Source organism: Castor canadensis, chromosome X (genome assembly GCF_047511655.1).
Source record: "Castor canadensis chromosome X, mCasCan1.hap1v2, whole genome shotgun sequence".
NCBI classification, from domain to species: Eukaryota; Metazoa; Chordata; class Mammalia; order Rodentia; family Castoridae; genus Castor; species Castor canadensis.
The window spans coordinates 50,089,653-50,211,548 of NC_133405.1; the positions used below are offsets into that span (position 1 = coordinate 50,089,653).

General features: G+C 41.0%; 3 protein-coding genes and 2 long non-coding RNA genes across 17 annotated transcripts; 2 read left to right on the forward strand and 3 right to left on the reverse strand.

The window, feature by feature from the left end:
• The first annotated feature begins 30,423 nt into the window (after positions 1-30,423).
• On the forward strand, positions 30,424-57,960 carry LOC109675692 (glycine receptor subunit alpha-4). Of its 2 annotated transcripts, none has more exons than XM_074063166.1 (9): positions 30,424-30,795; positions 34,159-34,289; positions 34,570-34,637; positions 35,239-35,462; positions 35,599-35,681; positions 37,174-37,314; positions 44,480-44,694; positions 49,503-49,652; positions 57,460-57,960. In XM_074063166.1, the coding sequence occupies exons 1-9, from the start codon at positions 30,725-30,727 to the stop codon at positions 57,733-57,735; spliced, it is 1,359 nt and encodes a 452-aa protein (XP_073919267.1). In that variant the 5' UTR covers positions 30,424-30,724; the 3' UTR covers positions 57,736-57,960. The 2 variants fall into 2 exon arrangements, with proteins under 2 accessions (XP_073919267.1, XP_020007937.2); XM_020152348.2 differs by lacking the exon at positions 57,460-57,960 and adding an exon at positions 55,056-57,018.
• On the reverse strand, positions 49,138-74,850 carry LOC109675694 (uncharacterized). Of its 5 annotated transcripts, none has more exons than XR_012444336.1 (7): positions 74,647-74,850; positions 69,139-69,225; positions 52,860-52,945; positions 52,570-52,653; positions 51,879-52,046; positions 50,128-50,249; positions 49,138-49,578 (listed from the first exon to the last, which is right to left on the reverse strand). It is a non-coding gene; the product is annotated as an uncharacterized lncRNA (long non-coding RNA). The 5 variants fall into 5 exon arrangements; XR_012444335.1 differs by having other exon boundaries at positions 49,138-49,565; positions 74,647-74,847; XR_012444334.1 differs by having other exon boundaries at positions 49,138-49,568; positions 74,647-74,847.
• A 248-nt stretch (positions 74,851-75,098) lies between these two features.
• On the forward strand, positions 75,099-85,217 carry Morf4l2 (mortality factor 4 like 2). Its single transcript, XM_020152349.2, has 4 exons — positions 75,099-75,319; positions 76,654-76,743; positions 82,348-82,446; positions 83,670-85,217. The coding sequence occupies exon 4, from the start codon at positions 83,694-83,696 to the stop codon at positions 84,558-84,560; it is 867 nt and encodes a 288-aa protein (XP_020007938.1). The 5' UTR covers positions 75,099-75,319; positions 76,654-76,743; positions 82,348-82,446; positions 83,670-83,693; the 3' UTR covers positions 84,561-85,217.
• Positions 85,218-91,237: 6,020 nt separating this feature from the next.
• LOC141419563 (uncharacterized) lies at positions 91,238-102,563 on the reverse strand. The gene is made up of 3 exons (XR_012444205.1): positions 101,830-102,563; positions 97,499-97,646; positions 91,238-93,742 (listed from the first exon to the last, which is right to left on the reverse strand). It is a non-coding gene; the product is annotated as an uncharacterized lncRNA (long non-coding RNA).
• Positions 102,564-104,012: 1,449 nt separating this feature from the next.
• Tceal1 (transcription elongation factor A like 1) lies at positions 104,013-110,512 on the reverse strand. Of its 8 annotated transcripts, XR_012444204.1 has the most exons (6): positions 110,364-110,481; positions 109,864-109,943; positions 108,827-109,592; positions 108,254-108,346; positions 106,415-106,498; positions 104,013-104,467 (listed from the first exon to the last, which is right to left on the reverse strand). XR_012444204.1 is itself a non-coding variant. In XM_074062538.1 (3 exons), the coding sequence occupies exon 3, from the start codon at positions 109,558-109,560 to the stop codon at positions 109,093-109,095; it is 468 nt and encodes a 155-aa protein (XP_073918639.1). In that variant the 5' UTR covers positions 109,561-109,592; positions 109,864-109,943; positions 110,364-110,481; the 3' UTR covers positions 108,466-109,092. The 8 variants fall into 8 exon arrangements, 6 of the variants coding, with proteins under 6 accessions (XP_073918644.1, XP_073918645.1, XP_073918639.1 ...); XR_012444203.1 differs by lacking the exons at positions 104,013-104,467; positions 106,415-106,498 and having other exon boundaries at positions 107,376-108,346; XM_074062538.1 differs by lacking the exons at positions 104,013-104,467; positions 106,415-106,498; positions 108,254-108,346 and having other exon boundaries at positions 108,466-109,592.
• Positions 110,513-121,896: the final 11,384 nt, after the last annotated feature.

Below are 121,896 nucleotides of genomic sequence, written 5' to 3' on the forward strand. Positions count from 1 at the left end.
CAGCTACTAGCCCAGTTTCTGCTCCTCTTCCTCCTAGAAAGCTCTAACCCCAACAAAGACACAATGTTTATTTCTCTTTGGTCAGCAACCCAGCTGATACAGTCTGCATTTTTCACAAGAATCCCTGTCAACTTCCCCTCTAAACAGAAGATAATGAATAAGAAAGAAAGTTTCAATTAAAATCCCCAGGAAAACATTTCCAAAATACTGATAAATTTTATTAGAGTCCCTCACTGGAAGGAGAGTAGAGTTTCCCAAAGTGTGTTTCAGAGAATGTCAGTTTCCACAGGACGGTGAAGGTGTAAAGGAATGTTCTGCACTGGGAAAGGCTGGTACTATAATTTGAATATGGTTTGTCTCTTCCAAAATCCATGTTAAAATTTTATTCTCAATGTAATGGTATTGAAAGGTGATGTGACCTTTAAGAAGTGGTTAGATAGTTAAGAGGGATTGATACCTTTCTTTCAAGGGCAACTTCTCACTCATGTCAAACTGAATTAGTTATCACAGGAGTGGCTAATATAAAGTGAGGCTACAACTTCTGCTTTGTCTCTTCTACACATGCCATTTTGCCCTTCCACTTTTCATAATTAGTTGAAGTAGCATGAAGCACTCATCAGTGCCAGGCTCTCGGAGTTCCCAGCCTTCAGAACCATGGGCAAATAAGTCTCTATTCTTTAAAAATTACCAGGCCTCAGGATTTTGTTATGTCAACATAAAACAGACTTAACTGGGTTAACCAATGGATTTTTAAAACATATTTCTAAGACTTATTAGAACATCTAATGTGCTAATGCACATAATGGTCTCTAACAGGTGGAGAGAGAATTTGCAACTTGATGCCATTTATTAAGCACTTACTGTATTCTAGGCTCTGCACTAAGTGCTTTACATTTATTAATCCTCATTTAATCATATCATATCAATAGATGCTACTGTTCATTCTACAGATGAAGAAATGGAGGTATGGAGAGGTTAAGTAACCCATTCAAGATCATAAGCTAGTAAGAGCTATGATTTGGGGGATTGCACTAGAAAGTATTGGATCAGTGTGGCAGAGACTATACAAATACTCATGGAACCCACTCCTTTTCTTGTAAGACTCACCACTAAATTACCTTTCCCAGACTCATTTGTGGTGATGTGGTTGGACCTTACCTTCGTAATGTGAGTAGAGGTGCTTCAATCCTCTGTAGCCTGAAGAAGTTAGGAAGAGTGGGTGTGCCTCCTCCGTATTCTCTCTTCCCTCACCTGTTGGCAGAGTGCAGAGAACTCACTAAAGGACCCAAATGACATAAAAGATGGCCAAGCCACACTACAAAATGAGCTTGGATCCCTGAATGACTTTGTAGGTTAGAGTTTACCAGTCCTCCCCACCCTTACCTTTTCCAAGTAGCATTGGACTATGATCTGGATAAGAAACCACTGTTGACTGTATTAAAACAGTGAGATTTGGGTGCCGTTTGTTATATTTATCCTAGCCCTACCATGATCTATAGAATTCAGACAGTCTACTTTCCTATAGCTTCTTGGAAAAATGATTCTGAATTATCTATTTATGCTGAGGAACCACAATGTAGTACAGTGAACACCAGCTTTGATGTCAGTCAGCACTAGATTCAAATCTCAAATCTGTAGCAGCTGTGCAATTCTGGGCAAGTTACTTAACTTTTCTGAGTTTCTGTTGCCTAATATAAAAGTAGAGATGTTAACGCCAAACTCACAGAATAGTTATAAAGATTAAATGAGATCATGTACACAAAGTTCCTAACACACAGTAGGTGTTCATTAATAAGTAGCTATTATCATTATAGGGAAGCCCTGGCACTCTTCCTGACACATAATAATAAAGGCTTCATAGATAGTATTTCCCGTTCTATAATTTCTTCTCACATCCTGGTAACATACGGGCTGGCTTGGCTTGTTAGGCACTTTGTCTGGATCACTATCCTCCAGCTCTCTCCTGGATGTCTTTTTGGCAGTACCTTTCCTTACCTGATCCTTAAGAACTGGTCCATGCTCCATACTTATCCTATTCTGGACAAATGTCAAAGACCCAAGCAAAGCTACTCTCAACTGAGGACTTACTTCTTTTGAAGGCTTTGCAGGGTGAGTTTTCTATATGCAAGGTTTCAGCTCCACCTCCTTGGGAGTCCTCTGAGCTGACTCCTATGGCTGAGATGGGTCAGGACTATGTTGCTCCCTCCTCTCTCAGGATTCAACTTACTGCTAGCTTCAGTATGCAGGGACCAAATGTGAACAGTTCAAGTGTCAGACACTGGGGTGCCTCTGAATATTGCAAGCAGGCATGCCCAGGCCCTCTGCAAAGAACAGAAGGTGCAACTACTTCAGGAAGATGACTAGTGTGTGTGTGTGGTGGGGAGGGGTGCTCAGTGCAAAGAAAATTCTGGTGACAAGGGGATCCTTGATCTATGGCAGTGTGTGACCACTCTGGACAATGATGCAGAAAATTGAATTCATACACACACACACACACACACACACACACTTTTCTGGAGCAAGCAAAGCAAATGTTTCTTGTGACCTGTCCAGCTGTAGCCCTCCTCAATCCCACTATCACCACAAAAAAAGAGAAATATGTATTAAAAGCCCACCTCTTTTTAATTCTCCAAAGATGACCTGAATCTCTTAACTGTTTTCCTCTTTCTTCTCTACCGGGGTTTTCATTGATTTGAAGTTCTTTTATTCTCTTGGGTCTCAGGCTGATGAACCTCTCGAGGTAATTTAACCTCTTTGGTTAACTATATCGATTAGTATTGGCCCTTATAGGCCGTGACCATCTCCACACTCCTGACATTTTCTGCTGTTCTTGACTATGAGGCTCATGGCACCTAACCTTCTCCTTTTGGTGGAGAAGACCACTGAGCCTTAAGCTCTCAGCATTGGAGCCAGCACGGGAAGCACTTCCTAGAGGTCTCCAGGGTTTTGGGGCTGATTATACCAGGCTGAAACACAGTCAATCATCCATATACAGAAACCTTTAGGAGGTTACAAGAATCCGCATTAGAGGCAGATATATAATAGGAGGCCCTGGGGCTTGGAAGTTGGATACAAATACTCTGGAGCCTATCCCCTGTAATTCAGACTGAAATTATTTATAACTAATAGTTATTGAGTGCTTGGTAAATGGCCTGCCCTGTTCTAACAATTTGATAAATAATTATCTGTGGAAACCCCTATAAAGAAGATCTTATTATTTTATAAGTAAAGCAACTGAGACACTGAGAGGTATATAGCTGACAAGGAACAAAGTTTTGAACCTAAATCATCTGCCTCCAGATCCCACACTCCTAACCACTATGCACACTATGCCTATGCACAGATGAGTCTCCTTTTGTACTTTCCACCTTTGAGTTAGTCCTTCTTCACTTAGGACCTGGTTCCCATTGCCTGGAGGCTTCATCCACTTCAGAGAAAATCCCAGTGCTTTCCCCTAGTAGGGTCCTCGGACAGTGTGGCCTTAGGATACAGAGCAAGGAGTCACTATCAGGAACCTGAGGAGGGTCAGGAAAGGAAAGGAGGAAAGGTAGCAAAATCTGGAGAAAGAAGGAGCTAATAAGGTAAATGGGAAGCAGAGAAAATCCCTTCTTCTCCTCAGGAAATACAACAGCCGTCCCAGCTTCTGCCACATACACACATATGCACACACTCACATGCACATACTTCTGTGCTCAATTATTCCAGCAGCAGGTCTTCTAGAGGAAAGACTGCTTGTCAGTGAAGGAGCCTGGCAGATGTGCCCTCCAGCTCTGCTTCTGAAAGCCACAGCACTGGGGGCTGTGTCATCTGTAGAATTCCTGGGGCTCAGAAAGCACAGTGAGGACAGATGCTGAGAAGATACTCAGCTGCTCTGCAGGACTGGCTCATTCAAGATTGTTGTGAGCATGCTTTGTGGGCAGCTTCCTGGACTTCCATCCTGGCAATTGGCACCTATACTTTTTCCTCTTACATTTACAGGGACATGGTCAAATGTGTACTTATATGACTCAGTTTACTCATCTTTAAAATGAAGATGATATTGCTCTGTATGTCTCCTGGAAGTTCTGGAGGATATGGTGAGATAAATTTCTGAAGGTTTTGGTTAAGTACACAAAATGTTGTACGTGCTAGGAGACCCATCTGTCTCACCTGCCAGCCTGTGAACTCATCAACCTGAAGGTTCCCTTCTTAGTGCCAAGCAGAGTAGCCTTGTACATAGTAGTACTCAATAAAATGATGCTTCATGAATTCAAGATTTGATTGCATATAGGACTGCATATGACTGCCAAACCTCTATTTTCATAAGCTCCTTCATAGCCCAAGCCTTAGACTAGGGCCTTCCTATACCCCCAAGAACAGCATTAGGTAACACCAAATGAAGTCAATGATATTCATTTTTCTTTAGAGGGGTACAGTGAGAGTTGGGCTATACTGGACTATAAGGATATTGAATCAAGGCACAATTTCTCTCCTGTCCCTGATTAAATTTAGGAGGTGAGGGTGAGGATGATACCTAAGACCAACACGGAGATGGTACAGGGTGGTAGAGGGACAGTAGGAAACATGGGGCCTATTTGCTCTTGGACTCCTTGTTTATTCCAACCATTTCAAACTTAGTCAATGTGAACATAATGAAGAAAGAAGGATGAATAGGACCATTTTACTCCAACAGCAGGCAGATGGACCGACTTAAGAGAGGGGAAATAGCCAGGCATGGTGGCACATACCTGTAATCCTAGAACTTGGAAAGCTGAGTTCAAAGCCAACCTGGGCTATATAGCAAGACCTTCAAAAAAGAGGTTGGGAAGTTTAAATGAGCAAAGATCCATAGAACTGAAAAGAACCTCTAAGGCCATCTCCTGTATTTTATAGTTGAGGCCCCCAAACTTGAAGTAATTCAAGGTCATAGAACCAGGCAGGGACATAGGCATGACTGGAACCCAAGCAGGCAATTCAAAAACAGGGTTCATTTATTCTCCACCCTCCCACCCAGGGAGATGGCTCATTATTATTTTAAATCTCCTAGCCAATCTGAACCTCATTGCAATCCCAGCAACTTGGCAGGTCAAGGGTTGTCATTCCAGTTTATGCCATAGGAAACTAAGGCCCAGGGACTTTTGCATTAATAGCTATGCATATTGGTGGCATGACCAGGAGCATAATCTGAAGCTCCTAACAGAGAAGCTTTGTGACTAAGGGCAATGCAGCTTGGAGTCAGGCAAACCTGAATCTCAGCTCCACATATAAGAGGTGTTGAGGGAATTGCCTGTGCTCTTTGAAGCTGTTTTTTCAACTGTAATCTAGGGAAAGGTTGTATCAATGACTTCCTCAGGCTGTTGTGAGCATTAAGTAAAACAAAGTGTGGACTGTTCCTGGCATGGCTGACAGCACATTGTAAGTGCTCCACAACTCAGAAATTCTTCCTTTCTTTCTGTACCCTCCCATTCCCAGTGCCTTTCTCCAGAAGGAGTCTAGAGGAAGAGAAGGAGAAGTTGATACCAAAAGTTGAAAAAGCAAGCTTTGGAACACATAAACAGCAGCATTCCTTTATCTCCTGGCCCTAGTCCCCATCCCTCCTTCCTGATCCAGCCAAGGACATTGGACAAAAGAGAACTCGGAGTGGGCTGGCACTCCCAATGCCATTTGTGTTCCTGTGCAGGCAGCCTTGCAAAATCTTTAAATACATTTTTTTAAATCAGCAAATCCCAATTGCCTGACCTTGGAGGCAAAGAGACAGGCAGATATACAACAGATGTAGAAAAATGAGTCAGGAGGACAGGGAACCCCGCAGCTTGGGAGTGGGGAAGGAGGTAGAGACAAAGAGGAAGGTAAGGACATAAAATGCACAAATACAGAGTCTCACCATATGATCAAGTCCTGTTTCCCCCAAACAGCCAAGTGGCTTTATGGCCTGGTAGAACTAAGCCTTCATTTCTCTTAGTACCACTAAAATTAAGGTCAGTGTCAAATTCTGACACTGGTTCAATGACAATCCTAGATAGAAGGAGCTTGGCTCAGAAGAAAGTAAAAGGAAATGATGAATAATCTCTCTTTTTAGAAGTCCTCCCCCTTTAGTTCCCTATGTACACTTGTCTTCTTCTTTCCTATCTATAGCATTTTCCTGGTTTGTGGAAAACAGGCCTGGTTATGCTTTGGGATCACTACAAGGGAGTGTTAACCCCCAGCTATAAAACACGCCAGAGCCAGGATGAAGACTTGCATCCCTATCTGGTTGCCTCCTTTGTCATGACTCAACTCTCATGGATTGTCTTCCTTAAACTATGCCCTTGGAAGAGAGGCTATTACCATTGCTTCTCTTATTTCTCTTCTTTTGACAGAAGGTCCCTACTATCTCCAGAACTAGTTCTCTTCTGGCTGAGTCAGGCCAGGCTAATCTGATCATCCTATGGCAATCAAGGCTATGGCAGGTGAAAAGCAGGCTTTCTGGGACTTCCCAACTAGGGACCCTTCTGCTTAGTGTTACTTTGGGTTCACTTTCTGTTTCCCTATACAAGGAAGAGGAGTTCAATTAAACCAGCTGCCAGGTGTTTTGCTTTAAAGTTCCTTAGGTATGTAGCCCATCTCCCAGAGCAGCCAGGGGAATCTCTGTGCAGGTGTAGAAGATATAAAGCTTCTTCCTACCCTTGAGTGAAAGGGAGACTAGTCTCATCGGATCCAGGACTGCCAAGCTGATGGCCTTACTGATTACGTTCCTTGGTTCAAGTTCTCAGCACAAAGATGCTGGGATTGGGAACATGGGTTGCAAAAAGGAGCTCACCTCCTAATGAGACACCTTTAGGATGTGGAGGACCCCTTGAAGGTCTCTAATTAGGTACCCTCATTTCACTTTTGGTGCCCTCCAGCAGGGACACCTCTTCCAGGTAGACCAATTGACATGCAGAGGCAGATCCAAATGCCCAGGTTCTATGGTCTGAATGTGTCTCCTCAAATTCATGTGTTGGAAACTTAATCTCCAAAGCAACAGTGTTGGGCAGTGGGGCTTTTTAGGGGGTTTCAAGTCATGAGGGCCTCATGAGTGAACTATAAAAAGGGCTTGTGGGATTGAGTATAGTCTGTCTTGCCCTTCTGCCTTCTATCATGTGAGGACATAGCATTCCTCCTTTATGTAGGATGTAGCAACAAGGTGCTATCGCAGAACCAGAGACTGAGCCTGATGGCACCTTAATCTTAAACTTCCCAGTGTCTAGAATTGTGAGAAATAAATTTCTGTTATGAATTACCCAGCCTGTGGTATTGTTACAGCAGCACAAAATGGACTAAGACACCAGGTGTTTGGCTTCTGGACTCTTAGTATTCACTGCTCACTAACATTTCTCTCTGTAAGAAGAAAAAGGGTGAAGCAGAAAAAAAGAAACATATTTATTAAGCAAATGTTGGTTGCCAGACACTGTCTTGAGTACTTTCCTATACTGTATCCTACTTTTTTCTTCCTTTCTATTTCCTTTTCTAGATTTTTCTTCAGGATTGGAGGATGTGCCTTAGGTGCAAAGAATTTCATTAATTGTATTTCTGTTAAGAGTCACACTATCACCATCAGTTCATGCATGGCCCACTTTGTTTTTATTTTATTTCTATTTCTATTTATTTTGTTTATTTCTCTATCAGCTTTCCCAGCCCCATCTCCTTCCCTGATGGACACTCACTTTATGTATTTCATTTACATAAATAGTTTCATTTTGTACAACTTTTTCTGCTTCTTTCTTTAATGTAATAATTATTGGTTGGGCACTGGTGGCTCATGCTACTTGGGAGACTGAGATCAGGAGGGTAACAGTCCAAGGCCGGCCCAGACAGGGAGTTCTCAAGACCCCATCTCAACCAATAACTGGGCATGGTGGTATCTGTCTGTCATCCCAGCAACACCAGGAAGCTTAAAATTTGAGGATGGCAGTCCAGGTTGGCCTGGGCCAAAAGCAAGATCCTATTTCCAAAATAAGCAGAATAAAAAGGGCTAGCGGAGTGGCTCAGGCCTTACAGGCAAGTGTAGTTCTTGGGGTAAATTCAGTGACAAGTAGACTTACTCTGTCACAAGGTACATAAAAATTCAAATTCTCTAAATACTTTCAAATTCCTCTCCAAAATGGCTATGATCAATATATATAATCCTTAGCAGTATGTGGGGATCCCTGTCTCTCTGTATTAATATCAATATTTTTTAGCTTATTCTTTTTAGATGTTTTGCCAGTATGATGTGTCTAAAATAGTTTTAATTTTTCTTTCCCTGATTGTAATAACGTTGGATAGTTCTTCAGGTGACTATTACCTACTTATTTCAGCTTCCCCTTCTGTAACTTGTCTATTTGCACATTTGTTGTTTTCTCTATCAGATCTCCCATCTTTTTTGCCCTGTGTAATCTGGATATTCATCTTGTTTGCTCTTACACATCACAAATATTTTCTCCCAATCTGTCATTTCTCTGTTCACTATGCCCATTTTGTCCTTGGTAAAACAGAGATCTTTACTTTCGATTGACTACAATCAAATCCATCCAGTTCTCCCTTTATGATTTGTGCTCTCCACACTTTGTTTAAGGAAAGCTTTCCACCCCAATGTTCAAAGATATCCCCTAAATTTTCTATTAATAATTTTACAGTTTTGTTTTTTAAGTTTAAATCTTTGATAATTCTAGAGTTTATTTTGTATCTGGCATGAGATAAATATTTAATCTAATTTTACCTATATAACAAGCCAATATTCCCAAGATCATGAACCTGTTATACCTAGAATAGGCCTTTCCTGTGGATGGAGCAGTAAGTTAACATACATTCACTGAGCTCCTACTCTTGTGTTCAGAGCCCTGAAGAGAGATTCTAATGGAGTTTATGATACAGAACCTGCCTTTAGGAAACATGTCAACTACCTGAAAAATAAAACATGGATACAAGAAAAGGATTTGAGAGTCACAAATAGGCAGGATAAAAAAGATCTTGGAAGCTGACAATACAAATTTGGAGAGCTAAAAGGGAGTAGGGTACCTATTCCTAGACTGAGATGGATAAATGGTTTAAGTAGGGGGTATAGGAACATCACTCTGCGATGCTCATCCAACCAAGCTAGATTTATGCAGTTGCCACAGTACAAAAGAGGAGATAGGAGACACTGAGACTTCAACATATGCCATGATCTGGTGTTGGCTGGTGCACTCAGGGTTTCCTTCCGTTTGCACTGCTCCTCGGCCCCAGGGTACCCATTAAAAATGAAGCAAGGTCAGTTTGACTGCAATCCAGGTATCCAGTCCACAAAATATCCCTGAATCAGCTGTTTCCTTTTTCAAATACATGGACTGAATTGAAGGGATGTATAAAATAATAATAGTAATAACAACAACAATTATTATTATATAATAAGCTCACAGCACTTCTAGAGCCCACATTTGCTCTATTTTTTGTGGGACTGGGATTTGAACTCAGGGCTTGCAAACCAGGCACTCTATCTGAGGCACATCTACTTGAGCCACATCTCCAGTTCATTTTTGCTCTGGTTATTTTGGAGATGGGGTCTGGTGAAGTATTTGCCCAGGTTGGCCTCGAAGCACGATCTTCCTGATGTCAGCCTGCCAAGTAGCTAGGATTACAGGTGTGAGCCACCAGCAGCCAGCTACATTTTCTCTACTAATATGCTCTACTGTGGTCATCAGTGGGAAGGAAGGCAGCTGGTAATGGGAGATTTTTATGGACTAGATGCCTAGACCCATCAAAAAGGACTGTGGGTATGGGAGATACAGGACAGAAGTTTTAGGATTGAGGTCTCTCTTCAGCCTAAACTGTGGCTCTTAGTTTGCCTCTGCCTCTCTTGTTCTGTGGCCACAAAGAAAAAAAAAAAACAACTTTGATGACTTCAGAGAGCTTCAGCACCCCCATGTCCCAGAAGCCATTCCAGGCTTTAGGATGCTGCACCACACCACAAAGATATAACATCTTGTGTTCTAAACTTGGCCCTCCAAGGAGCCTGCATTGTCAAGTACACACCAGCTATCCTCAGCAGGGTGACCTATGTTCAGTGTAGCCAACATTAGGAGCTGATTTTGCTCCTAGTAATCTCCTTCTGCTTTAGTGGTTTGAGACTCTGTAAGGGTAGGTGAGAGGAGAGCAGAAGGGGAGGGAAGGGAAAGAAAGCAAAAAGAACTCATCAAAACCAACAAACAAAAAAGCTCAAGCTCCCAGCTTCTTAATCCTCTCAGGGCCTACTCCTCACCATGGCAACCAGTAAGCCTCCTCAGTCCTAAATCCAGTTGTTAGTGAAGAGCAGAAGCTGGCTGCTTTGTCTGGGATGATTTCAATACTGGGCAAAATAAACTGGTCCTGGGGAGATGTGAAAGCTGAAGGAAGGAAGCAGTAGAGAGGAAAGAGAAGATTGAGGTGAGGAATGGCAAGTTTCCATTAGGCAGCACCTTTTAGAAACTCTTGGGAAGGTGGTGAGGACCTCCAATGCCAACTTTTATTAACCCTAAACAGTCTTTGTGAAGTCCAGCTCTGCACATACCCTTCTCCAGTCCCCTCAGGCAAGACTGCAGTCTAAGGGAAGTGGCAGTGTGTGGGGGAGTTAGTCAGCTCATTACAGCACAAAGTGATTTGTTCCTTCTTTTGTCAAAAGCAAGAAGAGGACACAGAAAGTAAAAGTTGTCAGGGTACCCACTTTCACCTCAGCCAGAAGGAAGTTGGTCACTGGTGAGAATGCAACTCCCCAAAGGAACAGGAAGTGCACTCCTCAGGAAAGATTCCTGGCAACTTAGCTTCTCCAACCTCCAACTCTGTCTCACTAAGTCACCTTGTTTGCCACAGCCTTCATTTGCTTCTGTCTGACCACTACAGAGCACTGACACTCATGGATGGATAGCCATCTGCCATGGTGAGTAGTGTTTCAAGTCACACCACAGGCTGTATAATTCCCATTAGCTACTGCTTAGGTAAGCAGTAGCTTCAATCTCTTAGGAAAGAGATTCATTGACCTACACAATGGCCTGATTCTTGACTTAGAAATCAGATTTGATTGCTAATCCCCAAGTAACTCATATCATTCCTATACCACAGAGATATAGACAAGTTTTTTTCTTTTCCTCTGCTTTTCTTCAGTTTTTGAATTAGCATACATTAATAATATGAGGGCATTTCACTGTGATAATTCCATACATGTGTACAGTGGCCTTTGAACATGTTCACCCCTCCATTATATTTCTATCCCCTTCCACTCTACTTCCCTCTCTTTCAAACAGTGTTTGTGGGTTTCATTATGCTGTCTTCATATGTGTATGTGTGGCATATTTCCATCCTCTTCACCCCTCACTATCCTTTCCTTTCCCCTCCCTGTCCTGCTGATCTTTGCCCCCCCTAAGAATCCCCCAAATACATCCATGGCCATTATTATCATTAAAGTCATCATCACCATCATCATTTCAGCAGATGAGCTCTTAGATCCTTTCCAAAATTCATACTTTGAAAAGGAAAGAAAAGGCAGTAAGTTGGGAAGAATTCAGGGGAGGCTCTGGAAACTTTGTTCATGTCCACAGCTAGTAAAGGGTTACTTGCTCAATTTGTTTTCTTAGTGGGATTGGTTTCCCCTTTTGCAAAGGGAAATGGGCACCTCTTCCTCCTTAAAAATGAAGATTTCCATCCTCTTTGTGTCCTATGCCTGTGTGTCCCTATGCACACTCTGCACATTCTTCCCCATTCCTTTAGTGAGTAACTGACTTCTAGAGTCTAAAAAAAATAATGATCTCCACTTCGGTCTCAATCCCCAGAAACTTAATAATTTATAGATATTAATTTCTGAGGTGGGTCAGTCTTACTTTTACTCACTCACCAACCCACTAAGCACTGAGAATCACTAGGTTAAACTTCATGAAGGCAAGTGATTTGCTCACCAATGTGTTTCCAGGGCTTCTTGATACACAGTAAATATTCAGCAAGGATTTTTTAATGAATACTACATGTGTATAATCTGTTTGTTGATCATTTAAAACTACAGCAGCATCTAAAGCCTCCATTTATTGAACAACTACTATTCGGCAGGCCTATGTTAATTAACTTATATGCACATTCTAATTTAAAACTTAGGACAACCTTGAAGGGTAGAAACTATTATTGATTCCATTCCACAGATGAGAATTGTGAGGTTTAGGGATGTTAATTAATTTTTCCAAATTCACATAGTTAACAAATGGTAGAGCCCGATGCCAAACTCATGTCCCTTGGACTCCAAAGCATGCCTCCCTTATCTCTCTGGTGATAGAGAAGTTTCATTGAGATTAAAGTTACTGTTTGGATCTCTGACATGCCAATTAGCTTTGCACATATTCTTTGCTCCCAACACTAGCAAATCAGTTTTCTCAAAGGGGTCTGGGTTGAGTGCACCTTTCTTTTTGTAAACATCCCTGACACACATACAGTTTAACAGTTCACAAAACACTTTTTTATATCCTACAGTCCATATAGTAATTATGTCAAGGAATTCTGTTTGCTGTTACTCATTTTACAGATAAGTATACTGAGGGTAAAAAAGATAATAATAAAATAAAAACAAAATCATAACAAAAAAGGATGCTGAGGCTAGAACAGTAGAACCTAAACTACTGGATTCCCTTGACACATAAAACATTGGAAACCTTGCTTTGGGTCATATGTTAATTCCCACTAAGAGACTTCTACCTTCTATTCAGACAAGGATGAGCTGGTGCCCCAGTGCTATGGCCCAAATTGTCAATTGGGAAGAAGCCTTCTATGCTCTGTTTGAATTAGAATCACATCACCCAGTAGGAAAACCTTTTGATGTCTTATCTTCAAAGGTACTGTCTAAGAACTACCCCTGCCCTATAACTAACACCCAACAAGGGCGGGATATGTGCGCAGATGCAGTGCAAGCTGGCAAGTTGCTACTTTGAGTCTGGTTTCCCCCACTGCTATCTAAATGAGGACTAGCAATGTATATCATTGTTTCTCTCAGTTTGTATTCTTTCCCCTCTGAGCACTCTTAATCATTTTGAAAGCCCAATGAATAAAGAAATCAGGCCACCATCCTTAGAGATGGCAACACTACTCTTATGAGGTAGACATAGGTCACTGCTTCATAGGGCAAAAGCCACCAGAGATTACTGGGGATTTTGCACCAGCCTAAGTAGGATTAACTCCTAAGTGGCAAATTGGCTTTAATAAGGATCCTTCAGAATTCTGCTGGTGATTCCTGTGTGGTCCTTGTCCTGCTCCTCGCCTCTGTTGCTGTCACACCACTCCCTCCTTCCCACACAATAAGACTCAGCAGCTCTCTGCCTCTCCCACTGTCAAGGGATTCTTCTCTGAAAGAGTAACATTTCCTGGGAGTCCTTTGCTGAATTATTCATCTTTGTGGCCTGGGCATGACAAAATTTCTCATTAAAAGCCCTTGGTGGGGGTGACCTACCCAGTCCAGCCCCCAAGGCTAGCCAGAGAGAAAGCCAAGGGAGGACAACAAGCAGTGGCAGGTCTGGGAACTGCCCTGTCTTGGGCCAGAGGGAGAGGGAGTACTTGAGAACCAGAGTCTCAGGAGGGTGAATTAGACCTCTGGAGGCTCAAGGCTATGGTGTAAAGGTTTGGTTCAACCTTGAAGTCCTGCCCCCATTATGGCTTTCCACTTTCAGAAGCTTCTGAGTGCTGAGCACTCAGAAAAATTATGGGGCTGAAGAGGCCGAGGTCTCTCCAGTCCCACAGCAGTTGCGACTCTGCTTGGCTGACCACATGGTATTAGTTATTCCTAGTGCAGTTAGAGGGACAGGGGCTATAAGGTGGGAAGGACAAGAGGAGAGTGGAGACATTATTGCTATTTCCTGGTTTGGCATTCATGGCTGCAAGGACACAAGGCAATGGCACCTTCCCTTCTCCTGAGTCCTCACCTAAGTGAGGGGGGCAGTACATGTGGAACAGCGATTCAGAGCAAGTGTTCCACATCCAGCTTGTGGGGTTCACACCCCAGCTCTGCCTCCTCCAGGTGTATGACAGTGACCACTACTTAACCTGACAAAGCCTCAGTCCCACTGTTGATAAAGCAGGGACAACATTCACACCTACCTCTAAAGATTGTCAAAATGCATGGAATACAGTCAGTGTTCTGTCATAATAAGCACTCAAAGATGATGGCTACTTGCCTCTCATCAGAGATCCTGGTTCTCCAGAGCCTGAATTGAACCATGCACTTTCAGTCCCTTCAGAGTATATGCAGATGCACTGATACCTATTGCATAGGATCTTATGCAGATGAATGAGTGACCCCTCATTTCCTAGGTACCCTTAGAAACACTGCCATGATGTCCAAAGCTCCCATTACCTACCAGGCTCTACACACATATGGGCAACAAGAGGGACAAGCAAGAATGAGGGGCTCTCCTTCCTCTGGTTTATCCTAAGCCAGCCAGTTGGAGGTACAGCTCTTCCCCTGGCCTCCTGGCTTTGCTGTTTGTTATACATTTGGTGAACCACTTAAAATTTCTCCTAGATACTGCAACCTATGGAGGATGGGCCCAGTGTCTGCTTTCTTACCTTTCAAGCCATTATTGGTTGTGATCGACTGAATTTTTGTGAAATTTGTTGAAGTCTTAACTCCCAACATGTTGACATTTGAAAATGGGGCCTTTGGGAGGTAATGAGGTCTAAATGAGGCCAAATGAGGCTCCCACAAGATTAGTGTCAATAGAAGAGGAAGAGACAAGGACATTTGTGCTTTCTCACTCTCTCCCTCCCTCACATGAGGGCACAGGAAGCTGGTAGTCATCTGCCAGCTAGGAAGAAGCACCTCACTGGAACCCAACAATAATGGCATACTGGTCTCAGACTTCCAGCCTCCAGAAATGTCACAGACAAGTTTCTGTTATGTTTAGACACACAGTCTATGGTATTTTCAAGTGTTGGCCTGAGCTGACTAAGAAAATGGTGTTTCTAGAAACCTTAACAATCAAGCAGCTAGGACTAGCCCTATGGAGGCACTGCCACTCAGCATTGTCATCCAGGCTGGGATGGGCACCATTGTCCCCCAATTCATTCTTTTACTCATGCATTCATTCAACAATATTTACCTGCCATGCACCATATGCTCAGCTCTGTTGTGCTAGATTCTGTAGGTCACACAGCTATGAGATAAATAGGCCTGACCTCAACCTCACAGAGTTTTCAAGTCTAGTTAGGAGGAGCACCTATGAAGAGCCATGCATAGGAATGTGAGATTATAAATCATAATAAGCACAATAAAACCAGGAGACAGGGTATAAGATCAGTATGACAATAGGAAAGAACTCTGAGGAGGTGGTTAAACCTCCACTCTGATAAAAAGAGGATACCATGTGGGCAAGAGTGGAGAGGGGATTGGTGCAAGGTGGAGGGGTGGCGCTGGCTCCTGCTCCTGATCCAGGGCATTTGCAAACTGTTTGTCTTGGAGGAGTCAGGCTCTCAAGTCTGAATGTCCCTCTTTCACTTATCTCACAAGCTCTCTGCTTTTCCAACTTCTCACTCTCAGACTATGTGCATGAGAGCCACTAGGAAGATTTGAGAAATGTACATGCATGGGTTCCACGTCCCCAGGAACTTTGATAAAGCAAATCACTGTAGAGTCCCAAAATTCACATTTTATGCAGGCCCCCAGTTGGTTCTCATGTGCTTGGACTTGAAAAATCTCTTTACACACTGACTATAGGGTCAAATAGTGACTGTCTCTCAAGAGCCTTTGTTTCAGGAGATTTTAGGTTCCATGCCCAAAGGTCAGGTCCTGCCACTCACCCTAACATGCCAAATACAAAAGACAGTAATGGTAAAGAGCAGAGAAAGAAAATGTATTACATGGCAAGGACACTATGAGAACAAGAAAGATAGTGACTCAACCCATCTTTCCCTAACAGACATTAGCTTTAGATTCAAGTAGGAGGAAGAACTGGGGGCAGGGGGAGAGGTATGCATAATTTTTAAACTGTTCCAGTCACAGGTGTGTACCTTGGGCTGAAGTGGTGGCAGGTGGTCTGGCAGCTCATTGTTTCGGGATAGGTCAGGTGGAGACTTGTTACAACAACAATTATTGCTACCCAGCAGGTGATTTGTCTTGCTCTGCTATTCCTTTTCTGAATTATAAGATGGCTGCAGGAGAGAATGGCTCAGAGCAAAGGACACAGATACAAAATGGAGGCTGGGATGCCTAGCTTTTATCCTGCTTTCAGTTCATTCGTGGGCCCAGGTAAGAAGTTAAGGGTCCTTAGTGAATGCAGCTTTTAAGCACCTGTTACACCTTCTCTAGTCTCTGCATGTCATTTAAAAAGATATTAGGCTCTGAAGAGTGTGGATTTCTTTCAGCTTGAAATTTCTGGGGTTTCTTTCTTAGGATAACCAACCATCCTGGTTTTCCTGGTATCTGCCCAGTTTTAGCACTGAAAATTCTATATTCAAGGAAATCCCCTCAGTTTTGGGCAAACCAGGACAACTGGTCACCCTAGTTTGCTACAAAAGTACCCACCCAGATTCATCTGGAAAAGTGAGAAACTGCTAGAAGTCTCTCCCGTCTCCCTATGTTCCAAGGTGTTCCCAAGCTTGCTAAAGTTGCCTTCTCATCCCTCTAGTGATTTTTATTTTCATTTCGCAAAACTGGGGTTTGAACTCAGAGCTTTCTGCTTGCTAGGCAGCTGCTTTAGCACTTGAGCCACACCTCCAGCCCCTTCTCATTACTCTGGAAAGAGGCACACAGAATGCTTCTGCCTCCAGCTTCTCAGCATTCACTCTCCATTTTCTTTCTAGACAGGTATTATACCAAAAGGAGCTGTGACAACAGCCAGTAGGTCTCACGGCATACCAAAGTACTGCAGATGAAAACACCAATGCTTTACCAAGGTCTATGCCCTGGTCTTAGAAACCAAAGCAGAAAGAAAACATCACACATATTCACAGGGTAATAGAAAAGATACATAGCATCACCATGCCAACCAAACTCCAAAGGCCCCCAGCACCTGCTCCTTTCTATATGAGATTTCCCCAAAGATATTTCTTACTTCCTTGCTTTTCTTTTCAATAAAGATGTTAATTTTATTTCACCCAATTTGTGCTTAATGTTCCAGGAGCAATTTAACTTCTCCTTAGCTATCCTAGCCCTTCCCTATCTCTTCTAAACCTTTTCTTCCTCTGCCTTCCCATCTTTCCTTTCCCTCCTATGTCTCCTCTGTTTTCTCTCTTCCTCACAATTTGCTGTTCTCCTTCCCTTGAGAAATATTTCTAACTATCTCTTCTCTCAGAGCTAAGCCCTCACACATGATGTTTTATGAGGTACAGTTCTAATGGTCTAGTAAGTATTGGCCTTTTCTCTGAGTAAGCTCTATTGCCCACATTCTCTGTTCTGGTATCTTCTCATCTCTAAGCTAGGAGACACAGTACAATAAAACCATTTCAGCCTACAGAGTAGATGAAGGTGAGAATAATAATTATCACTTATCAAGGGCTATGTGCCTGGTCTACTCTAGAGCATAATGTTGGTTATCATAGTTAATTTCATGGCAAACCTGATGGCATACGTATTTATTATCTCACTTAACAAATAGGAGACAAAGCTGATTGTGCTGGCACACACCTTGGGAAGTTGAGGCAGGAAGACCAGGGGTTGGAGGCCTGTCTAGGTTGCATAGCAACACCCTGTCTCAAAAAAAGGGGAGGAGATGGAGACCTAGGGTTGTCAAAACGCTTTTAAAAGGTCAAATAGCTAATAACTAGTAGAACAAGGATTTGAACTCAGGCAGTCTAACACCAAAGCCTGCCCATTTCATGACTACTTTCAAAAGAGATTTCAGGAAGAAGATTCTATCTTGAGTCATTGAATGGGAAGAATAGGGTCCAGGCAAACCCTTTGTTCAGCATTATCTGAAGTGTATCTGGCCAATTAAAAAGTACTGCATGGATACCTTAAAGCAACTGAGGCCAATAGGAAAAGGAGACCAGGAACTAGAGAAAAGGTTAGATTAAAAAGAATTAACCTAGAAGGTAACACCCATGCACAGGAAATCAATGTGAGTCAATGCCCTGTATAGCTATCCTTATCTCAACCAGCAAAACCCCTTGTTCCTTCCTATTATTGCTTATACTCTCTCTTCAACAAAATTAGAGATAAGGGCAAAATAGTTTCTGCTGGGTATTGAGGGGGGGAGAAGGTGGGGGTGGAGTGGGTGGTAAGGGAGGGGGTGGGGGCAGGGGGGAGAAATAAACCAAGCCTTGTATGCACATATGAATAATAAAAGAAAAATGAAAAAAAAAATAAAAATAAAAAAATAAAATAAAATATCCAGAGCAAAAAAAAAAAAAAAAAGTACTACATGAAAAATCACACAGTTTTCTTTGCAAAGGTCCACAGTATAGCAGAAAGGGGAGAGTGGAGGAGCCCTAGCTGTGAGATTCTTCTCATTTCTCATTCTTCATTCATCCAATGTACAGTTAGCCACTGTTCCTCATGAGTCAGGGCCTCATTGGTTTATCCAGAAGGCCCTGTGTTGTTGAGGAGGCTGCTGGGTGCCAAAAGCCTTGTCTATGAGGCCTACCTCTCCTTTTGCAACCTCTGAGCTTGTTTCTGAGGCTAATTGGGACAATATATGTCCAGAGTCTGAAAGAGAAGGTGTCCCAAAGAATAGCGTCATGGTGTCCAACACAGAGGAGTCACCTTTGTGCAGGCAGTCATTTCTACATGGAAAAGCACCACCTGAAAAAAGTGGGGTGCTGAATTTTCCCAGAGATGGGCTGAGTCAAGGGGTGCTGGGCCCCTATCAACTCTCTGTGTAGTCTCTCAAAGCAGGGAACCCTAAGCTGCCCAGCGTGGATCTACTTGTCTCTTGAGGAGCAGCCTCCTTTTTCCAGATGACTTAATTCTTGTGATCAAAGACTAGACACAGCCTTCTGTAAAGCATGGCATTTGATTCTAAAACCAATCTTCCATGTTAATGAGGTCTCTGGATAAAAAGACACAGCTTAGTTAACATTAGTGTCATTATTGTATTGGAATAAGGCATGCCCAGGGTTGTAAGGGAAGGTGGTCCCAAAGAACATGGTTTTAAAAGAGTGGGGGGAATCACCAAGAAATTCTCAGGAAACCCAGCCAATTCTGCTTTTCTTGCTGTCTCCTCTCTTACCCTCTTCTCTTCCTGAACAGCTGTTTTTTTTTTCTTTGAGAATGAGTTACTGAGAAAAGAGTCGAAGAAGTTTCTTGCATGTGAATAATTTAGCTGACTTGTGACTTAATATAAAGGGACTTCCTTGACTTTACTGCTGAACCTTTCCTGCAAAGTGGCAACTCAAGGGGAGCAGATTGCCTGAGCCTGTGCTCCACCAGGAAGAGCTCACGGCTACAAGGTGCAATACAGAGATAGATGTGCACATGCAGGTCTTGTGGGAAGGGAAATAGGGGAAATTTCACACATCACAAACCAAAGGCTTGGGCTTTTTGGTAGAACACAGTAATGTGACAGGGAATACCTGGCTTGTGAGCCAAAGTTTCTGAGATCTAATCCAAACTCTGCACCAAATTGCTGGGTTACCTTGAGCCTTTCATTTCACTCTTCTGGTCCCTTCTGTGGCCTTCAAAGGCTTGTATTTGATCTCTATGATCTAGTCATTTCTAACTTGGTTTTGCATGAGATTTTGAGAGATATGGGGAGATCTAGCCTTCTTCCTTTGCCCCATGCAAGCCTCTTCTCTCAAAATTCAGTCTTTCTCCCCATTCTTCACTAAATCAATATGTTCTGGAATGAAATGGAGACCACAAGCATTTCTAAATCACCTAAGAAGACAGTCAAGGCTATTGCTGTCCCTGGTCATGGTAGAGATAGGCCAATTTACAAAGCAGGCTGAAGAGAATTGGTGGCAGAGTATAGTAGGCTGTGGAACAAAAAGCATTAAGGCCTTAAGGAAAAAAATCTGTTTTCATTTCATCTATGATTCATCTGGTACCTGAAAGGATCCCCTTACTGAGATGGAGACATCACCATTAATCGTAGCAAATTTTGATTTGGAAAGAAGCACTGATCATGACTATCTACTGCTCTGTAATATTTTAAGGAAACTTTAAGAATATAGTTTGAAGTCTACTTGGCTTTGTCTCTTGACTTGATGGCCAAATTGCTTGACCTTTTGGAAAAAGGCCTATTTTGTTGCTTAGCTCTGTGGAACACAGGCTGGAAAAAAATGCAGTTTCTTCCTATAAAATCTTCCAGGGGGTGGGGGTAGACACAATGTCTCACTGCTGTAAATCCCGGCTACTTGGGAGGTGGAGATTTGGAAGATCATGGTTCAAGGTCAACCCAGGCAAAAAGTTAGTAAGACCCCTCATCTCAAATAATAAGACAGGTGTGGTGGTTCGTTTCTGTAGGCCCAGATATGCAGAAGGTCATAGGTAGGATCATGATTCCAGGCCAAACCTAGGCAAAAATGGAAGATCCTACCTGAAAAATAACAGGCAAAAAATGGGCTGAGGGGTAGTAGGTTGCAGCTCAAGTGGCAGAGTACTTGCCTAGCAAGCATGAGGCCCTGATTTCAAATTACAGTACCAAAAAAAGAAAAAAGCCTCAGGGTAGTTTTGGATTCCTACAAAAGTAGGATGCTCACACTAAAAAGCTTCTGCACAGCAAAGGAAACAGTCACTGGACTGAATAAACAACCTATTGAATGGGAGAAAATCTTTGCCAGCTATACATCTGACAAGGGATTGAGGACCAGAATACACAGGGGGCTAAAAATCTAACCCTGCAAAGAATCAACAACCCATTGAATAAATGGGCAAATGAACTGAACAGACAATTCTCAAAAGAAGTACAAATGGCTAACAGATACATGAAGAAATGCTCAACATCCTTGGCCATAAAGGAAATGCAAATCAAAAAACACTGAGATTTCACCTCACTCTAGACAGAATGGCTACTACCATCAAGAACACAAACAACAACAAATGTTAGTGAGGATGTGGTGAGAAAGGAACCTTCATACACTGTTGGTGGAAATGTAAATTAGTACAACCACTGTAGAAAACAGTATGGAGGCTCCTTGAAAATCTACAAATAGTGCCACCATACAATCCAAAGATACCACACCTGGGCATATATCTGAAGCAATGTAAAGGGATATAATAGACACTTGCACGCCCATGTTTATTGCAATACAAGGTATGGAAACATCCCAGATGCCCTAGAACTGATGAATGGATTGAGAAAATGTGGAATATATACACAATGGAGTATTATTCAGCCATAAAGAAGAATGAAATTATGTCATTTCCAGGTAATGGATGGAATTGGAGATTATTATGTCAAGCAAAGTAAGCCAGGTTCAAAAACACAAAGGTCATATGTTTTCTCTCATGTGGAAGATAGATCCAAAAGATAAATGCATTTACAAATATAAACATGATTATATACATTGATTATATAGATACATATTATATATACATATGTGATTATATATACATATACATATATATATATAGAGAGACAAGAGACAGAGAGAGAGAGAGACCATGTTTGTAATAGTGGGACAGTTTGAGAGGACTAGGGGGAGGAGGGAAAGGAAAAGAGAATGATAGACAATTGAAATACATTACATCTATGTAGGAAGATGGCATAATGAAAAACATACTGAAAGCTGTTGAATAATAAGGGGTGGGGAAAAGGGTAAGGGAGAGTGATAGAGGGGGTTAATCTGATTAAAGTACTTAAAGTACAATGTATTCACAGGTCAAATATGGTAAAAAAAACCCCTCTGAACAATGAATATAACTTAAAAATGAAGGACAGGAATATAAAACAGTTCCTGTTAGGAAGAGAGTACTAGTGGGAACAGAGAGGGTGAATGGAGAGAATGAAGGAGGGTGAATATGTCGATATACTTTATATACTTGTATGAAAATAGAATAATGAAACCTGTTGACTTCATTTTAAGTAGGGAGGAGGGGTATGAGGGAGAATGATGGTTGGGATGAAACTAACCAAGGTACATTGTTAAGTATACATGGAAATGTCACAATGAAACCCCCTGTACAACTAATATATGCTAATAAAAATGTTAAAATAAAAGCAAGCAGGATGCTGGTCCCTTTTCTACTTTCTACTCACCTCCTGAGACCAATGGAGGGAGTTTTGTAGCTAAATCAAGTCCTATGAAGAATCAAATATTCTGTACTTTCCATTGTCCCAGTTTTTAATGAAAAGATAATCTTTGACCTCTGCTGGGTATCAGGAGATTTTAGTTCATCTCTGGAAGATGGCACTCCAAACATGCTTCTTTGTAGAGGTCCAAGTGGGTACAGAGCAGTGGAGAGGACCGAGACTGAGTATGGAATTGGACATGAAACAGACCACCTAAATATATCCCAGCCACTAACTACAAAAAACAAATTTTGTAGCACTTCTGCTCTAGTCTTGATTTTCACGAATTTGTAAACATGATATAGATACATTTGGGAAAATAGAGGCAGGATAAGAGTGTAAGTACAAGATGAGAGAGGGCTGGTAGACTGGCTCAAGTGGTAGGGTGCCTGCCTAGCAAGCATGAGGTCTTGAATTCAAACCCCAATATCGCAAAAAAGAAGATGAGAGAGTGAAAACAGATTTATAGTATTGTGGGACTTCATTTTCCCATCTGCAAAATGGATCCAGGAAGGACCAATAATAGATCACATTGAAACTAGGAGTTAACAATGCTGAAATGTACCAAAATATTTTTCGGCATCCCACCAACTTGGAACAAAGAATCTTTTCTACCCCTGACTATTTGAACATATTTGAATGCCAGAAACTTTCTCTCATGCATGCACACATTTTGTAATCCAGGCTAGCCTCAAACTTTCGGTCCTCCTGCTTCAGTCTCTCAATTTTTGGAATTACAGGCATACACCAGCACACCTGGTTGAGGCTTATCTCTTTAGCTTTCCCTCTGACTGCTGCTGATGACTGCTTGATCTTGAACTTCAAATTCTGTCCCTCCAGTAGCTCAATATAAGCTGAGCTTTCCTGCCCTTGCTCTTGCTTCCAGTTTCCTCTGAGGTACTTCTCTGAAGTGCTAAAATGTTCATCCCTCCTCAGTGAGCTTTCTAAATAAATGGTTGTATGCTCCTTTCTTCCATTTCATAGACTTGGTTTTATACATGGAGAAGACATGGTCTCCCAAGTGCTTTTGATTAAGGTGATGCAACAGAGCAGATTTCCTGGCTTTGTGCTACCACTTGCCTAAAAATGTCAAGGCCTCAGCATCTTTTTTTTCTCCCTGAAACTTGACCATAATTGAGGCTAGTTGTACTGGGTTTGCAGTTGTGAAACAGCACCTGCCTTTGACTCAGCAGTGGGCACACGGCGGCGGTGGAGAGAGAGGGGATTATAGAACACGTGGGATGCAATGCATGATAGAAAGGCAATGTGAAGGTTACAGAAAGAAACTGACAATAGGCAGCAAAGAGAAGACAGAGTTCTTCAAGCACCACTCAGTGTCATGATGATGTTGCTGACTGTGCAGGAGTGGGTGGAAGCAAAAGCTGATGTGTGTGACCTGCTGAGCTTTGGAGTAGCCTGATGTCTGATTAGCATCTCTGGTGACTTTTCAAGAGTGCCTGTCATGTGTTAGAATTTGTCACTTTGGGCCATATGAGCCATAACTTCACAAAATGAATAATCACCCCCTCTACAAAAGAAGTGGCTCCATTTGGCACCTTACCTAGAGATTCTAATTATTCTGGGTAAGTGACCATGACTAGAGCCTCATTAGTACAATATATGTACAAGCCACAGCTGCAAATAAAGAACTAACTACTTACCACACATCAACTTTCTCAGCCACAGTCACATTCTTGGACAATAATTGCTAGAAGTGGGGGTATCACCTTCAAATTATGAATGAGGGTGCTCTGTGCATGTTTGTCTATATGCACACATATGTGTATACCCAGATGATGAACACTACAGGAGTTCAAGGTTAGACTAATGCATTGTTTGTTATGCTAAATTTATAATTCTTGGCATATAAAATTGCAGACTTAACTATATAGACATTGTTGGTGTAATTAATACAAACCTTCCATGGAATTCTATGTAGTCACCAACCAGTTTTCTTTCTTTCAGTAGCCAGTGTCCTATTGCAGTACACATTTATTGATGGTAAAACCAAAAAAAGAAAAAAAGAATAAAAGATAGGAAGATGGACAAACAGAAGGATGTTGTTTGTAGGTAAATGCATAGAAGTGGAGAACTTCATGTTAAGCAAAGTGATCCAGGCTTAAAAAGTCAAAGGTCACATGTTTTCCCTCATATGTGGAAACTACGCCTATTTTTTTTCTTTTATTATTCATATGTGCATACAAGGCTTGGGTCATTTCTCCCCCCTACCCCCCACCCCCTCCCTTACCACCCACTCCGCCCCCTCCCTCTCCCCCCCACCCCCTCAATACCCAGCAGAAACTATTTTGCCCTTATTTCTAATTTTGTTGTAGAGAGAGTATAAGCAATAATAGGAAGGAACAAGGGTTTTTGCTGGTTGAGATAAGGATAGCTATATAGGGCATTGACTCACATTGATTTCCTGTGCATGTGTGTTACCTTCTAGGTTAATTCTTTTTGATCTAACCTTTTCTCTAGTTCCTGGTCCCCTTTTCCTATTGGCCTCAGTTGCTTTTAAGGTATCTGCTTTAGTTTCTCCGTGTTAAGGGCAACAAATGCTAGCTAATTTTTTAGGTGTCTTACCTATCCTCATACCTCCCTTGTGTGCTCTCGCTTTTATCATGTGATCAAAGTCCAATCCCCTTGTTGTGTTTGCCCTTGATCTAATGTCCGCATATGAGGGAGAACATACGATTTTTGGTCTTTTGGGCCAGGCTAACCTCACTCAGAATGATGTTCTCCAATTCCATCCATTTACCGGTGAATGATAACATTTCGTTCTTCTTCATGGCTGCATAAAATTCCATTGTGTACAGATACCACATTTTCTTAATCCATTTGTCAGTGGTGGGGCATCTTGGCTAGGAAACTATGCTTATAAGTTAAATGTATATGTAGATACATATATGCTTACATATATACACAAACATACATATATATATATACACATACACATAGTGAAAGAGAGAACAAAATTATATTGGTAAGTCTGTCTGAGGAAACTACAGGAACTGAGAGAGGTAAAGAAAATGGTAGAGAGTGAAAAATATTGAAATAACCCATCTATTTATGAGTATAATATAATGTACTAAACTGTAAGTTGTTGAATATTAGGGGAGCATGATGATAGAGAATGGATAAGTATCAGGGGAAAGGGGATTAATTTGATTAAAGCAGGATGTATATAGGCCTGAAGTACCAAGGAGAAACCCCGCTGGACCATCAATATACATGAAGGGCAGGGGGAAAAATAGGGTGAACAATGGAAGGGGTAAATCTAAGATTATATTGTAAGTACATATATAAATATCACAATGTATCTCTCTTTACAACTATTATATGCTAATAAAATTTTAAAAATTTAAATAAATAAATAAATAAAATAAAGGTGGAAAGGGAGGGAGGAAGGGAAGGAGAAAGAGAATCCTAAATAATTGGTGACCACTTAGAGAAGCTCCACAGTGAAGAGTGTTGCTATTCCCATCTAACTCTCCTCATGAGGAAGGTACTTATTAGCAGTTGCAGACAAATAAGTAGGCACCACCAGAGATAATCATGAGATTCAGAAGTGTATATACTATAGGGTTGGATTATTGAAGGATAAGCTTCTTGAGAGGGTATCTGGCAGGTGATAGCCTGTATGATGTGACTAGCAGGTAGATTCTGGGATGCACAGAAAGAAAACTCACTACCATCTGCTAAAAAGTAATTTGTTTTCTAGGTCATACAATAAACATCCTGATCAAATACTGTGAGAAGCACTCAGGCCCTGGGGGCTGATGACCCATACAAAAGCTGTCTCTGGGAAGGAATTACATTTCTAACCCACAAGAGTATAAACTACATGAGGGCATAGACTTCTGCTTGGTTCACTGTCATACTGCTGGCACCTAGAACATCTGGCATGTAATATGCATTCAATAAGTAGTTTTTGAATGAATGCATGAATTAGTAGACATGAGATCCATTCCATACAGTAAATATTTAGTCATTTTCCAAGTTCTGTTGCTTTTGTTATGTAAGGGCTTTATATCTTTTACAACCCAGATGATCACAATCCCCAAATGAGTGAAATAAGATATTCATAGTCATGATCATAAGAAAAAAAAAAACCAATTTACCTTTGAGGAGAGGCATGACACAGTCCTAATATCCCGAACAAGAATGTAGAAGAATTATGAGAGCCAAGAGATAAGGAGAGTCAATGCAATCTCTGTGGAAACCTTAATGAAACTCTTCTGCACAGCTAGTGAATTGCTCTAAGTGGTAAATGGGATAAGTTATGATTCTGAGGTCCAGCAGGGGAGAAATAATGCATACCCGGGTGCTAGTCAATACGTATTCCCTAGCTGGAACCCCACCATACTGTTGTGTCATGGACATTAAACAGAGAAGCCAGCAGCAAAACCAGGGCCATTGCTCATGAGTGCTATCCTGGGCTGATACCTGGATTTTCTTTGAGGACTGGGAGGAGCTTAGTTAGCCTCTCCACAGGCCTCCCCCAAGTTCATATCCCAGGTTTTCCCTACAAAGCCTATACCTCAATTATTTCATAAAAGGAGGAGCTCAAATCTTTGTAGCATTGGGCTTGAATCAGTCACTCTCCAAAATTCAGGAGAGCACTGAATATGTCTACTCTACCTATAATTTTGTTCTTCCTTATTTCAGCCAAATCTAGGACTGTGAAACTCCCACCATCAATACTGTCCCCATCTACTCTCTGTGCCATCTCCTGAAGTCTGGAAGGCTAAAAGGGCTTCCTGCCTTTTGCCAATGCTCTTGAGCACCAGAAGCTGAGCTCCAACCTTCAAGTAAACTGTCACATCCCTGGAAGTTGAAAATGACCCTGAAAAGAAAAATTCACACACAGCAAAAAGATACAGCCTTGTTCCTTAGAGATTCAATTGAAATGCTCCCATCATCGTCAGCAGATTTTTTAAAGTGGTGTCTGTATTCTATTTCAAATCTCCTCCACCTTCTTACCCCACTGCTTCTAAAAAATAGCTAAAGCTCTGGGAATTTCCTCAGATTAGGTACCCTGTGAGGTACCTCTCAGTCCACTTTCTACTTCAATAAATAATAATAATAATAAGATAAGCAATATGAGGGCCACATCACCTGGTTAATTGGAGTTGGGTCCTCAAAATGCAGTTTAGAACTCACTGAATTTACAAACAATATCAACCCCAACACAGATCTGCTGCTCCTCAGATGGAGAGTTCAGGAAGCCTGCTTGTCAGCAGGGTGCAGCTGCAATTTTCCCTGCATAGGACTGAACTGTGATGAACTCTTTCCTGGAATCAAATATTTATGAAAATGTGCTTAATCCATTTTTTAGCAGTTCAGTTTTTTTTCAAGACAAAATAATGTATTTCATTTTGAAAGGCACATTGTCTATTGTAGCTTCTATACCACCTCAGCACTGCAATGAAGCCAGTTCTCAGGCCAGCATGGCACCCAACTGCCAAACAGGAAAAGGTGCGATACATTTTGGGACATAGAGATTCATATACACCATAGTTTGGTAATGAGAAGAGAAAATGGTTAGGGGGAAAGGCTGGATACAACTTTGTACCCTTCCCACACCAGAAGATGCTGAGGTCAACTTCAGAGAGTGTGGATTCCTTCTTGGTACAGGGAATTTTGATGCTATTCAACTCTGAGCAGCAGCAGCTTACCCAGTTCTTTGTCTCCTTTCCTCCCTTCTGCTCCTAGGACCCTAGGAAAGCTGTACCTCTTCATCATGCCAGCCAGATATTTGCTCATTGCTGCAGCATCTCACAAGAAGGGATCATTCTTCCCAGGAAGCTGACCCTGCCATACTCTCAGCACTCAGGAATCCTTTGAACCACAAGAGGAGGTGAGACCTGAGACAATGGACCAGTCTCCAGGGGCCTATGGCTTCCATTAGCCAAGATATTCCAGAGAACTAAGTGTGAGGTCACAGGCCCAAGGGACAAGGAAATAAAAATTGCTTCCTCATTTCTCCTTATTACCATTGCCTCTTGCTGGCCCTCTCTCTGTGTGTGTCAAACTTACTCTTTTTTGACAAAGAGATGTACAAGCAGTGAGCTTGAGCAAGGGTCCCTGGGTGCCCAGGATGCATCTTTTAACAAATGTTCCCTAATTGCCTATACTGTGCTGGGGATTTGAAAATAATATGTCTCTTGATAGTAGGAAAGAAAGGAAAGTAAGCCGGTGCTGTGGTAGAGTGTGCCTGTGCTGAGAAGGGGAAAGGGGAGGATCCTGGAAGAACACACTAAAGGTTTCCTGACTCAGACCTGAGGGCAATAGGGACAGTTCAAGAAGACTTCCATGACAAAACGACAACAAACCTCAGACCAGAAGAGTAAGAATGGAGAGGAGAGTAGTTTGTAGGGTATATCATGTGAAAATACCCACAACTGGAAAGACAGCATAGGCAACTCTAGCATATGTGGAAGGAGCAGAATGACCAGATCACAGAGGGCCTTGGACTGTAACCTGAGAGTAATGGGAAACTGTTGAGGTGGAGAAAAGTAACAAGATCAGGATTGAAGGTGAGAGGAGGGGGCGTTACACAAAGAATACAAGTGTCCCCTTCAGCTTCCCAGCCTGCATCTCTGTTCTGAAGGGTTCTATAAGGTCCCATTCTTGTCCATGGAGTAGGGACTGTGATGCTTAAGGGAAACAAGGAGGAGGGTTGTGTAAAAGGGCAGCTAAGGATGTTTCTAGGATAATTAGTATTTTGTTTTATACAGACATTATTTGAGACATATAATGTTCTTAGTCCCAATTCCAAAAGCTCAGCTCACTCATCAATATTTCAAAATGTATTCTTGCAAATTCTCTTCTTTCCTTTTCATTTGTGATTTGAAAATTCCCTTTCCTTAATAACAACAAAGCCCAAAAGGGAGATGCTGCCCAAGTTCTACATGTGGATGCCTTCTTATGATTATAGGCAACAGGTCCTGGGGTGGGGGGAGCTTACAAACACCTCTCTGGAAAGGCTAGGGAGGCTGCAGTCAGATGATGGGGTTGATCCCTCCCTCTAGTACACACTCAAGTTCAGCAGAGCTGGTGGGAGAGCTTCTGCTGAAGAAGAAATGATAACCCTTGGCTTCTTACTGCTTTAATTTAGGAAGGAAGTGTGAGAGATTGAAGATACAGGGGCATCAGAGAGAGAACAGAGATGGGAAAAAGGGAGTAGGAAAGAAGTGAGAGAGACACAGAAGGTGAGACACAAAAAAAAACATGGAGGGAGACTGAGATGGAGAGATGAAAAATAAAGGAAAACTTCAGTGAGAAAGGGAGTAAGAGAGGAGGAGAGGAGAGAAAAAAGGGAAGAAGGAAGAGGCACTGGGGGAAGTCCCAGAGCTGTTTAGATGATGCACAGGAAAGTTTGGGGACGGGTCAGGCAGTAAAAAATAGAGCTGCTGAAGCCTCTGACGCTGTAAGCAAATGTGCAGAAGGCAAGGCAGGAGGCCAGAACACCCCCTCTGCCTTCCATCCAGGGCTGCAGGGTGCAAGATCACTATTCTTCATAGGGTCCTCTTCCAGGATTCCTCTGAAGTCTGCAAAACCTGCCAGTCGGTGTCCCAGCCATGCTCTGCCCTGCCCCCACCAAGGACAGTTGTCCCTTCACAAGAGCAGGGCTGGGGAACGGGTATCCAGGAGGAGGGATTTTGAGATGTATAGCAGTCCCAATCTTCCCAGAGATAACCTAAGGAGAAAAGCAGGCAGGGGAAAGAATGCACAAGTACAAGAATGAAGGGCGGAGTGGTAGGAGCAGACAGGTAGATAGACTGACTGCCAAGTAGGCCGACCATATAGGAGGAGGGCTCCAAAAATCACCTGTATCATCCTCTGTGCCTCCACCCAGAGGCTGGGGAAAAGCTGTCCCTGCCCTCAGCCTCCTCCTCACCTGAAGCTGTCAGCTTGAGGCTTCCCAGTGGCTCCACCTAAACTCTCTGAGGTCTTTTTCCCCTTATGAAAACCACTAGGACTTTACTGTTGGGCCCCAGATTAGCTCTAGGCTAAAAGGAAAGCTGTTGGGTGGGGGGCAGCAGGGCCGCCTACGTGTTCTTCTCTAGCTGGAGAACTGGAGGCTGGACAGAACACCTCAGGCTCTCCTCAGGCAGCAGCAGCAGCCCAAGCTCCTCCCCAGCACACAGACAGGCTTGGAACCCCACTCCAGCTGCTGGCGACTGTGCCTTTAAATTGCTGCTTTCAGAGGGTGCATCCAGGGGGAGGTGGGAGGGAGGGAAACATCTTCCTAGCAGTCTCCCTCCTCCCTCCCTCTAAGACTCTCCAGGGTTTGGAGAGTGACTGCTACCCAAAGAGAATCTTTTTTGGCTCCCTGGCCAGCAGGCTGAGGCCCTCCGCAGAGAGTCTGTAGGGTTATCTTTGTCAGGATCATTTTCAGGGGAATAGTTCTGGCCCTTGACTGGTAAAGACAGGGCAGAGGAGAAGAGGCAGAAGAGGAAAGAGAGCACAACTCCTAGCCTAGCCCCACGGGCTTCTTGAGGGCAGCCCAATTTGGAGGAAGGCTTTGTACTTTTGGCGTTCACCCTCACCTTGGCAGCCAAGCTGAGAAAGGGCTCCAAGGTTCCCGTGGAATGACAACTCTTGTTCCTGCAACCCTCTCCTTCCTTCTCCTCTGGACCCTGCCAGGGCAGGTCCTCCTCAGGTGAGCTAAGTGGGGGTAAGAAGGAGGTGCATGCAAACACTGGCTGGGGGGTGAGGGCAGCGGGGTAGCTGGCAGAGTTTCCTCTAAGTTTGCAATAAGCCCACAGTCTGGAATACTCCAGGGAAAGAACACACTCTCCCCCAACCAGGACCCAGGAGCTTTTCACTGCAGATGTCAAGGACCCTGTGCTGGTGTGAGGGCTTCTGTATGGGTGAGTTTTCTAGGCCTGGGTAGGGGTTAGGTAGCTGAGCCCGAAAATGGAGGCCATCTGTCCGTCCACCCAACCCTGTCTCTCTACCAACTGGACCACATATAACTCAGATCTCTAAAATTGACAATAATATCTGTCAGCTACTTGGGCAAGTGGCTTCAGTCAGCATGGACTTGCCCTAAGACCACATCAGGATGGAGCTGGACTACCCAAACCTTGGCTTTCTGCCTGTGTACACATGGCTGCTCACTGTCCCTCGAGGGACATCAAGTAGCAGTCATTCCTTGTAGGCAAGGCATGCTTGGGACTCCTTGTAAATGCCCTCCCACCAACTGCCCCTGTCTCATTGTACCAGGAACCAGTCTAGGTTGACAGGATGAGTTGAGCAGGAAAAATGGCTCTCAAGGTGGAAGGAGTGCAGGTTACCACTGTATTTTCCTCCTCCTCCTCTAATCCAAAGAGCACCCCAGGAGGCTCCTGCTCCATTGCTTGCCCACACATTGCCTGGCAGACAGGAAGAGGTGCAGAGCAGGACAGTAAACTTAGGAGTGAAAAGCAGCTCAAAGTAGAATGGCAGCTCTACTGGAGTTGACAGGATGCAGCACCCAAAGGAGCCTTGTTGGCCCTTTTGGAGGGGAGGTACCTCAAGACCCAAGACTGGAAGTGATTAGAGCAAAATTGGCCTTTCAAGAATCTGAAGTCCAAGTCTTTGTTGTACATATGGAAATGGAGGCTTAAAGAGGGGGCGTAACCTGCCCAAGGTCACTCATGTTTAGGGTAGCTGAATCAGAATTTGCTCCCCCCTCCCACCCCAGGGCCTTGCTTGAGGACTGTTAGTTCTGGATCTTCCTAGGTTCTGCCAGTGTTTGAGACTTTCCAGGAATGAAAGGAACAAAGGAGTGGCTGCACACAGTGACTCTACTTACAGAAGGTGGCCCTAGAAGAGGGGCCTACAGCAGAGATTAGGGCTGAAGACATGAGAGTCCACAGCCATACCAAGGGCCCTAGGATGGGACTAGTGGGAGAGGTGACCTGAGAGTGGAGCTGAGGACAGTGGGGAAAGTCTGGTTGCTCTGTGTGCAGGGCCATGTGTCCTCTCAGCAGGCGGGTGGCAGATGACCAGCAGCAACAGCAGCAGAAGCACCTGCCTAGCGTGGACATCCTGTGGTGAAGCCACAGACTTCTGCTTGCTCCAGCACCACTACCAGCCTCCTCGGATTTCCACAGCCTGCTTAGGCCACCTGCTCAGGCCACCTGCTCTTGTTGCTCCTTCTGGGGGCCAGGGTGGTCTCTGTCCCCAGGGTAAGGGCTTCTTCCTGCTTCAGGGATTTAAGAAAGCAGGACTCTAGGAGGTTACAGTAGGACTGCCACTGAACTTTCCTCACTCTAGTTCCTTGGCAGCTAACTCTGGGCTGCTTTCCTCATGGTATAGTGGTAGATAGATTGAGTGTTAAAGTCAATAGCTCTGGGTTTGAATCTTAGTGGTACCAGTCACTAGCTGTATAATTGTGAAGAAGTTACCTCAACTCACCGACCCTCAGTCTCCTCATCTATATGCAGTTGGCCCTCTATATCCATGTTGAATCTACATCTGCAGATTCAACCAATCACAGATCAAAAATATATTGGTTTTTTTTAATTGTACCTGGACTGAGTAAATACAGATATTTTCCCCATCATTATTCCCTAAACATTATAGTTTAACACTATTTGCATAATATTTACATTATTTTAGGTATTATAAGTAATCCAGAGATGATTTACAGTATATGGGAGGATTGCATAGGTTATATGCAAATACTATATCCTTTTATATAAGGGACTTGAGCAGCCACAGATTTTGGTATCAACAAGGGAGTCCTGGAATTAATGCCCCATGGATACAGAGGGCTAACTGTAATAATGACAATCAGTCTGGAATGACATGAGAACTGAATTAGATAAGGTGTGTGAAGGGTCTAGTATGTTGCCTTAACTTATTTCATTATTCTACCAGTCACTGGCTGGTGCACAGACTTCTTGGGAAATAGAGGTTCACTGAGTCAAAGGAGAATAGGACCCATAAGGACAGTAGTCACCATGCTCACCAGCCCCACCATGCAGCAGCACCCATAGCAGCAGTAGAGCAGTAGAGCTAGCACAGTGACAACAGCAAGATGGAACAGGAAGCTACCTGACCTGGCCAGGAGTCCAGCCTGAGCTCAGCTCTGAGCAAAAATCACCAAGGCTTTGCTGAGCCCTAGTCTCTAGTCTACATGTTGGTCCCTAGTCTATCAGCTGGTCCTTACTCTATAAGCTGGTAAAGCAGACATATGGAATGGGTTTTGATACTCTCAGAGGGAAACTTGTCAGGGGAGAGGAGGCTGGGTTTCTAGGCAAAGCCAAAGCATACTGGCCCCTTTCCCCAAATTAAGATGTTAGTTTAACCTCAGCATGCCCACACTACTGGGATGTTCTCCCATGCCTATAGATCCCTGCTTCCTCACCATAGTTGATTTTACCTGCCTGCAGCAGCCACAACCATGGACTAAAGCATAGCTCAAAACATAGCTTCCTGCTACAACAAATGTCAGAAGCCAAGTCTCTTTCTTCAGAAGCTAGTTTTAAGTTCTAAGAAGTCTCACATGAAGCCCAAGCAACTAACACCAACTTTCAGTAATGCCACTTGTCCTCAAGCCCCTCCCATTCTTGGCTAGTCCAGATCAGAAAAACATTGCAACTAGCAAGATGTCACTTTCATTTCAGTGTTTTCAAAGGACCTTCAGGAAGAAAACACTGGATGAGTCCTCAGCCCAGTGTTTGAGTCCTGACACTGTCACTCACTAGTTCTCAGACTTTGGACAAGTCATCCCTTTTTAAGCTTCCGTTTTCTAATCCATAAAATGGATAGAACAGTTCTCACCTCCAGGTGAATGAGAATTGAGGGTAAAAAACCTAATCTATGTGACAACCCTTTCCTAGGACTAATTGTTGAACTGCCATGTTTGCTTGGGGCTGTTTTTGTTTTGTTTTCTTTGTTTTGTACACTGGTACCCATCCTCTCTTATATTCCTGCCTGATTGGGACACCAGTCAGAGATGGATGGGGATGGATGAGTCTATGAAAAGTGAAAAATAAAACTGGCCTCAGACTTCTTTACATCTCCTGTCCAGGGTGGCCTTGGCAAAAGAGGATGTCAAATCTGGGACCAAAGGGTCCCAACCCATGTCCCCCTCTGATTTTCTGGACAAGCTTATGGGACGAACATCTGGATATGATGCCAGAATTCGGCCCAATTTTAAAGGTAAGAAACATTCATCCTATATAATCCCCTCCCTCCTTACCATTTTTGGTGGCATACTATCCAGTTAGCTCCTGTGGCCTGCACCAAGGAAAGAGGCTAAAGGTCCAGAGTCTAGTTCCTCTAGCTCACAAAGAGCCTCACCTCCCTGTTGCCCATGGGCTTGTGTAACTGCCAGTCTTCTCGCAGAAGTGCTCCCAGCCTGAAGCTCAGGGAGGGAATTTTGGACCTGCTCTTAGCCTCCTGGAATGCTCTGCCAATGGACTATCTTTGCTATCCTTAGGCCCACCTGTGAATGTGACCTGCAACATCTTCATCAACAGTTTCGGCTCTGTCACTGAGACCACCATGGTAAGGGTTCCTGTTTCTTGCTTCTACGGCAGTGTGAATGGGGGAAGCCAACCAGATAGCAAGCATTTCCATCCTCTGCTGTCCTCTTCCTGTTTCATGGTCATGTCTGAAATTGGTCACCAGGAGGACATTCTTCAGCCCAGAATTTCCATGGTTAAAGACAGACTAGCTTAAGTCAACAGTCAAACATGTATAGCTTAATGCAGAGTACATACTTTGGAATCAGAGAAACACTGAGTTCAAAACCTGAATATACCCCTAATAGCTAATTAAATTTACTAAAATCTCTGTTGGTCTCAGTTTCTCATGTGCAAAACAGTGGTCATGACACACAAGGTTGGTATGAGATTTAAATGAGATAATACATATAAAAAGCACTTAGCAGAGAGCCTGGCATATAGAAGATATATACATATATTGCATTTTCCCTTCCCATTTTTGCCATTTCAGCTCAAAGCAGGATCTTTCTCCAGTGCAAAATACCTACTGACCCTAAGATACGCCCCAAACATTTCCTCTTCTTAACCCTCCTGACCATATAGGCTTGCTGGGCCCCTGGGAATCACACTGCTTCTGATGGGCCTATCTTCACACCTCCCAGGACTATCGAGTGAATGTGTTCTTGCGGCAGCAGTGGAATGACCCACGCCTGGCCTACCGAGAATATCCTGATGACTCTCTGGATCTTGACCCCTCCATGCTGGACTCTATCTGGAAGCCAGACCTGTTCTTTGCCAATGAGAAGGGGGCTAACTTCCATGAGGTGACCACAGACAACAAGTTATTGCGCATCTTCAAGAATGGGAACGTGCTCTACAGCATCAGGTGCACCAGGTGGACAGATAAGAGAATTCACAAGAGGAAGAAGCCAGATGGAGGCAGAGGGGTGGGGGAGGGGGTCACTGTGTGTGCTGCTCAACCCAGTAAGCTTATGTCACTTCTTTCTTACTGTCTCCACCAGATTGACCCTCATTTTGTCCTGTCCAATGGACCTCAAGAACTTTCCCATGGATATCCAGACCTGTACGATGCAGCTGGAAAGCTGTGAGTGTCTTTAGAGAGTCCCAGAGCAAGGCCTAGAATAACAGATAAATAATCCCAGCCCTCGTGATATTCCAGACAGGACAAGCCCCTATCCTAGAGTAGGGAGGGCCTTGCCTAACACATGCAAGTGAATTCTTGGCACAGATGAGACTAGAAGCCAGGGCTCTCTGACACATTACTTGCTGAGCTGGCTGTTCCTCAGGGATGGGAAATGGGAAGGCACTAGTCCTTATATACAAATGTACTTGTGCTGGCTGTGGGGGATTATTCAAAAGGCACATCCTCTGCCCAAAGGTATGTTCCCTCTTGCAGTGTCTGAAGTAGGTTTACCTTTACTTCTTTTGAGTTAAGACACTGAAGATACCCAGTGTTGGGCAGGGTAGGGGTACTCTCTGAAATTTGATTCCCCATGAATATAGGTAACAATTTTAGGAAAGTAGGAGAGGACAGTTTCAGGCACAGATCAATGTCTAGGAAGGGGAAGTCAACAAGGAGTTCCTCTATGGCAGAGGTGCCAACATGTAGGTGCTGCCCAAAGTACAGAGTTGCCACTCTCTTATTTCCTGGGTGAGGTGAGACTGAAATCAGGAGAAAGCCACAAGATCCTCAAAGAAGGCTTTAGAGCTGTTCTTTGCACATAACAACAGAGATGCATCCAACATGCCCTGTGTCAGCACCTCAGAGTTCATAAACTACTTTCACATCTGCTTTCCAATTACTCCTTTACAACAACTTTGAAAAATAAGTAGAGCAGCTACTGTTATCCTCATTTTACAGAGAGAAAGTGACTTACCTAAAGTCACACAGCTACTCTAGGTCAAGGCCCTACACTGGATTCTGTGAGACTTGGTGTTTCTGCTCCTATCTTTCCTGACATGTGTGAATATGGCCCTATACATAGTATGAGCTTTCGTGAACTGCTAGCTGTCTGTGAGGAATTTGGCACGTTAATTAACTGAGTTAATATTAACTCCCAATTTGTCCCAATTCAAGGCCCTGGATAGGAGTTGTGATATGCACATTGTCCTACGCACAATTGGCAGGACAGAAATAGCTTTCTCTTCCCTGAGGTGAAGTGGCAGAATCCCTGGCTTTGGGCTAGCTCAGTTCAAGACATGTGGTCGGTACATGTGCTTATTCCTCTGGGCTTGAAATATGGCAGGAGGTTCCCAGCTGGGGTCCTTGAAATCTTTCCAACCCCCTTGCCCTACATTCTAGGTATAGCAGAATAATTTCTCTTTGGGCCTTTCTCTAGCTTGAGAACTAGGTAGGAGAGGAGTCTGGAATCTTCCTGGATTGCCCACTAGGATGGGCCCATAAGACAACTGACCAAGTACCCGCTTCAGGAAAGTTTTCCTTTCTAAGATGAGCATGTATTTCCTAAACCCCAGGTCTTATTCCTCATCTACTCATTTTTACCAGTTCTGACCCTGCCTCTATTCCCACCCAACACCTACACTCTGCAGCTCTCTGCCATCTCTGTCACTTATAGTTGGCTATACCATGAATGACCTCATGTTTGAGTGGCTGGAAGATGCTCCTGCTGTCCAAGTGGCAGAAGGGCTGACTCTGCCCCAATTTATCTTGCGGGATGAGAAGGATCTAGGCTACTGCACCAAGCACTACAACACAGGTAAGAGCCAAGTTTTTTTTTTTTTTGGCTATACTGGGGTTTAGTCAGGACCTCTCACTTGCTAAGCAGGTGCTCTACCACTTGGGCCACTCTCCCAATCCCAAGAACTAGGCTCTTTACTGACTGTGAGGCAGCAGAGGACCTCCAGATGGGAGCAAGGATTAAAGGCAGCCAGATTCTATTGGAGTCTCAATAGGTAAGGCACAATGCTATGTGCTTCATGGTAGTGATTATTAACACCATTTTCAGAAAGAAACATAGAAGTATTAAGAGCTAAAGTCAATTATCCAAGTAACATAGCTAATAAATGGCAGATTTAGCATTCAGTTCCATATCTGGTCCCCAAATCCATGTTATTGTCCCTACTTACATGCTGCAGCTCAAATAAGCCTGTGACGAGTGGCAGGAGTGTCCCACTCCTCCTGGGGCCAATTTTGTGTGAGAGCTGGGAAAACTACATCTGAGAATAATCAATAGCTGTGCTCAACTAGGAAGGAACAGGCCCGAGGGCAACAGCCAGCTTATTGTACACACCTACCACTGCCACCACCACTGCTCAGTTCTCCTAAGATGGCTTGATTTCCCAGGTGTGAAACATGGGCCAGGAAGTAGAGAGGGGTTGTTTTTCCAGCCTGAGTATTCACCCTCTGCAGCTTCCCTAAGAGTTGTTGGTTACTCATTTTTCTTGGTAATTGGCCTGTCAGAAACTCAGACCCTGATAGAGGCAGCAAGCTGAAGAGAGGGAGATCCTAGGTCTCCCATGGTGTGCTGATATCATTTGAGTGCTTCCTATGAATATGTTCATGAATGTATGTGGAGGTGTAGGGGTGTGGGAGTGGGGAGAGTAGTTCACTGAATTTCGGACATGCAAGTGGGAGCAGAAATTGGTATAAGTTTGGAGAGGAATTGACAATTTTAAGTAGGTCAATTGCTTTCAAGTTTTGGTATTCAATGTATTCCCCTGGGGAGTCTGTTAAAATGTTGATTACAGAGCTTTACTTCTCAAAGATTCCAATAACATATGCCAGGAGTGATGTCCAGAAAGTTGCATTTTAAAAGCATCCTGAGGATTCTAACGCAGGTGGCCTAGGAAACATGGTATTTTGAGAAATTTTGGTCTAAAAGCTAAGAGTTCTTTCTATTTATTTATTCGGGAATTCCACTCTTTGGAATGTATTATAAAGAAACATTCCGAAATACTGCATTGACTTTAGACCCCAAGAGGGTTCCTTGGTCACCGTTTATGCTAATAAGACCTTGGGATCATTCTAAATATCCACCAGTAGGGCAGAGGTCAAGTGAATTACATATTGTGCCTGCTTGGTGCAATAGTATGCAAACATTTAAAAAGGATGCTTTCAAGGTGTTTATATTGACATGGGAAAATACAGATGGAAAAAGGTAAGATTCAAAGTTATGTACACAGAATGATTCTATTGTGCCAAAAAACCCACGAATTTAAAAATCCCAGAAGGAAATACTAGCACTAAATGTTTTCAAAGTAGTGTGACAGAATGGATAAGAGTAAGGACTTTAGAGTCAGATAGACCTGAGTTCGGATTCTGACTGCACTATTTACTGTAGTTGGGTACCCTTGAGAAATATAACTTAATCTCTTCACGTCTCAGTACTCTGATCTACAATATGAGAGATAATAATCTTACCTGCCTCAAGGAGTAGCTATAGGATTAAATGAAACAAAGTGTATGAAGTCAGGGCACTTAGTAGGGGCTTGGTAAAAATGAACTTATGAATATTATTCTTTCTCTTATTTTTCTATACTAAACAAGTTTTAATTTTATAATTAAAAGCAAAACAGCTATAACAGAAAAAAAGGAAGGAAGGAAGGGAAAGACAGCTACATAGGAAAGACGTGTCATTGCAAGCAGCTTAGGGTGGCGTGAGGTAGGGTAGGCTCAGGGAACACTAGGAGGTCATAGTGTCATATGGCATGTCAAAGCCTTAATCAGTCACTGATGAAATTGCTGGCCTCTAATCCTAGAGGATCTTGAATTTGAAGCCAGCAGGGGCTACATAACAAGTTTGTGGCCAGATTGGGATACATGATGAGACCCTGCCTCAAAAAGAAAAAGGGAGGGAAGGAGAAAGGGAGGGACGGAAATAAAGCATTGGCCTTGAGGAATAAGGTAAGCCTAGGTCAGAATAAAATAATAATAGTGAACTCTCCACATCCACAAGTTTCACATCCAATGATTCAATCAACTGTAGATAAAAAATATAAAAAAAACAAAACAAAAAAAACCCTGCATCTGTATTGAAGATGTACAGACTTTCTTCCTGGTCATTATTTCCTATATAGTATAATAACTATTTACACAGAGTTTACATTGTGTTAGGTATTTTAAGTAATCTAGAAATGATTTTAAATATATAGGAAGATGTACATAGGCTATATGTAAATACTATGTCATTTTATGTAAGGTACTTGAGCATCAACAGATTTTTGTATCTGCAAGGGGTCCAGGAACCAATCCCTCATGGAAACTGAGAGACCTTTTTTCTTAGGTTATCATAAGGCTCTGCTTTTTAAATTTTTTTTTATTATTCATATGTGCATACAAGGCTTGGGTCATTTCTCCCCCCTGCCCCCACCCCCTCCCTTACTACCCACTCCGCCCCCTCCCTCTCCCCCTAGCAGAAACTATTTTGCCCTTATTTTTAATTTTGTTGTAGAGAGAGTATAAGCCATAATAGGAAGGAACAAGGGTTTTTGCTGGTTGAGATAAGGATAGCTATACAGGGAGTTGACTCACATTAATTTCCTGTGCGTGTGTGTTACCTTCTAGGTTAATTCTTTTTGATCTAACCTTTTCTCTAGTTCCTGGTCCCCTTTTCCTATTGGCCTCAGTTGCTTTTAAGGTATCTGCTTTAGTTTCTCTGCGTTAAGGGCAAAAAATGCTACCTAATTTTTTAGGTGTCTTACCTATCCTCACCCCTCCCTTGTGTGCTAAAGCTTTTATCATGTGCTCAAAGTCCAATCCCATTGTTGTGTTTGCCCTTGATCTAATATCCACATATGAGGGAGAACATACAATTTTTGGTCTTTTGGGCCAGGCTAACCTCACTCAGAATGATGTTCTCCAATTCCATCCATTTACCAGCAAATGATAACATTTCATTCATCTTCATGGCTGCATAAAATTCCATTTTCTTAATCCATTCGTCGGTGGTGGGGCATCTTGGCTGTTTCCATAACTTGGCTATTGTGAATAGTGCCGCAATAAACATGGGTGTGCAGGTGCCTCTGGAGTAACCTGTGTCACAGTCTTTTGGGTATATCCCCAAGAGTGGTATTGCTGGATCAAATGGTAGATCAATGTTTAGCTTTTTAAGTAGCCTCCAAATTTTTTTCCAGAGTGGTTGCACTAGTCTACATTCCCACCAACAGTGTAAGAGGGTTCCTTTTTCCCCCACATCCTTGCCAACACCTGTTGTTGGTGGTGTTGCTAATGATGGCTATTCTAACAGGGGTGAGGTGGAATCTTAGTGTGGTTTTAATTTGCATTTCCTTTATTGCTAGAGATGGTGAGCATTTTTTCATGTGTTTTTTGGCCATCTGAATTTCTTCTTTTGAGAAAGTTCTGTTTAGTTCACTTGCCCATTTCTTTATTGGTTCATTAGTTTTGGGAGAATTTAGTTTTTTAAGTTCCCTATATATTCTGGTTATCAGTCCTTTGTCTGATGTATAGCTGGCAAATATTTTCTCCCACTCTGTGGGTGTTCTCTTCAGTTTAGAGACCATTTCTTTTGATGAACAGAAGCTATTTAGCTTTATGAGGTCCCATTTATCTATGCTATCTCTTAGTTGCTGTGCTGCTGGGGTTTCGTTGAGAAAGTTCTTACCTATACCTACTAACTCCAGAGTATTTCCTACTCTTTCCTGTATCAACTTTAGAGTTTGGGGTCTGATATTAAGATCCTTGATCCATTTTGAGTTAATATTGGTATAGGGTGATATACATGGATCTAGTTTCAGTTTTTTGCAGAGTGCTAACCAGTTTTCCCAGTTTTTGTTGAAGAGGCTGCTATTTCTTCATCGTATATTTTTAGCTCCTTTGTCAAAGACAAGTTGGTTATAGTTGTTTGGCTTCATATCTGGGTCCTCTATTCTGTTCCACTGGTCTTCGTGTCTGTTTTTGTGCCAGTACCATGCTGTTTTTATTGTTATTGCTTTGTAATATAGTTTGAAGTCAGGTATTGTGATACCTCCAGCATTGTTCTTTTGACTGAGTACTGCCTTGGCTATTTGTGGCCTCTTGTGTTTCCATATAAATTTCACGGTAGATTTTTCAATCTCTTTAATGAATGTCATTGGAATTTTGATGGGAATTGCATTAAACATGTAGATTACTTTTGGGAGTATCGACATTTTTACTATGTTGATTCTACCAATCCATGAGCATGGGAGATCTCTCCACTTTCTATAATCTTCCTCAATCTCTTTCTTCAGAAGTTTATAGTTTTCCTTGTAGAGGTCTTTCACATGTTTTGTTAGGTTTACACCTAGGTATTTGATTTTTTTTGAGGCTATTGTAAATGGAATTGTTTTCATACATTCTTTTTCAGTTTGCTCATTGTTAGTGTATAGAAATGCTCATGATTTTTCTGTGTTGTTTTTATATCCTGCTACCTTGCTATAGCTATTGATGATGTCTAGAAGCTTCTGAGTAGAGTTTTTTGGGTCTTTAAGGTATAGGACCATGTCGTCTGCAAATAGGGATCTTTTGACAATTTCTTTACCTATTTGTATTCCTTTTATTCCTTCTTCTTGCCTAATTTCTCTGGCTAGGAATTCCAGAACTATGTTGAATAGGAGTGGAGATAGTGGGCATCCTTGTCTGGTTCCTGATTTTAGAGGGAATGGTTTCAGTTTTTCTCCATTAAGTATAATGCTGGCTGTAGGTTTGTCATATATAGCTTTTATAATGTTGAGGTACTTTCCTTCTATTCCTAGTTTTCTTAGAGCTTTTATCATGAAATGGTGTTGGATCTTATCAAAGGCTTTTTCTGCATCTATTGAGATGATCAAGTGGTTTTTGTCTTTGCTTCTGTTAATGTGGTTTATTACATTTATAGATTTTTGTATGTTGAATCATCCCTGCATCCCTGGGATGAAGCCTACTTGGTCGTGGTGAATAATCTTTTTGATGTGTTGCTGAATTCGGTTTGCCATTATTTTGTTGAGGATTTTTACGTCAATGTTCATTAAGCAGATTGACCTATAGTTCTCCTTTTTGGAGATGTCTTTGCCTGGTTTTGGGATAAGTGTAATACTGGCTTCATAAAATGTGTTTGGCAGTTTTCCTTCCCTTTCTATTTCATGGAACAATTTAAGGAGGGTTGGTATCAGTTCTTCTTTAAAGGTCTGATAGAATTCAGCAGAGAATCCATCAGGTCCTGGTCTTTTCTTTTTGGGGAGACTCTTGATTGCTGCTTCAATTTCATTTTGTGTTATAGATCTATTCAGGTGATTAATTTCCTCTTGGTTCAGTTTTGGATGATCATATGTATCTAGAAATCTGTCCATTTCTTTAAGATTTTCAAGTTTATTTGAATATAGGTTCTCCAAGTAGTTTCTGATGATTTCCTGGACTTCCATGGTGTTTGTTGTTATCTCCCCTTTTGCATTCCTGATTCTACTAATTTGGGTTTTTTTCTCTCCTCATTTTAGTCAGGTTTGCCAGGGGTCTATCGATCTTGTTTATTTTTTCAAAGAACCAACTTTTTGTTTCATTAATTCTTTGTATGGTTTTTTTGGTTTCTATTTTGTTGATTTCAGCTCTTATTTTTATTATTTCTCTCCTTCTATTTGTTTTGGGATTTGCTTGTTCTTGTTTTTCTAAGAGTTTGAGATGTATCATTAGGTCATTGATTTGGGATCTTTCAGTCTTTAATATATGCACTCATGGCTATAAACTTTCCTGTCAGGACTGCCTTAGCTGTGTCCCATAGGTTCCGGTAGGTTGTGTTTTCATTTTCATTGACTTGCAGGAACTTTTTAATTTCCTCTTTTATTTCATTGATGATCCATTCTTCATTAAGTAATGAGTTATTTAGTTTCCAGCTGTTTGCATGTTTTTTGTCTTTACTTTTGTTGTTGAGTTCTACTTTTACTGCATTGTGATCAGATAGTATGCACAGTATAATTTCAAGGCTCTGCTTTTAAGTGAAGCTATGAACTATAGTTTTCTTATCTTCAGAGCCATGGGAAGTAGGGGAAAGTGAAGATGGCTGGCAGGGGAGGCAGAGCACCGGTACACATGCCTGAGGCCAATGTACTTTTTTGTTGGTACAAGAGTGCTGCTGCCTGATGCTCCACAGGCACCCACAGCCCACTGTACAGAGCTGGTTTCTGTTGGGCATTGTTTCCAGATGCCTTCTATCCAGCTCTTCTCACTTGTTTAAGACATAGGCAGTGTTTATTCCAGCATTGTTGCTAGAGAGTTTTGGGGATACTAGCAAGTGCAAGCAAGGCTGCTGAGATCTGAGTGTAGTCTAAAGTAATTGCTTTGTGATATAATAATACTAACAACAACTACCCATGTACTCAACACCACCAAATATATTTTAGCTCATTAATTTTTCTAAGAGCCCACTAATGTGGGTGATGTTGTAATTACTCTGCTTTATGGGTGAAGAAACTGAAGTTCAAAGAGTTTGGGTGGAGCGGGGAGTGGTGGCACATGTAGTTCCAGCACTTGGAAGCTGGGGTAGGAGAGTATGAGTTTCCATACCAACCCACAGGAAGACCCTGTCTCAAAAACAAAACAAAACAAAACAAAAACCTTGATTAAGTTTTGCCAAGGCCACACAGCTAACAAATGAAATGTTCAGGATTCAACCTAACTAGTTTGACTCTGGAATTCTCTTGCTCTTTATCTTCTTGCTGTGCTGTCACTTAAAAGACCTTGTGCTAGAAGTGAAGGTGCTGGGAAAAAGCAGGTGATCATTTTGGCTGCTTTGAGAGCTTTCTTAGTACATAGAAAAGGTGTTTCCTGGGGCCATTTTGAAAGAATCATTTGTGGGCTCAACTGAGGTGCTCTTAGAGGCTGGCCAACAGAGATAGGGCTACCTAAGTCCTCCTCCTCAGGATAAGCTGCATGCTGGAGACCTGAGGTTTGATACTTCATGTCTTTCCTTTCAGGGAAATTTACTTGCATAGAGGTAAAGTTTCACCTGGAACGGCAGATGGGCTACTATCTGATTCAGATGTACATCCCCAGTCTACTCATTGTCATCCTGTCCTGGGTCTCCTTCTGGATCAATATGGATGCTGCTCCTGCCCGTGTAGGCCTTGGCATCACCACTGTGCTCACCATGACAACACAGAGCTCTGGCTCCCGGGCCTCTCTGCCTAAGGTGAGGAGACATGCAAGTGAACCTGCTTGCCATCAAGTTCCCCATTTCCCATTAATCTGATGCTCCCTCCTGCTCACTATTTACCTTGGATTTAAAGTTAAGAAGAACCACTGAGCAAGAGCAGATGTCTAACAATTACTTTTTTCCCACAACATACAGCTAAGATCATTGCTAACAATGTGAAGACTGAGGCTAGGAATGCTGTCTGTCTGGCTAGGAAATGAATACAGACAGTGCCTTACTTAACTTGACTTTCTTCAGGAAATACTAACATGTCTGAGATTGAAAGATGCTTATCAAGTAGAAAGCCCCACTCCCTCATGTTACAAATGGAACACAGCCCAGAGAGGTAATATAACCTTCTCAAGGTCATTCCCCATCAGAAACAGCCAAAGAATTATCAGGATTTTGAACCAACTTCTGCCCTCTTACTGTGTAAGAAATAAGATACTACTAGAAAGATCTAGATGCAGTACCTACTCTTTGGGGAAGAGAACATTTTGAGGTAGCAAACAGCAATTAAAGGCAGATGACTCTGATCTGGGCCTACTGATGTTTTGATTACACAGAAATATTTGTGTTGATGGCACTGGCAACAGTTCTCCTGCCTCATGTCTTCATGTAGGGAATTTTTAGTTTACTTCAAAGTCCTTATGGTTGGCAAGGCACTGAGCAAATCATGGTCCTGAGACCATTCTTTAAGTCAATAAATATTTATTGAGCATGTATTATGTACCAGGCACTACACTTGGTCATGGAGGATAACAAGAAGCAAAAACAACACAATTACTTAAATATCTTGCAAGTGAACATATTCCCTCTTATTCTGATTTGTTGGGAACTAGGCCCTGAGATCTCCCATCTCTCAGTGCTGGTTCCTAATAAGACTTTTTTATTGGGAACTTAAGCAGGGGATAATCTGGAACATCAATGGTAAATTTATGAATTTGTTATGGGGGAGAGTAGTGGTTAAATGTAGGAGATTAAATTCAAGAAGATTTGGGTTTAAATGCCAACCTCATCATTGACTAACAGTGTGACATTAAGTAAATTCCTTAACCTCTCAGTTGCCTTACCTGTAACGTGAGAATGAGAAAGCTACCTCTTCCATAGGGTTATTGTGAAAAATAATGTATATAAATAATATGTAACTAAATAATACAAGATAGTGTTTAGCACATAATAACCACTCAATAAGTATTAACATGCTATAATAATCAGATGTCAGAGTTGAAAAAAATGAGTGTAGGATCTGGGACTAAAGCAGTTAGTATTGTCCCCAATTATTTTTATTTTCTGGGACACCTTTGAGGTAGTCCAAAGTCCCCTATAGGAATAAATGTTGACAACTCAGATCAGGATCAAGTATCTGAGGAAGAGATCATTTTCTGTAAGTATTTTTCCTAGATGGACAGGAGTGCTGAGGAGGCTCTGAGGGGCAGGGTACATTTATTCAAGGGCCACAGGGACAGATGGGACTGTGATGGCTATGTTATGATACTGGCCTGTATGGAGACCAAGGCAGAAAAGAAGTTCAGTCTGAAGAACCGTGACCTGGTTTATTGTCTCTACCAGGCAAGGAGAGTCTTCTCTAACTCAGGGAGATACTGAAATTTATGCCACCTTCTTGCCAAGAGAATTTCCTTTTCTGGTCCCCTCCTGTGAATGAGCACAATCAGTCTGCTCCCAGAAATCACTTAAGTTTCCTCATTTGGAAAAAAATGGATTTTGTTGGAAGATTGTTGTTTGCAAAATTTGGTGCCTTCCTGTCCAATTTTCATGACTTTTTAAAAATAGCCTCTTTGGCCAGTAAGCAAAATATCCAGGCATGCACCCAGAAACCAAACAGCCTCATTAGTCAGTCCCACAGAGCAAGGACTCAGTAAGCTTGGAGCTTCTGTTCACTCTTGAATTTTTACAACCTTAGTTTGGTGGGAACACCAAGGAAAAGAGTTGAGGCAAGACCAGGGACTTCTAAAAGCCACACCAATCCCAATACAACTCTAGTGTCTAAAATGAGAGTAGCAGAAGTGGCCATTCCCCATGTTCCCAGGAAACCACTCCTTATTTGCCCCTATGGGAGTCCCCAAAAGCATCAAACACCATTCTTTGCCAAGTCTTTAATCTCCAGAACTGCAAGTGGGTTAGAGTAGAAAAGAAGGGCTAAATGGAAGATTAGACCCAAAGTTGCAGCAGGGAGGAAGTACCTTATTCTCTCTAGATCCTATAATCTAAATAGCCCTTAGCTTTTGAGATAGGTAGGTAGTGGTGAGAAATGCAGAGAGAGGAAGTAGAAGCCAGCAGAGACAAATATATTGTCAAATCATCCATCAATTCATTCAAAAATATTTTCTATGTGCTAGGCATTGAGTTAGGCATTGGGGCTAGAACAATGAACAACACAGAAATAGTCCCTGCCATTAAAGAGCTCATAGTCTGGTGGAGTAATGGCCACTAGTATGATGGATGCTAAGGAGGTATAGGTAACCTGTGTACATATATAGCAGTAAGGCAACATAGACTGGGATGATCAGAGAAGTCTTTTCAGAAGATGTGGTATCTAAAGTAGAAACTGAGGGATACTTTAGTTATCCAAGTAAAGGAAAGAAGGGGAAGGGGATACTGATGCCTTAGAAAACTACTGGAATAGTTCATTGTAGCAGGGTCATAGGTTGCGAAGGTCACGATGAGGCTGAAGAGGTAGTCAGAGGTACATGTCACAGCAAGTGGAACATTAAGACTGTATTGTAAGGGTAAAGATAAACTTCAAAGGTTGTAAGCAGGGGAGTGATGTGATCAGATTTACTAAAACTAGTCCTGTCTGGGGTTGGTACCAGAGGGAGGGGGAAGGATACAGGGAAGGGGTGAAGGAGGGTGAATATGGCAGAAATATTATGCAATCATGTATGAAAACGTAAAAATGAGACCTATTGAAACTATTCCAAGAAGGGAAGTGGATAAAGAATAATGGAGGGGGTGAATTTAACTAAGATATATTGTAAGCACTTTTGTAAATGTCACAACGGACCCCAGTACAATAATATAATAAAAAAAATTTAAAAAGTCTGTCTACTGTTTGGAGAATAGATTGGAGATGTTAAGAGTAGATTTTGGGAGACCATTTAGGAAACTGTTGCATTCCTTCAGATAAGCTAGAATAGTGAGTGGATGGATTTCTGGGATGTATTATTGGCACTCAAATTGAACAAGCTTTTCACTACCCTCCCTTGTCATTAATTCATTAGTGATCTTCACAGCAGGTATTTGATATCCCTAGAGGCTCAGTGGGACTGGGAGATGGAAAATGAAACAGGAAGCATTCTTAAATAGGTGGCAAAGTGGAGATGCCAAGGGATTCTTAATCAAGGTTACCTAGTAATCCACCACCACCCTTTCAGTGGAATTACCCTAAAGGAATTAGAGTAGGGTTTTTCAACCTTAGCCATTTGGAGTAGGAAACTGGGGGAGGGAGGTAGGATGTTTAGCAGCATTTCTGACTTCTAGCCATTAGATTTGTGTGACCAAATATACCTCCAAAAATTTCTAAATGCCCCCCTAAGGGTGGGGCAAAGTTTTTCCCAGTTAAGAATCACTAAGGCTGGAAATGTAGCTCAGTGGTAGAGCACTTGCCTAGCATGTATGGGGCCCTGAGTTCAATCCCCACCACTGAAAAAAAAAGCCACCAAGGTAGGGAATTTACCCTCTTTACTTGGATCTACAACACTCTCCCTGATCAACATAACAGAAGCTGATAAAAGAAGTCACATATCATGAATCCTACTCCTGCTATGGAGCTGTATGGGTGAGCTCAAAACTATGTAGGGGGTCACTCTGGTTAAGGAGGTAAAAGATCTCATAAACTTGAACTCTATCCCTCCTCCTGGCCTCACCTAGCTGCAACCCTGTTCAAGGAGTGTTCAACCTTCTCAAGAGAAGTGGGAGATAAGAAAATCTTAAAGGAAGACAAGGTAGGATGTTAAGAGGAGAGTACTAGGAGATGGTTAGGTAGATGCCAACAGCACCTTGCAGTTAGGAAAGTGCCACGACGGAGTGGATGGTACTTCTGTGATCCTTCCCTGCTCTCCTATTCAAAGTGAGAGATGAGGCCCTAGCTCAGTGCTGAGCTTCATTCCTCAACAGGGACTCTTGCAAGGAGCAACAGGAAAAACCACAGGGTCAATGGAAGAACAGGAAGAGGGCAATGAAGGAAATCCCAGTCTGTCAGTGAGGCTACAGCCTAAGTAAATTGCAAGGCCACTGAATTGAAAACCCAGAACTTCCAAGTCCTCATGCTACCTTCTCACTGAGTAATCTTTGCTAAGACTGCTTCTTTTGGAGCCTCAAACATCCTTATGTATGTGACATGTGAATCATGAACCCTGCCCAATTACCACTATGTCCATGAGAACCTGAGGGCATAAGAGAGGGCAAATGAATGCCTCATTCATGATCATTGCTGTTTATTAAAGGAAAAGAATCAGAAGAAAAGAATGAAGAGAATAATAAGCAGCATCAGAAGTAGCACAAATGCCACAAGAATAAAGAACAAAAGGAAAAGAAGTCTAGGGAAGAAAGGCTGACAGAAGTGGAGGGTGGAGAGTACAGAGAGGTAAAGGATCATGGGAAGCTTGATCTCTTTCATATGGGTCTTCAGACAATGGGACATGTCGTGGTAAGCTTCTTTAAAAACCACCAGAAATTCAGGATAAAGATGAAAAACAGCAGGCAATTGATATGGGTTGGAAATCCACTGGGTAGGTCATGGAAGGACTCCAAGGAGGTTGATTTCCTGTTGATGGATGTTGTAGGTGTCCTATGTAAAGGCGATCGACATCTGGATGGCTGTCTGCCTGCTCTTCGTGTTTGCCGCCCTGCTGGAGTATGCTGCTGTCAATTTTGTCTCTCGTCAGCATAAGGAATTCATGAGACTTCAAAGAAGGCAGAGGCGCCAACGCATGGTGAGTATCACTAGAGGGCCCCACTCCCTTTCTCCTTCAGAGTCCTTTCCCCCTACTACTCTTCCCATAAACTGAGACCCAATCCAGAGCTCAAAATCTGGACAATTAGGAACCCCAGATTCTAGTCCCAGGTTGGTCACAGTTAATCTAAGTACTTTGGTTCTATTTCCTTATCTAGCCAATGGGACATCAAACCCTGTAAGACAATAGCATAATTAAGAGCATGGGCATAGTACCTGGAACATAGTAAACACTGAAAATATATTAGTATTAGAACCTTATCAACTGAGTTCATATGACATTCCTTTGAGAAGTAGTAATGCTTGTTCCTGGCTCTTCCTATACCCCAGGTTGTCCTACACTAATTGGTAGTTAAGAATTTAAGAATCAGACACTAGTACCTTTCTATAGGAGCATTAAAACAGGGTTCTCATAACTTCCGTAACTAAGTTGGAATTGAAACATCACTACTTGCCTCTTTTGGTTGCTGGGTTTCCTCTTGATCTTCATTAGGCTCCTCAGAGTTGCTGGGCTTCAGATGTTGTTCTCCCTCACTCTTGTTTGTTAACCACATTTCTTCTGCAGTAGAGTGATAACCTGGGGAAATATAAGAGGAAGCTGTCGTCATGACAACAGAGGTAGTTTACCCTCAAATGCTCAGGCAATAGGTGCTAGGTAAGTTGTCATGACAACAGAGGTGCCTGGGCTACTCTTACAGAAGCAAGAGTCTAATTTATGAGCAAAGCTGAAAGCCTACAAACTTGTTACTTAATGTTCAGAGACATGGAGTTCTGGTCTGTCTTGAGCTGACTCCATCTTTTTCTAATCTGAGGCTTCAAAACCAAAGGAGCAAGCACATAATGACCTCTGGGGGATAGAAAATAATTGCCTGAACATACTGTTAAAATTCTGGCTACTGGGGCTCTGGTTATAGCTCAGTGGCAGACAGCTTGCCTAGCATGTACATAGTTCCTGGATTCAATACACTGCAAAAAAAAAAAAAATTCTGGCTCTGGCCTGTCAGAGCCACATCAAGATAAGGCCTCTTCCCTCTTCCTAACATCTGACTACCACCTCAGCTGCTCCTGGGGCACTGCTATTATATGTCCACACTAACAATATCTCACAAACTATCTCCATGGTTTCAGTCCATTGATAAGGTTTCTTTTTGTGGAGGGCAGGGCTTCTGTCTTGTGTAGTTTTTTTTGTTTTTTGTTTTTTTTTTTCTGAATTTACTAATTCTCACCTCTTTGGTGAGAGGAGCACCTAGGAACCTCCTTGGTTCCTAGGCAGCACGCCCTCTACTGGGAAGATGCCAGATAAACAACTACATCTCACTGAGTAAGACTTAAACAGACCTTAAAAGCCCTTCCTGTCTCATGCTAAAAGTTGGAAAAACATATATTGAATTCTTCCCCTGACCCGGGGAAAGAAAAGAGGATGCTCCCTTTTCTAAGATAACTGCCCCCACCCTTTCTTTAGTTACCTACCCACACGTACCAAAATCTTATCTTTGTAATAGTTCTGATTTTCTCAGTACCTACCTTGGAAAAGAAGCAGGCCACCAATCTGCCCAGAGTCCTTTTCTCAGGTAAACTGCCTGTGTTGATGTCCCAGCACCAAATACTGCTATAGTTACTATAGCACTACTCCAAGATAACACTAATTTCACCTCCTGCCCCACACCCACCCAACCCCCAACTGCCCATAGTTTGTCCCCTCCTGATTTTATAAAAGTTGACCCTGAGCTCATAATGGAGTATGTCATAATCAGTGCTCAATTATTACAGTCGTAACAGCATCCGGGGGCCTGCTTAAGACCCTGGAGCCTGCCTGAAAGTAGGCTGAAGTTTATTATTAATGAGAATAAAGCCTACAAATCAAATCTGGGCCATTAATCAAGTCTCTTCTTGAGTCTTCTAAAGCTATTATCTTCTCAGTAGAACTGCAGTAGGAATCCTGGAGGCATCAAGAAAAGGTGAACAAGTTGATAGAAAATTAATCCATTTCTAGAACATTTCTCTGGGCCCTGCTGCTCCAGCTATATAAACAGAAGCCTTCAGTATAAGTAAGAGGAGCCTGATGGTGAGGGTGGGGTGGAGGAGCCTTATGATTTTAGGAAGTCCTTAGCCAAAATCAAAATAGGGGTATTCTAGGAGCCAGCCAGCTTTTAACCCAGTAATAAGCTTAATCATTTTCTTCTCTAATTGATCCTCAACCACCTACCTTCACTACATGGTGGTCTCCTTCCATGTCACTGTCTAAAATAGTTGAGTTTTTTCCCTTGAATCTTTGCTTTGTCTTCCCAACTGTCTATAAGATTCACAGGAAAGGGTGAACACAGCAGTCATGTAATCACTTTTGCAGGTTGATTGTCAAGGACTCTCTGTCAAACTGGACACAGAGAGAGCCTTACCATTATTAATAGGCTAACTTGAGAACTGGAAGAAATGTCAAAATACTGCCAAGTCCTCTCAGAGGTTTGGTCCCAGAATCCTGCTTACTTCTCTCCATCCTTCATCTAGCACCCTCCCTCATCTACAATCTGTTTTCTTCCTGCCTCACTCATTTCAATATGTATCACTCTTTCCCATCTCAACAGGACACCTATACTGTGCCTTCCCTCCCCAAGCTGGGTCTAGAATATCTTCTTTCTCTAGTTTTCTCCCCACCCCCTTACAGATAGATGGAAAAAATGTAGTTCTATGTCAAAAGTCATGGAAATCACAAAGTGGTATTTAAGGCTCCATTGTTCCTCCCCAACACATACATACAAGCACACACCCATCAGAATTTAACCTAAATAGATAATACCCAAACCCAGAACTCCTCACCGTTAGATTTCAGGCCACTCAGCTTAGTTACCCTAACTACAAGAGATACATGTTAGAATCAAAAAGAGGGAAGAGAAACTTACTCTATTGGTCATATTTTTCTCTCTTGCATGAAATGGCATTTTCCAGCCTGGGAAATGTTTCCAAATAATTCCCTTTTAGGTTTACTGTGATTGGAGAAAGGGGGAAATAAATGGATTTATAGAAACAAAAATACCAGTTGTATCCACCTTTTTCCTTCAGAACACTTTACAAACAGGTACATTCTGTGCTTGTTTTCTCTACCTGGGGAGGGGGAGGGGGTGAGTAGTGGGGGACAGGTGGTCTGAAGGACACTGAGTTGGAAAGCAAGGGAGAAAATCATTTTACTTACCCCCTCTCATATTTTTTTCAATTCCTTGGGTGATATTTTGCTTGCCTCTGGTTCTTTATCTCTAAAATGAGCCCAGAAAACCTCCCCTGTAGGGAGAGTGTGAAAATGAATTACAGAAGACATGTGAGGTTAGCCAAGGTTAAAGAGGTTATGGGAATAAATTTGAGCAGAGAACTAAAGCTGCCCCACTACAACAGCTCAGAGTTTAAGTATAACCACAATAGTGAATTGCCTCTGGCCCCCACACATATAACTATCTCCATAAAGACCCTGATAAATCAAGGATAGGGCAGCAAAGCTCTCTGGTGGACAAACTTCAATTCTTTCCTATGCCAAAAGGGCTATTCCCTTTCTAGAGACCATAGGGCATTAGACCAGTGTGCAGGTTGGGGCAAAGAGTAACTGTTTTTCCTGCCAAGTACTCTGCAACTGAGTGAGATTCTTTTGAGTAGACTCTTGGGTTTGAGACCATGAGAGGGTCCTGGCTTCACAAAAACAAAAAGCCATTCCCTTCCCCATATTCCAAAGCATGTGGCTCATCAGTCGATTCATTTAATTCAACAGATATCTGAGTATCTTTCAGGGCCCAAGTACAGTGGTAGGCACTGAGGATACAGCAGTGAACAAGCTCAATGTCGTATCTCAAGTTTGTTTGCTCACAGTCAGCAGAGAAAGGAGTAGGATCTGTTGGTGATTTTCTGGCCAGAGTTTGCCTGTCTCTGATGCCCAGTAATAGGCCTTGTGTCATGAATGGCCAGCTTCCAGTGATGTAATTATCAAGGATCTACCACACCAATGTCTTATCTACAAAGCCACTTTTCATAGTTACAGAGGTCCCATTATAAAGATCTTACGTCTCTAGCTACACAGAGTGTTTAAAATCGACTTTATCTATGTTACAGGTATATATGTATATATGTACATATATATTCATATATATATGTACATATATACTTATGTTATATCCATATTTTGTTCTTATAATTTATAGTAACTTCCTAGGGCAACTAGGGTGACTAACTCTGCCTGGTTTGCCTTGGACATCCCTAGTTTTAGCATTGAAAAACCTAAGTTGCAGGAATCCCCTTAGTTCTAGGCAAACTGAGAGTTGGTATCATCTTACAAGGGAGCATTTCACTTCAGGTAATCTCTTAGATAGCTAGAGCTTGTACTCCAGAACTTTCAATACTTTTTACATTTATAACCATCTTTGAAGGACATACTTCTCAACTCTGTCCTAAAATAAGAGTAAATAAGTTCTGAGTGAGGGTGTGAAGGCCTCTTGCATATATATAAAACTTCACTGAGCACTCAAGGACTGAGTGATCTCTTCTCTTCTCTTCTCTTTCTCTCCCCCCTCTTTCCCTTCCTGCTCATCTCCCCTCTCTTCTCTCCCCCTCTCCTCTTTCTTCCCTATCATGTCTATCTCTATGACTATCTTTCTGTCCTTACTTTCTGCCTCCAGCTGTGTTGTAGCTACTTAAGGTTGTCAGCTAGTCCATTGGATTAATGGGCTTTCTGCAGTGTGCCACATTACTTAGTGCTTATATAAAATCTATCCCCTCAATGTTAATGTGCTTATTATAAGGAATGTATTGTACATGAATGGAACATGCATTGGGTAATAAATGTTATCCTGGACATACTGACCCCTATGGTCAAATCTGCTGATCTGATGAGAAGCACACATATCTGCAATATAGTAATCTACTTTGGCTAGCCCATTAAACTTTTGGAATTTGCAGATTTGAATCAAGATAATTTTTAAAGATACTATATACAGGGAGAACTAGTTCAGAAGCTTTTGAAATTCATTAAAATCAATTTCACCAAATCTAAATATCTTGGCTTCACTGTCTGATGGTTTTGTTGTTCTGTTTATTACCAGTCAGCGATAATTTGACATTGAGATGTCCCTCTTACAGTGATTGGCACTTCACTGGGTTTTAGATGGCTTTGGATGATATCATGCATTTAAAAAAGATAGTTTGGGGCCTATCTGTAAATGAAATCATAGCATATACCATATGTACCACATAACTTAGCATATAAAATTGTCTCATGAATAATTTTGTGGCTATGAAAAAGCATGCAGCCACCGTGTCTGCACTGCATCACTTATAGGACATTTATGTCTGACCTAGCTCTCTGCCCTAGAACTTTGACCTCAAATTCTGCCTTTTCTTGTGATTCCAGGAGGAAGACATCATAAGAGAAAGCCGCTGCTATTTCCGTGGCTATGGCCTGGGACACTGCTTGCAGGCAAGGGATGGAGGTCCAATAGAAGGTTCCAGTATTTATAGACCCCAACCTCCAGCCCCTCTTCTAAAGGAGGGAGAAACTATGCGGAAACTCTATGTGGACCGAGCCAAGAGAATTGACACCATCTCCCGGGCTGTCTTCCCTTTCACTTTTCTCATCTTCAATATCTTCTACTGGGTTGTCTATAAAGTGCTACAGTCAGAAGATATCCACCAGGCACTGTGAATATGATGGGGACTATAGAGTTCAGCGGCTGGTTCCCTGCTTTCTCCTGGGTGGGCTTTCCCCTTCCATTACACTCCATCAGGGGCTTGGACAATTCCTTCTTGACCTCTCACTCAGAACTTCAACTACAGTCCCAAAGCTATGTGGGCCTATACTGCATAGTGCCAATGGTGGCTGTAGTTATAAACATGGCTAATCTAGATTTTCTTCACTCTCCATTTCTCATACAACTAAAATTTAGCCATGTTCCTAGGGCCAAGATTACTTTCTGCCCTTGCTGCCTGTCCCCATTTTCTACTACTTCAATGAAGAATATTCAGACCACTGCTACTAGATTCTGATTTTTCTCATCTTAATCTGTACCACTCCTCAACCTTGCACCTCCCACCCAGAGCCTGGCCTTTACTCAGCCCCTCTGTTCCTCCTACTATAAGCTTGAATAGGGAGTCTTTCCCATCTATAAGTGCTGTTCTCCGTGACCCAGTCAGGTGTCCTTACAGTGAAAGGAAGACAAAGGCACAGATTCCCCACCAGGAATAGTCATAGGCTGTACTTAGTTAGGGTATTATTATATATATGGCCCAAATGAGAGGTCATCAACTCTCCTGGGAAACTCAATACTGTCAGAATTGTGGCAGAAACCTTAGACACTCAAAAAGGGTCCACCAGAACGTCCTCAGAAATATTTTTCTATTCCCTGACTAACTAGCATTGTGTCAATGTTTGTTAGCCTGCTGGGTTGTGTAAAAAGACAAAATGCTTATTCTTTAAGAAACTTTCTTGATGATTCTAAGAAAAATGAGATCAAAGGTAGTACAACTCGGAATAACAGAAAATAGAAACTATCCTCGGAGTTTGCTGTTCTCTGGGTTTTGTTTCTTCTTTTTCTCCAAAGTCTCTTTAGTTTCCCAGACTCCTCATTCCCAACTTTCTCCTTTATTTCCTTTTGGTGAGCAAATAACAGTGCCTACCATGCAAACTTGTTCTGGATAGAGTGTGTTTCAAAGTTCAGGGGGAGGAACTAGGCATATACAGGGCCCCTATCCTGGACAAACACCAATTCAACCAACCTCAGGGTAGTAGTTATGCAAGTTAGAGAGCCACAATCAAGGTTCTTCTTCACCCCTTTCTTGCTTCCCTTTCTCCTTCTACAGGCAGGAGCAGCAAGGAGGTGCAGCACTCAGGTAAAGCTACCAGAAAGGTTGGAATAGAAAGGGTTGATACAGAAGGGCCCATTTTATACCAATGGGACATGAGAAGTATGGGCCCGGTACACTAAGTCCTTTGAAGTGACCCAACTGTGAGGAACAGAATGAGATGGGAGAGATTAAAGTGTGGGGCTAACAGTTGGAAGAAGTGATCAAATAATGTCTTAGACAAGATCTTGTCTTTTTCTTATTTTCAGAATAATTAACTAGATCTATTTAAGTCCAGTCTCAGTGTCTGTCTCTCTCTCCCACCCTCCTTTCCTCTCTTTCTTCTGCCTGTCTCCCTCCATATGGTGTTCCAAATTGAAGGTCAATAAATACAATAGTCAAAGTAAATCCCACAGATAAACCCAAAGCTCAGTTTTCTTTCTCTCTATTCAGATTGAACTTGTCTGCTCTTTCCTGTTTACTGAGATACTTGTCTGTCTCTTGGTTTTGAAGACAGTGTTCTGGGATGATCAAGGTAGCTGGTATAGAATTTTTTGTTGTGTTTTTGAAACAGGGTCTGGCTATATAGCCCAGGCTGGCCTCAAACTCTCAATCTTCCTGCCTCCACCTCTCAAGTGCTAGGATTACAGTTGTGAAGCACCAAGCCAAGTGCTACAAATTATTTTTATTGGTAACATTATAATTCTAGCACCAACAAGGTTCAAAATTTTAAAGCTGGTTTAAGGGAACAGATTAAATTGAGAAGGGCAAAGAGTCCCTGTTTTCCAATTTCTGCCCAGGTACTACCAATCAATAAGAGGCACAAGCAATACGCCTTTGAAAGGAGCAGAGAGTTATCTCTTTGACACTCTCCATGGTGAGGCTGGGGTGTCAGGCTGCTGCAGCTCGAAGGCGGGGGTAGCAGGGGGGGTGGACTATGGAGATGAGCTTATTGCACAGAGCTCTACTTGTTATAGATCTTGTCCAGATGGGCCAACTGCACAAATCTGCCCTGTTGGAAGTCTCAAGAACAATGCCCTGAAGACAGCTACAGTACTGAGCAATACAGCCTGCCCAACTGGGACTCAGATCAGAGCCATCAGCTGGTGCTGGGAGCCAAAGAAGCCAAAGTACCAACCAACATAATAGCCCAAAGGAGTTCACAAAGCTACTCAGAGGCAATGCCAGGTGGAAGGTACCATACCATTGGAGCCACTAAGCAGAGAAGGAAGACACATAGTATCAGAATCTAGTGCAAATGGCTTTCATTTTCCTTATCCTTCTCACATATGTACTGGGGCTGGGGATGCTAGTGCTTACTGAGAACATCTAACATCTAGCAATCCATTCTATCATGGAAATCTTAAACTTAGATTTTTCTTACCACAGTGAATTGGCAAGCAGTGATATAAGAGGCTTATTTGGAGGTCATGTCCATTTATCCTCTTTCTTACAATACTCACCCCTGCAGAGAGGCAAGCTACTTTCTGCCTAAATCATATCTAAAGTGATTTTCAGATTTAAAATAGCATTTTTAAAAGGGGGAAAACTTCCTACATAAATAAAGTGTTTCAGGTGTTTTCATTACTTTGTTGTTAATATTTAATGTCAGTTAAATATTTTATGCATATATTTTTCCAGAGAAAGGGTTTTACTTATTTAGTTGTTAAGCCCATCAGTGCCTCCATCTTTCCTTCAGCTTGCTCTGCTATTTGGAAAACCACTGATTTGTCTTCCTCTTTCCCCTCAATCCACTAGCAGGGCCTCTTGCTCTCCCAGAATTCACAGGTAAAGGAAAAGTAGCTTTCTATGTGAAAGAAAGGTAGTGAATAAAATTTATTCCTTTAATTTTCTCCCATTAGCATTTCCCCCCACCTATCACCAAAGAGCAGGTACTTTTCTATTTTAAATGTTAAGTTGAGTTAACGTTATTTTCTCTTTTCACTGAGATATGCAAATATCTCAACTTTATCCAGAATATATCACCTCTTGGGAATTTTTATATGTGTTCTCACTTGCCTCTTTCCATTCTCAATTTACTATTATCAATGTGGTAGTTATTATTCTTATCTCATTGTTCCTAGTAAACAAAATCTTAAATTTGACTTCGCTATGTTAAACGGTGAATGATCTTCTTAGGATGTTGTTGATGAATACAAATCAATCAAGCATGGGAACTACCCAGGGATTAGGAAGTCAGATATTATTATCATTGGTTCAGTGAAAGAAATGCAGAATAAGCTCCCTGAAGGGCAAGGACTGCAACTTTAATTTATTGATCACATAAAAATAGACCTGGAAGAAATCTTATAAAATCACAGAGTTCAAATACACACACACACACACACACACACAGAAGCTGGTCTTTGTATATAACAGAATCAAGTTAAAAAGACACCAAAACCTTGTAAATTGCCACATTGAATTATGAATAATAATGTTCTGATTAAAAATTAATAAATCTACATATATGAAGACTACAATCAAGCTACACTTCAAAAACCAATCACTGGATGAAAACCCTGGCAGTGACAAGTGAGTATAGTAGTGGGGATTTTGGCAGTACAACCACCTGCTTCCCCCTGTTCCACACATTGTTCCTGCTGGGGAGATAGTTATCTCTGAAGGGACAGCAATTAAGCTGTTCTTCCCAGCCTCATGCTTCACAACTAGGATAATGTTTATAGTCTACAAATGTGGGCTGATAGCTTGTTAGTCAGAACAGGTTGTTAGCAAATCTTAGGTGAGGAGGAAGAACAGCATCTGAGCTTCACAGAGCATTCTCTCTGTGAAAAGACAAAGTATACTGTCATGGAGCCACCTGTAGAAGTCACATGAGAACTCCTCCACCCCTCCTAAGTAGCTCGTTGTTTTTTTTTTCCAGCCACTGCTTTCACTATGGACTTTCTACAAACACCCTGCATTATACTGTGTGGTGCATTACAAAGGAAGCATATACTTTCACTATCAATTCCCTGAAATATAGGCAGGTTCTTATCATCACCCAAATTCAGGGAATGTTTTGCCTTACAGAGCTGGATCTAGAAAAATATGCACCTATTCTCTATTTTAATAGCTTCAATTCATGACAGTGTGGTGGCTTTCATACCAGAGCCTGGGTCTGAATTATAATTCCAGTACTCATTAGATATAGGTTCCTAGAAAATTTACTTCACCTCCTTCAACCTCAGTTTCTTCCTCTAAAGGACCATCTGAATGCATGGAAAGATCCAGCATACAGTAACTATGTGGCCTTGAGAAAATTATTGAACCATTTTGTGCTTTAGTTTTCACATCTGTTCAATGAATTTAATAGTACCTACCTCCTAGGGTTGTTATGGGAATTAGATAGTACAAGTGAAGTGCTTAACTCAGAACTTGGCACACAGCAAGTGCTTAATAAAAGTTATCACACAAGCAGATTATATCATCATAGTCCTTCTACACCTGTCAAATTTCTAACACACAGGCCTGATTAGAACTTCAACATTCCATTTGTGAGTCATTTCCTTGAGCCCACACTAACAAAAAAAGGTAAGGCTAAAATCACCTCTCTTTGTACTTCAAGTCTCTTCATTGGCACTAGATTTCTTCTTGATGGCATATAACATACTTACAAACTATGTAACCATGAAAAATGAGACACACACACAGAAAGAGAGAGAGAGAAAACTGTCCTTCATTTGACCTTGAATTTCTAACTATTGACCTAATGCCCTCCTTCCAATCAAAAGGAATGCTCTTATTAGCCATTTGCACATTCATAACTCTGCCATTTACTCCTCAACACACTGTAATTTAACTTCATTTTTCCTCCTACTCACCTTCCAAATGCTTTTTCCATATTCCTCACACTCCCTTGATTGCTATATTAAATCAGCACTTTTCTGTCCTAATTTTTATGACTTCACTGTAACATCTGCCAGAGCTGTCACACCTAACAGCTTTGAAATGCAGTTCTTCCATAACTTTCATTCTCCAGTTTCTTCCAAGCTACTCTGACCATTTCCTCTTAGGTTCTTATTCTCCAGGACTTTGTCTCCAGACTTCGCTCCTCCTCCTTGCACACCTATGGCTTGGCTGTTTTTTAATATTGCCATGGCTGGGATAACCCATATGCTGATGATTCTCAAATTACTATCTCCATCTCACTAGAACTCCAAACTCAACATGTCTAGAACCAAACAACTCAATGTCCTTCCAACTTTCTCCCCAACCCCATCCTCCAATCTTTCCAGTCTTGATGAGTGGTACTTCCACCTACCCAATCACCTAAACCAGACACCTGGGAGTCATCCCTGTCATCTTCTTCCACAACCCTCAGATAAAATAAGTCACCAAGTCCCACTGAGTTCACCTTTCGAGTATTTCTGAAATCTCTCCCTCTTTCCCATTGACTCCAGTATAATTTCCTATCCTCCACACTATTTCCAATTTGACCATAAGAAGTCTATAACACTTACTTTTTAAAAAATTCATCAGTGTTCCTTCCCCATGCCTCAGGAAAAAGCTCAGCTAATTAAATTTGGCCTACACGGGATTTTCTTCTCTGATCCCTGCCAGTGCCTCCAGCCTATTCTTCCATCACTTTCCTCACTCCCCTAAATGCACCCTGTATTTGGCCATTCTCATCCACCCACAGAACCCTAAACCCAACAATGCATCCTGTCTAATGCTTTGAGCTTTTGCACATGCTGTTCCTTAGCCTTTAAATGCCTTGCCTTAACCTCTGCTACCTGAGGTACTTCTACCCATCTGTCAAGACTAGCCAGATATCATGTTTTCTGTGAAGCATTCTCAAATTCATGCCACCCCAAATTCAGACACATTTAGGGTCTCCAACAGTGTCCTGTACATAGCTCTATATAGGTACTGTAGGATTATATAGTGTTCTTTTGTCTGTTTCCCTCACACATAAACATGAGCTTGAGGCGAGAGATTATAACGTATTTATCTTTCTATTCCCTATTCCAAGCTCACAGCAGGAAATAAATTAGTATTTACTAGATAAATGTTTAAGTAATGAGAACAGTATTTCTTTAAAAAAAACATTTTCAGCAACCCAATTACAGTGCTTGTTCTTATCAATTATTCTTTCTTAGAAAAGAGTTATATCATAAAGGACCATACTATGCACATAACAAGCACCTTTGTATTTGATTTTCTTTTAAAATATTGGAGTGGCACCACACTATCTATGCATGATAACCACACTATCTATGGTAGTGTGGATCAGGATCCACACTACGGTAGGATAACCACACTATCTATGCATGAAGTGAGGAACTGAGGCTCAGAGAAGTTAAGAGACTTGCCCAGATCTCACAACATTCTATTCTCAATATAATGCTTTATCTACTGTGCAAGGTATTTTCAAGGTGACCTTCAAGGAGTCCCAGGGTTTCATAGGAAGAAAGAACAGGCATCCACACCCACCCATACATACACATGTAGACATACAGTTCTATCACAGGAACTACTTTTAGCTTATATAATCACTTCACCATAATGTTTTGTTTGGTGGTGGTTGGGGAGATTACCATTGCTTTAAAAGTTTGAAAAGCAAAACTGCATCACCTACAACTTTCAGGTCAAGGGTGTTACAACTATATCATTAGGCTAACACTATAGGAAGATCTTGTTTGAGGGAATAGTCTAAAGTGAAGAATAATCATGACAAAGGAATCTAATAATTAGGCATCTTTCTTACTCTAAGTCCCTCTTCAAGTTATCAACTGACAGAAGTCCTAGATGCTTGTCATCTTACACCTCCTTACACTTTTTAACAATGTCTGCTGACTGATCTCAGGCATATCAGTCCTCAATTTTAAATTAATCTCCTTCAGGCACTCAGAATCACTGTCAGAAAGACAGTACTAGCTATCAAGAACAGCAAGAATACTTGGGACCTTGGTCATAGGAACACATTTACTATCTTGACTATATTTAATTATTCCCATTATTCCCATACAGAAACAAACAGTTGAACCTTTTAGAAAACTAATGTTTCATGTGATTCCCATAAGACAATTGGGTCTTAGAATTATAGAAGCTGGAACAACAGAACTGGACAGGTCTTCCCAGATCATTTAATCTGTCTCCTCATCAAACAACATGAGGTTACTGAAGGCTTTATGGGGCAAAGCCCAGAACCTTTTCCCTATCAACTTTGTTGAAGCTGTGAAAGGGAAGAATAGAAGAGCAAGTGAAAGACTAGAGTGTGTCATTATTTACTAGCTACAGATGCTCATTCTGGTACTGCTGTGACTCATAGATTGCAACAGATTCATGCCAAAGGTAATTTGCATCAGTGGAAATTGCTCCTGTGATGGCCATTTAGTCCCTAACCTTGGGATAGCATGAAGCTTGACAAAAGTTAGGATACTATTATAGGTGTAGAAAAGTCATGCCAAGCTCCACTTCTACAAATTCAGGGTTTGCTTCACCAGGGGATTTGTGAATTTATGAATTCCTTAGATTTATATTTCTTTAGCCTTTCCCTAGTGGAAATATAATTTTTTATCATCATTTGATTTGCCTAAGCTTCAGGATGGTCTTTTAAGGAAGGAGAAAATACCATTTCTCATTAATATATTATTATCCTTCTATGAAATGTACTCCATTGATTTTGGACTTAAACCTTCCTGTCCCATCTCATTTCAATTTCAAAGTGTAGGTTTATGAACCCTTTTCATTCAAAGCCACCTAATGAACAAGAGCAATGAGTCATGGAAATTAATCTCATTCATTTCTATCTGATACACACATAGTCCTTGTGGTGGTGGTGGACTCATGTATCGGGTAAAGGATTCAAGGGAGTGTGACAGGGTCGATACTAATGAAGATACCTTCAAAGCATCACTGATACCAAGTGTGATATTATTCTTCAACCAAAAGATATCCAGTTAGGACTTTAGCTATCAAATATTACTCATTTCTTCTTTGGGGTAAGTGTGGCAGTGTGAAGGGGGTGAGTATGCACTGCCTGACATCCTTATTTGCTATCTACCTAACCACCTGGAATCTGAATTAAAGATGTAAAGAAACCATCCCCTGGCATTGATGGCTACCCAGTGTGAGGTTTGTCCTCTGATTGTCTTTGGAAGCTTTCTTGGAGCTACATTCTTGTTTGCCCTATCCCCCCTCAGGGTACAGGGAAAATTGAGAAATCCAATTCCTTTCCTTGTCATTCCTTGAGTTCCTCTGTCCTGCGTTACTTAAAAGTTGTATCTTGGTGGCCTATTTGCCTTGTAAGATCAATCTAGGTTAAGGGATGGCTACTGTCTGAATGCCCTTACAGACATTCTCCATCCTGCCAGTTAGCCTCTGGATGGAATGGGGAAAATCTGGTATAAATTGGTACAAATTCATTCACTGAGTCTCACTGAGTCCCCAGTTTTAAAGAAGGTCTACCCCTGAGACAGAGGACCTTTTCAGGTTTTAGTACTCTTTAAAGTCTTCCTCACTGAGCCAGGTAAGGCAAAACTCTTCACCAGGAATTTGAAACTATCAAGTGAGTGATTCAGTGTTAGGTCCGCTTCATTTGTAGCTATGAGTACTGTGTTTGGAACAGTCGACAAGGGCAATAAATGCCATCTGAATGAACAACTGCATCTGTGGACGTAAGTACATTTAACCATACTGCCAAATCTCTCTGATTAGGAGGACCAATGAATAAGCTTTCTTAGTTTTTGGATGAGGGAGTGGTAAGAGGAGGAGTGAGAGAAAGAAGATGAATCCAAAAGATAACTGGAGGTGGGTCAGGTGCTCATGCCTGCAATCCCAGTTATATGGGAGGCAGAAACAGGACAATCATGGTTTGAGGCCAGTCCAGGTAAAAACTTAGTGACACCCTATCTCAAAGAACAAACCAATTGTGGTGGTTCATGACTATAATCCCAGCTATGTGGGAAGTATAGTTAAGAGGATCATAGTCTGAGTCTGGCCCAGGCATAAAGAGAGAGCCTAGCTAGCTGGTTGCCGGTGGCTCATGCCTATAATCCTAGCTACTCAGGAGGCAGAGATCAGGAAGATGGCGGTTTGAAGCCAGCCCCAGGAAAATAGTTTGCCAGATGCTATCTCAAAAAAACCCATCATTTAAAACAGGCTGACAGATTTGCTCAAGTGGTAAGAGTGCCTGCCTTGCAAGCATGAATCCCTGCATTCAAACCCCAGTGCCACCAAAAGAGAGAGAGAGAGAGACCCTATGTGAAAAATGACTAACTAAAAAGGTCTGGGGACATGACTCAAGTGGTAGAGCACTTACTAGCTAGCAAACATGAGGCCCTGAGTACAAATCCCAGTACCACCAAAAAAAAAAAAAAAGAAAGAAAATGGAAAGGCAAGGGTTTAGGGTAAGCTGAGGTTGTGTTCTCTAGTTTTGTATTTTTGCAAAGTCAGTGTTCACTCAGGGGCTAGGTGTGTAGGTCAGTATTCAAGCACTTACTAGCTAGCATGCATGAAGCCACGAATACAAATCCTAGTATCACCAAAAGAAAAAAAAAGTAAAGAAAAGAAAGAAAGAAAGAAAATTGAGAAGCAAGGGTTTGGGGTAAGCTGAGGTTGTGTTCTTGCAAAGATTTTGTGTTTTTGCAAAGTTAGTGTTCACTCAGGGGCTCCCAGCCCCTGTGTAGGTCGGTATTAGAGTACTTACTAGTATGCACAAGACCCTGAGTTCCATTTGAAAACTTTTAAAGATTCCTTTTTGCACACAGGTGTAAGAACAATTCTTTAGACTGGCTTTCACCCACCAATATCATGTCATCTACTTTAGATTCATTCACATATGTTTGTGGAGTACCTACCACAACATGCCAGATAATGTAGTAAATACCGGGGATACACGGTGAAGAGGAAACACCTCCTTCCCTCAGAGAGCATATATTCTGGCAAAAGAGACACATGTGGAAAACAGTAAAATGGAGACAATGTACAGGTATTATGGACATACAGAAGAGGAGACTTGACTTAGCTATGGTAGAAGTTGGGAGAGAGGATGTCCTGGAAGGCTTCCCTGAGATAGAGACAGCTGTGGACAGGAAGGCAAAGGAGAAGGAAGGTGTGTGGGGTAGGAGAGTTTTAAAGAGGGAAGTAAAAGAACAGATTTGGATTTTTCAAAAAAAAAGTTTTGACAATAGCATGAAGAATAAACTGTAGGAAGACAAGCTTGTGTTACCAGGTGAAAATGATGTCTTGGAAAACTGTGGTATTTATACACAATGGAATTTTACTTAGCCATGAAGAAGAATGAAATCTTATCATTTGCAAGTAAATGGATGGAACTGGAGAACATCATTCTGAGCGAGGTTAGCCAGGCTCAGAAGACCAAAAATCGTATGTTCTCCCTCATATGCAGACTTTAGATCTAGGGCAAATACAGCAATGTTGTTGGACTTGGGTCACTGACAAGGGGAGAGCACATACAGGAGGTATGGGGATAGACAGTAAAACCAAAACATGAAAGCATTTGATGTCCCCACTCCAGAGGAACTAATACAGAAAACTTAGAGCGACAGAGGTCAACACGAGAAGGGGATCAGGAACCAGTGCAAAGATCAGTTAGAGATGAATCAACTTGGGTTGTAACACATTTGTACATGGAAGCTAGGAATCTCTCTGTATAGTTATCTTTAACTCAACTAGCAAAAACGCTTTGTCTTTCTTACTATGCTTATGCCTTCCCTTCAACAAAATTAGAGATAAAGGCAGAACAGGTTCTGCCTGGAAGCGAGGGGGATGGGGGAAAGAGGGTGAGGGCGGAGGGCAGTGGGGAGAAATGACCCAAACAATGTAGGTACATGTGAATAAATGAATAATAAAAAAGAAATGCAACCTTAAAAAAATGATGTCTTAGAAAGGGGAAAGAAATGAGTGCTATGGGAACATAAAGCGAGATACTTAACCTGGTCCTGGAGATGATGGAAAGCCTCCCTGAGGAAGTGACATTTAAAGAGAGACTTGAAGGCTAGTTTAGCCATAGTAAGGAGTATGAGGGGATGAGAAGTCTCTGGCACACTTTGTGTGCTAGTCAAAACTGGTCTTAATTTTACTATTTACTCCTATCCTGGAATTCCTGGTACTTTTCCTTTCTAGCCAAATTGTATCTATCTTCTACAGTTCTCTCAAATCTCACCTTCTCTGATGATGGCCAGATATGACCATTATTGCTTCTAAACTCTTACCCCATGTTTGTCACTTGGCATTTAAAAATCTACTATTTAGTATGGTTACTTAACTTCATCTATCTCCAAACTCCTTATAAGATCTTTGAATGTATAAACTGTTTTCTATTACTTCAGCATCACCCAGGGTGTTTAGCACAGTAATGGACACATACAGTACTAATTGAAGGAGTGAGTGAATGAATGACTAGAGTGTCTACAGGCATCTTTTAGCAATCCACTATTATCTGTGAAGTTCACACAAGGAAAGGGGTCTGCTTTCCCTAAAATTTGTACTACATTCATCCAAAGACCCAAGTTCTGAAACTGACAGCTCCTTCCCAATGGTCACTGCTTTCACTTCACTGCAATCTCCCCACAACCACCACCACCATCTATTGTTTCTCTGTCTTCTGATTGTCAGCCAGAATGAGAAAATGGTCTAGCTGTCCTCAGAGACTTACGCCAGCCTGGACTGCTCTGCAGTGCCATGAAGGGCCAGGACTTTTGTTTACAGCTGGGAGCCTGGTGAGGCAGTAAGCACAGCTGACAGCCCCACTCTGGAGCAAACATCAATCTTCCTCTGTCCTTTTAGCCAAGTTTCACAGACCAGTTCTATTGAAAGCTGACTACACTCGCCTGGGTCCCACTGACGTCCTACCCACAACCCTAGTGTGGGAGGAGCTGGGTGAATCTCAGCTTTGTACCTTCTAGAAACTGTTCTTGCTCTTCTCTGACCCCAATTTCAAATAATTTCATCTCAAACTCAGGGCCTTGAAAGAACATGTCCTCTTAGGTCCCCATGCCCTGAACAGTGCCTCACATCTCCAAACATATCTGCTCACTCCTAGCAGTGTGTAAACATCCTCATTTCTTAATCACTAATGAAAACACAACAGCAAGTAGAACAAACCACTGAAACATGTAGCTTATGGAACTTGACCTTCCAAGTCAAGTAAGGTTCCGTGTTTTTAAATGTGCATGTGTATGTGTGTGCATGTACACACACACATCACCTTTGCTTTAAGATGGCTTTCTCTTCCAAAAGCTACAAATCAAAAAAAAAAAAAGAAAAAAAGATATAAATCAAGTAGGACATGGTACCTTCCAAGAATATCATTAAGGGCCTGTTACATATCTTGCTCCCTATCTCCTCCTTAGCCAACTTTGCCCTTATAGCACTCTCCTAGGGTGACACAACACCCCAGTATATTCCTTTCTTTGTCTCTTGCCCCCAGATTCCCTTTGCCTGTGCTTCTCTGCCTGCAGGCTAACACAGTCTTTGCCAATTAGCTGAGTCTTCTTTCTGTGGGTTTTCAACCTCTCTCCACTCCTAAATGCCTGAGGGATATGAGACATTTCTTTTACTAACAGTGATTCATTACAAGGCTTCTTATGAGGTCTGGTGGAGGGGGACTCTAGGTAGGAGGACATTTTCCATCTAGGAGACCTCATCAGAAGTTTTGGTTGAGAGCATTTTCTTAAGCTGTCAGAATGGTTCAAGTGATAGAGCACCTGTCTAGCAAGCATGAGTCCCTGAGTTCAAACCCCAGCACCACCCCAAAAAAGAGGCCTTTTAAATCTAAAACACCCCCTTCATCAGATTTTTACATGGTTCATCTGTACTAAAGGTTGTGCACTTCACCCAATTCCTTGGTTAATAAGTAGTGTTCTAAAGAGAAATCCATCTTTGTTCTTTTCCCAAGGACCAATGAAGCACTTTAAAAACATTTTTGTCTTTTAAAGCCAAATAGCACATGTTTTTGCTCATATACAGAATCTATGTCTAGAATTACAATAATGACAATAATAATGGGACTTGAATGCAAAATAAACACTGTAGGGGAGTTCAACAGGAAAGGGAGGGGAAATGGAGAGGGTGGGGAGGGTTTGAAGAGAATGTATGGTGAAAGCATAAAGAAACCCACTAAATATTGTTTTCAAAAGGGAGGGAGGGGGATTAAGGGAATACAATATAGGGAGAACTTACTCAAAATACACTGCATGCATATATGGAATTTTCACATGAAACACTCTTGTACTATTTTTTTTTTGCAGTACTAGGGCTTGAACTCAGGGCCTGCACCTTGAGACACTCCACCAGTCCTTTTTGTGATGGGTATTTTTGAGATACGGTCTCAAGGACTATTTACCTGGGCTTGCTTTGAACAGAGATCCTCCTGATCTCTGCATCCTGAGTAGCTAGGATTACAGGCATGAGCCACTGGCACCTGGGTCTTGTACTATTAATAAATTCAAAATTTTAAAAATGTTTTATTATGGAAACATTCAAAGATACACAAAAGTAGGGAAAATAGTTTAATGGACTCCCATATCCCCATAATTAAGCTTCAACAATTTAGATGCAGTACATTTAAGTACTACAGGCTTATCCTTTAAAAAATATGACAGCTGATATTTTCAAAAGCCATAGCTTTTATCATTTCCAGGGTTACGGGGAATGTAAATGGAAACTATAAGCAAAAGCAATCTTACCTCTGGAAAAATGGTTCAAAGCAGCATCTCAAGGCATAGCTTGGAGTACAGATATCAGCAAACACTGGTCAAAGTCAGTCCTCATCTCTGTTGTTGATGTGTAAAATAGATGATAGTACATGATTATTTCAAGTGAAGTTGAGTTGTTCATGAAAGCACACATTTTGCTAAACTGCATGCTAAACTATTAACTCAGGAAGGAAAAAACAGAGGATAATGTGGAAGGTCTGGCATTCCAAGGTCATCCAAGGATTTCACTGATTAGGTTCAGGTTCTCAGTGGTTTTGGTCATTTGAAATAACCTCCTTTGTCAGGGTGGATGGGTCAGTGGGGGTGGGGTTAATTTCTGGAGGACAGAATAGATATACCTGAAAGGATAAAACTTTCCCATGACTATTTACAATTTTTGCTCTGTCCATTAGTCATGGGCTAGCAAACTAAACTGATCCAGACTAATGTGCTGGACCAGTTTTATCAAATTCCCATGTAATGAGGCAAGAATAAACTGAAAAAAAAACCCTTCATTATAGAAATACTATTTTGTTTAGCCTTGAAATATTAGGTTTTGCTTTTAACTTTTACATTAAGTAAACGTTCTTTTAAGAAATATCCAATAAGCTAATCAGAACCAAATTTTTAAAATATCAAATAAACATTAGGACAGGTCAATTTCATCTATTATCCAAAAAGGCATGGGAGGAAAGTGGGGTATCTCCTTTCCCTCCAGAACAGACTGACCACTATGTTCCAGATCTAGGAAGGTTGTTTTAGCCACAAGGTAAGATGAAGAAGGCCAGCACATAATGTTAGGCAGGTTGCACCCTGTATACAACTAAGAGAACATAAGTCCAGGCTGAAATTTCTTTTTCAACTGCTCCAGTGAGGCTGTAGAAGTCCAGAGAGGGGAAAAAGCACTTTTATCATTGTTCCACTAGAGTGGACACATCTCTGCAATTTGCTTGCTCTAGGTAGCCAATGTTTCTAATTACCACAAAGGCACTATATGAGCTAATGATGGACTTAAAAATTAACACAGGGTTCTTGGAGCCATTGGTTATCCAGTGAAGGCTGAGGCCATAAATAGTTTCTGTCTGGCCTTGGGCCTTGGAACCAAACAAACCTAAGCTATCTCTTCCTTTCACTTGAAACAGCATGAAGACAAGGATTTGGTTGTAAATTCAGAAAAATAGCTCACATTTTGGGAGGACTCACTATGAGTGAGGAATCTGCTGAAGCCTTACCCACTAGTGGCAGGGAAGTACTCACATTGAGGGGATAGCATAGCATAATAGGAAAAAACCTTGGCTTTAGAATCAGAGACAAGTCTGAATCATTGCTATGCTGTTTACTTGCTGAGCAACTTGGGGTGAATGTTTAACTTCTCTGGGCTTCAGGGAGGATTTGCTAAGGTAACATTTATAAAGAGGTGGGCATAGTGCTGCCTGGCACATAGAAAGCATTCTTCCTGTCTTTTCTCATTATCTCTCTGATTTCAACCTAGATCTTGAAATTTTACTTAGCAAAGAATAAAGATGAGTCTACTAGACAGAATGCTGAAACAACAGTCAGGAGATGTGGATCCTAGTGCCAGACATACTTGATACAGCACCTTGGGTAAGTTACTCCCCTCTCCAGACTCCATCAATAAAACAGAACACCCCTAGCCCTGACGTTGAAAAGCGCAGAGAAAATCATTTTTCTTGGGTACCTGCCATGAGACATGCATTATACTAGGCCCTTTAACATATCTTGTGTCCTCTAAATCAACATTGTCCAGAATTTTGATTGTGGAAATGTTCTATATCTGCACTACTACAGTTACACTAGTTATAAATAGATATTGAACTCTTGAAACATGGACAATACAATGGAGAAACTGAATTTTTAACTTAAATAGCCATGTCTTCTAGTGGCTACTGTATTGGATAGTGTGGCTCTAAGATTATGAAGCAGAAATATTTGTTCTCATTTAACATATGGTGACACCAGCCGGGCACCAGTGGCTCACGCCTATAATCCTAGCTATTCAGGAAGCAAAGATCGGGAGGATCAAGGTTTAACACCAGCCTGGGCAAATAATTTGCAAGACCTTATCTTGAAAAAACCCATCACAAAGAAAGCTAGTGGAGTGGCTCAAGGTGTAGGTCCTGAGTTCAAACCCCAGTACTACAAATATATATATATATACACATATATATACACACACATATATATGGTGATACCAAAGCTTAGAAAAGTTAGAGAACTTATTAAAAGGCACTTTGATAGTAACTAAACCAGACTCAAAGCGGAGGACCAGAAGGTTTACTAGGATAAGGGGGTCAAATATACCAAGAATTATCCATGGTCCACTACTTACAAGCCATATTACCAAAGGAAAATGATTACAGACCCTAGAACCCACTTTCATCATCTATAAAGAGCTGATAATTGTCATGTAATTTACAGGCCTATAGTTGGTATTAATGGGTATAAAGTAAAACAGAGTATGTGGCCCCTAATAGGGTTTCAACAAGTCTGTTTCCTCAGCACCCTGATTTCTACATCACACACAAAATAGATTCAGATATAAATTTAAAAGGATAACTTCAGAGTAGAGTGAGCATTGGGAAATAAAAAGGCTAGGAGGAGAACACTCATAAGCTATTATGTGCTTCCCTAATAAAGAACGGAGATGGGGAAGGGTATGAAAATTATCAACATATTTCCATTTACTTGATTTATTTTCCTGCTCTCTTCTTGATGCTCCAAACAGGGAGCATCAAGAACATTAGCCAAAGCAGGGAACAAAAAACCTATAATGTATTTTGAGGCTCTGAATGATAAGCTTTTATGGTTGAACAATAGAGAACTGTTAAGGGCTTGGGCTTGAGAGGCAGGTAATGTTGAAATACTGATCCCCATATTTGTTGTGTGCACTGGAAATATAATTTGATACCTCTACACATTGGTTCTTGGCAGTGCCAGAGTCTGAACTCAGGGTTTTGCACTTGCTAGGCAGGTGTTCTACCACTTGAACCACACCTCCAGTCCTTTTGGCTTTAGTTATTTTTCAGGTAGGGTCTTGTGTTTTTTGCCCAGGCTGGCCTGGAAGTGAGTTTCCTACTTAGATTTCCCATGGTAATGGGATCACAGGCATGTACCACTACACTAACCTTTATTTTGTTGAGATGGAATCTTGCAATTTTTTTGCCCAAGCTGGCCTCAAACAATGATCCTCCAGATCTCTACTTCCCAAGGCAGCTGGGATTACAGGGGTAGGCCACTGCACCTGGCCAATTAATTCTTAATTTGTAAAACAGGACTGATAATATGCAGGGTACCTCAATAGAAACACATCATTTATTATTTTGCTTACATTCTGTGGCACCCTCTAGTGGTATGTATAAAAATAAGCACTACATTTCTGCCCTTCAAAGCAGTGGTTCTCAAACTTCAACATGTATGGGCATCACTGGGACAGTTTATAGTATCACAGATTGCCAAATACCACCTCCAGAATCTCTGACTCATTTGGTTTGTGGTGGGACCTAAGAATCTGAATTTCTGACAACTTTCCAGATGATGCTGACGTTTCTGGTCTGTCGGGGAAATACGCTTAAGAACTACTGCTCTACAAACCTCTTACTTGTGTGAACAAGTATATGCAACTGATAACTGAAAGAGAAGATTTTTGTTGTTTGGTTTGATATAGTAGTACCCATCTAATAAGAATTTTGTAAAGAAAAAAAAGAATATGTGACGGATATAGCACAGCATGTAAAATACAGAAAACATGCAAAACACTGAGTATCACTATATAAATCATTTTTCTCAGGGTCATGGGGTTAATAACTTGTGAAATTATGGTTTAAGATTAAGTGTCTGACTCTTAAGGACACAGTAAAATTTGGCAACATCATTACAGAAAACAGGGTATAAACACATATCTGATAAAAATTTCAAGAGGAAAGGAAAATCAGTTTTCAATACAAGGATCCAGCTTTAACCTCTGCTATTTCTTTCTTTCTTTTTTTTTTTTTTTGGTATTGGAGTTTGAACTTAGGTCCTCATGCTTGCTAGGAAGGGGTTCTACAACTTGAGCCAGGCCATCAGTCCTCTGTTATTATCTAACTTTACTGACTGAGTAGATAGTCATCTATATTTCCCATTGGGGGGTACTGTGGGAATTTAACCAAGCAAGAAAGCAAAAAGGGTTAGAATTTTCTTTTCTCCTTTTTTTGGAGAGCTTTACTATGTAGACTAGGCTGGCCACGAACTCACAGTCCTACTGCTTGGCTGGCCACGAACTCACAATCTTACTGCTTCCACTTCCAGAATACTGAGATTACAAGTGTGTAGCATCATGACCTACAAGGATTTTCATCTGTATCAGTGCCAGGGTCATGAGTCTCAGGGAATGAGAAATGCAAAGAAGAGCCCAGTAGTACACACTTACAGATAGTGCCTAACCAAAATCTGTTATGAAATAAATGAAAACATTTTCAAAGCAAAAAAAAATTGCAAGGAAGAAGACATGGAGAAGTGAATTTTTTAAGGAGAAAGGTAGTTAGCAAAAATATTTGGATATTGGGTCCCTGCCTGATGGGGCTATTTACAATAGTTGATTTTACGTTTTTTTAACTAATGAAATAAGGTATACACAATTTCCATACATTGTTTTAAAAGTTCAGCAAATCGGGAAGGGAGGAGAGGGAGAAAAAAATCCCACAATCCCAGGGGCCAAACAGCCAATCCTTTGCTAGGATTTGGCGGCATCTAGTGGTAAAATCAAGAGGTAGAAACTTCACCCAGAGAACTTTCTGGAAAATTAACTGCGTATTTGCGTAAAGAGCACTGCATTTGGAGACCAGGAGAAAAAGGTAAGAGAGCCTCGGGCCTGACAGAAATTTGGAATCTCTAGCGGAGAAGCTTATTCTCATTATAAGGTATTTCCGCCAAAATTGCGAGGAACTAGACCAGAGAAGGGAAAAGCGTCACCCTCATGGGCGCCGCAGTGGAGACGTTTGGAGGGGAGGGGGATATTGGAGGCGGAGAGTGGCGCTGGCAGCGGGGCAGGGTGGGGGATACTGGAGAACTTAAAAGAAGCCGCCCTTTGGAGTAGCTAAAGTAGGAATGCAAGTTACTAGTAGGGGTTTGGCTCTTAACGACGGGAAGCCTGTAGTTTAGAACTGCGTTTTGACTAAGAAAAAACGAGGAAAGGAGGTGTGTTTTAGGGTCTAAAATTAAATCAATAGGGAAGGTCGACATGTCTTAACAAAAGCCGACTGTTTCTGTTATTGCCACCTTGCCTTAATTATCTTCCTTTCCGTTTTACTTTATAAACATACACAAAAGCAAACCACCAATTACACACATACACACGCCTGCGCACACCCACCACCTCCGGCGCCACGCGGGCTGGCGAGCACTCACGCCCAAACCCCCAGGCCACGCGAGCTTGCCCATCACATACGCCCTGACTCTTAACGCAATGCGCCCACGGCACTCACTACCCCCACTGCGCACATCAAAACCTCCATTGCGCCTTTTTCATTCCTGCTCCGAGAGTTGCGCAACAGGCTCGGGGGCGTGGCCCTAGATTTGACCTCGCTCTTCCCCACTCGCGGGAACCTTAGCTCATTTCCGCCTATCCTATTTCCGCAGGCCACGTAGACACTTCCTTTCCTAGTGGGGGGGAAAAAACCCACAAACCCACAATGCCTCCTTGAAGAAGAGGCGGGTGGGGGGGGGACCCTCTGGTCAGGGGAACTCTGGGTCGTGAAAATAGGCCACGTGAACACGCTGCCCTATAGACTTATGACCCAACGGCTGTCGCGCACTTGGAGGGCGGGCCAAGAATCTAAGAGGGCGAGCGTCATTGGCCAGAATACTCACTGAAGGAGGAAGATGATTGGTTCGTTTTAGGCCTTAGCCATGAAGAAGCAAGTTGCTACACCCGCCTTTACTGCGGCGAAGTGTCATTGCTGACGTGAGAATCGTGATCCAATCATTTGGTTATGGAACATTCTAAAACTTAGAGGAGACGGTTATGATTGGCTGAAGGGCATAAGCCCGCCTCCCGGGTGACGTGTCTGCGTATGGATATCAGTTGCCAGAGAAACCTGGCTTTACTATGGCGGTTGGAGGAACGGCAGTGATCACACGTCTGCTGCTGGAAAGAACTGGATTCTCGTTTCAGGTTTCGGGGTGGGGGTGGGGAGAAAGGGTCGATGATTTCCTCTTTTCGTCGTGTATATAGACAGGATTAGCTAGTGGCTTCACAATCAGGCAGAGCTGAATTCCTATTCCTGTTCGCCAACGCCCAGCTTGGGCAAGGCTCCTGTTCTTTCTGTGTCTCGGTTTCCATGTTTGTAGAATGGTGATAATAATAGTACCTACCTCAGAGACGTGTACTCGGGGAAGAATACTGTAGAATAGTGCTTATAAGGCATTTCATACGAAGCCTGTCTCCCAAAGACAAAAGCTGTTGTTAATGGAGACAAATATTCGCATAGCAGAATGAGAAAAATTTATGAATTAAATAAATTCACTCTTACACTTTTTTTTTTGCACATCAGCCTCTTTCCCAGAAGAATTTAAGGATAAAAGGCATATATTAATCTTTGTCGATGAAATACTTTGCTCGCTGAGAATCGCTTCAAAATAGTGGGATTGGAATTTTCCTATATTAAAAAGTTAAAAAAAAAAAAAGGTGGGGGAAATGAAGAATGAGCGAGCTGGAGATGAACCACACGCAATAAGTAGGCCTTGTTTGGATCCTAATTCGAACACACAAATTGTGAAAATGTGTGTAAGATGCATCGGGGAAATTTGAACGCGGATTCGATATTCAATATTTTTTTAAGAAATTAATGCCCGTTTTTTTAGACGTTTATGGTGATTTTGTGGTTATGTCTTCAGATTGTCTTTATTTTGTGAAAATACGTTACAAAAAATGCTTAAGGGTTAATGTAATTTCTGGGGCCGGCTTCAAAATACGTGAATGACTAAGATTTGCTTCAAAATAATTCAAGTGATGGGGGAATTGAGAGGGGTATAAATTAAATTGGGGGCCTAAATTAACAATCATTTAAGCTGGGTGATAGACAGATGGTGTTTCTTGTATTAATCTGTTTCCCTTGGTATGTGTTTGAAATTTTCCATAATACAGAAGTCGTTTATTCGGTGAGCTTAAAAAAGTCGGGGAGGGGGGGCAGTGGGTGGGGTTACAGATGAAACAAGATGGCCTTCAGTTGGTAATTGTTGAGGCTGGATGATGGAATCCTGTGGGTTTGTAATACTATTTTTTCACATTTTTATCTATTTGAAATTATCCTTAATAAAAATTAATTTTTTAAAAAAATAGGTGAATACAAATTTGAAAATACAACCACGAGAAAGGAAAAAAAAAACACATATATTACTTACCAGCTTTTGATGTCCTTCGTGTGTGATAAAATTATATTAAACGATGGAAAAGAAAACCATCTCATGTTTTTATGTCCTTTCCTGTCCCTTTGTTTGACCTTCTAGGTCACCATCAGAAAAGCTAAGTTTGCTATACAGTAAGGATCAGGAGATCTGATCCTGATTGCAGAGCCACCCCTGATTGCAGAATCCTGGGTAAGTGACTTCTCCTGGCCTCAGTTCTCAAGCAAAATAAAACCACCTGACCTTTCCAAAATATCCAGGAATATTTTGAGGATTAATAAGCTCCTATCTTAGAAAGTAGTCTTAATTCTGAGACGGGAAGGAATGGAGCTAAATCCATTGCTGATACCAGTATATAAAGTGGATAAGCAACATAGGGCTGTATGATCTCACATACCTTAATAAAACGTACTAAAATCAGTGCCCTGTAGTAGTCCCATAGATTCAAACAGCATATTGTTTTTCTTTGGGACATCCCATATACATCATAATTTGGTGGTTGAGAGGAAATACTGACTTAACTGAATGTAAATCCTGACTTTGTGATTCTGGGCATGACACTTACATTGTACTTAAGTTTCCTCCTATAAGTGTTCACTTTAATAATAATTATGGTTTTATTCTGACACATCTTATTTTACACATGTGCACTTACACTTTAGAAGCAGCAGATACCTCTTTTTGCAATTGTTCAAAAATTAATATTGTTGATTTCTCTCATTTTCCAGAAGCAGCAGTAACTACTAGAACTGAATTCTGAAATTAAGACTTCTGGCTTATCCTAACAATCTAGAAAGGTTTTAAGTATATGTATGAGGGACTTTATAGGAGCTATAATTTTAATTAGCATATCACTTCATATTCAGTCTGCTAACAATTTTTAATATCATCCCTCTTTTGTTCAAATTAAAAAAATCTGTTAAATGTTCCAAGATCCAAAAGAAAAAATTTATGTAAATGTAACTGACCTGGTATATATGCATTTAAAAATTTGCCCCAACAAACTGTGGGAGTTGTTAATCACACTTATTTGTGACACATGCATACACAAAAGATAGTAGCATTTGGAGTCTGATTGGGTGACCTGAAGTAGAGAAAACCTCAAAGAGGAAAAGGATCTTCACCTAGACCCCCGAGGATGGGCAGAACTTAGAAAGAAACCGGTCTAAATTGAATAGTATGCCTGTAATGCGTACAGTATGTAGTGGTGATTAACTGAAAAATTAGGTTATATGTGATATCCGTTTATAAAGACAGATCAGAAAGTCACTAAATGTTAAATCCATGTGTATCTTTGAATTTTTATTTTTGGTAGTCCTGGGGGTTGAACTCAGGGCCTCATGCTTGCTGGACAGATACTCTACCACTTGATCCACTTCTCCAGCCCCTAAAAACATTTTTATTAAATTTTATAATCACATAATTGCATGAGTACAATTTTATAAAAATTATAAAGTATTATAGAGCAGGCTCAGTTTTCATTTTCTCACTATCTCCAATTCTTTTACTTTCCCTAGAATTAGTGACTTTTCAGTTTGCTCTATTTTCTTCTAGTTTGCTAAGTTACTTGCGTGTTTAAAAATGTATATGAATATACATAAAATACTGTTTTGTGTTTTTCTTTGTACAAATATGTCATTATAGGTATTGTTTTGCAACTGCTTGTTTTTATTTAACAAATTGTCTTGAATACCTTTGTGCCCATTCATAGAGTTCTAGTTTTCTTTCACAATGACATTCCTTTAACATTATTATGTTCCATATTATGGATATGCCACATTTTATTTTGCCAAATCACTATTGATAGCCTTTTAGATTGACTCCAGTGTTTTGCTACTTCAAATACAGCATCAAACATCCTTGGTACCCATTGACAAGTGTTATTCTAGGGCAACATTTATGCCTTTAAACTGATCATTAAACCAATGTGATACTGGTCTGAGAACAATCAGAAATAGCACTGTGACAGAGCATAGAGATAATGATATGTTTAAGAATTAAAGTGATCAGAATCATTGGGAAAACAGCACCTTAAAAAAAAGTACAGCTCTGGGCATTTAGAATGTTATAAAATAGCACTTCAAAACAGTGGAGAAAAATGGACTCAAGATTTTACAAATTGGGGCAAACTATAAAAATACGAAGAAATAATACAGGAAGTCACCTTCACAACATTGGTTTGATGTAACAAAGCCATTTTCCCTAAACATGACACACAACCTAGAGTCACAGAGGAAAAGATTGACAGGATTGTCTGTGATACTGAGATAAACTTATACATGTAGTGAGAAAAATAAACAATTACAAGTCAAAACCATAGTATTTAATTAGTAAAAATTGATGAAAAGTGGCAAACAACCCAGTAGAAAAGGAAATGAAAGTACTCATTGGGAAAAAATACACGGCCAACAACTATACAAAAAAGATGTTCAATATCGCAAGTTCAAATGAAGATGTCTTATTACATGTTAGACTGGCAAAAATAAAATGTTTTTTTTTCCAAGAAGATGTTTGGGGCTTGGGTTATAGCTCAGTGATAGAGTGCAATAATGAGATGTTTGTAATGTAAATGTTCACTAATGCAAGGCTAGAAAATTTATGCTACATAAGAGAAAGGATGAGGTGTGAATATTTACAAAATGGTATGGTACTGACATCTAAAAGTGCCTGTGATAAGTGAGGAAAGGTGCAGAGCAGTATGTATCTCACTGTTGTCAAATAAGTAAATGAAAGTTATGTATTCACATGCATGTATATATAACATACACATTGAGTTAAAGTCAGTTTTTATGTGAATGTGCACATTAGAAGAATTGAGGGTATTTTGTGTGTGTGTGTGTGTATCTATCTATATACACACACACAAGTATGTATTTTCCAGAGGGTACTCCAGTGGTTGAGAGGGGCGGTGATAGAGTCTACCTCACAAAAACCTCAACATCACACACTAAAAGAACACTCAAAGAGCTTCTATAAGTGTTAGAATCACTGAGAACCAACTGAAAGGACAAAAATAAGAATGTGCATATTTTAATGTTAAAACACTAATAAATGAAAACAACAGAAACAACCCACTTTCTTTAGCAAATTCACACATTTCTAAAATATTTTTTAAAGGCTTTATGGTGCTGGGGGTGTGGCTCAGTGGCAGAATGCTTGCCTGGCATACATAGGCCCTGGGTTCAAGCCCTAGCACCACAAAAAAAAAAATGGAAAATTGTCCACTACTGGCCAGAGCATGGGGTGTGACCAACATTTTTATCCATTAGTAGGCTTGTAAATCAGTACACCTTTGGAGGGGGAAGTAATTTGGGAACATTAGTAACCTTAAATAGATTGCTCCTAGTCCATTAGATGTGCTTTGTGAAGTCTTTAAGGAATAACAGGAAATGAGGAAAGAAGTGTTTACATGAAGTGTTATTACAGAAAAAGTGGGAACACAGTATTTCCAGAGGGAATGGCTAAATGTGTGTCCATTTCATGGAGTATCTAGTCACACAGCTCTCAAAACATGCACGTTACAGCCTGAACATGGAATGATTAGTCACAATAACTTTAAAGTGAGGTTTAGGATTTGGTAGTATGCACTTACGTCTTTAAGTGTACATTTATATGGAGATTTAAAGGTAAAAACTGAGCTAAACATACAAGTCTTATTTTCTCCATTTCTGGGAAAGTAGTGACTCTTGGCCCTAGTTTGTGCTCCATTCTTCATACGTTGAGTTATGTCCCCTCTTGATATACTACTGTATATCCTCAAGGAATCTTAAGTGCTGCTGCAAAGGCATAGCAAAGCCCTGTGACAAATTGAAATGAATATTGTAGTTCCATAAGTGAAATGTACTAAACTTTAGGATACTGGCCATTTCATTTGGTATTGGAGATCAGAGAGAAACATGGGCTAGAATAGTTTGGGAAGATTTTAAAGAGATGTGACTTTAATGGTTTAAAAGATAAGAAAGCGTAGAACTTAAAGCTATACTTAAGTGCTTGAGAAGCTGACAAATTCAAAGTAAAAGCTCGAAACAGTGATGTATAATGACAGCTTTTTAAAATTAAGGTTTATCAGTTCCATGGAGCAGTGTTAAGCTGGGAAGGGAGGTATAAAGTGTAATAGTAAAGCTGTACATAAATTTGAATTACAAGTAGGAGCTGAATGTCAAAAGGATGGATATTCCCTCCCTTTTGATAATCTGGTTCATGATTCCTGGGTAGAAGTAGTTGCTTGCTCAAAGGATATTCATATGAAAATGAAATCACAGACAGTTCTTCCCTGGCTTTGTTCACTGACCACAGGAGCCTTGACTAAAATGGTGCAGGTGAGGGCAGGTGGAGTGGCTCAAGTGGTAGAGTGCATAACAAGTGTGGAGCCCTGAGTTCAAACCTTGGTACTGGCAAAAAAATGCTAACAGCCAATGTGGACTCCAAATACCTGTGTTTCTATCTAGCTCTGTTAGTGTTTCACATAGTTGGGAGTCAGGGATGGGAGGTTAGGCTGTCTTTAGGTGATTTAAAAAACTCATCCCTTTCTAGTACCTCTTTACTATATGTGTTCCTTTTTTTTTTTTTTTGGTGGTGGGATTGGGATTTGAACTCAGGGCCTCATGTTTGCTAGGCAGGCACTGTACCACTTGAGCCACTCCACCAGCCCTGAATTCCTGTTTTGAAGGAAAAAGTAAACATCTTGTCTAGAAGTCCAGTGTGCTATCCCTCGTGCCACAGAGCCAGGTGAAAAAATATAAGCATGACAAGCTTACAACAAATGTCATGACATAACTTGGTATTGTCACCACCATCTGAACCTTCAGAGGATGTCTCTATATCGCTCTCAGCCAGGTTTCTGATTCCTACAGGATCAGTTTCTATTTACATTTCAAAGCTCTCAAGTCTGTGTCACCTTTCATTGTCTGCTCAAAGCTTTGTGCCCTGTCAGTTACAGGACTTTTTTTTTTTTTTGGCTTGGTCATAACTAACTAGCCCCCCTAGGGCTCACATTAACGCATAAGTCTCATAATCAGATCTAAGTCTGATTTTTCCTCCTCAGGAACTTCCCAGATACCTGCCCACATAGTCTATTTTTTTTTGGAGAGGGGGAGAAACTGGGTTTTGCCCTTGCAAAGCAGGTGCCCCATAACTTGAGCCACACCTCCAGTCCAAATAGTCCAGTGATTGGCAGGCTTCTTTGGGCAAAAGTTGTTAACAGAGAAACCTGGCTTAAAGCTAGTCTGTCTCCATCCCTTTCTCAGGTTATCTTGATGTTAATGGGCTCATATTTTATGCATTTATACACAACTGTTTAAAATACAGAAATGAGATCACATGGTTCTAACATAAGAATTTAACCTGTGCTGTCTCTTCCTTCAGAATCCTATTGTATGTGATATTATGTAACCTGCCTATTTACCTAATGACAGATACAAATGATATCTCTGTTTAATTCATTTGAATGTTGTGTACATGGGAACAAACATCTTTTATCCACATTCACATGAGCAAGTATTCCTGTGAGGTACTGTGCTAGCTGTTCAGCCACATCACATTTATGACATTCTTAAAAGAACCTGTGAGGCCTAGGGTTAATTTACCCATATATAAATGAGAAGAGGCTGAGAGTATACATTTTGCTCAAGGTCTCACAACTCATGAGTGACAGGACCTAATTGGAGTAGAAGTCTAACAACAGAACTCTTATATTTTCTTTCATGCTTCTATTGTAAACCATGTTTATAAATTATTTTTTCTTAGATGATTTTGTAAAGGTTCATCTTCATTTCAGATAACTGCTTTCCTTTTTAGGTTGTGTCTCCCATTTCATCCTTCCAGACCACCCCAGAAGATCTGTAAGAGTCCATCTGGGAAATCACTAGGAATTCTTGGAAGGGAAAGAAGGATTGTGTAAGTCAAACAAATTGTCCTCCCTCCTTCATTTTTCACTGTAGATTATCTCTTTCCCTTAAAACTTTCAACTGCTTTGGATTTCAAAATAACATTCTCAATTTTCCTGTGGCTCTCTTGGTATTTTTGTTTCATTTTTTGTTCTTTTTCTCTTCCTTAATTATCTTTCTTCCTAGGTTTCCAGAATCCCATATGTGAAATTCTGCCTCAGTTCTCCCTGAATGATTTCATTGGCTCTCAGTGTCTACTACCAGCTTTATAATCTTAGATCTCCATTTCTGGCTCTGACCTCTCACGTTTGAAAAGTCCAAAACTAAACTTCTGTCCCTTCTAACCAGTTTCCTTTTATAGATACCATCTCATTTAGTGATAACACTAATGACTGAATTGCTTTAGAGTTGTCACTGACTACTCCTCCCTTCCCAGTTTTTTACCTTCTCCAACACAGTCACTGAAAGTGGTGCCATTTCTTTTCTACTCCCAAAATACTTTGTACCTGTATCTATCACTATGCTAACCTGTTGTTTTATAATTGTCACTTCAGATATTTAATCCCTAGTGTCTACCATAATATTTGTTCAGAAGCAGATACACAGTAATGTGTGATGACTAACTGAATAGATTAATGAATGGATCCTCATTTGCTACTGATTAAAGATATTTAAAAATATTTTAATAATCCATTAATTACTCAGACTTGAAGTAGCAGAGCCTTCTTTGATCTTTGACTCCTTCAGTTACTATATTCTTCAATACAAGTCTGTATTCTTCAATTTCTCTACAGTGTCACCACATTAGCTTAGGCTTACCTGGACTTCCATACACCAACTTTACTGTTAATCACTTTGCCTCCAATCAGCTAAATTTGTCTTTATTTCTTTCAATTTGTCATTCCTCCTGTTCCCATGTCTTGAATTTCATATTACCTTTTATACTGTCTATCCCATTTAATTCCTGCTTTCTCTAAAATTCCTATAGTTGGAGTGGCATCAAAAGACTAATTTATGGGCATATTTGATGAGTAGTTGGGTGGGGTAAGAATAGCAGGTGGTAGTGAGGATCAGAGAGGAAGAAGAAGTAGAAAGTCACTTATAGATGATCTTAAGTTAGGATTTGAAATCCAAATTCCAAGAAAGTTAACATGTGTTGTGCTCTGATGGACCTTTATGAAGCATAAAGGTCACTATAGAAAACATTCAAGTAAAATACTTTGTATATTACAGTGGTTGGAATAAAAACAGGGTTGAATGAGTTCCAGAAAGCAGGGATCTCAAACTCGTGGACAACAATCTGCAGAAGAAGACAACTTCAAGAAGCCTACTCGAAGCAACATGCAGAGAAGTAAGATGAGAGGAGCCTCCTCAGGAAAGAAGACAGCTGGTCCACAGCCAAAGAATCTTGAACCAGCTTTGCCAGGAAGATGGGGAGGTCGCTCTGCAGAGAATCCCCCTTCTGTATCTGTGAGGAAGACAAGAAAGAACAAACAGAAGACTCCTGGAAACGGAGATGGTGGCAGTACCAGTGAAGTCCCCCAGCCCCCTCGTAAGAAAAGGGCCCGGGCAGACCCCACTGTTGAAAGCGAGGAGGCCTTTAAGAATAGAATGGAAGTTAAAGTGAAGATTCCTGAAGAATTAAAACCATGGCTTGTTGAGGACTGGGACTTAGTTACCAGGCAGAAGCAGCTCTTTCAACTCCCTGCTAAGAAGAATGTAGATGCTATTCTGGAAGAGTATGCAAATTGCAAGAAATCACAGGGAAATGTCGATAATAAGGAATATGCGGTTAATGAAGTTGTGGCAGGAATAAAAGAGTATTTCAATGTGATGTTGGGCACTCAGCTGCTCTACAAATTTGAGAGGCCCCAATATGCTGAGATCCTTTTGGCTCACCCTGATGCCCCAATGTCCCAGGTTTATGGGGCACCACATCTACTGAGATTATTTGTAAGAATCGGAGCAATGTTGGCCTATACACCCCTTGATGAGAAGAGCCTTGCATTATTGTTGGGCTATTTGCATGATTTCCTAAAATACCTGGCAAAGAATTCTGCATCTCTGTTTACTGCCAGTGATTATAAAGTGGCTTCTGCTGAGTATCACCGCAAAGCCCTGTGAGGGTCTACTGACCACTCACTGTTAATGTCTGATATCTGTAAACACTTTATGTTCTTAGTGTTTTCTTGTATAGTTGATGTTCTTTAAAATTGTTAATGTATAACAGGGCTTATGTTTCAGTTTTCTGTTCTGTTTTAAACAGAAAATAAAAGGAGTGCACACTCCTTTCCTCATTTCAAAGTCGCTACCAGTGTATGCAGTAATTAGACAAAGAAGAAACATTCAGTAGAACATTTTATTGCCTAGTTGACAACATTGCTTGAATGCTGGTGGTTCTACCCCTTTGACACTACACAGTTTTCTATGTGTTAATGCTCCGTGATGAAATGCCCTGATTCCTAGTGCCAAAGGTTCAACGTAATGTATATACCTGAAAACCCATGCATTTGTGCTCTTTTTTTTTTTATGGTGCTTGAAGTAAAACAGCCCATCCTCTGCAAATCCATCTATGTTGTTCCTTAGGCATTCTATCTTTGCTCAAATTGTTGAAGGATGGTGGTTTGTTTCATGGTTTTTGTATTTGAGTCTAATGCACGTTCTAACATGATAGAGGCAATGCATTATTGTGTAGCCACGGTTTTCTGGAAAAGTTGATATTTTAGGAATTGTATTTCAGATCTTAAATAAAATTTGTTTCTAAATTTCAAAGCAAGAAATTTTGCATTGTGCCTTTAATGTTATTGAGGCTAACAAGCTCAGCGGGCATAGGACACATCTATATAATATCACAGAAGAGTTCTAACTAGCAAGTGAAAGAAAGTCCTTTATGCAGTTGGTGTAGCAGCCCGGAGTATGCCCTGTTAAGCTTTCTCCCCTCTCCCCCTTCAGTGTGGCTTCTCAAGGTGGATTGCTTACTAGTGCTGCTTGCTTACACCAGCTAGTTTTGTTCATGATGCTCCTTACCCCATGATTCCACCTGGCTTAATGGGACATTTGATAGATACTGTAATAGTCCCTTTTATATAACACAGAGCTTTGCTCTTTCCCACTAGAGGAAACATGGGTATTATATTGATCAGAAACACTTACAGATTTTTGGAAAAATGGCAGACTTCCCTAGTTATAGCACAAGATCCATGATGTTGCCTGATTTTATAATCCCTTGTGTGCAAAGTTAGGAATCCTAGCATTGAGGATCTATGGAGGAGAAGAGATGGTGTTGGATGCCTTTCCCAGTCAAACGAAGTCTTCATGACATTTCATGTTTTTAGCAATAATAGTATTCCATGGTTAATGTAGAAATTTTGGAAAATATAGATAAGAACAACTATAAAAATAAGAATCATGTGTAATCCTGTAGGATCAGTCAGGGTCCCAGCAAAAAATAAATGGTACTCAAAATGGATGATTGAGGAGAGTTTAATAAAAAGAACTTTTCCCAAGTTGTCAGCAGAAGAGAGGTGTGTATTAGTCAGCTTGGGCTGCCACACTGAAGTGTCGAAGACTGAGTGGCTTAAATAACAGGAATTTATTTTCTCACAGTTCTGGAGGCTAGAAGTCAGATAAAGGTGTTGACAAAGTTGGTTTCTTTGAGGCCTCTGGCTTGTACAAGGCTATTTCTTTTTGTCTTCCCATAGTCTTCCTCTATACCTGGCTATGTCCTAATCTCTTATTTACAAGGAAGCAATCATTGGATTAGGGCCCACCCTAGTGACCTCATTTTAATTTAATATCTCTGCAAAGACCCTGTTCTCATATATAGTCACATTCTGAGTTACTAAGGGTTAGCACTTCAACATGAATGTGTGGGGGGGGCGGGCATAATTCAGCCCATCACATAGGTTACTACCCCTTGACAAAGGAGAGTGGGAGAGGGAGTGAGGGGTGGGGGGAGTAGCTGGAGGAGGGAGTGGGGAAGAGGGAGGATTAGTGGAATGGTATACAGCTGTGTAGAAAGGTACTTCTAATAGCAGCTGTGAGCTTCAGGATGGAGTCAGCTCACCATGATCCTGAAAAGAGGTGAGGATAAATATCTGACCTCACTTACTTCTATCTCCTGCTGAGTATTTTCCTTTGGCTAAACTGGAAGCCAGAGTGCAAGGAAGACCTTTGATGTAGTCTATATTGGTAAGCATGGGGTACACAGAGCATGAAGAAGAATGGATGGGGAGACAGGGTACAAATTGGAGCTATCTAGCACATCTGAAATAACCAAAATTGTTATTTTACCACATAAGCATAGAATTATGCATATGCACATGTATTTGTAATAAAGATCACTTTTTTTCTTTTATTCATATGTGCATACAATGTTTGGGTCATTTCTCCCCCCTTCCTGCCTTTGTTTTTTTTTTTTTTTTTACAAAATTGGGATCAGATTCTATATATAGTTCATTTAAGTATTTCCCCCCAAATAGATGTAGAAAGGAAGCTGAAACCTACCTAATAAAGCCAGTTTATATAATGACAGTGAAAATTCTGAAAAAGGAGTCACATAGTAAAATTTGTTATGTTACTCTTTAAAGTAGTTCATTTGCGGTACCAAGATAGATCAGAGGAACAGAATGGAAATGTTTGTGAATGTGTGTATGTATTTCCTTCATACGTTGGAGGGAACACTTCATCAGTAGTGAAAGAGTGTGATAAATACTTGGAGAAAATATTTTTGGGAGGAATGTTAGATACCTTGCATTACACTTTATTACAAAGTACATTCCAAGTGGATTAAAGATTGACATTTCATAAATGAAACCAAAGGTTGCTTTCCAAAGATGAAGGTTTTATAATCTTTACTCAGAAGATAACCTTTCTAAATACTGGCAAGGTGCTGATGGGAAGAACTGGGTAGATTTGAGAACATAAATATTTTAAATAAATTTATAATAAAACAACATGAAGAAAGTTGTTGGCCGGGTGCTGGAGGCTCACCCCTGTAATCCTAGCATCTTGGGAGGCTGAGATAGGGAGGATTGTGGCTTGTGGCTAGCCCGGGCAAATAGTTCATGAGACACATCTCCAAAATAACCAGAGTAAAATGGACAGCAGATGTGGCTCAAGCAGTAGAGTATCTGCTTTGCAACCACAAAGCCCTGAGTTCAAATCCCATCCCACTCCCCTTTTGTTAAACATGTGGCACAAGAACAGGACAGTCATATATAAATGTGTAACATAAATGACAGATACTCTTAAATGTACCTAAAATGTAAAACTTTATTTACTTTTTTTTTTTTTTTTAGTACTGGGGCTTGAACTCAGGACCTACACCTTGAGCCACTCCACCAGCCCTTTTTTGTGATGGGTTTTTTGGAGACAGGGTCTTTCAGTTTGCCCGGGCAGTCTTCGAACCACGATCCTCCTGATCTCTGCCTCCTGAGTATCTAGGATTACAGGCGTGAGCCACAGGTGCCCGGCAAAAGCTTTTTTTCATAAGTTAGACAAAAGAAAAGGTCAGAAATACAAATGGGCTAATTTTAAAAAGTAGTGAATTGTAGTGAAGGGGGTGAATTCATCTATGATGTATTTGATATACTGTAAGAACTTTTGTAAATTACACAGTGTACCCCTATCCAGCACAATAAAAAAAGTGACTTACAAGTAAACATAAAGTAGGTTTATTTACCCTAGACATCAATACTTACAAACTAAAATAGTGAAATATTTCCTACCACTACTGTCATCCCTCCTGGAATGGGTAATAGTAAGTTATTTACCTGGACATGCTTTTTGGTGCCTAGTCAGTCAGCAGCTGTATTGTGACCATCACACCACTGTACAATGAATGATTAGACCCAGCCTGTATTGATTATTCCTCCTCAAATTCTGCTGTTTAAGGAGTAGACAGACAATAGGAATGGGAGAAGTGGCCAGCCAGCATAAAGAATGGTTTGAGGCTGGAGGTGTAGATGGAAAGGGCTTGCCTAGTATGTACAAGGCCTTGGGTCCAATCCCCAGTACTGGAAAAAAATATGAAAAAAAAAAACCAGGAAGGGTTTGTTGGTAATTCCATGCATCTTAACTGATTGCCTAATTATCAGTTCTCTCTAGCTCTGGTGCATAGCACATAGAGGTTGCTCAGATGTGTGTTCAGTGAAGACACTGTATCTTGGTCTTTTTGTCTTACTGAATACTTAAGGTAGTAGATTCCTAGGGTCAAATGGCTTAAATGATACAAGTTCTGTATTTGTGATTGAATGGGGGACCATATGGAGAGGCTTGAAGACCCCTCATCCTCATGTTCTCTGTGGCATCTATAGGGCCTGGCCAACTAGATGAGTTTTTATGAAGGGCTCTGATCTCATTCAGGGGATGGTTAAGAACTAGGTTGTGACACTCATGAAATACCCCAAAAGAAAGAAAAAAAGATTTGTTATTGAAACTTTGAATGGGAAGCCTAACAAACAGATTTTAGCTCACATGCTTAATTAAGCATGTAAGAAATATCATTTTCATGTTGCCTTTATAATATGTAATTTTTTGTTGGTACTGGGATTTGAACTCAGGGCCTCATGCATGCTAGGCAGGCACTCTACCACTTGAGCCACTCTACCGGCCCTGTTTTATGTTGGGTATTTTCGAGATAGGGTCTTGTGAACTATCTGCCTGGGCTGGCTTCAAATGGTGATCTTCCTGATCTCTGCCTCCTGAGTAGCTATGATTACAGGTGTGAGCCACCAGCGCCTGCCTTCATGTTGCCTTTAAATGAACATAAATATTACCTCAATATTCAACTGTAACTTGTTGGTAGGAAATCTACTTCAGTTATTATCAGTGATTCTCCATTTCCATTAGTTGTGCAAATATACTATGTTCTTATCAGGCAATAAAGCCTGAGGAGAACCCTGCTGTCATCTATACTAGTTAAGGATAAGATGCTCATTTTTCTGACCTGGCATATCTTAGGATCTTTTGTCTGTGTTACTTCCATCCAAACCTCTGGGTAGGGGAATCTTTGGCAAGAATAGGTACTCAGCTACCCCAGGCCCACCACAGTCTTTCTCAGGCCCTGATAATGGAGAAATACTCATGTCTATGCTACTGAAAAGACCTACAAACCCTGGCCTCTCTTTGCTTGCTGCCTTCCAGTGCCCTCCATCCAAAGACATCTGGCTTGATTTTATCAACGAGTATACTTACCAACGTAAGAAAAGCCACTAGCTTCAAGCAGCTTCTACTTCCAGCTCTACCACAAACCTCCCTGTCCTGTATCTCTGCTGGAAATAGGATGAGACAAAAGGAGCCCTAAATCATAAATTGAGCCTTAATTTAGTGATTAGAATGCCCAGTATCAAATTACTGAATTGATTTAGAATTAAATATCTGCTCAGCTAGCACCAACTTCATGTGACCTTCTACCTTTGAGGAAAAAAATGTGCTAAGTTTCTCCTTTAGAATATCCTCCTTCTCCAGGTTGCTAATTTTGACTTCAGGGCTGTCTGAGTTTGTAGTGAAGGAAATGAGTAAGGGGGAAAGGGGCTGTAAATTCTTGGCTAGGTTTGCTTCACGTTTATTGGATCTAGTTGATGTTTAAAGCTGGCTCTTATAAGAGGCTCCCCTACTGCAATTCCTGCCTCAACAGCAAAACATTCTATTGCTGCTTCCCCTTCAGCTGTGCATTCCACACAGTTTCTCTGCTGGAATCCATAGCACCCCAAGCAGTTATCTGGCAAGGTTTAATATCAAGCAGCTTGCTCTCCTTCCTTGTCTACTTCTGGTACATGGGAAACATGTATCTTTTTCCCCCAACAAGTTGGAAATGCAGATAGATTACCATACAGTTACTTCTCCTTTGTTCCCACCATCACCACAGCCACGTTCTCTAACCAGTAAGATTTCTCATGCCGGAGTGAGATTGCATCCCACTGTGCCTCCAAATTCCAGAAAAAACATATCAAGCTTCAAGGGGTCCAGTTGAACCTGTGGGTTTAAAGGGCAAGCACCCCCAACTCTTCTAACTTGCAAGCCTATACCCAGGGAAATCCTCCTCAGAATGAGCTGGGACTATAGTTTCTTACTAGAGTGCTTGCCTAGCATTGGCAAGGTTCTGGGTTTGATCCCCAGCACCATTTAGTGTCAACACATAGTATTTTTAATCATCTTTAATAAACCAAGTCAGAGGAGGACAAAAGATCTCACCGGGTCCTATAGCTATTGATGAATCTGGCACTAGAACTCTCATCCTAAATCTGCAGAACTCTAAGAATATATGCTTTATTGTTTTTTTACCTAGAACCTGAATTAAGGTTCAGGAAAACATATGAAACAATTAAATACCACAATGATTATTGTCTCCTACTTTCAACTCCCCTGGGTGAGTAACTCCCCAAATGAAAATGGTGTGATAATATTGTTCCCTTTCCTATGCATATCCATCAGAAAACTCATTCTGGAATTCCAAAATAGCACTGAAGATCATACCTGTGACTTCTCTTTCTTGTGCCTATATTTGCAAATGTTATGGTACAGTACTTCACAGGCATGATTTCAAGAAAGGGAAGAAGATTAGGAAGGAAACTAACACTTCTTGAGTGCCCACTAAGGGCCAGATGCAGTGTTTGGTGTTTTATGTTGGTTCTCTATAAGGTAGGTAGCAGTATTTCCCTTAAATGAAGAAACAGAACTCAGAGAGGCTGAATCTCAATCTCTCTCTCTCTCTCTCTCTCTCTCTCTCTCTCTCTCTCTCTCCTCTCTCTCCTCCCCCCATCTCCTCCCCCCAGGGCCTTTTCTCTTTTCTGCGATGGAGTTGGCCAGAAAAGTCACTGCTTGGATATGTGATTAGGATACCACCCTTCTATGTGAGCAGGGAGGTAGTGAGGGGTATAGAAAACCAGGTTCTGGATGCTACTGACCCTCCACCATCAATGCCTTAAAAAGCATTTTCACACCAGCTCACAGTCTGACTGCCTTGGTCCAAGACAAGGACATGGTTTACAGTGTATAAGATTGTTCAAACACCTCTTTACTTCTGAGTTGTAGGAGCACGTGCCTTTGCAAGCTCCATTTACCTGGGGTCTCCTCTACTTTGGGGACTGGGCTGATGCAGACATGAGATGTCTGAGCCAGGCAGACATACAGCTAAGTCATCACAGAACCATCAAAGCAAGCCAAGGCACATCCTAGATCCTTCTGGGAGTCTGAACAAAGTGGGTGCTATAGGGTGAGGTCTTGTCTGTTGCCTGGCTTCATTTTTGCTCCAATTATTCTGAAGGCTACTTCACTGGATTCTGAGTCTGTCATTTCTGCTTCAACCCCAAGTGACCTGGTCAGACCTGCTTGCTCAGAGACTATCCCAACCAATGCTTCTCTTTTGGGGATCAAAAGAAAAAGGGCGATGGAGGGAGTGGCAACATGCCTTGACCTATAAAAGGGGACAGTGGTCCTCCTCCAGGTAAGTTTGTCCAGGACAGTCCAGCCACCAGCTCTGGAGGACCTAGGGCCTGCTGAAGATTGTAGCAGAGAACCAAAGGCAGACCCACCCCAGAGAGGAGTGTGGCTTGGTGATTCCCTCCACATCCTGTCTGAGTGCACCTGTTTGAGTGTCAAGGGGATAGATTTAGACATTCTTGTCAAACTGACACAGCGAGCCCCTAAAACCTTACCACATTCCAGCCAGAATTCCAGCCCCACCAGCATCTATCAGGCTGCCATAACCATGAATAATGGTCTGAAGACATGAAGAACTCCCAGAATAGCATCACAAAGAGACACATTTATTCCTGCAAAGGACACATTTATTCTTGCTTTGCTTCATAGAAATTTAATTTTCTATGAAAATTGTGACTTTTTCTTTAGGATTTTAACATTTATTTACTTATTTTGCAGTACTGGGGTTGAACTCAGGGCCTTGTGCTTGCTAGGCAGGAACTCCACTGCTTGAGCCATGCCTCTTGACCAGGGTTTTAACATTTTTTGTTTTGTTTTTATTTTTTTAATTTTTTTGTCAGTACTGGGGTTTGAACTCCAGGACCTTGTGCTTGCTAGGCCAGCCACTCTGCCAGCCCAAATAAGTTAGATTCCCACTTTATATCTTTTTTCTTTTTCTTTTCTTTTTTTTTGTTGTTTTGTTTTTTCTTTTTTTTTTTTGGTGGTACTAGGGTTTGCACTCATGGCCTCATGTTTGCTAAGCAGGCACTCTATCACTTGAGCCACTCTGTCCTAGCTTGTCTTGTCTTTAGAAAGGCACTTAACCTGTGAGTTCTTATGAATATTTTCTTGGTTTCTTTTTCTCACTTTATAGTTTTTCACTCTCTTTACACAGAAAACTATATTTGTAGTGCTTTATTCTTCAGCCCTAGCTGTTAAATGAAGACACTTGCTTAGTTTTAATTAATCTCTTGTAAGTAGCAATAACAGGCTATGTCTAGACTACTGTATAGTGGGTGAGAGATTTTCATGACTGTCTCCCCCTACCACTGTGATCACTATTAAAGCCTCTGTTATCCTGGATCCCTAAGAGACCATGGGGAGCAGAGCCCATTCACCCCTTACCTTCACTAGCACATGTTGGGCATTTACTGTGAGCTACAAATAATTATTTGCTGTAAACCACTGATATTTTTTCCCAAAAGGAATGAAGAGGCAGGGCAGGATTACAGGGAATGCAATCTTAGAAAGGACTGGCTATAGCGGTCCCCTCCCCCACCCTTGGGAGCTGCAGGCACCAGCCATTCTCATACCCAACCTATGGAGATCCAGGGTGCTTACCTCTTTCTCCGACTTTAGTTTACATGCCCCCATCCTCGAGAATAGGAAGCTGACACCCACGCAGAATTTGGCTCACCTTCCCAACATTCTTACTGGTCCACCATTTTCTGGATTGAAATGGATAGAGGTAGTGGCTGTAGTATGGGAACTGCAGTACACCACGGACCAGCGTTTGACCGACCATTTACTACTTTTTTTTTTCTATTCCAGGGATTCCCACTCTCACCCCGACTTCTAGGGAGCCCAGGCATTTTCCTCTTCCTCTTTCCCCGGGCCAGAAGCCAGCCTGTTTTCAGTGCAAAAAAAGAGCTGGTACTCAAACCTGGAGGACCCTTCTCGGATCCTGCCCCCAAGCCCACCACTTTTTGCCCTAAAACGGGTGGGCGTTTGAGTAAGAAAATGATGTAGGCAATGAAGTCCTGGATCCACTGTGGTCTTCGTCCTCGCCTTTTCCTGGCTTTCGGTAGACTCTGCTCATTCAAACCTCTTCAGATCCGGAGCAGCAGTCTTTTCTGTCTTGTGGCCAGAAGCGCGCTTGCCTGCTGCAAGGAAATAGGGAGATGGTGCTCTGCTAGAAAGAAGACTCAAACTACATAGTGACTTAAATTCATGTCAGCCCTTAATTCAGTGTGCTTGGGTCCCCAATTAAACCAACAGCACGTCGCAGGAGCCTGGGACGCTGTTCATCTTTTCTGTCTTTGCCAGAGACACTAAAAGTGTATATCACCTTCCTAGAATTTCTATTCCCCCTTCTCAGGTTATCGGAGAGAATCAGCCTCTTGAGGTGTATAGACCCCTTCTTTTCTCTCTCCTACTCTCTAGAGACGCCACCTCCCTTCCCCCAAGACCCTAAGGTCTACCACTTCCCTTGCAAGTCCTGTAAAAACACATAATGCAGTTCATGAAATGGGGCTAGGAGTGAGAGTGAGGGATTTTCGCTAATTCTTTTCAGTATTTGTTCTGTTTCTTATGGTTATTATTATGGTTGCCATCATTATTATCAGCTTACATTATGTTTGTCATTAGAAAATAGAAAAGAGCTATTTTCATTTGGGAAGCAAGAGGTATATAAAAGTGTGCATGTGGGTAATCAAATAACTCAGCCACCTGTTTTTGCTGCTCAGTGATAATACAAATATAGATCCTCTAAGCAGCCACTATTTTGGAACTTTGAACTGTACAGAGAAGCTGGGGGCTCCCCTTATAAGGGGCCCCTGTGTGTGTGTGAAGTTTTTCCATGAAGTCAGATGTTAGGGCCACAGAATCCTACTATACTGAAGAACCTGGGATTTTTAGATTTTAAAATCTTGTTACAACGTTCTGGTCTTCAAAACTTATATTAATTCTACCTCTGCAATTGCTCTGTTTCCCAGTTCTCTACCACATCCATGTCCCTATTAACCCTTTTCAATTATAATCAAAAAGCTCCTATTTCTTACCACCTTAGGGACAGATCTAGGTTGAAGGGGGTTGAAATTTACAATGTAGGGGACCCTCTTTTAAAAAAAAAGGACATTTAGGGTTGGAGGTGTGGCTCAAGTGGTAGAGCACTTGCCTAGCAAGTACAAGGCTCTGAGTTCAAACCCCAGTAACTATTTAAAAAAAAAAGAAGGAAAGGATATTTAAAAGGTTAGGTATCTGAATCAATATTTATTTATAATGAAAAAACCACAACAAATTAAAATTTTTGAACAGCTACCACATACATCCCAATTTCCAGAAAGATGACATTTTCTTAACTAACTGCCTGGCACACCGCTATAGTGATTTCCTCCTCTCAAATTTTTGGCTACAAACTCTTTGATCCTCTCTTTATATGAAAATTTTGAACTATCACTCTCCTTATAGAAAATTAAAGGATAATCTAATCTTTCTTTTGGCATAGTTAATTAATTTCCACTATCAACTTCTATCAAATTTCTTTCCTTCCTTCCTTCCCTCCTCCTTCCTTCCTTCCTTTTTTCTTTTTTTCTGTTATGAAAGTGATAGTAAAATTTATTAGGAAAGAAATGTACTTTCAGTAGACTTAAAGCAGTCATCTAGAGTGAGAATGAGAAAGTTTCTTATATGAGTTTAAGATTTCAGAACATGCTAAGCCTTCTTGTGTAAATAGTAATCCTAAATATTTTTGTGTATGTGGTGCTGGGGATGGAATCAAGGGCCTCATGCATACTAGGCAAGTTCTCTACCACTGAACTACATCCCCAGCCAGGAATCCTAAATGAGTTTTATACACATAAGCCAGTTGGCATCAATATCCTCATTGTGGCTGTGTATTTTGAGTTTTATGATATCTTTGTCAGTGTCATTATTCCATGCCAAATCATCAAAAAATAATATAGAGAACCTATGTAGATGTGATTGGACAAAGCCACAATCTCAGTGGCAAAAATATGTACATGAGTCCAGTTTTGATAAATCTAGGGTATTTATTTGGTAGTAGTGGAAGCTAAGATTAAAAAAAAATCTTGGTATAAGTCAGCAAAGTGGTAACTACTATCAAATGCTGGCAAGAGACTGATGATAGACCATCATGTTTTTAAATTGTGGTGTAAGATTTATTGACTGTTTAGTAAGTCTATGAAAGGCAATAAAATGTTCATTGGCATTAGAGTAGATAACCCTAGTTTGAGTCCTAGGACTTTTTCCACTTATTAACGTGTAATTACTCTTACTTGTAATTAATTAATTATACAGAGAAGTGACTGAAAAACACATGAATAAATTATCTAACTAAACATAAACTAAATATAATTCCAAATCAACTTCTTCTTGCCTCACCCAATATGCCCACCTCCATCTCACCAACAACAGAAGAAGAAATCAGAGGAGACAGTAGTCTTGAATTGTGGTCAATATTCTCACTTTTGCTCACTATACAAAGATGTGTAAGACATAGTTATGATCCTGTGCATTAGTTTTCTATTGCCATGTAACAAAATAGCACAAATGTAGAGGCTTAAAATAATTCCCACTTATTTGCCTCGCAGTTGGGTAAGTCAGAAGTCCAGGCATGGCATGATTGGGCTTTCTGCTCAAGCTATTATGAAGTTGAAATCTATGTGTCAAGCTGCATCTGGAGCTTGAGGTCCTTTTCCAAACTTACATGATTGTGGCAGAACTCAGTTCTATGTAGATAGGACTAAGGTCCTACTTTCTTCTTTGCTGTCTACCAAGGATACTTATCAACTCCTAGATGTCACTCACATTCCTCAACACCTGGTCTCCCTCACAATGAATCCTTTTCATGCTTAAATCTCTTTGACTTAAGTAAAGCCCAGTCCCTTTAAGAGCTAACCTGATTAGGTCAAGCCCACCTAGTACCTGCCCTTTTGATTAATTCAATTATTTGGAAACTTGAGTATATCTGTAAAATCTCTCTTGCTAAATAACATAACATAATCATGAGAGTGATATCCTCATCATACTCACAGGTTCCATCTACAACCAAGGGAAAGGAAATATGTAAGTATGAAGACCTTTGCAGATCATCTTAGAATTTTACCTTCTACAGCCCTTCCTAGAGGCCTTCTTAGATGGTGCCTGAACAGACCAAGGGGCCCTGAAGCTTAAGCTTCATTAGATTTAAGGTGTGAATTCACCTCTCTATTACCTCCAACCACTCAGGATTTTTGCACTTCTCCTATATAGCCATATTCTGCTAATGGGCCCCAAACCTCACCCATACATAATCATGCATTAGTTACAGTTTACAATTCTCTTTTTTCTTTTTCGATATTGGTGTTTGAACTCAGAGCCTACACCTTGAGCCACCCCACCAGCCACCTTTTGTGATGGGTTTTTTCAAGAGAGCTTTGCAAACTATTTGCCCAAGCTGGCTTCGAACCACAATCATCCTGATCTCTGCCTCCTGAGTAGCTAGGATTACAGGCGTGAGCCACTGGTGCCCAGCACAGCTTACAGTTCTAACAGAAGTTACATTACGAATTGACCAATCCTGTTGTTTGTTGTTGTTGTTGTTGTTTTATTTTGCTTTGCAGTTGCAGGGATATCATCCAGGGCCTTGCACATGCTAGACAAGTGCTTCAACACTAATCTACATTCCTAGCCCTGACCAATATTGTTTTGTGCTGCTAAGATTTTTAGCATTTACCTATATTGGTGATGATAGATCTTCATATTTTAGGCATTGAATAAAAGCAGCCATAATGATTTCTTATATATATATATATATATATATATATATATATATATACTGCAGTATGTCAGGTTGGGAGAGACACAAAGGCCAACCACAGAAACAGTATTTGTCCTCTAGACACTTCTGGGAACCTTACCCGTATTGAGTGCTTGCCATGTATCCTGCATGAAGACAGCTTTTTATGTAGACCAGCAGACTATTCCATGTCCCCCTCATCAGTCTGTGAAATATAGATTATTACCGGGCCAATAGGAATTTGGAGAAGATACTGTGTCCAGTGTGGTCTGGAGTCATTAGAGAAAAATTAAAAAAACAAGTCAATGACTAAATTAATCTACTTTATTTCCTGATTTCATCTTGTTGCTCATTCTCTTTTTCTCAAAAGCCCTTTGACATTCAGGATTCTTATACAGATTCTAAGCTTTCTTATCCATCTTTCCTCTGTTCCAGTCAAAAGAGACCACCCAATAGATGTAACCCAAATGTACTTTATACACCTCCTCTCTGTGCCCTTGCTGGCCATTCTCCTAGAATGAGCAATTCCCCAAGGCCTGGTGCTATAAAGGTCAACATCATTTGCTTTTTGAAATATTTCAGAAGGATTAAAATAGACCACACATGCTAACAGCCATTAGAAGCCAGCTCTGTAATATTCAGGCTTTACACTACCATGCTTCTGGAGGAACCAGATAGTTTCGCTTATGCTAGTGAAAGAGAGATTCTTGCAGAGCATAGTGGACCCATTTCTTGGATTGTGCATCTGGTTTTATCATTGCCATGGTAATACAGATCTCCTTCACCTTTGGCCTCTTCATGCATCCCCTTAGCATAAGTGTCTAATTCCTTTCTGTTAACTCTGAATAAATGCCCTAGGACATTTCCTCTGCCACACTGAGCTTATGGAAAATGATTCTCCTCTCATTGATGTAGGTTGTGGCCAACCTTGTCACAAAAAGCCCCTAAACTGACATGCACTGAAAATTTCTTCCCTGTAGAACAAACACAGAGAAGGAGATTTTAAGTTCTGCCACAGAAAGAAGGTCAAGGCCAAGAGTTCCAAAATTAGGTGTTGGTGAAATAGCTAACTAGCAGACATATTGCCTTGTGGGGTAGACCAAAGCTCTTTCTTTAACCTAACAGGAATGAGAGCTTAAAATGCAGAAAACCTGGAACTGGGGGTGTGGTTCAGTGGCAGAATTCTGACCAGAACCACAAAACAAAACAAACCAACCAAAACCTCAGTAAAACATTTTCCCATTCCTCTAACCTAGTGAGCATCTCCTGTCACATGGGTCAGAGATCACTGATCTCAGGCCAGACCATAGTGACATAGTGACAATGAGTTGATGGGTTGCTGTATTCAATCATTTGCATTGGCATCTCTTTTATATCTTTTGCATTATATATTTGATACTTAGTACTAATCAACCTACCACCACTTTGAACCAAGTCAAACTGTCATTCTTGCATGTCCTTGAATTCAGACCAGACCTTGAAAAATTTATATTTGTAAGCACTGTAAGATCACAATATTCTCTATTCTCTCTCTCTCTCTCTCTCTCTCTCTCTCTCTCTCTCTCACACACACACACACACACACACACACACACCCTAAGCATGCCCTCCACTAAGGACACAATTCTAAAATACTTTTTTTTTGTGGTACTGGTGCTTGAACTCAGGGCCTTCACCTTGAGCCACTCCACCAGTCCTATTTTTGTAAATATTTTTTCCACATATGGTCTCTTGAACTATTTGCCTGGAGTTGGCTTTGAACCTCGATCCTCCTGATTTGTGCCTCCTGAGTAGCTAGGATTATAGGCGTGAGCCACCAGCACCTGGCTTCTAAAATTCTTTACATCTGTTTTAATGTCTTAACAAAGGTGAGAATGAGAAAAAGATGAGAAAACTGAAACAAATGGAAATTAAATAATCTGCTAAATTCATGTAGCAAGCCAGAAAAGACATTTGCCTTGGAGCCCATGTCTGTGAACTTCCAGCCATTCCTTCTACACTCTATGACTTGCCTGTATAATTCAGGAGGGTATTATTGCTCCCCACATTTCACCTTCTTAGAGTTGTTTAGAATATGATACAGGGGTTTTTGCTGGTGAAAGCTGCTCCCAGGAAAGTGAGCCTCAGCCATGTTTCTACCCAGCTAGGATGGGCCACATGGACCTTTGGGGGCAGGAAGCAGTAGCAGAAAAGGCTACTGGGGAGACTGAGATCAGGAGGATCTTAGTTCGAGGCCAGTCTGTGCAAAAAGTTTGCAAGACCCCATCATGATAGGAAAAAGCTGGGCATAGTGGTGTGTAGCTCAGCACAGTGGTGTGTGCCTGTCATCCCAGTGATGGAAGAAAGCCTAAAATAGGAGGATCACAGTCCATGATAGCTTGTACAAAAAGCTAGATCTTATCTCAAAAATAACCATAGCAAAAAGGGCTGGAGGTGTGGATCAAGTGGTAGTGCTGCCTTGCAAATGTGAAGCCCTGAGTTCAAACTCCAGTACCACACAAAAGAAAGAAACAGCAGACAGGGCAGCTCAGTGGTAGAGCATTGCCTAGAATGTGGGAGGCCAGGGTTGGATCTGAGCACTGAAAAACAAAACAATAAAAAACCCTAAGCAGTGTGACATGAATGGTTGTTGCATTTAAACACTTTGTAAAACATCCTGGACTTAGAACCAGCAATGTTTCCACACATCCAGGATGAGGCACGCAGATATTTTGGTGCAGGAAGCAGGAGCTGAAGGTATCAGAAGGCAGACAGGGCAGGCGTACAGAAAGGGAAGAGCAATCAGTTCTGGGCAGCTGTTGCCATGGCAACAGTCTCCAGGCCTGTGGCATTCTCTGGGGGCATGTGAGGGAGTCCAGGGTGCATCTCTGGTTCGTGGGTTCCTGTTCCAGTGGTAGGAACACAGCCCACACTCCTCCCTCAATAACTTTGGTTTCACTTAGCAGGCACTGTCTGCTGCATTTGAGCAGTTCTGCCCTCCCCAGCCCAGAGTGTCCTCTGCTGCTGCCTCCTCTGCATTCTTTCCTAATGGCACTAATGGTAGTACTTGCCCTCATATTTGCAGCTGTTGAATGCAGCAGACTCTATCTAGCCTGTGGCTCTCCTGCTCTCCAAGTGGGGAATCAGTGACAACAGCTTTCTCTTTTCTGCTTCTGGTCTTGTCTTAACCAGCTCCTACATGCATGCATGCATGCACACACACACACGCGCGCGCACACACACACACACACACACACACACACACACAGTATGTTTCCAAAAAAAAATGAAGGGGCTTTGAGGAAAGGTGGGGTAGGGACTCAAGTTTCTGGAAGCACATAAGGACAGGGAAGGCTGGCCCAGACCTAGGCTGAATGGAGACAGTAACAGGCTGAGGCTGGGCAAGTATCATGCTATCACTCCCTTGCTGGGCGCTCTGGAGACATGGGATACTCCTGCCCCTCTTCTTGTCTCTCTTTATGTTCCTTTTCTCTTTAACAGGTAGGTGGGGTTATAGCAGAGACATGAATGAGGTCCCTTCCAGCAGATGCTGTGACTCCATACTGCCCACCATCCCGAAGAGGGGCTTCTTTCAGGAATGAAGTTATCCAATGGGCTAATTTGTCCTTTGCAAAGTGTCTTTTGCAAATTTGCTTTTTTTCCTTTACCTTTGCCAAGCATTTTAAATCCAAAACAAAGCTGAACCTAAATGATTAATATATTATCTGCTAGAGTCAGCTATTCCACGAAAAAAGAACAAGAAGAACATTGGTCATAAGACCTCCTAAGCAGTAATCTTCCTTTAGATTTACAGAATCCAGAACATCTGGGACCTTCAGATAATATCAGCATATATGTTAACAAATGGACCACTGTAGGATTAATGATACCCATATGTGACTAAAAATCCACTCTATTAAATTTCCCATCTAAGTCTTTCACTTCCAGTTGTTAGCTAATGTGGCCCTTATGATGCTAGTCCAGCCATTTTCCAATCAGCTAGCTCATTGTAATGAAATCCGTTCTCTACCAATGCTGTGCCTCCCTACTAATTGGCTTTTGTCATGTGTTGAGCAGACTGAGTGTTCTGTGCTGAACAGGAATAACATTTGGCCTGTGTGGGAATGTCCTCTGAACTGTAACTACAACTACCTTTCCTGAGATCCAGATAAGCTAAGAGCCCTATGGTGGTCTTTCTTGCTGGGCTCTAGCACACTCATAGCTACTGTTCACTTCAAAGACTCTCACAAACACCCAGAACTATCCCATTCTGAGGTATGGATGAAAAAGTTTGGAATAGAGGAGACAGCATTAGAATTTCAGATATTTGTTTGAATAAGAAACATGTATTCTTAAGGAGTTCATTAACTTATAGAAGAGGTAGATGCTTAAAAACAGTTTTAAAGCAAAATAATAACAAAAAGACTAATTCACTTGTAACGTAGGACCACTAGGAAAGCACACCTAACTCACCTTGCTTTTGTGACTGTCAGGGACATCCTCTGGGAGTACGTGATACTTCAGTTGAATTTTAATGATTGAATGGAATTGTGCTGAACAGAGAACAGGAGGGCAGGCTAGGTAGAAGTGGAACCTGAGAACAGGCATAGAGGCTTGGCCTCAAAGGCCTGACAGGACCAGACCAATCAAAGTCTAGGAAGAATTCAGATGACAAATGTCCATTACAGAGACCAGTTTGGCAGTGTACCCTAAATGTACCTTATGACTCAACAATTCCACTTCTAGTCACCTATCCTAGAGAAGTGCTAACACATATACACAAGGAGGCATGCAAGAATGGCTATTGTGGCAAGTTTGTAGTCACAAAGCACTAGAAACCACCTAAATCTCTATCATTAGAGAATAAGTTATAGTATGTTCAGATGATGCAATATGTGCATTGGTTATATATGAACTAGGTTTATAGGTAACAATATGGACGGATTTCCAGGACATACTGTTGAGTGAACAAAAAGGAATATGTCATTGAATGAAATGTAGGATATGATGCCATTTATAAAATGTCATTTATATCCTATGAATAACTGTTTATATGCATATAAATTAGGTCTACATAATGCCATCTGTGAATGTTTTATATATGACATAGTATAAATGTGTGCATGTATATACATGTATATAAAATTTGTGTTTCTACTCATGTGAATTTACTTCTTCATGTACTTTGATCATTTTCTATTGGCTGAATGGAGCTTTTTATTTTTTAATGATAATATCTCTAAATCTGTAATATGTTTTCAATATTTCATTGCAGTTGTGATATGCATATTTTTTACTTTAAAGGTTTTGAAAAATATGGGATGGAGAATATGGGGGAAGGTTGATCAACAGATACTAAGTTACAGTTGGGAGAAATAAGCTCTGGTGTTTTATTGCACAGTATGGTGACTATAGCTAATGATACTGTACTGTATATTTCAAAAAAGCAAGAAGAAAGGATTTTGAATGGTTTAACTACAAATGCATGATAAATCTTTGAGGAGACAGATATGCTTACTCTGATTTGGACATTATACAATGTGTATGTTTATTGAACCGTCACATGGGTACCCCATAAATATGTACATTTTTTTGGCAGTGCTGGAGATTGAACCCTGGGCTTGTGCACACTAGGGAAATATTCTACAAATGATCAACATCTTCAGCCCCTGCACAATTTTAATATACAAAATGAAAGATTTAAAAAAGATTTTGAAAGAGAAAATTCTTTATTTTTCTGATTGTAAAAGTATGCTTGCAGCAAAAAAAAAATCATACTACAAGAATGGGGCATGAGAGTAAGGGCATGTTCTCAACCTTTCTGACATCTAAAATGTGAATGCCACCAGACTTGGCAATAAGAAAATGTGACATTTTAGGAAAAAGCAAGACATAATGCTTAAGAGATCTGACTTAAGAATCAGACAAATTTGAATTCGAGTCCAGGTTTCAAAACTTAGGTCTCTGTGATACTGTGTAAGTCACCTAAACTTTCTGGGTTTCAGGTTCCTCATCTAAATAATAGCTTCCTCAAAGAGTTGCAAGGATTAAAGGTGATTCCAAAGATAAAGTATGTAGCTCAAAGTAGGTGCTTGATCATTTTGAATCTTTTTCAACCCTGAAGTTTTTTTTTTTCCTCTTTCTACCTTATGCTTTCGGGGAGACCTGTGCATTCATATAGACTTTAGACATAGATGTCTAAGATCAAAGAGAACAATTTTATTTTCATTATTCACACCACCATGACAAGATATGGTACATAGAATACCCATACAGATGAGTGTCATGGCACATATGTGAAAAAAGGAATAAATAAAATATAGTCTCTAAAACATTATAACTACAAAAAAATATATATATATATACATATATTTGAATGTTAAATATGGAAAGTATATATGCTATATAACAAAGTAAACTGATAGAGGGCATGAGAGGAAATATATACACACAATGTAAATACATGCACCTCAATATTAACAATGATTTCCTCTGGGTAGAGGAAAAATAGGCAATTTATATCTCCTTATATTTGCAGATATCTCCAAGAAGAAACATAGCTTCCTCATTCAGACAAAAATGAAAAAAATATAAAATATTTATTTAAAACATACATACGTGCACATATATGCATGTGCACATTTCTCTTGACAATAAAAGGAAAAACCACTTAATCATATGCTACTTCTCATGCTACCTCAACCCTGGAAGAGCCTGACACTCATGTCAGTCTGGTGTGAGTCAGGGTTGAGGCATTCTTCTGAATATTAAGTCTGCATTACTCCCTTACTTTTTCTTTCTTCCCTGCCTTTGTTAGTTATGTTCAACTTCAATAGGCAATTTTGGTTCTGGTCACCAGATGGTTCTTACCTCTCTTTCTGACTATTCTGCCAAACAGATATAGTCTTAGCAAAGATAAGGTTTAAAGAAAAAGTTTCATTTTTTAACACATGGGTTAAAAGAAGTAGAATCTTACTTCTTTTTCAAAACACATTCATAGGAAAGGGTAAAATGGCCAGATGTGGTCACACACACCTGCAATTCCAGTACTGAGGAGTCTGAAGCCGGAGGATCAAGAGTTTCAGGACAGCATAGGCTACATAGTGAGACTCTGTCAAAGTAAAAGGAGAGAGGGAGAGAGGGAAAGAGAAGGGAGGAGAAAAAGGGGGAGGGAGGGAGAGAGAGAACAAGAAGGAAGAAGAGGAGGAGGCGAGAAAAAGAAAGAAAGAAGGAGGAGGAGAAAGGACATATAATTGAATGCTTCTTTCATTCAGTCATTCAATTAACTCAACAAATATTAATAGGGTGCTTGCTACATGCCAGGTACCATTAGCCACAATCCACATTTCCATTCTAATGGAAAGATCCCAAAGTCCAGACACATATCTAGCTGCCTATTAAACATTACCTGGAGCAAGATAAAAATGTGAAAATCCATTCAAATCCACAAAGCAACGGGATAGCATTCTAGCAAATGCAAATCAATTATTTCCTGAGCTCTGGAAAGCTACCATCTAAGTTGGGGACAGAGTTGTGGGTGGGGAGAACACAAACTTTGATGCAAACAAAAATGAGTTTGAACACAGGAGCTTCCTCTTCATTATTTTACTCTTAATTTGTAAAAACCATTGAAACTATTTAGATTAGTATTTCTTAATGGGGTTGGAGAGGCCTCTGGTCATTTTGCTAAGACCCTGAGTCTCTTTTATACTGCCTTGCAGCAGAGGTAGAGAGGACTCCCACCCTTACTGTCACCTAAGCTCAGGAAGATCATGGTTAGCACATGGACCTCTTTCTCCAGGGTTCTGGATCCTCAATTCTTTCAGCTCTGGAGTTGCCCAGAAAAGTTGCTGCTTGGTCATGTGAGTTACCAGTCTGCTGTATGGGTGGGTAGATGGTGAGGGCCTGTCTTAGTTTTATTCTGCTATAACAGAACACCTAAGGCTTGATAATTTATAAAGAAGGGAAATTTATTCTCTCACAAGTCTGGAGGCTAAAAGTCCAAGGTTTGGACATTCTTACTATGTCTTCAGATAGTGGAAGGCAGAAGAGCAAGAGAGAAACTCTGCATCCTCAAATAGCAAAAGAGGAAAGAGAACCCACTCATGCAAGCTGATTTTATAGCAGTGTTAATGCAGTCATAAAGGCAAAGTCCTCACAACCTAAGTACTTGCATTAGGCCCCATCTCCAGCAAATGAATTGTGGGAGACATATTCAAACCATTACAGGGGCTAACAGAACCAGGTTCTGGATGTTGTTGATCTTCCACCATCAATGCTATAAAAATCAATTCACAATCTGATTGCCTTGGTCCCCAAGACAAGGGCAGAGCTTGCAGTATGGGTTTTGTTCAAACAAGAGATACCACTTTGCTCCTGAGTTGTAGGAGCATATACCTTTGCAAGCTCTGTTTACTAGGGGGTCACCTTTACTTTGGGGACTGGGCTAATTCAGACATGAGATGCCCTGAGCCAAGCAGACATAGAGCTAAGTCATCACAAAACCACAAAAATGTGCCATATCCCAGGCCCTTGTGGGAGTCTGGGCAAGGTGGGTGCTATAGGGGTGGGTGAGGTCTTGTCTGCTGGGTAACTTCATTTTTGCTCCAATTATTTTGAAGCTACTTCACTGGGTTCTGAGTCAGCCCCTTCTGCTTCCACCCCAGGTGATCTGGTCAGACCCAAATGTACACATCTGCTTTCTCCAAGACTATCCCAATCAGTGCTTTCAGGGAGGAAGGTCTTTATCTCCTCCCTGCAAAATGATCCCCAAAAGAGAAAGGGCAATGGAGGGAATGGCAACATGCTTTAACCTGCAAAGGGGACAGTGGTCCTCCTCCAGGTAAGTCTGTCCAGGACAGTCCAGCCACCAGCTCTGGAGGACCTAGGGCCTGCTGAAGATTGTAGCAGAGAACCAAAGGCAGACCAGACCCACCCCAGAGAGGAGTGTGGCTTGGTGAGTCCCTCCACATCCTGTCTGGGTGCACCTGTCTGAGTGTCAAGGGGATGGATTTAGACATTCTTGTCAAACTGACACAGCAAACCCCTAAAACCTTACCTCATTCCAGCCAGAATTCCAGCCCCACCAGCATCTATCAGGCTGCCATAACCATGAAGAATGGTCTGGAGACATGAAGAACTCCTCAAATGGCATCGTATGGTGAAAAAATAAAAATAAAAACAAAAGTAAAGGCATAGGGTTAACTCAACCATTTTGTAAGATGAGTACCAAATCAAGTCTTTTAACTTATTTCTGGTCCATCTTTCTCACAATGGAAAGAAGAAATCTAAGACATTATATAATGTCAGGCACGAAAAATACAACTTGCTGTTAAATCATGTCTCTGCCTTTTGTGTATGACCTTACTTTGTTCCCAGCAATCTAAACTTTTTTATTAATTGGTGAGACTGTCTTTTAATTTGTTACTTAAAAATATGCTTGAGTAAGCCTTTCACATTTTAATTCTGAGACAATTATCAATACTTTTAAGTCCCCGTTTATTCTTTTTTTAATGAGTGTTCCTTTTTCCCCCACATCTTTTTTTAAATTTTTAATTCATTTATTCACATGTGCATACATTGTTTGGGCCATTTCTCCCCCTGCCCCCCGCCCCCTCCTCCCCCCCCCCCCCGGCTTCCAGGCAGAACCTGTTCTGCTCTTATCTCTAATTTTGTTGAAAAGAAGACATAAGCAATAATAAGAAAGACAAAGCGTTTTTGCTAGTTGAGATTCCTAGCATTGCTTCCATGTACAAATGTGTTACAACCCAAGTTGATTCATCTCTACCTGACCTTTTCACTAGTTCCTGACCCACTTCCCATATTGACCTCTGTCACTTTAAGGTTTCTGTATTAGTTCCTCTGCAGTGGGGACCCATTTATTCTTACTAAAATCAGAAGTATACTGAATATTGCAAGTAGTTCTCTGATGTTAGTGTGTTAACTTACAGAAGAGCAGATTTAGTGGGTCTGGGTTACAACCCAAGTTTCTACATTTTTGCAAGAGAAACACTGATATATAAAATCTTTAAATAGTTTTAATGTTGAATTTAAGGAAACAATCTCTCTCTCATTAGATTCCTTCTGGAATTGCAAATCATAGTTCTAGAGAAATTCCCACTCTTTACTGACACAAACAGAAACTCAGAGTTCATGATGTCATAATTTAAAAAATTATTACCCACTATATGTATTTTTAGCATTAAGAAGATCAGTACAACAAAATCAAGATTTATAAAGGTAGTTTAATGGATAAATCATAGTATTTGTTATGTATATATGTAGTACTTTAATATTTTGCAAAGTACTTTTGCGTGTTTCTTGTTGATACAGATTAGTTTAGATGGGGAATGCCCAACTTTGAGCCTCAGCTTTATTTTCATGTTTAATTTATACAAGTCAGCTGAATGGATAAGGGAAACCTGCAAGAAGTCCCCCTACCCCAGAAAGAACTCACCCTAAGACAAGTTAGGTAATTAAAATTACAGTTATCCTTGGATATTTGGGAGGAGGGTTTCAATTCCGAATACACAGCATTATGTCCATCTCACAAATTTGCCTTGAACTCATGTTTGAGTCCCAAGGAGAAAAGAGAGGCTTTAAGTAAAAAACAATGTAAAAAGCTATTTTGCTAAGCATTCTTTTAAACCATTGAGGTCTAAGCAGCATTGGGATGATATACACCTGGGTGAGTTTCACATTAAGATTACAAGAGGAGACACAGTGCTGTGACTCACCAGTGACTGCAGAGCAACCAGTGTGGCTTTGCACCTTGAGAACATCAGCAGCACTAGGAGTCAGTGGAATGAGCAGGACTCTGGGGAATAGGGCAGCTGTACCTGGCAGGTATTGCAGTATCCAAGAATATAGCAGGGCAGGGGTAGAATATGGCACTCACCTAGAATCTCACGGGAATTGTTGGCGTGCAGGAGCGAGACTTCCTTTGGCTACTATGTCCTGTGTTTGAAGGGAATCTGTAGGGGCTGGGGTCCTATGTGTGCAGATGGGGAAAGAAAAAATAGACACAGCTCACACCATCTTTATCTCATTTGGTTCCACAGCAGCACAGTAAGGCAGGTCTTATTCCTATTTAAATGGGAAAATTTGACTCAATTACAATAAATATGTGGCTTACATTTCTGCCCATGAGATTCAGAAGAAACATAGGATTAACATTTCTTTAAGTTCAGACAAATATTTATTAAGGGTCATGTTTTCTTTATATGCAGATTAACAGTTTTTTTTCAGAATTGCTTCACATTTTTCATTATATTGTTTCTTTTGCAACATAAGTAGAATGTGTTTGTCTTGCAAAATGAGAATTCAGATAAAGCGAAAATAAAGAAAATAAAAATCACCTATTATCTTACTACAAGCCAATGTCAAGCCTCTTAAGTATATACTTTTAGTTTTTCTTTGCATATTAATATATAAATATACATTTTTTACAAAAAGGGGATGCTATATATACCTTTTGAAAATTGATGCTTCACTTCACAATATATAATGTACATCTTTCCATGCAAATGGGCAGGACTTGGATTTTAAGAAGTTTGAAAAACATTTTTATGTCAGTTACAAGTCAAAAACCTAAAACAAAGTTGCACAAAAAGTTAAAAATAAGAAGATGGGAAAAGTCATGTAAGAAAATGCAAACAGAGTGTCCAGGTGACAATCTATTATCAGACCCAGGTGACAATCTATTATCAGACAAAACAGAATGAAGGACAGAACATATTAAATAGGATAAGGACGGCTCCGTTTTGCCTTCCAATGCATTATCATTAGTTTATTTCTTACTCTTTTCATCTCTTCCATCTCATCTGCTGCCTGTATCATTTCCTCATTGCTTAAATTTCTGCCATGTATGTCGCCTCTAAATTTCGGGCGAGAACGAGCCAGCCTTTCTTTGAAACTTCCCTCTTCCAGCTTGTGTTTGCCCACGCCACAAGGAGGCTGCTCCATGGGAGGGCGCTCCTCGCACAGGTCCTTCCAGGAGAGGCGCTCCTGCGGGGGGCGCGCCTCTGACAGCAGCATCTCTGGCAGCAGCTCTGGCAGCAGCTCTTCTGGGAAGAACTCCTCCTCCGAGGACTGCTCCTCCTCCGAACACTGCTTTTCGGGAGACTGCTCCACCCGAGGCTGCTCATCATCTGCCTTTGGAGCGTCCTGCGGCTGTTCTTTATTTTCATCGCATGGTTTTTCCATGTTGGGAATTTTCTTCTTCAAGCACAATTATTCTTAGGAGACAAGAAAAGGCAGAGGAGAGTCACAATACTTGGGTGCTGGAACAGCAACACGTCGGTCACGGGTTCCAATGCCAGTCTTTTCCTGATTCAGGGCCTTAACCTTGTGCTTACCCACAAGCGCTCTGGCTCGCTTACCCCTCCTTCCCGAAAGCCCACCATTTTCCCAGCAGGCCTTGCCACAGGCTTCTCCAGCAGTGACAGACCGCAGACTCTGTTCCACTCCGCGTCCTCCCTTGCACCCCAATTCTGGCCCACTGCCCACCTCTTTCCCGACCTGGACCTTTCCTGAGGGTGTGCACCTGGTCGTCCCTTCCTGGAGATGCCCCGCTGAGACTTACAGATCTGTACATAGAAGCAAGACAGGGTAGGGGGCGGAGAGAGGGGAGGAGGGACCGACTGACTGACGTAATCCCCTTTTCTGGGCACCAGCCGCCGGCCCCATGACAGACTCCCCCCCCTCAGACCCCACGTTAAGCCTTGTCCTTTGTGCCCCCACTTGCCCACCCTGCAAAGCTCGTCATTTCTTTTCAAGCAGGAAGTTAGAACTATTCCCGAGTCTGTACCTCCCTGCCAGAGGGGCTTCACTCACCTTCCCATCCCACGCCATCCCCACCACCATTTTCTGCACCGAAATTGCGGAGCGCGGGGGGGCGGGGCTGGTGCCTACCGAGAGGCTTGGACTCTGCCATTTGGATCTGATCCCAGGGGTTACAAGGCCGCACAGAAAATCACACAGATTTCAAAGGGATCTAGGGAACTTACTTCCTTCTGCTTTCCCTGTCGACCAGGGAATTGGTGTCTGGACAGGCAAAAAGGACCAGGACAAGAGGGACTTGTGCAGACGTAGGCTCCTGATCACGTGAGGGTTGCACGTCACTGCCAAGCTCAGATCCCCAGTTACCACTTTGGAGAAGGTTCTGCAGCAACCTGCCAGAATCTCCTGACTCCAGACACAGCAGGCCTTGTCACTCACCCCTTTTTGTTTATATTTGACTTTTCCTGGTTGCCAGAGAAGATTAGCATCTGATTCCTGAGGGGTTATTACCTCTCTCCCTGCACCCTCCCTGCCTTAGCTACTAAGGCCTCAAATTTCCCTTGCCCTTCGGATTACACACTGAAATTTAACTGTTTTACCTTCATGAATCAATATTATAGGCTCATATCCACAACTCATCAGGTCCATTTAAACTCTATCAGCATGTGTTCATCTCTTGTCGCCTCCATGGGAGACAATCTTTCATTTTTCCTTGACGGCACTATTTTGTGTTTTTGAGCTCCCACACCTACATCACAAACAGAAACTCTAGTCTAAATTGGTAGTCAATCAGTTCTAGACCTCTAGAAAGAGTTAAGTTTGTAACGTACTTAAATCTAAAAAGACTCAAAACTTTGATTTTCATATATCAAAATATACATTTTTCCATCTAGGTACAAAAGTCCAAAAAACTTATTTATTAATCTGGAATGAGAGAGTTCTTGATGAAGAGCAGAGCGTTTTTTCTCTCTCTCTCTCTGTCTTTCTGTCTGTCTGTCTCTCTCTATATGTATATGTACACATATTTATATATTTATATATCTACATATACACTCAGGCATATATACTGAACAGTTTCTATACGTATATATAAAATTTTTAAGTTATTACAATAGAAGAAATAGATTTTACAGGGACGCTAAATCCTTAATCAACCACTTCCCAACCTTTCTGGTTGAGAAAGTTTATATTAATTCATTAAATCATGAATGAATTTATTAAATTTGAGTCCTAGAGCTGCTGAACTTGAAAGATAGACGCAGCGGAGAGGACACTCAGTATTCAGTTATGCAAAAGTTCTGTTGGTCATATACTGAGTAGCAGGGTTAAAATCATGCGTACATACTTAGTTGACATTGCAAGTCGTATATATTTTTAGATCTAACACATGCCTACACCTCATCTGTTCAGAATGTATGGGTGCTACTTTCTCATGCAGATACCCTTTCTTTCAGAGAGCAGACTACTTCTCCTCTCTGCTTTACACTTTCAAGATAAGTGGCTTTCAAATCTGTAGGACTCTTGTTTGTTTTTCCAAATCTAAGCTGTTTGGTAAATTCGTATGTGAAATTTCCCATTTTATGAAATTTGTGTTGCTTTACTCGAGTCAGATTTACATTGTGCAACAATAGCAGCTAGACAGATATTAGTTTACTTTTATAACCTTTTTGTAATTGTTTTAATTTTCCAATTATAATTATGCTTTCTTTATTCTTTCACCAAGAATTTGCTCCTCATTTGGATAGTTTCTTTCTTAGAGAAATCCAATTTTTTTAACTTTTTCATTTCTATCCATTTTCTCCTTACATCCTGTGATGGACAACTCACAGCCTTATAAGGCACTCCATTGAAAGTTTAGATAATTCTAATCATTCAGAGTTTTTAGATTAATTAATTTGTGGTTCTCTTAGTTGAAATCTGACTCCCAATTGTTTATACAATTAGGTCCTGACTCTCCCTTCTGGAGTGTACAAAAAAAAGGATAAAATATTACCATTGATACCCTTGAAACTGTCAGGGTTTTTGTTTGTCTCTTTCTCTTTCCCATCTGTGACTTACACTGGGAAATCTGCTTAGTCTTTTTGTGACTCAGCTTCCTCATCTACAAAATTGGAGATAATATTAGTACGTACCCCCATAGAACTGGTAAGAGAAATAAAGGAGTCAATGAGCCAATGTATATAGATGACTTGGCATAGTGCCTAGCACATAGAAACTGTTAAGTATTAACTAAAATAGTAGCAAAAGTAATGATCACAATATGACATAGCACTAACAATACTACTAGGTATTATTCTTTTATTGTAAGTATTGTGACCAGAGGGAATCCTAAATAAACCCTCTAGTTTCACTTGCTTTTAGTTGACTTTAAAAGACACTGATTTTGGAGGTTATATAGTTGAGCAATGTTTTACTCTCCCTCTAGCTTTGCTGTAGATGGCACTTCTAATGTGTGGGTTATGCTGATAATGGTTGCCTAGGTTACTTTTCAGTGACTTGGAGGCTACTTTTAATGAAAGCACTCACTCTTTACTTTGGCCTACAGATGTCCAGTAGTGAATCAAACAGGGTGGAAAAGCTTAGCCTCTCTGCTTTCATGTTTGTATTTGTCTCATTTGCTATCTTAATCTTTGGGCCAACTCTGCAGACATGTTAGCCATTTAAGGAATGTATTTTCAGAACTGGCAGTGCAAATTGATGCACTGAAACCTCTCCAAATCTCCTTCTCAGAATGATGATGACACGAAGGCAACCAAAATGTTTTCAAGGTTCACAGGGCATTATAATCCTGTGCTTATGTGTATACCAGCTGCCAGGTCTCACAATGCCCCATTTCAGACCACTGGAGCAATGTCTCAGAGTCTTTAATATCAATTCTTTCTCCATCTGAGCCCCTACTTCTTTCCCCCTTGCCTAAGGATAAAGGAAGTTTGAAACTTAGAGTAGTTAAAGATGTCTCCCCACCCCCACCTCATTTTGGTGGCATTACAAATAAAACTTTTTCCTTGTCCCAACAAATTATCCTTGATTTGTTGGGCCTCTTTCCTAGCCATGAGTAAATGAACTTGGGTTCAGTAACAATACTAATTGAGCTATTGTCAATACGTTACCTCATTTAATTCTTAAACAATTATGTTCCATCAAGTTATTTTTTTTTAGGTTTAACTTCCTCAGTTACTTCAGCTATTTCTGATGTGACCATATATATTCAAGGACCTTCTCGATTCTACATGTTCCTGAGTTTGTAAATGTTTCAGAAAGCACTGCATATTCTGCCTAGTATATAATAGAGTGATATATCACCCCCTTCATTCTAGAATAGACATTTTACATATATAGATGCATTCTAAGGTTATAGTAGATTTTGTGAATGCTTTATCAAACAATTGAGTCCTGTTTAAATTATAGTGGACTGAGACCCATCCCCAATGTATTTCATAATCCAGCTGTTAATGCACTCTTGTAAGTCATTTTAATCACAATCCAAGGTTTCTGTTTTTCTGGATTAAATGTTATCTTGTTAGATTCACTTCTTCATTTTTTTGTATTCATATTCTGTTATTAGTATATAAGCTATAAAGTATTAATTTAAAGTGTTCCATTAGTACTAAACTGAATGATAAAGGTGGCAAGCTCAGGAAATATGTAGTGGAATCTCTCTGAGTAAAAAAATTCCTTTTCCTACTGTGTGTGGCAGTCAGGAATATGCCCTGCTAGGCTGGCTTTCCTCCTCTGATCTCTTTGGTCAGTTACCCAGAGTGGGAGCTTTCTAGTGCTGCTGATAGACAACATAATTGTCTTGAAAACTCCCAACCCAATATAAATGTACCCTTAATTGGAACTTGGTAAAAATAGAGGGTACAGATAAGGGAATTGTGAAAAAAGAGAAGTGGGAAAGAAGGAATGAAGGCAGACTCTATGTAGGCTCTAAGTCTCTGCCCCCAGTAGCTGATTTGGGGTATTTTTGAGAAAAAGGGCTCTCAAAAGACAACAAGGCAAAGGTGATTCTGCCATAGTGACAATCATTGTTACAAAGGAATGTGGTCCACTACTTGCTTGTATTGGGTTGGAGTCTGAGTGGGGGCTGTAAAACAATCCTCAATCCTTCTGATGGGTTTGATTTGATATTGGTAACTTAGAGCCTGTAAGGATATATTGCTAGGCTCACAATTGCTAGTGGAACCCATTTTACTTTTTTTGGGGTGATACTGGGGTTTGAACTCAAAGCTTTGTGTTTGCTAGGCAAGCATTCTACCACTTGATCCAGACCTCCAACCCAGGAACCCATTTTAAAGGTGAGATCTAGGAGGATAAAAATTGGTTGCATGGAAATGCAAATGATAGTAACTAGCCAAAATGTGATATAAAACCAGGGCAGGGGCTAGAAACAAAGCTCAGCGACAAGGCACTTGCCTACAATGTGTGAGGTACTAGGTTGAATCCCCAGCACTGCAAAACCAACCAACCAACCAACCAACCAACCAAACAATTAAACAGAAAACTTTAAGCAGTTTGACAGTACAGTTGTGCATTTAAACACTTTCTAAAACTGCTTCTGGTCAGATCCAGCCATGTTTCCACATAGCCAGGTTGAAGCGCACAGCCATTTTGGTGCAGGAAGCAGGAGCTGAAGGTATCAGAAGGCAGACAGGGCAGGCATGCAGAAAGGGAAGAGCAATCAGTTCTTGGCAGCTGTTGCCATAGCAACAGTCTCCAGGCCTGTGGCATTCTCTGGGGGATCTGAGGGAGCTCAGGATGGGTTTCTGGTTCATGGGTTCTTGTTCCAGTGATAGGAACACAGCCCACCCTCTTACCTCTGAGTGACCTTGGTTTCACTTAGCAGGCACTGTCTGCTGCATTTGAGCAGTTCTGCCCTCCCCAGCCCAGAGTGTCCTCTGCTGCTGCCTCCTCTGCATTCTTTCCTAATGGCACTAATGGTAGTACTTGCCCTCATATTTGCAGCTGTTGAATGCAGCAGACTCTATCTAGCCTGTGGCTCTCCTGCTCTCCAAGTGCGGAATCAGTGACAACAGCTTTCTTTTTTTGCTTCTGGTCTTGTGTGAACCAGCTCCTACATACACACATGCACACGCACAAACACACACACAGTATGTTTCCAAATAAACAATGAAGGGGCTTTGAGGAAAGGTGGGGTAGGGACTCAGGTTTCTGGAAGCACATAAGGACAGGGAAGGCTGGCCCAGACCTAGGCTGAATGGAGACAGTAACAGGCTGAGGCTGGGCAAGTATCATGCTATCACTCCCTTGCTGGGCGCTCTGGAGACATGGGATACTCCTGCCCATTTTTTATTCTTTTTTTTTCGGTACTGGAATTTGAACTCAGGGACTACACTTTAATCCCTCCTTTTTTTGTGATGGGTTTTCTATTTGTCCAGAGTGGCTTCGAACTGTGATTCTTCTGATCTCTGCCTCCTGAGTAGTTAGGAAAACAGGCATGAGTTCCAGCACCTGGCCTGCCCCTCTTCTTGTCTCTGTGTCCATTTTCTCCCTAATTGATAGGTAGGGTTGTAACACCACCATGAATGAGGTCCCTTCCAGTTCTTAAGATGCTGTGACTCCACACTGCCCACCACTATGAGGAGTATCATTTGTCCTCATCCTGCAGACTGTGGCTTTTGCTGCTCTTTCTGGAATCCAGACCAGCCCAGAGCACAAACCAGCATAGGTCTTCCCTGCTGGATTCCAACACATTCACAGGTACCCTTCAGCTCAGAGACTGTTGCAAACATCCAGAACTACCCCAAGTCAGAAATATGGGAAACAAACTCTGTGACATGGGCGGGCTGGCTATGGAATTTTGGGGGATGGGAAGGCATCTTTTTTTTTTTTCATTTTTCTTTTATTATTCATATGTGCATACAAGGCTTGGTTCATTTCTCCCCTCTGCCCCCACCCCCTCCCTTACCACCCACTCCACCCCCTCCCGCTCCCCCCCCTCAATACCCAGCAGAAACTATTTTGCCCTTATCTCTAATTTTGTTGTAGAGAGAGTATAAGCAATAATAGGAAGGAACAAGGGGTTTTGCTGGTTGAGATAAGGATAGCTATACAGGGCATTGACTCACATTGATTTCCTGTGCATGTGTATTACCTTCTAGGTTAATTCTTTTTGATCTCACCTTTTTTCTAGTACCTGTTCCCCTTTTCCTATTGGCCTCAGTTGCTTTAAGGTATCTGCTTTAGTTTCTCTGCGTTAAGGGCAACAAATGCTAGCTAGTTTTTTAGGTGTCTTACCTATCCTCACCCCTCCCTTGTGTGCTCTCGCTTTTATCATGTGCTCATAGTCCAATCCCCTTGTTGTGTTTGCCCTTGATCTAATGTCCACATAGAGACCATTTCTTTTGATGAACAGAAGCTTTTTAGTTTTATGAGGTCCCATTTATCTATGCTATCTCTTAGTTGCTGTGCTGCTGGGGTTTCATTGAGAAAGTTCTTACCTATACCTACTAACTCCAGAGTATTTCCTATTCTTTCTTGTATCAACTTAAGAGTTTGGGGTCTGATATTAAGATCCTTGATCCATTTTGAGTTAATCTTGGTATAGGGTGATATACATGGATCTAGTTTCAGTTTTTTGCAGACTGCTAACCAGTTTTCCCAGCAGTTTTTGTTGAAGAGGCTGCTATTTCTCCATCGTATATTTTTAGCTCCTTTGTCAAAGATAAGTTGCTCATAGTTGTGTGGCTTCATATCTGGATCCTCTATTCTGTTCCACTGGTCTTCATGTCTGTTTTTGTGCCAGTACCATGCTGTTTTTATTGTTATTGCTTTGTAATATAGTTTGAAGTCAGGTATTGTGATACCTCCTGCATTGTTCTTTTGACTGAGTATTGCCTTGGCTATTCGTGGCCTCTTGTGTTTCCATATAAATTTAACAGTAGATTTTTCAATCTCTTTAATGAATGTCATTGGAATTTTGATGGGAATTGCATTAAACATGTAGATTACTTTGGGGAGTATCGACATTTTTACTATGTTGATTCTACCAATCCATGAGCATGGGAGATCTCTCCACTTTCTATAGTCTTCCTCAATCTCTTTCTTCAGAAGTGTATAGTTTTCCTTGTAGAGGTCTTTCACATCTTTTGTTAGGTTTACACCTATGTATTTGATTTTGTTTGAGGCTATTGTAAATGGAATTGTTTTCATACATTCTTTTTCCATTTGCTCATTGTTAGTGTATAGAAATGCTAATGATTTTTCTATGTTGATTTTATATCCTGCTACCTTGCTATAGCTATTGATGATGTCTAGAAGCTTCTGAGTAGAGTTTTTTGGGTCTTTAAGGTATAGGATCATGTCGTCTGCAAATAGGGATATTTTGACAGTTTCTTTACCTATTTGTATTCCTTTTATTCCTTCTTCTTGCCTAATTGCTCTGGCTAGGAATTCCAGTACTATGTTGAATAGGAGTGGAGATAGTGGGCATCCTTGTCTGGTTCCTGATTTTAGAGGGAATGGTTTTAATTTTTCTCCGTTAAGTATAATGCTGGCTGTAGGTTTGTCATATATAGCTTTTATAATGTTGAGGAACTTTCCTTCTATTCCTAGTTTTCTTAGAGCTTTCATCATAAAATGATGTTGGATCTTATCACAGGCTTTTTCTGCATCTATTGAGATGATCAAGTGGTTTTTGTCTTTGCTTCTGTTAATGTGGTTTATTATGTTTATTGATTTTCGTATGTTGAACCACCCCTGCATCCGTGGGATGAAGCCTACCTGGTCGTGGTGAATAATCTTTTTGATGTGTTGCTGAATTCGATTTGCCATTATTTTGTTGAGGATTTTTGCATCAATGTTCATTAAGGAGATTGGCCTATAGTTCTCCTTTTTGGAGGTGTCTTTGCCTGGTTTTGGGATAAGTGTAATACTGGCTTCATAAAATGTGTTTGGCAGTTTTCTGGGAAGGCATCTTAAAATGACAATGCAATGGCCCTTGCTTAAAAAATGATAAAAAAAGTGCCATTAAAGGTGCTAAAATTCAAAGCTATCCTTTTCTTCTGTGGTTTCTTTTGACTTGGTTTTTGTCTTTGTTTTCAAAATAGACCTCCTTTTTTTAGAACAGTTTTAGATGTACAGAAAAATTGAAAAGATAGTACAGAGAGCTCCCATATGTCCCACACTTTGTTTCCCCTATTATTAACATCCTACTAGTGGCACATTTGTTATAATTAATGGACCAGTATTGGTACAATACTATTAATTAAATTCCATACTGTATTCAAATTTCCTTTGTTTTTATGAATACTCCTTTTCTGTTCCAGGATACCATCTAGAATACTGTGTTTCTTTTAGTTGTTGTATCTCTTTAGGCTTCTCTTGGCTAGGACAGTTTCTGAGACTTTCTTTGTTTTTGAGAACCTTGACTGTTGCAAGTATTGATAAGATATTTTGTTAACTGTCCCTGTGTTGTAGTTTTTCTGGTGTTTTTCTCATCATTAGAATGGAGATATGGATTTTTAGAAGTAGGTCACAGAGGCAATGTGCTTCTTTATCACAATGTATCAAGGCTATATGCTATCAATATTTTATGTGTTAATGTCACCCTAAGTAAAGAAAAATAAAAATTTAAATTATTAACATGAACTTTTTTTGCAGGACTGGGGTTTGAACTTGAGATTTTGTGCTTACAAAGGAGGTATTCTACCACTTGAGCACACCTCCAGTCCACTTTGCCCTGGTTATTTTTGGAGATAGTGTTTCACCTATTTGTCCAGACTGGTCTCAAACTAGGATGCTCCCCATCTCATCCTTCAATGTAGCTAGGATTACAGGCATGAGCCACTGGTGCCCGGCTTAGCATGAATTTTATAGTTCATCTTTATATTGTACAATGCCAGCTTCAAATGCAAATACAAGAGCTTTTGACTTACATGCAGAATCACCAGAATAGCATTCATATTTTGTATCATATACATGCATATGTATTTACTTCTTACCAGAACAGTGAAACACTACACTAAATGAACTCAGTTATTTTTATTTACTTCTTGATATGTGCACATAAGCATATTCTACAAACACTCCACCTTTGTCTAGCTCATAAGTAAGGAAGGATCGAAAGGAAAGGGAATTGTGGGTTGCTTTATGTTTCCCTTTCCTTACTTGTCATAATTTTCAATGAAATGATTGGCAAAACAGGGGAATAGCACATGTAGAAGGGATATAATTGAGTTTTGTGGTCATTTGTTTCTTGGAATGTGATTCTGTGTTGTGAATAAGTTCTGAATGGAACCAAAAGAACAACCTGTCCTGACTATCAGCACCCAATCCCTGCCCCTTACTTAGTGGTAAGAGTAACTTGCTTACCTTGTATTTACTTTTAGTGTTTCTGAATTTCCCATGCAGGGCAGAGCACTGGAATTCTGTGCTCATGGGGTATGAGGAACAATATATTTAAATGAGGGGTGAGAATGGCAGACATACAATATGTACATTTCTTTATAAATTTTACAATCAGCTTGTCATTTGCACACACACATATATACACACACAAGTCTGCTGCAATCATAACTGGAATTACACTTAATAGATCAATCTGGAAAGAACTGCAACTTTAATAATATTGAGTGTTCTCATACATAAACATGGTACACTTCTTCATTTATTTAGGTCTTCCATAATTACTTTCAGTGATATATTGCTGTTTGCATTGTACATTATAAATCTTCACATATCTTATAAAAATTTAACCCTAATCATTTAATGCTTTTGATGCCCATGCAGATACTTAATTTTTTCCCCTTTGTTTATTTTATAAAATATTTACTTGATTTCTGCGTGTTGACCCTTTATCTTGTGATCATGCTAAATTCACTTAGTAGTTCTAATAACTTTTTGTAGACGCCTAAGGCATTCTGTTGTACACGTTCATGGTTTTCCTGCAAATAAAGACAGTTTTACTTCTTTCTTTCCCATTTACATACTATTTTCCCTTGCCTTTTGCACTAAGTAGAATTTCCAGTACACTGTTGAATAGCAGTGGTAAGATCTTGCATGATCTCTGGGGATTAGAAGAAAGCATTCAAACTTGTACTGTTAAACATGATGTCTCCTGTCATTTTTTTCACAGATATCTTATTTCAGGTTAAGGGATTTCCCTTATAGCTTTCTGAAGGCTCTATGAACCATGCTGTGTCCTTTCTGGACACCAAATCTGGTAGCACATTGACCTCGAATTTCCTAGCCCTGAGAACTATGAGAAATAAAGTTCTGTTGTTTATTAGCTACCTAGTTTGTGGTATTTTGATATGGCAGCCCAAACTAAGACAGAATTAGGTTTAGTTTATTGTTTCCAATCTGGATGACTTTCATTTCTTTTTCTTGTCTAACTTCTATTGCTAGAAACTCTAGTACAATATTGAATAGAAGTGGAGAGATCAGACACTTTTATTTTGTTCCTGATCTTAAGGGGGAAGGAATACAGAGGGAAATGAGCATATGTTTATAGTTTTTGTTGTATTAACTTTCATGTATATATAATTTTTATCTCTTACTTGATTCCTGTGAGTTCAAGTTACCACTGGAGCTCATTTCTTTAGCTAATATAGTGATAAATATTGTATCATGTTTCTTTAAGGCTCTTAACATTTTTTTCTTTAGTCTTTTTATTCTTGGTTGTTCAGACTGCATAATATTCTCTATCATATACTTCAAGTTTACTAATTATTTCCTTTGCTAGTTCAAATGTGTTACTAATTTCTCATTTCAAGTCATCACACTTGGCAACTTCATAATTTACATTTGTTTTTCATAAACACTGTATCTTTATAACTATTCTACATTTGATGCAACAGCATCATCTTCCTTCTTTTTTATTAGCACATAGTAATTGTGTAGTGTGAGGGGTTTCATAGTGATATTTCTACTCATGCATGTAGTGTACTTTGATCATATTCACCCACTCTATTACTTTCTTATCCCTGCTCCTTCATTCTACCACCTTTTTATCTTTTGACATCACAAGCTATAAATCCCCTAGGACAGAACATAACTGCAGCTGAAAAGGAACATGCCACCTCTGAAGATGAATGATAACCATCTGTGCTTGCCCAAAGTACCCTAAAACTCTCTCTTCTCACCATTCAACCAAAAGCAACTTCTCCCTTCTCCCTTCCTATAAGTTTCCCCACTGAAAACTGATTAAGGAAGCAAATTGGAGCTCCATTTTACCTCATTGTCTCCTTGCTGGTTGACCACACGGTAGGGTTTTTGTTGTTGTTGTTGTTTTGTTTTTTAGCAAAAACCCAGTGTCACCATATTGATTTTTATATGAGTTCAGCAGCAAGTCCTTTCTGGATATCAACAGTAAGTAACAGAAAGTTAGGAGCTCAGTCTCACAAGATTCCTGCCATTTCAAGATGCCAGCTGAAGTGGCATGAGATACCCGGGCTACCCACACTTCTACCTGGCTTAGTACAAATTTGAGGGTTCACCTGACACCCTCCTCAAGCTGGATAATTTGCTAGAATGACTTGGAACTCAGGAAATCACTTTACTATTATCAGTTCAAATGAAGACACTGATATGCTGGGCAGACAGTGTATTCAGACATGGCATGGAAGTGTTGTGCTAAATATACCCCATACCTTGCCCTATACATGATTTCATGAACCCTACAACCCTGCATTCTCCCTCCCATCTTTTTTCTGTCATTGTTCTACATTTTCTGTCTACATATTAACATATTATTATTTTTATGGTATGCAATCATTGCTCTTTAACAGAACTAGTGAGATA

Excerpts from the sequence above, each read along its gene's own strand:
- LOC109675692 (XM_020152348.2), top strand. The coding sequence starts at position 30,725 with ATGACAACTCTTGTTCCTGCAACCCTCTCCTTCCTTCTCCTCTGGACC. Across the intron at positions 30,796-34,158 it reads CCAGGGCAGGTCCTCCTCAG|GGTGGCCTTGGCAAAAGAGG; the intron begins GTGAGCTAAGTG and ends TCTCCTGTCCAG. Across the intron at positions 34,290-34,569 it reads AATTCGGCCCAATTTTAAAG|GCCCACCTGTGAATGTGACC; the intron begins GTAAGAAACATT and ends TGCTATCCTTAG.
- Morf4l2 (XM_020152349.2), top strand. The coding sequence starts at position 83,694 with ATGAGTTCCAGAAAGCAGGGATCTCAAACTCGTGGACAACAATCTGCA.
- Tceal1 (XM_074062543.1), bottom strand. The coding sequence starts at position 109,560 with ATGGAAAAACCATGCGATGAAAATAAAGAACAGCCGCAGGACGCTCCA.